Source organism: Xyrauchen texanus, chromosome 30, assembly GCF_025860055.1.
Source record: "Xyrauchen texanus isolate HMW12.3.18 chromosome 30, RBS_HiC_50CHRs, whole genome shotgun sequence".
NCBI classification, from domain to species: domain Eukaryota; kingdom Metazoa; phylum Chordata; class Actinopteri; order Cypriniformes; family Catostomidae; genus Xyrauchen; species Xyrauchen texanus.
The window spans coordinates 621,606-760,677 of record NC_068305.1 but is presented as its reverse complement, the minus strand read 5'-3'; the positions used below and the strand labels follow the sequence as shown (position 1 = coordinate 760,677).

The window sequence follows — 139,072 nt, the reverse complement described above, 5'->3', positions numbered from 1 at the left end:
TCCTAACTGGGGATGTCGACAGTGCTGTGGTGGACCAGTATCCTGAATTAAACGAAAGGTCACTGAAAGTGCAGCTGAATATGTTTAAGCTCCAATACTCATACACAACCACTTCAGAGGCTGCTACTATTCTGAGGAATCAGTTGCCTGAAGTCCGTGGACTTTTCAACCAAGTTGAAGCACTTATTCGACTACATATGGTTGTTCCTACTGCCTCTGCGGAAGCAGAGTGGAGCTTCAGTGCTCTGAGGAGGTTGAAGACCTGGCTGAGAAGCACAATGTTGCAGATTCGCATTAACAATGTAGCAGTCTGTCACATTCACAAAGAAATGCTGGATAAAGTCAGCAAGGAAAACATTTGCCAGGAGTTTATCATGGCGAATGAGTACAGGAAGCATGTGTTTGGTTTTTTCATGTGAGAAGAGGAGAAAGGACAGTATAGAAGGGTGGATAGTTAGTATATGGAGAGATGGGATTGAATTGATAGATGGAGGACACTAAAAAAATCTCTTTATATTAAAGTTAAATGTTTGTTTTTATGTTTGTGAGATTGTGTTTCAATTTTGCATCTTGTGTAACAAATAATCTTGTGTACCTGCGGTTTGGTGGATGTGTCTCTGACTAATGTCAGATTAAACGGTTAGTTTGAAATAAAAGTTTGTTATGTGAAAATTTTTGACTTTATAAAATGATTCTCTCAAGTCTTGGCTATTAAACAATAAATAAGGTAAGACATTTTTCTTATATATAGTTTAGTAGCCTATTATTCTTTTTGGCCAAATGTATCATTATAAACAACTTTATATCCATTTCCTGGATTTTGTATCACCATAGTCCCTAAATGTAGCCTATATGTAAATGGAGGAAATGGGATTCAAATCGAAAACATTTTTCGATCGAGAACATCATTGTGTCCCCCCCACTTCTCAAACCAAAGTTACACCCTTGAGTTAGCCTATTATACTTTTCAAGTATACAATATTTCAAGTTGCCAGCAATAGTTCATTGGAAAGGAAGAAGACTTTTTTTTAAAACAGTCTCTTCAAAACTGGGCAAATACTATGACTCTGGGGCCCCAGATACAAAGCCAAGTAGTGTCGTTTGGGGGATCTTCTTCCAAAAGATTAAGATTCTTTTATATGAATATTAAAAGATCAAATGAAATGTTCATTCTGAAGCTGAATGACAGCAGTCCAGTATTTGTGTTTGAATATTTTTAGGTACTCTAGGGGCATAGCAGGCCTTGTGACTAAAGAAAGATACATTACGTGGGTTCAGGGGTACCCCGAGAGAAAATGTTGAAAATGTAAAAGTAAAATGTTAAAGTGAAATTTTACTTAAACAAACAATGTACATCACAATAGTAAAGCTTAAAAGACAGTTAGCTAGTTAAGTAGGCCTATAAATGGTCGGACTATCAAATAATGGAAACCTTCTCATGAGAACTCCACTATGCTACTTGTAAAATCACATTTCTGATTGTTTGTCCTTGTCATCTATGTCAGGGATGATGACATCTTTGAATAATTTTCACAAAAATAATCTGTTTGTGAAAGGCTCAAAACATGCTGATTAATAAAGGTAATTTTAGACGGGGAAAAAACTTTATAGATTAAAGAATCTCTGGAGGCACATTATCTGAACGGTCGGATCAGGGCCGGACTGGGACATACAGTAATTTCACACTCATCCAGTCCAACCATTAAAACCACAACAGATTATAAAACCACAGCTTATGTTGGGGATTATGATTTAACAATACGCTTTACGTGAAGGTTGTCGTAACATTCCAAATTATGCTTCAAGAAATAACATTTTTATATTTTTTCATGCATTAGTTATTCTTATAATTAATGTTAATTTATACATATAATATTGTTAATTGTTAGTTCATGTTAGTTCTTAATTATGTTACATTACTAATTTTTTATGTTAAATTGTATTAGTATGAGTAGAGATTAAAAGAAACCAAGATTACAAATGCTATAAAAGTTTTGTTCATTTTTCATGTTCATTCATTGTGTAATGGAAATGAAAATGTGAAAGAACTTATAATAGTTAGGTACTGTATATTAAAATATATTATTTATGTATAACATACTTTAAGCTAGAAAATGCAGATGAGAGCAGCCCTATATTGTGCTTATGAGTTGAAATGGATGACCATTCTGTTTGATCAATCTGATCAAACTTGTTTGCTCAAGGATACACAATACATCCCAAACAAATATTTTTGCTGAGTTCATATCACATGAGAAATCTGCAGAGGTCAAATCACAAGAAACGTGTTAACAATCTATATAAGCCTGCCATGTGAGTGTGTGTTTGGGGAGAAGACACTGGCCGGGTTGTGCGGATAAAGCACTGATGAAAAGACTGCGCTGTGTCCTGTGTGTGTTTGGAACACTCTCACTTGTGTGAATTCCAGGTGGAGAATTTCCATGACAATTTGGCAACTATGATGTGATGCTAACTCAGGTTCGCCCTGATCTATAAAGACAGGTAAAACTGTGCAGACAGGGACTGGGTTCCTGAGTCCGAGTCACACCTTGATATAGTTGAAGGGGTTTGAGGAGACAGATGCCTGTAATGTGTGGATAATGGGATGATCGGCAGACTCAGTGCTGAAGGATAAAGCTGGGATCACAGTCAGGGTTAGAGTCCCTAAGAAACCTGATCACAGTTGGGGTTAGAGTCCCTGAGAAACCTGAACCTCCCCTATGAAAGAGGGTGAGAAGTGGGAACCTGAAGCCTGAGAGTAGGGTTGCCCCAACAAAGGTTAGCATTCTGGTAAGAAAATTCCACTGTGATTCTCAATAGATAATCATTTTTATAATTGTTATTTAGTTGAGGAAAGACCAGGGTCGGAATAGCCGATCTGGGACTACAACAGAAATTCCACTGTGATTCTTAATTAGGGAAATTTAAATATTTAATTAAGGAAAGACCAACAGTGGAATAAAAGGGATTCTAAATAATTGCTACAATTATTTTAACAGACGGGTTGCTAGGACAGGTTTGAAACCACTAGAGAATCGGCTAACTGCAGTAAAAAGGGAAAATGGGATTGAATTCGAGCAAAAATAATGACATCAATAGAGGTCCTGACCTCTGTCCAGATATGGATGCTCCAAACTGTAAATACATTATAACTAATTATGGACCAAGCAGCTGTGCTCAATTAGAGATCTGGGTAGCTGAATGTGATTTTCCAAAGATGGGAAGTTTTCGCACAAGATGAAATGGTTAAAGGAAAAACTGATAGAGAAGGAAAAGTCAAGAAAAACAATGAAAAACAGAAAAAGCACGAGTTATTTAAAGGTGATTGGAAAGCATTTTCAACTTTTTTTAACTGAAACAAACCTGAGGGACAAAAAAAAGCACCAGTGGCTGAAATATGTAGGTGACCCAGACCTGGACTCGACCCCCTTCGGATGACATCGAGACCAGGACGAGGACTAACATGATGGTCAATAGGCGGGTGGAGAACCAGTGCAAGACCAAGTTTAACCAACAGTACCCCAAGCGCCACCCCAACTATGAAGAGCAACAGCTGTCCCCCTTCACCACCAGACACCACAAAGCATACCTGACATTTGCGAACACATTAAAACCACTGTGTGAACTGTAACTTTGGCCGCCTGCAAGACATAGAAAATCATGCTGTGCACACTGAGAAACTGTTGAATCAGAAAACACAGAAGAAAGCGAAAGCAACTGCAGCTAGACTACAAATGGTACAGCTGCAAGCATACAAAGAACATGCCCAGGCCATGAGAGGAAAAGGGTGTGGACGAGGGAGGAGCAGGAGGAAAGAATCTAACACACATCCACATGAACATACAATGTATGCAATGCTTTCCAATTCTGGCTATAAAATTATGCCTACCATCACATTGACAGTTGGAAACAAACCAATTACATTTTTAGTGGATTCCAGTGCCACAGAATCTGTAATCATGACCAAAGGATTCATAAAACCTCCCAATTATTTTAGTGGTCATAACATTAGAATGATTGGGGCGACTGGTGATTCAGTAAAATAATTTTATTCGGTGCCACTTTTGATTGAAGATGATCTGAAGGGCACCATAAAACATTCGTTCCTACTGTCAAAATGTCTCCCAATAAATTTGTTAGAATGAGATTTAATGTGTACTATAATGTATATATACTATTCATATAATATAGTATATAATGTATATACTATAACATTATATTACTCACCTCAATCTGGGTGGTGGAGGAAACTCTCAGTTGCCTCCACTTCTGAGATAGTCTGCCAACGCATCTCGTCATGTGGCTCGCCGTGCATGACACCGCGGCGCCTCATAGCGTTTGAAGGCTCATTCTATTCTCTGCGATTCACACACAACTTACCATGCGCTCCATTAAGAGTGAGAAATACTAATCGCGACCACGAGGAGCTTACCCCATGTGACTCTACCCTGCCTAGCAACCGGACCAATTTGGTTGCTTAAGAGACCTGACTGGAGTCACTCAGCACGTCCTGAATTCAAACTCACGACTCCAGGGGTGGTAGACTTTTTGGCCATATAAAACATTCCACGGCCTATCACAAAGAAATAACTGATGAGCTTTTTTGGTATGACATCGTATTGCAGGCAGTGCTCGTTTCCAGTGATTTTGTGGGTTATCAACATTTGACCCTATTGGTCCCACATGCAGTATCCATCATATTGTTAGAACAAAAAACAACTCACTGGGAGTCACGTGATGCCATGTGAGGTTCGGATGTGTGAACGGCGAGCTCTGCACACTTTGCTAGTTTTAACACTATTAATGACATAAACTGGTGAGATTTGATACACTCTGTTCCATAACTGTTCTAGAAGGACAATATGTCAAAGAATTTAAAATCCTCGGGCTCTGGAGACATTAAAAGACACTTACTGTACATGCTCAAGCTGACACCCCCGAGAAGGCCCCGAGCCAGTGAGTTGATTTATGATGTTGAACATGTCATCATTGCTGACTTGGAGTATCTTGCTGTAATACGTTGATCGATCACTGCCATGGAGATTAAACTCTCTGAGGTGGTTACAAGAGTGGGGAATGTCGAGAAATGGATCGATTATCTGGAGTCATTGGAGAGGGAATTATGTGCTAATCCGTTAGCGACCAAGGTGGATTTGGAGCATGTCTGTGAGAAGTTGGAGGAAATAGAGAACCGTAGCCAGCGGACTAACATCCTAATCATCGGAATTCTTGAGGCAGAAAGGGTCAAGATATGGTGAAATTCCTGGACGGGCTCTCACCGAATCGCCTTGACATAACAGACTATGAGCTGGAAATCGAGTGAGGTCACAGGGTTCTGGCTCGGCGATCCGCTAAGGGAGACAATCCCCGATCAATCCTGACCAAATTTCTGAGATCATGCGATAAAGATCACGCGAGGCGAGGAGTAAAGAAAAACTTTCTTGGAAGAACCACAGCATTTTCTTGTTCCCAGTCTGTGTGAATTTGACAAGAGAGATATGTGATCGATTTAAGGAATGCAAGAAACTCTTACATCAACGGAAGGTCACTTTTGCACAGATACTCTTGGCCAAATTGAGAACAGATGCTAAGGATGGCCGTAAAACATTCACATGCCCACAGCAAGCGATCACCTTCATAAAGTCAATGGAGTGCGTAAGTTATTTTGTTCTACTCATGTTGCAGCCGAGTGGACCGACTCACTGAACATTGACTTGACTGTTCGAGGAAACTAAGCACCTTTTTTGTTTCTTGTTGTGCTGGTTCTGCCTAGTGGCTGGATTTTGTTTTGTGGACTAAGACACCTTTGGGAGAGTTTTGTGGATGAATCTACATGCCCTTTGTGTTTATTTATTTTTTCGTGTGTGTTTTTTGTGCGATTAACATTTTCATTGATTCACACAGAAAACACAAAAAAGCAAGAAATATACACATGGAATCAACGTTTAACATTTAATCCCCACCCTCACCCTTTCAAACCCTAACCCCAAACAAGCCCTCCTGTGGTCAAATGACAATATAAACACAAACATTTAAAAAGAAAATAATAATAATAATAATCACACACATCAACAAAACCTCTCTCTATCTGCTACCTCTCCCTGAGATCCCTCCAAGAATGCCAAACACTTGCCCCATTTCCCAGCAAACAAATCCAAATTACCCAGCCTACTAAATACCACCTCCTCATACACCGCCACCCTCCCCATCTCCGTGCACACTCCTGAAATGGGGACGCTCCAGCCAACTTCCAGTCCCTCAAAACAATCTGTCTGGCAACCACAACACAGGTCAGGAACCAATTCTTTATGTGTTTATTCCCATTCCCATAACCCAAAACACAGAGTATGGGGCAAAACTAAATCCATGTGCCCAACACGTTACACAATACTCTGAACCTTCATCCAAAACCCTTGGATCTTAATACACCACCAAAAAACATGGGCCATGCCTCCATCCTCTGATTGGCATCACCAACATGTGGGTGTGTCTTTAAGACCAAGCCTATACAACCTAGAGGGGATCCAATAGAATCGATGAATAATCTTGAATAGCATAAGGTGCATCCTTGCATTTCTAGAAGCAGACTTGATGTTTTTTTTTAAATCCAAGCCCACACTCCTTTCTCCAATACCAAGTTTAAATCTTTATCTCAAAATCTCTTGATAGAAGTGAAAGATCCATCCCCAAGACTCTGACTTAGCAGGGAGTAATACACTGAAGCCTCATGACCTTTGACAAAAGCAGTAAACATCACTCCCAGAGTGTCTGCCATTTTAGGGGGATGTATATTACTCCCAAAAATAGTACAGAGCAGGTGGCGCAGCTGTAAATACCTAAAAAAAATTATATCTAGGAATCCCAAAATGTAGAACCAAACCTTAAAATGATCTCAACACTCCGCTCTCATATAGATCACCAAGTGTAGTAAATCCCCTCTCGATCCACTCTGACCAGCAAAAAGGGGACTTATCAATACATAAATTAGGGTTCAGCCATATCCTAGAGGTAACATTTAAATAAATGTCTGAATTAAACATTAAATATTATGAAACCATACCTCCCAGCACCACCCCTTGAAAATCATCCTTCTTTCTGGGAGAAACCCCCCAAAAAGAAAATAAATAAAATAATGGGGAAAGAGGGAAAGCTTAATTACCTCGCCAAGCACATATAAGGTTATATCAGAATCAATAGAATTTTTTTGCTCAGTCATCAGTTAGGGAGTTCTAATGGTTCCACAAATTTTCTAATATATTCATCAGTAGATTGAAAATAAAGATTGAATTCTTTAAAAGTATTATTAATATCAATTGCCGAGGTAAATATTTCACCACCAGCAGTTTTCACTGAGGGAATGGTAGAAAAAGACCCTCTCTGCTTTAGGTATCTAGCCAAAAGCTTCCCTGCTTTGTCCTCCGACTCAAAGTATGACTGTCTTGCCCTGAATAGCCAAAACTCCACCTGTCATGACAAAATAGTATTATATCTGTATTTCAATCAGGTCAATTCTCTGATGTCATTAAAAGACATTTGGCGCTTCAGCTCTGCCTTTGCACTTTTAATATTCATGTTTTGGATTTTTTGATGAATGAGGCATACTGTATGATCCTGCCCCCAAGAACTGCCTTAAGTGCCTCCCAAGCCATGCTCACAGAGGATACTGAGGACCAGTTGTTCTCCATATAAACATTGATTTCAGCCTATTAACATTTGTTGAAATTCAGGATTTTGCAAAAGGGATACATTAAAGCACCAACTATATGATTTATTTTTCTCCGTATGTGGCAACAAACTTACCAGGGTGTGATCTGAGACTAAGAAGTTTCCTCCCAATATTATATCATGAGGTGCCAGTGGATTACAATATCCCTTCAAGATCTATAAAAAAAAGCCCTGAGCAGCATTAGGTGCATAAATGTTAGCCAAAATCAACCTTTGCCCCTGAAATTCAGCTAAAACTATAATGACTCCTAAAATAAAAACTTCAAAATTTTATTTTAAAGGTATGTTATTCCACAAAACAAACTCCAGCCGCTAGGTGGAACCAACACAAAAAGAAACAAAAATGGCACTCAGCTTCCTCAGACAGTCAGAAGTAAGTACAGCGAGTCAATCCACTCACATGAGTAACACCAAATGGTTTACTCACCCATTGTTTCTATGAAAGACAAGGCTTGCTTGGGACATGTGAATGTTTTATGACCCTCCTTAGTATCTATTTTCAATTTGGCAAGAAACATCAGAGCAAAAGTGATCTTCCATTCCTTAAATCGATCACGTTTCTCTCTTGTCGAATTCGCAAAGTCTGGGAACAAGAAAATTTTGTGATTCTTCCAAGACAAGCTTTCCATTGCTCCTCGCCTCATGCAACACAAGATCTTTATTGGATGATCTCAGAAATGTGTCCAGAATTGATCAGAGCCTGTCTCCCTCAGGGGATCTGTGAGACAGAACTTTGTGAGCTCACTCGATTTCCAGCTTATGGCCTATGTTGAGCAGTTGTGGGAAAAGCTCATCTAGAAATTTCACCATATCTAGGCCTTCCAACAATTTGTACGTTATTTCGTCTAATTCGGTTCTCCAAAGCATTCCAAATCAATCTTGGTCATTGGCTGATTAGTGGCAAAGTCTCTCTCTGATGATGTCAGATAATCAATACATTTCTCGATGTCCAACACTCTTGTAACCAACTCGAAAATTTACATCGCCGTAATCGATCATGGTGTGTTCAAGAGCAACTTTTTGACCAGACGCAGGCGGCGTGAGCCAACCCCACAGTCTGCTTTAGTCGGCGCTAGTTCTTTGATGTCGGTTTGGTGTGTCACGGACTTTAGATATAAAAAAAATATCTATTCTAGAATAAAACTTATGGACTTATGAAAAATAAATTATAGTCCCTACCAGATGGGTTCAAAAGTCTCAAAATATCTTTAAGACCAAGATTTTAACACATCCTGTGAAGCGTCAATGTTGCTCTGGGGGCTTACACACTTATGCTTCACTATGATCAAGGACTGAGTCCATCAAAAGATTAACTTCTTCCAATATTATATCATGAGGGGTGCCAGTGGCTTGCAACATCCCTTAAAAATCTATTAAAAAAAAGCCCTGATCATCAGCGTTAGGTGTGTAAATATTAGCCAAAATCAACATTTTCCACTGAATTTCTGTTAAAACAATAATCTTTTTGAGACATTTTAATTGTATATATATATATATATATATATATATATATATATATATATATATATATATATATATAGTCCCTCATTTCATCTGTTGTTGATTGCTCAATTGGAAACATTTTAGTCTCAGATCACGCCCTGGTGTGTTTAGAGGTGTTGCCACATATGTTTTCACATACTTGATCTCTATAGTTCCAGGTCTTTGTCTAATGATGAGGATATTAGAAACTTTGTTGAACCATTAGAACTTCCTAAACTGACGGCTGAGCAAAAAACATTCTTACTTGGCGAGGTAAGGCTCCAGGGCCAGATGGCTTTGCTGCTGAGTTTTTATATCTTATGCTATAGAATTGGCTCCACTTTTGCTAGAAGTTATACAGAATCATTAAAGAATGGAAGCTTCTGCCAACCATGATGCAAGCCCGGATCAGTCTGATTCTTAAAAAGGACAAAGATCCAAGCGAGACGTTAAAATATTCTCAAAAATGTTGGCTAACCGCTAAGTAAAGTTTTGACATCTCTTATTCATATAGATCAGGTGGGGTTTATTCATATGGAGCCAGAAATCTGACAAAACAATTTGAATTATAGAATTTTGAATTTGAATTATAAGTGTGATTTGTCCAAATGTAATATTACGTTGTATTTTAAATAGGTTTGAATTTGAATTTTTTAAACTCTAATCCTGGACATTTCATATTTAACAAAGTTGAATTGTTTTTTTTTATGGCGCAATTTTATAAATATGTATTTTCAAACAGCACATTTTTGGTTCTGCATTCTTACACTGTAAATATTCAGTTTTAAAAAATAAAGCTTCAAGTTTTCAAGATGAAGAAGAAATTCAGAACACCAAATTCAATATCTAAAATTCTAAAGATTTACCATCTTGGCTCCATTTACCCTCACGCATGCATCAGTATGCAGCAACGGGTGAAAATGACTAGAATACAACTTAAGAACTAAAGACAATTATAAATGTAAAGATAATTATTATAATCATCATAATAAATAAGCCTAATAAAGTTAATTGGTCTAAATCGCAGCAGTTCTCCCGAGTTTTCAGGAAAACTGTTGACCCAAGAACTCACAAAATTGGTTAAATGACAAAAACTGATCTGAAAAACTGAAAAATTCACATCATGAAGGTCCCTTTGAGTCTAGATTGACTCATCTACATGCTCAGTTTTTAGAGTTTTAGGCCTTTTATTACTTTTTTGGCTTTCATCTGCAATTTTTCACACTGCCAACATGAAGCCATTAAAAGGACTAAAATCAATCTGAAGGTTTTCACAAATCAATTTTTTTGTGAGACTAGTGTTTTCCCACCATAATTATCATGTGTTCAAAGAACCTCTTAAATCCTATGACACCGTTTGTTCAGGTAAACTGTTGACACAAGAACTCAAACAAGGGTTAGGAGCAAAAACTGATCTGTGAAATTCACATCAAGATGGTCTATTTAAGCATAGTGTAACCCGTCCTAATGGTCATTTTGTAGAATTCTAAGAAGTTTATTGGTTTTATGGCTTATTTTATACATATTACACAATGCCAATATGCATAAAGCCATCAAACTGAGCCAAATCAATCTGTGAATGTTTTCACAAATCTGGTGTTTTTCCACCTTGTTTCCAGAATGTGAGCTCTCAATATCTATATCGTCAGATCATAACCCAGAAACAGCTACAATAAGACTCAAATTGCGATCAATACAATGTACAAAGACGAGACGAGCGGACCTGGAGAAACTGAAGAACAGCGCAGATAAAAGACAAATACAGCAACATCTCAACGATAGCATCCGCTCAATAACAACGGAAACAGCAGATGTTCAGGAGTACTGGCGCTCGTTCAAACAATACATCACAGAAACAACAGAAGTCATGCTGGGACATCAGCCAACGAAAAAGAAACAACGATGGATGACACATTGTATTCTCGATCTAATGAGCAAACGAAGAATGTACAAAAATAACAACTTGGAGAAGTACAAACAAATGCAACAGAAGATCAGAGAAGCAATCCGACAGGCAAAAGAAAAGTGGATGGAAGAACAATGCACCGAGATTGAAGAACTAATAAAAAACATGACAATTTTACTCTGCACAAGAAGCTCAAAGAAGCTGGTAACATCTACAGACCAGCCCCAACAGCTACCTTGTATGCGGACAACAACCAACCAATCCTAAATAAACAAGTAAAAATGGACACCTGGACAAACTATATACACAAGCTCTATGGCGCCGTGAGAACACCTGCAGAAAAAGACCAACAGATGTCGAAAGATGCTATACACATTTTAACATCAGAAGTAGAACATGCAATCAAAACAGCTAAGTCAGGCAAAGCGTGCGGGCCCGACACAATCCATGTAGAATTGCTCAAACTATTAGACAGTAACAACATACGACAACTGACTAATTGGTACAATCAAATATACAATGGCAATAAAATTCCATACGACTGGCTACAATCCATCTTTGTGGCCATACCAAAGAAAGCAACAAGCCGGAAATGCGAGGACTACAGACTGATAAGCTTGATGAGCCACGTGCTAAAAGTCTTCCTGAAGGTGATCCAACAGCGCATACGCTCCACATGCGAAAGTACATTGAAGAACACACAGTTTGGCTTCTGCAAAGGACTAGGCACAAGAGAAGCAATCTTCTGTCTACAGATACTACTACAGCGGTGCTACGAACATCAGAAAGAAGTGTACATCTGCTTCATAGATTACGAGAAAGCCTTTGACTCAGTAGACCACGACCGACTAGCAGCTCTATTAAAACAACTGGGACTAGATAAAAATGACATCAACTTCATCATTGCTCTTTATTGGAAGCAAACAGCCCAACTTCGATATGACAATGAATTGACAGACCCAACACCAATACAAAAAGGTGTACGACAAGGCTGCCCACTTTCACCAAGTCTTTTCAACATCTACTCGGAACAGATTTTTGATCAAACACTAGCAGATAAAAACATTGGTATTAAAGTCAATGGACAATACATCAACAACATCAGGTATGCAGACGACACTGCACTGCTGGCCGATTCGGAACAAGACCTACAACAAATCTTGGACGAGGTTGCCACAGAGAGTCAAATATGGGGCTTACGAATTAATAAAAAGAAAACAAAGGTTATGAAGGTCAGCCGAACTACAAGCTGAAATAACAATCAAGCTTGGCAACGAAAAATTGGAACAAGTACACCGATTTAAATACCTCGGTGTAATCATTGACGATCAGTTGAACCATGAAGTCGAAATCAAGAGCAGAATTGAACAAGCAAGGCAAGCATTTATTAGATGGAAAACACTCCTTGCAGACCGCAACTTGAGTACATCACTGAAACTGCGCACACTGAAATGCTACATCTGGTCAATTTTGCTGTATGGAGTAGAGACATGGACACTGACAACAGCAGCAACAAAAAGGCTCGAAGCTTTCGAGATGTGGCTGTATCGAAGAATGCTGAAAATCCCATGGACAGCCAAAATCACCAATACACAAGTTCTGCAGGATATGGGCACTGATAGGCAACTGCTGAAGACCATCATTAGCAGGAAGTGTTACTATCTAGGCCACATTGCCCGAAACGACCACAAATACCAGCTATTAAAGCAAATCCTGGAAGGAAAAATCGAAGGGAAAAAGCGACCAGGACGGCCAAAAACGACATGGCTCAGTAACATCAAAACATGGCTACAATTATCAACAGCACAAACTCTACACGCCGTGCTAGACCGGGACCAATATCATCGTGAAGTCGCACACGCCGTTAGGCAGCACTAAAGAGAGAGAGAGCTCTCAAAGCCTATAACACTGATTGTTCAGATAAACTGTTGACACAAGAACTCAAAAAATGGTTAAGAGAAAAAACTGATCTGTGAAGAAATTCACAAATCACCAAGGTCTTTTTGAGCCTACTGTGTACTGTGAAGATGGTCAGTTTTTAGAATTATAAGCTGATTTATTATTATTAATCAAGACAATGTGGGTAGAGCAGTAAGACGCAATCAAACTTGACCAAATGTGATTCTGAACGTTTTCACAGATCAGGCTCTATCTAAAACAAGTACATTTGCATGAACCCAGACTGCGTGTTTACTGGAAATGTGAAAGTAAAGAGCAAAAAGTGAAGAGTGCTTATTTGTCACCGTCCCGACATATGGACTTAAAAAGGGTTGACAGGAAAACAAACTGCTGTGAACAGATTCACAAATCAGACTGCTCAAGATGAGAGTGGTTTCAGTCTTCTAAGTGTTCAACTTTTGGAGCTATTTGCATTAGACAATGAAGAGTCATAACATTTAAACAACCGATTGCCGAGCACGATCATGGAGAATAACATGCAACAATACTTACATGTCTACAGCAGTGAATAGCGGGTTTATTTATAGACAGGATTTTTTCATATGAAATCCAGACCGAATAGATGGGTTTTTAGTTTAAGTAGTTTAGTTTAATTTTCAGCTCCTCTAATGGTGTCACTTCAAGTGAGCCAATTGGCCCGGTGTCATCAGGACACATGGCCACATAAAGTTGAGTGTCATCCGCAAGCTGTGAAAAGAGATGCTGTGCCTCCTGATGACACTGCCCAGGGGTTGCATGTACAAATTAAAAAGTAAACACAAAATTGATCCTTATGGTATATATATATATATATATATATGTGTGTGTGTGGATTTAACCACTGGAGGTGTATTGATTACTTTTATTCTGCCTTTATGTGATTTTTGAAGATTCAAAGTTTCGTTCACCATTCACTTTCATTGTATGGACCTACAGAGCTGAAATATTCTTTAAGAAATCTTCATTTGTGATCTGCAGAAGAAAGAAAGTAATGCACATCTGAGATGACATGAGAGTGAGTAAATGATGAGGGATTTTTGGGTGAAATATACCTTTAAGTGTCAAAAACAAACCTAACCTGAGAAATATTCACTGGAGTAAAAAGTTTTTTTTATCCAAAAGCGCAGGAAACGGATCATGAATATTAATTACCTGACGTTTGCATAACCGGTTTGATGAAACGCAGACGTTGGTAAGAGGGCACATTTTCAGCTCGATCGTACTGTTTTGAAAGCTTTTTATTTTCTTATTTAATGCAAAAACAGACATTCATTGAGGAAATCAGGTTATGTACATTCAGATGTTATCGCTAAACCTGTCTGCTGTGGCGACGGCTTGGCTTATTCATATTATTTAGGCGACGTGACGGGACGTTCCACAAAAGTTACCTAGCGCCAATATTACCTGATTAATATTCATGAGTCAAGCCTTCGCCATAGTTTGGCGGTCTGGATGTAGTAAAGTCGCTGTCTTCACCGCTGGATGGATATACTCCTCCTCCTCACTTCATTGCGCAGTTTGGATCATGTTTATCAACAGCTCCTCTTTTCCCACGCAGCAATTTGCGGATTATTGAAATAATAATTTGGATAAGGAAGCGCTCGTGTGAATATGCCTAGTGTGTGAGGTATGTTTTTACACATGATTCACTCGTTTTGTTTCGCATTGTGTTTCCGTGCACAGCTATGTTAACTGCTCTTCCAAACAACTGCTGATCGATGTTACCTTAAATTTGGGTGGAAGGCACTTTTGTCTTTAGAGTGATCTGAATAATAATCAGACACACTGTCTCTGGTTGCTATGACTTCAAAATCTTACACTCACTCACTCATTCACTCACTCACTCACATACACTCATTCACTCACTCACCCACTCACACACACACACACACACACACACACACACACACACACACACACACACACACACACACACACACACACACACACAAAAACTGTGTAGATATTCAAATGTTAACAAATTGTTCTAAAGTGAATTGGATTATAATTACGACATTATAATCCATTATAATTATAATTGGATTATAATTAACAGTAACCCAAATCTAAGCCATAAAGAACACTTTTTTTGCATTTGTAAATTTGTATGATTTTGTTTCCAATTCAAGTTTTTTGATAGATTTCTTTAACTTCTGAGGACAATTTTGTCCCCACACATCATTTATCTGTGTATCATGTTGACATACCAAAGTCTTCTGTTCTTTTAAAATCAAGGTAATTATAAGTTAATTAACCAAAACTTTTGACATTTTCTGAATAAAATATGGATTTTTACTTTTGAAGCCTTTTCCCTTTTAGCACATCATCTAAAAAAATATATATAATTTTTATTTTTTTAATTTTATTATAAATGTTTTATTTTTTATTTGTATGCAACCTCTGAGGACATTCTCTTTCACCATGTGGCAAGTACACTGTCTACCAAAATGCCTATGTCTACTGTACCAAATATGAAACGCCTGCATGCCTTGACATTAGGCTAGTCAACAGTGTCTGTCACCTCAAGCTCTTGCTGGTAATCTATATTAAGACAGTGAACCCCAAGTTGCTCCCAATGGTAGGCTAGCGCCTTGCATGGCAGCTCTGCCGCCATTGGTGTATGAGTGTGTGTGTGAATGGGTGGGGGACACAGTGTAAAGCGCTTTGGTAACCTCTGAGGTTAGAAAAAAGCGCTATATAAGTGCAGACCATTTTACCGTATATTTCTCAAGTGAGACATTTAGTGACTTGTGTGCATAAAATGGTCATTAGCCTAGAATAGCACCTCGTAATGCTTTATTATCATTATTTTTCTCTAGTCTTATCTTCATTTCAAACCCTTTGTGTGATGGAGGGGTTTTGGCTCTGATAAAGGGTGTAGTGATATAATTGTTTCTGGTATTGGTTATCTGAAGTACAGATCATATAACGACTCGGTTACTAACATAACCTCGGTTCCCTGAGAGGAGGGAACGAGTATTGCGTAAGTAGCTTACGCTATGGGAAAACTCAGTTTCTCGAGAAATATTGACGTCTTTATGTAAAATGCATTGCAGCTGCACAGCAGACAGCAATGAGCGAGGCAGCTCGGTCATTGGCTGTGCTGCGGCAACTTGCTCGAACCAATGACGGGGTGACTCTGAACGCGCGACCAATGAGCGCGCTACCAGCGCTCAGAGCCCGCCAAGATGGGCGTGGCTAAGGCTATATATTAGGCGCCCCGTCATGAGAGTTCTTTAGGTTCAATCGACTGAAGCGACTGACCAAGCACAAGCACGGCAGCTTACGCAATACTCGTAGCCTCCTCTCAGGGAACCGAGGTTACGTTAGTAACCGAGTCGTTCCCTTTCGAGAGGTCTCTCCTATTGCATAAGTAGCTTACGCTATGGGAACACCATGCAAAACGCCGTGCGTGTTGACTTCAGCTCTATAAAGCCAGAGGCAGATGCCTGAGCCTTAAAGCAAAGTGATTATTCAACGAGCCGCCAACGGCGAGCTATATAATGGGATAATACAGAGCCTTTTGCCCCAAGGTGGCCCATGGTGGGGCTCATTGTAAAAACACAAGCACATATCTTATGTACTGATTTTTCTATTTACTGATATGCATAAAAACTCTCTAAGTCAGTCAGAGACGGACCTTATAAGGGAGGAGATAATGCTCAGATATCGCACTCCAGTCCATACTACAGTCAGGCTGATAGAATGTTGGAATGCAATGAGGGGACCTGTAGGTTATAAAACCTGATAAATGTCGAGGCGAGGCCCAGCCTGCCGCGCACAAATATCCTCAATGGGTATCCCACTCGACCACGCCCACGAGGAGGCCATGCTCCTCGTAGAGTGAGCTCTGACGCCTAAGGGGCATTGAAGGCCCTTGGCTTCATAAGCCAGCTTATAGCATCTGCTATCCAGCACGATATTCTTTGCTTTGAAACTGCGAGACCTTTAGTGCGGCCGCCAAAGCATACGAATAATTGTTCCGTCTGTCTGAACGGGGCAGAACGTTCCAAGTATACTCTGAGCGCCCTGACCGAGCAGAGTAAATTAGCGTCGCTTTCGTCTGCTGCAGACGATAGCGCTGCCAGAGATATCACCTGTACTCTGAAGGGTGTGGAGAGCACTTTAGGAATATACCCGTGCTTTGGCCTAAGGACAACTCTGCAGTCGTTAGGTCCAAATTCCAAGCAAGCAGCGCTTGATGACAGCGCGTGCAGGTCGCCCTCTCTCTTGACTGAGGCAAGTGCCAGCAAGAGTGCAGTTTTGAGCGAGAGCTGTTTAAGGTGCACGGTTCGGAGCGGTTCGAACGGGGCACTCTTGAGTGCGTCCAGGGCCGTGGCCAGGTCCCAGATCGGTACTGAGGGGGGGCGAGGAGGGTTCATCCTCCTAGCGCCTCTTAGGCAACGAATGATTAGGTCGTTTTTCCCTAATGAGCGTCCTTTATCAGGATTGTGTGACGCCGCTATGGCAGCCACATAGACTTTGGGCGTGGAGGGTGTGCGGCCCGCCTCCAGCAGCTCTTGCAAATAGGCGAGTACACTTGGTATCTCGCACAATTTGGGGTTCAAGCTCTTGGTATCACACCAGTCACTGAACACTTTCCACTTTTGGGCATCGCGCCTCAGTGATGGTTCTCAACACTCCGCTGGGGAGGTTCTCTGGAACCCGTTGAGGGGCCATGCATGAAGGGCCCACAGATCGGGGCGGGGATGAAGAATCATCCTGTTGGCCTGCCTGAAGAGGTCCAGCCTCAACGGAATCGGCCATGGGGCAGATTGCATCATCTGCATCAGTTCTGGAAACCACGTCTGGTTCTTCCAGAGTGGGGCTACCAGGAGCACTGCACATTTCACCTCCCTGATCCGACTGATGACCTGAGGTAGCATCGCGATCGGGGAAAAGCATACAAGGGGCGGCTCGGCCAGACTTGGGCGAAGCGTCCGTCGTCTTTGAGAAGAAAAGAGGGCAGTGCGCATTTTCCCTGGAGGCTAAGAGGTCGATCTCTGCCTCGCCAAAGGTTTGCCATAACCACTGAACCGTCAGGGGTGGAGAGACCATTCTCCTGGGAGAACTTTGTCTCTGGACAGCATGTCCGCTCCCTGGTTCAGGACGCCTGGCACATGCGCTGCTCTCAGCGAAGCCAGTTGTGCTGTGACCATAAGATGAGCTCCCTGGACATAGAGTGCAGGAGCTCGACTTGAGTCCACTCTGGCGATTTATATATGATACTACCGGTCATGTTGTCCGCTCGGACCAGGACGTGTTCGCTTTTCAAGTACGGAAGCAGGGCTCTGAGAGCCAAGGCGACCGCTTTCATTTCCAGACAGTTTATATGTAGCCGCTTTCCGGTTTGACCAAAAACCGGAGACAGGCCTGCCCTCGTAAAGGGCCCCCATCCTATTTTGGAGGCATCTGTCGTGATCATTTTTCTCCGTGTGTTCACGCCCAGACTCGCGACCGGTTTGATACCAGTCGACGGCCTTCTAGGGCGCCAGGGCTTTTATACAGCCGTGATTCGCTCTGATTAAAAAGTGGCCCGAGCGCCACGCCGTGAGTGGGGACACGGCTCTTGAGCCAGCGTTGGAGAGGACGCATGTGCAACAATCCTAGCTGGAGTACAGCTGATGCCGAGGCCATGAGACCGAGCATCCTTTGAAATCGTTTGACGGGCGCTACCGCTCTGAATGATGTTGCAAGGTGCCGAATAGCGAGCGCACGCTCTGATGAGAGGCGCGCCGTCGTCTGCACTGAGTCTAGCACTATTCCCAGAAAAGAGATATTCTGGCTGGGGGATAGCACGCTCTTTGCAAAATTGATTCTTAGACCCAGGTATTCTAGATGGCTGATAATCCAAGATCTGTGCGTTGTTAACTGACTCTCTGATTGTGCTAGGATTAGCCAATCATCGAGGTAATTCAGTATTCGCACTCCCCGCTGTCTCAGGGGGGAAAGTGCTGCGTCCATACATTTCGTGAATGTACGGGGGGGCCAATGATAAGCCGAGTGGTAGTACTGTGTACTGGTATGACTGTCCCTCGAAAGCGAATCTCAGAAATGGCCTGTGATGAGGCGCTATCGAATGTGAAAGTAAGCGTCTTTCAAATCCACTGATAGAAACCAATCCCCGGGGCGAACTTGTGCGAGGATATGTTTGGTCATTAACATTCTGAACGAGTGAATCATTAAAGCTTTGTTCAGATGTCTGAGATCTAGGATGGGGCGGAGGCCACCGCCCTTTTTCGGACGAGAAAATAGCGGCTGTAAAACCCGCCTAGCTCATAGAGGGAGGAACAGTTTCTATAGCCCTCTCTATCAGTTTGAGCACCTCGGTGCATAGAACATGTGAAACATCTTTCCTCACTTTCGCCTCGACCACCGCTGAAAAGCGGGTGGTCTCGTGAGCTAATTGAAGCGAGTAACCGTGTTTTATTATGTTCAAAACCCATTTCGGCATGTCGGGGATTTTTTCCCAGGCTTTTGCTCGCACAGATATGGGCTGAATGCTGGCTGGGGGCGTGTCGCAGTGACGTATGGGCCCTGCCGGCGAATTGCCTTGTGCTAACACTGAGCTTACAGCTCTCAGAGGCGCGGGAGCGCGCTGAGCAGCTTTGTTGAGTGCCGAGTGCAGGAGTGCGTGTGAGATTACAGGCACGCGTGCTATCTCCGTAATGCTCGCAGCATGAGCTGGAGAAATGTTTGAAACTGTATAGACAGTGTTTACGGGTGGGGGTGCATACATTGTAATAGGCACGTGCGCCACTTTCATAAAGCTTCCCATTCTTAGCGGGGAGTTTCTTGGCTCGCGCGTCGCATCTGTGATGCTCGCGGCATGAGCCAGAGAACTGTTTGAAACTGTATGGGCAGCGCTTATGGGTGGGGGTGCATATACTGTAGTAGGCACGCGCGCCATTTTCATAAAGCCTCCGCCAAGGGCGGGGGTTTTGGGCATGCATACAGTGTTTGTGTGTAGGGGTGCATGCATGACAGCAGGCACGTGCGCTACCTTTATAGTATTTCCCGCTTTTACTAGGGAAGTGTTTATAACTGTGGGAACAGTGCTTGTGTGTAGTGGTGCATACATGACAATAGGCACACGATCCACATTTATGGGGCGTCCAGCTTGAGCTGGGGAAGTATTCGGCACTGTTTGGACAGTATTGATATGTGGGAATGTGCACTTTAGTGTGGACACGTGACCCCTTAGTGACACAGGCAGAAAATGACTCTTTTTGTGATTTCTGTGTGTTGCCGTTAAAACGGCGTTTGATTGCAGGTGAGCGAGTTCTGTGACTGGCCCATTGACTGCTGTACAGACATTTCCAGCCGCCTGTAAGGGGACTGGGTAATGTTTTACATGTTTTGGAGAGAGTGGTCCAGCTTTTGCGAGACACGCACTCTCTCTTTTTCTTCCTATGGCTAGGAAGACTTATGAGGCTCCGGGTTCAGCACGATCTTGGGCCGAGGTCCCCGTCGCTCAGGCAGCTGCTTTCAGTTAGTGGAACGCGAGCGGCGTCGAGTGTCCGTTTCAGGTCTGGGCTGGGAGACGGGAGGCGCCTCCCTGGCTCGCTGCTGCAGCTGAGGCGGTCTCTGGCGGCTCTGTGACGAGCTGGAGCGCTTGGGCAGGAAGTGACGCATAGCCTGCGAATTCTTCCGGGCTTCAGTGAAGCGTTCAGCGAACTCTCTTACCGCCGGTCCGAACAGGCCGCTTGGAGCGATAGGCGCGTCAAGGAATGGCGCCTTATCCGCGTCCTTCATTTCTGTTAGCGTCAGCCACAGATGGCGCTCAAGGACAGTCAGGTTAGCCATGGCCCGGCCGATGGATTGGGCGGTGGCCTTTGTGGCTCGCAGGGCTACATCAGTGGCGCTGCGCAGGTCCTTGAAAGCCTCAGGTTCAGGTCCAGACTCGCCCATGGTGCGGAGAAGTTTGGCCTGATAGACCTGCAGAACAGCCATGGAATGAAGCGCTGACGCAGCTTAGCGGGCGGCAGCATATGCGCGACCGGCGAGAGCTTGAGGTAAATCGGCAGGGCTTCGAGGGATGAGAAGCTTTGGCTTTCCATCCAGCAATGGAGGGTGGGCACAGATGGTTGGCCATAGCCTCCTCGAGGGGCGGGGTTCCCTTGTAGACTCTTTCTCTCGCGCCGTCCACCGAGGAGTGCGAGGAAGAGAAAGAAGGCTTCAGGCGAGCAGAGTGCGGGGCTTTCCACGACTTTGTGAGTTCGTCGTGAACTTCGGGGAAGAAAGGGAGGGTCTCTGTCGAGGGCCTGCCGGCGCCCTTGCAGGAACCACTCGTCCAGCCGGCTGCGGGCGGGTTCTTCCGGAGAAGACCAGTCGAGCCCGAGGTCTTCCACGGCTTTAGACAGGATGCGGACGATCTCTGAGTCCATGCTGTCCGCTAATGTCGACGGCACAGGGTCGAAGGCCGAGCCCGGCCAGTCGTCGGATGCAGCGTCAATGGAAAGGCTGTCATCCTTTTCACTGTCGTCCCCTGACGCGCCGAACGAGACGAGACCCACCGCTCTGGAGGGGTGCTGGTCTGCCTGCGTGAATTGAACTGGCGGCAGGGAGTCCTCGGGTGGTGGTGAAGCATGCGGGGACTGGCCCGGCGTGACGTCACTGAAGTCCGCGTGCTCTGGCGGCCTCCGTGAGCGGCGCTTTTTCTTGCGCGGCTCGAACAGAGGGGATGGCAGCACGGTGGTAGCAGGCTCGTTCGCGGCGAAGGCGGCAAAGCGAGCGCGCAGCTCGGTGAGGCCCAGGGAGTCACATTCGGGGCATCCGCCTCGAGTGAGAGCAGCTTTCGCGTGGTCAGGTCCCAGGCAGCGAGCGCAGAAAATGTGACGGTCCCCATCAGGAAGAGGGCTTCTGCACGAGGCGCAGGTCGAAGGCATTTGAAACAACGCCTCGAATTTGCTCTTTCACTAAAGGACAAAAAGCGTCGCAGAGGCGGACACTTGCAAAGTAAAAGGATATCAAGGTGATGCGCGCCGGATGGCGTAGCAGAAGGCTTTGATGGCGGCTGAAGGCGCCGGCGTCCTCGTAGCAGTCCTGTTGTAGGCTTGTCGACGGCGGGCGAAAAGACTCCAATAATCCGGAGGATCCAGCGAAGAGAAGGTCTTTGCTGAAGGAAATTAAATCTAAAGAACTCTCATGACGGGGCGCCTAATATATAGCCTTAGCCACGCCCATCTTGGCGGGCTCTGAGCGCGCGGGCACGAAGTGCGCTCATTGGTCCGAGCAAGTTGCCGCAGCACAGCCAATGACCGAGCTGCCTCGCTCATTACTGTCTGCTGTGCAGCTGCAATGCGTTTTACATAAAGACTTCAATATTTCTCGAGAAACGGAGTTTTCCCATAGCGTAAGCTACTTACGCAATAGGAGAGACCTCTCGAAAGGGAACAGTGTAATATCATATTTGAAACCCATCAGGTCATGAGGTATATAGTTCATGCTTTGTGAAACCGTTGAAATAAAAAATCTATATCATTCTGGAAAATTGTTAAAAGGATTGAAAAATTTGTCATAGCGATCGTAAAAAACTGTAATATCAATATTTACATTTTCCCTCCAAAATAATTCACACTCAAAGGTATAGTTCACTTAAAAAATGTAAATTGTGACATCATTTACTCACCCTCATATCATTCCAGATGTGTGTGACTTTCTTTCTTTTGCAGAACAGAAATTAATATTTTTAGAAGAATATCTCACTCTGTAGATCCAATTTTGATGCACCAAAAAGCACATAAAGACCAGTGTTTTTATCCATGTCTTCAGAAGTGATTTGATAGGTGTGTCTGAGAAACAGAGACATATTTAAGACATTTTTTGCTAGACATAAAAAAAACCCCACTTGTGTCATTCAGTTGAATTCCCTGAGCATCTCAGGGAACCGCACCGCGGACGTCATGTGAAGATGAACCACTTCTCAAGCGCTCTGATGTGCACGCTGTCTACAGAGACTTGCACAAACATATAAATGTATTCATTTTGTGAACGCAAAGCGCTCCAGTTTCACTTAATGGTCATGTAATGTCAAATATCCGTGGTCATTGTGGGTTTATTCACGCAGTGTTACAGTGCAGCAGGGAGACCGAGGAGATGTCCTGCACTATTTCTGTGGAGATGATCAAATGCAAGAAACAGAATCTCAAAGTCTTCCTTCATGAGAAATAAGGGCTTGTGAGTTAATCAGAGAGCATTAAAATAATGGGTGAAAGTGAAGAATTTAAGGCAGAAATATTTTACTATTGCACAATACAATATAATATAATATAAAACAATTTAATGTAATATAATAATATATAATATAATAGCTATACAGGTTGTCTGGGTTACAAAAGAAGCAAAAGAAACAAAACATTGAAAGTCCAATGGATCAAAAGTAAATCGGACAAATAAGAGAAATATATTTTAGTTATTTAGACATATTTTGATAATTAAAATATTATTTAAATTATTTTAAAATGTACACTTTTATATTTGATTGTCATTCATATGTTTTGAAGCCTGAAAAGGAAATCATATACCCTTATTTTAATATATGACCCAAGCTAAAGTTGTATAAATCACTAAGCACACATAGTGAGTTTGTATGGTAATAAATCATCATATTCGTGAAACACCTAAAACAAACAATTAATCATCATAATCACAATTATTTGTTTGACAATTAATTGTCAGCCAAATTTCCCAATTGTGACCCCTAATTTTCATTATTAGGTTCCTACCTTGTGAATTGTTTTGTTAAAAATGTGTATGAAATTTCAAACAGTGACAACATCTTGTATCTAGGGCTGGCCGTTAAAACGATATCAATATTTATCGCGATAAAAAAAAACTCCATGATAGGCTTTTGAGTCATTTTCGATATTTAGCCCGTGTTCTATATCTAGACATGCGTGTAGCTAAAAACACTAGCAGTTTGTCTTATCGTATGTTTCCACTGGCACGTAGTGAGCGAATGTGAGCGAGCACTTTCAATTCCTTCCTATGGAACTTGAGCGGCAAGCTCGCAAGATGGATTGTAAAATTGACAAAAGTGCAGGGCAATCGAATCCCTAGCGTTGGGAGTGGCTTTCTGCGGATTTCTTCTGTATCTGTAGACTGTATGAAGTTGCTATTGCCCCCGCTAAGCAGGTCACCGTGTTCTGGATCCCAGATTTATACAGTCTTGACTGCAAGACATCATGACGACGGTTATGACCTCTCATCGTCTCTTGTGAATAGTGTGACAAAACACTAGGGGTGTCTCTTGAGCGCCGAATATGCCTCTGATCTATGAAAATGGGATTGAGGACAGTGCGGCTGGTGATGGAGGCGATCTGGGGATGGCAGCGTGTGCAGCTCTGCCGGGTACGCCCCCTTGGACCACCCATCCCCGGCACGCTCGTTGACTCCCGTCCATGCTCGAGGCAACAGCGGCTCGACTCACGGCCAGTCTGCCTCTCCTCTAGAGCTTGAGGTGGGTGAGCTCGCCGCTGCATCGGAGAGCGCGGCATCTGATTCCCACTCAGACGTCGGACTCCCCTGGGCTGCCGCCTTCGGGCCTGCATGCCCAGGCTGAGGCCGACGCGCAGATGTCCGATATGCTTGCCCGGGCCGCTGCCAGCGTGGGGCTGGACTGGAACCCTCCGTCCTCCTCACAGCCATCGCGGTTGGATGACTGATTCCTGGGGGCTCCGCGCCGCTCACAGCCACGCACCCCCCGGTCCCATTTTTCCCGGAGGTGCATGATGAGCTGACGTCTGCATGGAGGGCACAGCTCTCCTCACCATTCGCTCATCCGCTCTCGCTACCCTCGACGGTGGAGCGGCCAATGGGTACACGCCGATTCCTCAGGTGGATAGGGCTGTTGCGCTCCACCTATGCCCCGAAAACCTTTATAAAAATGTATTTCTGTGTTTTTTAGCTTGTTTGCTGTACACCTTGTCACACAGCAGCTTTTAGACTTTGTTTTGTTTTTTGTTATAAGTCATAAATGACAAGGAGGCAGCCTCTCGTAATGCAAAGTCAATGGAGACGGTTGGATTGTTTCCCCACCGGTGTGGGCGTGGCCTAAATACGCTCTGTCTCTATTAGCGTATGAATGGCGCGCTCTGCTGGTGGGTGGGATCACATTACAGATAATGAGATGGACCGGTAAAAACTGTACATCGCTTTGGTTCATAAAGATTATATTGCAGGAGAATATTTGTTTTAAATTGGAATAGTTTTATTTAAAAGTAGACATTTTAAGCTTTCTTTAGACATATGTTTCATGTTTTTGTGATAAGTATTCAGGGAGTTTCAATTCATTTTTGTTTCAATTCACATATGCTCGTGAACACATACACTGCTGAAAGCTCACCCTTTTTATTTTCTTTATTTTACAAAAGCACAAGATTTTGTTGTTATTATGAGTGTACACAAATAAAAGTAGACCCTTTATATTCTCTAATGATGTCTTACACTTATCTGTATACCCAAAAATTATGGAGTATTTTAAGTTGTTTCCACTGTAATGACTAAAATATTCAGCAGGACGAGCCGGCGCGTCCGTTGACCCCAGAGGGTTTAAGGCGATATAGGCAGCCGCCCTTGGCTCGAACATGCTGGCGTGTACCTCATAACAATGCTTTTAAAATTGATACTGAATGAAAAAACATTTAAAGTAAAATAGTGCTAAACTTGCTGTAAAAAAAATAAACAGTACTGACTGAACTATGAACACATTTTGTACTTTTTAAATAAAATAATATATTAATATATTAACTATATTTATAAATATAAAGTAAATAAAAGATATACATCCAAACTGAACTGCTGGTTGGTTATGCTTGAGATGACTCCACATGTTGATGGTATTTTTACCTGCAGATGCCCCATGCTGATTATTTTCTCACAGATATTACACTGTGCTTTTCCTGGCGACACTTCAGTAAAATACTCCCACAGGTCAAATGTGTGAAAATGTCATTGTTAAGTACCACTTTACAATAAGGTAAATGCATTAATGTTAAGAGATATAACTTAAAATTTCAAAAATATGATTCAGTAACTGTTGAAATTAACATCAACTAACAATGAACAGTACTTACACAGGATTTTACACACTGTATTTTATATTTGACACTTAACATGCCTTAGGGTTTCTCTTCTCATGAAAAGTGTGAGGTAAACGCTCTTTATTACCCTAAAACCAAGACTCTTTATCGATGATCATTTTGCTTCCGATGGGGTGATAGGGTCTTTAATGTGAAACTAGGGAAAACTAGTGAATTGCAATGTCTTATGCTTTTGTAACGCTTCTATAAGATTCAGTGATGTTTTTGTTTGTATTTTGTGTAGGCATGTATAACGATTGACTCAACTCGCGATGTGATACGATTCACAATACTGGTTTCACGATACGATTTTCTCACGATTTTTTTTAAATGAAAAAGTGTCCTTTTATTATTTCTCACTCCTTTTATTATTTCAGTTTGTGAAACTGAAATATCTTTGTCAAATATCTTTGTTTTGACATTTTAAAACAAATCCCAAATAAAAAAAATAAATAAAAAAATACATCTCTTCATATAAACAAACTAAGGCTGAGATCTCTGCACATTCACAATGTCTCCTGCTGATGACAAAACCCTTTCAATAGGGACAGAGGTGGCTGGTGTGGAGAGATATGCTTTTGCTATACTGGATAGCAGTGGGTATAGCTTAGCATTCTCTTTCCACCACTTGAGTGGACAGCTATTGAAATAAATGGATGTTTCAGCTCTGTACTTATTCATTTCTGCATCAATCTGACTGATGTGCTGTGCAACTGGTTCATCGAAAGTCCCTCCAAGGAGATCTTCCAATGCTGTTTTCTTGGAAGTAGGTTGTTTGAGCTCCTGCTCTGTCTGTCAGAGGCTGCTCTGCTGCAGGGGGGTGGCCACTGGCACCTTCTTTGCCCTCATCCTGCACAGAGGAATAGCAGAAATAAAAAGACTAAGTAAAATCTAAGTACAACATTGACAGGGGTTTCACATTGTTATAAAGGCAAGATTTTAATATCATTTGTTATATTTCATTTGTTATAATTTGTATCCTTACTCTTGAACATATTTTGAAAAATATGCCATAAAAACCAACAAATACAAGTAAAAGAGTAAAATAAATACAATACCTGGTTCTGCAACATCAGCACAGCTTTCTCCTGCAGTCTGTGGAATAAATCCTCATGCTGGTCTTTCTCTAGATGAGGCAGAGCCTGGAATCTGGGGTGTAATCTGTCTGAAAGGTTGTTCAGTAGAGCTCTCTTCATGTTGCTCACAGTGAGGGAGTCTTCTTTGTTGGATGTCATGTTATGCTCGATCATATGCTTTAAGGGCACAATGAGAGACACAGTTGGATTTTTTTCGTCACACAGCACAGTGGAGGTTTTGAGTGGCTTTAGAAGCCTCACCATGTCCTCCGCATCACTGATGTCTGAGCCATCCAAAGTATCGATGTCACGGACATTTCGTCGAACGCCGTTGCTCAGGAGAGTTGCTGTCACAGCCGCTTGCTGTTCAAGATAGCGTTCAATCATATCCAGACTGCTGTTCCAGCGCGTAGTGACATCGTTGATTAACTTATGCGCTGGAAGCTCCAGTAGTATCTGTTTGGCTGCAAGCTTGGCTGTGGAGCTTCGGTGAAAGAAGGCAGCAATGCGCCTCACTCTGCCCAACAAACGGCTCACGCGGGCACACTCAAACCCGCTTGGCTGGCTAAGTTCAAAGTGTGGGCAAAACACCTGACATGGGGGGCCAGCCCAGCCTCTCTGACAGCAACATCCATATTCCTCACGTTGTCCAAAGCTCATCACACACACCGATCACTTGATGATTATCAAAATGACAAAAATACGTATTACTGTGAGGATAACAAATTAATTAAAATGAAATGCGTTTCTGATTTGTTTATACGTTTCTCTTGACTGCATAAATATATTTATATATGATATACATATATAGATATATGTGTCACTGTGCATTTCTTATCATGAAGACAATTGGCAATACACAGCTTTATTAATATGAGACAGATAGTTTTTTTGTGAGTTAAAGATGGACTGAAGTGAACAGAAAGGTTACTTCTGTAAATATCTAAAACTCATTTAAAACAACGTACATTTACTTTAGCAGCTATACTGCAGAAGAAAACGTTTAGAATGTTGAATATAATATTAAATATACAGGTATTTTAAAATATCTATAAATCCTTTAAAAAAGATGCATTCACCTGAGAAGCAGCATATATGATATTCAGACTTGCTTTTAGAGAATAGATCTTGAATAGAAGTATATTTTGTCTTTACCGCTCTCGCAGAAGTATAACCAAGTGAAAAAATACACTTCTATACACAAAATACACTTCTGTACACAAAATACGCTTCTATACACAAAATACACTTCTATACACAAAATACACTTCTATACACAAAATACACAAAATACACTTCTGTACACAAAATACACTTCTATACAAAATACACTTCTGTACACAAAATACACTTCTGTACACAAAATACACTTCTAAACAAAATACACTTCTGTACACAAAATACACAAAATACACTTCTATACACAAAATACACTTCTGTACACAAAATACACTTCTGTACACAAAATACACAAAATACACTTCTATACAAAATACACTTCTATATACAAAATACACTTCTAAACAAAATACACAAAATACACTTCTGTACACAAAATACACTTCTGTACACAAAATACACTTCTATACAAAATATACTTCTGTACACAAAATACACGCTTCTGTACACAAAATACACTTCTGAACACAAAATACACAAAATACACTTCTGTACACAAAATACACTTCTGAACACAAAATACACAAAATACACTTCTGTACACAAAATACACTTCTGAACACAAAATACACAAAATACACTTCTGTACACAAAATACACTTCTATACACAAAATACACTTCTGTACACAAAATACACTTCTGTACACAAAATACACAAAATACACTTCTGTACACAAAATACACTTCTATACAAAATACACTTCTGTACACAAAATACACTTCTATACACAAAATACACTTCTGTACACAAAATACACTTCTGTACACAAAATACACAAAATACACTTCTATACAAAATACACTTCTATATACAAAATACACTTCTAAACAAAATACACAAAATACACTTCTGTACACAAAATACACTTCTGTACACAAAATACACAAAATACACTTCTGTACACAAAATACACTTCTATACAAAATATACTTCTGTACACAAAATACACGCTTCTGTACACAAAATACACTTCTGAACACAAAATACACAAAATACACTTCTGTACACAAAATACACTTCTGAACACAAAATACACAAAATACACTTCTGTACACAAAATACACTTCTATACACAAAATACACTTCTGTACACAAAATACACTTCTGTACACAAAATACACAAAATACACTTCTGTACACAAAATACACTTCTATACAAAATACACAAAATACACTTCTGTACACAAAATACACTTCTATACACAAAATACACTTCTGTACACAAAATACACTTCTGTACACAAAATACACAAAATACACTTCTGTACACAAAATACACTTCTATACAAAATACACTTCTGTACACAAAATACACTTCTATACACAAAATACACTTCTGTACACAAAATACACTTCTGTACACAAAATACACAAAATACACAAAATACACTTCTATATACAAAATACACAAAATACACTTCTGTACACAAAATACACAAAATACACTTCTGTACACAAAATACACTTCTGTACACAAAATACACTTCTATACACAAAATACACTTCTGTACACAAAATACACTTCTGTACACAAAATACACAAAATACACTTCTATACAAAATACACTTCTATATACAAAATACACTTCTAAACAAAATACACAAAATACACTTCTGTACACAAAATACACTTCTGTACACAAAATACACAAAATACACTTCTGTACACAAAATACACTTCTATACAAAATATACTTCTGTACACAAAATACACGCTTCTGTACACAAAATACACTTCTGAACACAAAATACACAAAATACACTTCTGTACACAAAATACACTTCTGAACACAAAATACACAAAATACACTTCTGTACACAAAATACACTTCTATACACAAAATACACTTCTGTACACAAAATACACTTCTGTACACAAAATACACAAAATACACTTCTGTACACAAAATACACTTCTATACAAAATACACAAAATACACTTCTGTACACAAAATACACTTCTATACACAAAATACACTTCTGTACACAAAATACACTTCTGTACACAAAATACACAAAATACACTTCTGTACACAAAATACACTTCTATACAAAATACACTTCTGTACACAAAATACACTTCTATACACAAAATACACTTCTGTACACAAAATACACTTCTGTACACAAAATACACAAAATACACAAAATACACTTCTATATACAAAATACACAAAATACACTTCTGTACACAAAATACACAAAATACACTTCTGTACACAAAATACACTTCTGTACACAAAATACACAAAATACACTTCTGTACACAAAATACACTTCTATATACAAAATACACAAAATACACTTCTGTACACAAAATACACTTCTGTACACAAAATACACAAAATACACTTCTGTACACAAAATACACTTCTGTACACAAAATACACAAAATACACTTCTGTACACAAAATACACTTCTGTACACAAAATACACAAAATACACTTCTGTACACAAAATACACAAAATACACTTCTGTACACAAAATACACTTCTATATACAAAATACACAAAATACACTTCTGTACACAAAATACACTTCTGTACACAAAATACACAAAATACACTTCTGTACACAAAATACACTTCTGTACACAAAATACACAAAATACACTTCTGTACACAAAATACACTTCTGTACACAAAATACACAAAATACACTTCTGTACACAAAATACACTTCTATATACAAAATACACAAAATACACTTCTGTACACAAAATACACTTCTGTACACAAAATACACAAAATACACTTCTGTACACAAAATACACTTCTGTACACAAAATACACAAAATACACTTCTGTACACAAAATACACTTCTATATACAAAATACACAAAATACACTTCTGTACACAAAATACACTTCTGTACACAAAATACACAAAATACACTTCTGTACACAAAATACACTTCTGTACACAAAATACACAAAATACACTTCTGTACACAAAATACACTTCTGTACACAAAATACACAAAATACACTTCTATACAAAATACACTTCTATATACAAAATACACTTCTAAACAAAATACACGTATTTAAGATACATTCTCTTAAAGCAAGTCTAAATATCTTATATGTTGCTTCTCAGGTGAATGCATCTTGTTTTAAGAATGTTTATACAATTTTAAATGGAAAACAAGACAACTACTAACTGTTGGGCCTCATGTACTCAGATAAGAGACAATGGCAGGCCTACACACAGTCATAAATCCTGACTGAGAACTGTAGGAACACTCGAAGCCATATAACACAAAATGGCACCTAAATCAAACAAAGGGAGTCCAAAACAGACTACAAACCCCACCAACCTTGTGAACTTTACACTTTGGTGCGAAATTCTGAAAGATCGAACTCTCAACTCCTAATGGATGAAATGCATGACAGAATGCATCCCTCAACCATGATGTCATCAAAAGTATAAAAACCTCTGAGATCTTTCTTTGCTCTGCTTCCAGCGACAGTATGTGCCTCGTCTAGGTGCAGCCCTGCTGCTCCCAGGTGTAGGCTTGTTGCCCATGGAAGTATTGTACATACCTGAACATTGGCCATACAATCTTAATCTCGCTTGATGCACCAAGATTTCTCTGTTCCACCGAGCACGCTAATGGATCCAAATGAGAACTGCAGAGCAATCCGCGTCTCACCCTTTTGCCTGCAGAAGTGAAGAAAGAAGATTTCTCTTCCTCCTTCAACCGAGATGACCTCGCTGTTTTCTCTGCCGACCTTCCGATGATCAGCCGCCGTACTGCCCGCCAAGAGAGCAAGGAATTGGCCTTCTGTCATCACCCGAAATTCGAGGAACCAAGTCGGAGTCAAACAATGGACGAACACATATTCTACCCGCATCCTCACATGACTCAATTAAGAGGTTTAAGTCCAGGCAGAGATAGATTATTATAGTGTTTTATTCTTGTGTATCAAGGTTATTGCTTGTACAGTTTATGCACTGAATAGTCAGCTCATTGCTGCTTGTAATACTCAAGGTATTATTGTAACTTACTGTTACCACGAATGAGATTTGCTGTGTTGTCATCCAACCATGTTGGACTGTTTGTGCATTTCCACTATCATGGGTAAGATCGTGTATCTTTTATCCATTAATGAACCAACGACCACGGTGGATGGAGTACGAGCCGTTCACCATGACTCTCCCATGATCGCTAAACCGGCTTCGGCTGTTCTCTCGCTCATACTAGCCGCACACACACGACCCCTCACAAACATACCTGCACACACATTTGGTGAGCAGATAACTTTGCAATAGAGCCCAGCTTTGCCCCCAAGTTATTGTACCAGCGGAGACATGTGTTGGCCAGAGGCCATTAACCAGTTTCTCTGCCCATACTCGCGGTCACATTCTCTGGCCAGAAACCTCACATGACTTACTCTCCATGAGACCCACACCCACAATTTTATGCACTACTGCTCTCCTTACACACACACACATACCTAACTTCCTAATCATGTTACTGTTTAGTTTGTAGTTGGAAGTTGGGAGTTTTTTGACTGCATTGATTTATTATTAATTGATATAACTGCATCAGTAAACTTTGTTATACTTTAAAGAGAAGTGTTTTGGTATTGTTTTGCATACACATGTGTCAAGGGCTGGCAAGGGATGTCAGTGCTCGGATTCAAGCCTTCATTGTTTTCCTTTTGAATGTCAATGTTCTCCGGATGTCGACTTTCCTAAGAGTGTCCTCTTTATTTTTATATATTTTTATTTGAGTGTTTATCCTATATTGAGACTGTTATACTGTCTGGTTATTAGTCCATGCTGGTGCCCTGGCGATATTAATCCTTATTAATATTCTATTGCATGGTTTTTCCTGCATAGAGAATTACTAGGCAGCCGCCTCCATCAAATTTTGTGCCGTCTCTGGCTGTCTACAAAACTCTTCATGAAAAACACTAACAAGCATTGCACTCGGTGGATTGCCATTAATGATGACATTCAAGATGAGAGGAGCGCTGCAGCTCGAGTGTCTGATAGAATGATGGATCACAGCTTGGCGATATATCTTTATTTCATCCTTCAGTTCATATAATACAGGAGTGTGACATTTAAATAAGCACAAACTCCAAAACTGTCATTCTCTGTGCAGTCAGATCCGCTTCAACCAGTCGCAGAAGAGACCCAATCTGAGCGGGAGTCGAGACCGGGAGAGATTTAAAGTTCTACCGGCTGATGCACACGCTAACATGGAGACACTCGTCTGTCACTCCCGCTGTCTGCAGCATGCAATGTGTTGAATCATTAATGATATCACCATGATAAGATCAATCTTATTTGAAAAATAACACTAAAATGACAACAACAATAAAATGTGTGTGTATATATAAATATATAGCCCTTTTTCAGGACACTGTATTTTAAAGATAATTTTGTAAAAATTAGGGATGCACCGAAATGAAAATTCTGGGCCGAAACCGAAAATCCAGGATGCACTTGGCCGAAAATCGAAACCGAAATTTTTACCTATTTAAAAAAAAAAAAAATGTTGTGTATAATTGTATTAATTTTATACTTTTTCATTAATTTCATGAATTTAATTAATCTGAATTGAAAAACTACAAACCAATAAAATAAATCACACTTTTATTGAAAGTAGCACAACAAAATTGGACAAAAAATATATTAAAACTATATTAAATATTATTCTTCTTTCAGTTCTGTAAAAATCTAATTTTACAGATTTTATTAACAATTATCCAAATAATGTAAAGTTTTAGAAAACTATTATATGCAAAACAAGAGTCAAGAAATGAACTTAGCTAACATCTTTCAAAATGTTTAAATATGCAACAGTAATTTTAATTAAAACAACAGGCAGAACACAGAATGGCAGAGGGCCTCTATTCCACTGATCTATATATAACTATAATATATAATATATATATATATATATATATATATATATATATATATATATATATATATATATATATATATATATATAGATCAGTGCTCTATTCTGTTTATGTAAACGTATGTACACTTTAAGTGAAAATGATTGTGCAAAACAACAGTGCAAAACAGCAGTAATTGAACTAAATCCAACCTCAACTGTAAACGACAGATGTATCCTCAAGTGAAGAACAAGTGTAATGTAATTGCTATTCACATCATATTGGACCGCTTTCTATTTAAGTTCAAGTGATCGGTTTCTCTTCAAGAACAAAAGTTGCTAAACTTTCTGACAGTCTCTCCTGTCAGAAGCTCATCAAGAACATGAGATGCTGCACTGAACAGTCTCTCACTCTCTGTGCTGGTGCTTGGGCAGATAAATACCTGTGCGCAATCCGCGCAAGCAATGGAAAGCGGTCTTTGTTTATGCGACCGTAGTCAAGGGGATTGTCGCTTCTGGCGTAGTTCAGCTATACGTCTCAAGTTGTGGTGTAGCTGCGCTAGTTGTGACATTTTCCTGTAGAATCTCTTGCTGTATTCTGTATATATATATCTTGAAAGTTCTGCTGAATAAACACTGCAGATCGCAAATTTGATGTCCTTATCAGAAACTTTGAAGAATTTCCACACCGCTGACATGATCGGCCTTTGTTTGGTAGCGCTGTGATAAGGGCTAGATCGATCCAGATTGAAATCTGAGCACTGAGGGGCGGGGCGAGGAGGTATATATTTTCGGCCTTTTTTCTCTTTCGGCCGAAAACCGAAAGTGCCGAAAGTGCCATTTTCGGCCGAAAATTTTCGGCGGCCGAAATTTCGGTGCATCCCTAGTAAAAATCCAAATATCTTTACAGATGTTTATAGTAAAGGGTTTAAACAATGTTTTCCATGATTGTTTAGTGAACCATAGACAATTAATGAACTTGCACCTGTGGAACGGTCGTCAGATGGTAGGCAATTAAGGTCAAAGTTATTAAACTTAGGACATTATAGCGACCTTTCTACTGACTCTGAAATACACCAAAACAAAGATGCCCAGGGCCCCTGCTCATCTGTGTGATTGTGCTTTAGGCATGCTGCATTGAGGCATTACAACTGTAGATGCAGCCAGGGCAATAAATTGCAATATTCGTACTGTGAGACGCTTAAGACAGCACTACAGGGAGACAGGAAGGACAGCTGATCATCCTCGCAGTGGCAGACCATGTGTAACAACACCTGCACAGGATCGGTACATCCGAATATCACACCTGCGAGACAGGTACAGGATGACAACAACAACTGCTCGAATTATACCAGGAACGCACAATCCCTCCATCAGTGCTCAGACAATAGGCTGAGAGAAGCTGGACTGAGGGCTTGTAGGCCTGTTGTAAGATAAAGTCAAGTCAATTTTATTTGTATAGCGCCTTTCACAACACACATCATTTCAAAGCAGCTTTACAGAAGATCAGCATTAACAGATGATAAAACTGTAATGTCTATAATGTCAATGAATCATCATTGTGTAATTAGATAAAATATGATTCTTAATCGTGTTTAAAAATAATTCAATAATAATTGTATTAATAACCCCAGTGAGTAAGCTGTAGGCGACTGTGGCAAGGAACACAAAACTCCATAAGATGTGGATTAATGGAGAAAAATAACCTTGGGAGAAACCAGACTCACAGGCAGATCCTTACCAGACATCACCGGTAACAACGTCGCCTATGGGCACAAACCCACCTTCACCGGATCAGACAGGACTGGCAAAAAGTGCTCTTCACTGACGAGTCACAGTTTTGTCTCACCCGCGTTTATCATCGAAGGAATGAGCATTACACCGAGGCCTGTACTCTCGAGTGGGATCGATTTGGTGGTGGAGGGTCCATCATGGTCTGGGGTGGTGACAACATCATCGGACTGAGCTTGTTGTCATTGCAGGCAATCTCAACACTGTGCGTTACGGGGGATTCTCGGAGCTGCTAATGGAGTAGGACGTGAAGTTGGAGGCTCCTGCTGTTTTTGATTAAAATTGTAATTTACTTGCGCTTTTCAGTCATACATTTGAGCTTGACTTACTTTAATCTGTTTTTGTTTTCATATTTAAACTTTAATTCCGGTAAAATGTCTGGAAAAAATTTGAAAACTCGGAATACTATTCAGACACAATTGAGGCCTAGTGCACGCGCTACGACCACACCCCTGAGTGAATCGCCTCCTCCCGCTGAGGCCGAATTGCCTCGGCCTGACCCTGACATCGCCTCTCTTAAGCTCGAGTTGTTGGCTTTGCTGAGGAAAGACATCGCCGATATTTTTAAAAAGGAACTCCAGGAGACACTCGGGGATGTCCTGTCAACAATCAAGCTTGATCTGCAAGCCGTGAAAACACAGCTGGTTAAAGATAAAGCTGCTACCAATGCTACTATACTGTCACTCAAAGGTACTGTTGGGGAAATGGAGCATGCTCTCTCAGGTTGTACCGATGACATAGCTCAGATGAAAAATACCATTGAGTGTCTCACTGCTACCGTAGATAAGTTGGAGAATAAATGTGAGGATTTGGAGTCTAGGTCAAGGCGTAACAACATTAGGATAGTGGGAGTTCCAGAGGGGCCTGACACCTGTACCACTGTTGCTGTGGCCGCCTTACTAAAGGGAGCGTTTGGTCTGGAGAAGGAGCCGGTTTTGGACCGGTCCCACCGGACCCTTCAGCCTAAGCCCAAGCCCGGTGAACGACCTCGAGCTATTGTGTGTAGACTTCACTATCATAGTGATTGTGCATTTTACGCCGTGCGAGAGAGCTCCAACGGATTAAAGTGGGGGACTTGTCCATTTCAGTCATTCCGGACCACACTGCCAAGGTAGCCCGGGCTCGGGCCGCATTCAACGAGGTCAGGCGTCAACTTCGGGGCATTGAGGGCGCTTGCTATGGAATACTTCACCCAGCGTGGCTTCGCATTACATACAATGATGTTCAGAAGGACTTCGTTTCGGCGGAGGAATCAGGGGATTATGTCAAATTTTTGACATCTGGGTGAGCTGTAACACCTATGACAGTGCCGTATTTTTCGCTTTATATTTTAATTTTTTTGCACTCAGGCTTCTAATTAGATTTAGTGAACTACCTCGTCAATCTACCATTGTAATAACGTGTTTTTCTGTTTGATTCTCTGTCTAGTTTAACGTTGTTTATATTTATGTTAGAGTATTTTTTTTTTTTCTCTCAGCCTTACGTGCTATATTATTGTATTACTTGCTTTTCATCCATCTGCTCTTTGCAATCATTTGATTTATGCTACTGGGGCGCTTACCAATGTCTTGCTGTAATGCTCCCCTTCAGTTGACATAGTAGTTTGTAACACAAAGCTTTAAAATATTTTATATTGTATTTGTTATTGCGCGCAGACTGTTTATCAGACTTAAAATCAGTAGGAGTCTTTTCTATTACCTCTTCTTTTTTTTATTTTCTTTGTTAGTTCTGCTTAATCTCCGAGTTGTTTTCTCATTGTGGACAACTTTTGGGTATTGTCGGAAACACTGCTGTCTCCTTTGTTCTTTTGTTATAGGGAGACATTGGGTGTGTGTGTGTGTGTGTGTTCAGGGGTTTGTTTGGGTGGGTGGGAGGGTTCTTCTTCGGCTCTGGATGGCTATCTGTATATCTGTTGTTTATTTTATTTAAATGGTTAATAGTAATATGGATCCCAGCGCTGCTGGGTTAGGCATGCCCCTAAGATTTATTAGTTGGAACGTCAGAGGTATGGGGAACCCTGTCAAGAGATCTAAGGTTTTTACACATTTGAAACGTTTAAACTCTGATATAGTATTTTTACATTAAAGATCAACATAGGCTTCACTGCCCTTGGGTGAGACAGGTCTTCCACTCAAACTTTAATTCAAAGGCAAGAGGAGTTGCTATTTTAATTAGCAAAAAGTCAGATTTTTCCTCTTCTAATGTTATTGCTGATGTGAATGGCAGATACCTTATAGTTGCGGGTACCCTAATGCAAAAACAGGTTTTGTTGGTAAATGTAAATGCTCCAAATTTTGATGATGTGGCATTTGCAAACAGATTATTGAGCAACCTCCCCTTTTTAAATACTCACCTGTTGATTTATGGAGGGGATTTAAATTGTGTTTTTGACCCAAATTTGGATCGTTCTAATTCCCTTAACCTGACTCAATCCACTATGTCTAAAACATTTTCCGATTTCATGTGGCAGAACGGTCTCGTTGATCCTTGGAGATCCCGTAACCCCTCTCTTAAAAATGTTTCTTTTTTCTCCCAGGTGCATCATTCCTATTCTAGGATTGATTATTTTTTTATAGACAGTATTCTTAATTCTTGTGTAGTTTCTTCTGACTATTTGGGTATTGTAATTTCTGACCATGCACCTTTACAATTAGATATTCAACTTTCTATTTATAAACGTAACCCTCCACTTTGGAGATTTAATTCTCTTCTTTTGGCGAACAAAGAATTTTACGAGTTCATTTCAACTTCTATTGATGATTTTCTTTCCTTCAATCAGAATGACTCCACGTCTTATTCATTGTTATGGGAGACACTTAAAGCATATCTTAGAGGGCAGATTATTTCTTATACTGCTCTCTCTAATAAAAGGCGCAATGCTAGGCTTAATGAACTCACATCTGAGATCAGTAACCTCGATCTAAGATGTTCGCTGGGGCCTTCTCCGGAACTACTTAAACAGCGTCTTGACTTAAAAGCAGAATTTGATCTTATTTCGACTAAAGAAGCAGAGCGCTTGTTACAGCATACTCGTGGTTCATATTATGAACACGGCGACAAGCCAAATCGTTTACTTGCACATCAGCTACGGCGACAGGCCACTTCTCGGCTGATACCCAGTATTAAAAACACTAATAATGTTATAACTACAGATCCCATGGAAATTAATGCTACTTTTAAATCATTTTATTCTTCACTTTATAAATCTGAATTTCCTACAGACAATACTAAATTAGAGGAATTTCTTCAGAACATGTGTAACCCTGTTATTGATTCTAACACTGTCGAACAACTGGACTCACCACTCTCTCTTGAAGAAATTTTAAATTCAATTAAAACCATGCAATCTAATAAAGCCCCTGGTCCGGACGGGTTTCCAATTGAATTTTTTAAAATGTTTATTGGAAAATTGGCATCATTGCTTTTATCTGTGTTCAATGAATCCTTAGAACGTGGTTCTTTGCCATCAACTCTGACACAAGCCACTATAGCCCTCCTTCTTAAGGAGGGTAAAGATCCGACTTCCTGTGGTTCATATAGACCACTTTCTCTGCTTAATGCAGATGCAAAAGTGTTGGCCAAAGTAATTGCATCTCGTTTAGAGAACGTGCTCCCTTACATTATATCTGAAGAGCAGAGTGGTTTTATAAAGGGACGTCAGTTGTTTTTTAATACCGTACACTTTTTAATATAATTTATTCAAAGCATTCGACTGAACTTCCTGAGATTGTAATTTCTTTAGATGCTGAAAAAGCATTTGACAGGGTTGAATAAGAGTACTTGTTTGCAGTTTTGAGGAAATTTGGATTTGGGGATACATTTATTTCTTGGATTCGTCTCCTTTATTCATCACCTAAAGCCAATGTTCATACTAATGACACTTATTCTGATTATTTTGCTCTCGGACGTGGATGTCGCCAAGGCTGTCCCCTATCGCCTTTGCTCTTTGCGGTTGCTATCGAGCCTTTGTCTATTGTATTAAGATCTTCCCATTTATTTAAAGGAATAGTTCGACATGGTGTTGAATACAAATTGTCGCTATATGCGGATGACTTTATGTAAACGATCCTATTGCTTCTATGCCTGCAGTTTTGGGTGTTCTGGAGATCTTCAGTTCCATCTCGGGTTATAAATTAAATTTGGAGAAAAGCGAATGTCACAGAGGGTTCGTAGACTTAGTGGGGGACTTGCATTACCCAATTTTCAATCTTATTACTGGGCTGCGAACATCCATAAACTCTGTTACTGGGTTGAGTCTCCTGGCTCTTCTTGGTGTAAATTGGAATTATCATCTTGTAGGGAATCCTCTATACCTGCTTTACTTTATTCTTCGTTACCTACTAAACTTTCTTTATATACTAATAATCAAGTTGTCCTTAACACACTTAAGATCTGGTATCAATTTAGACGGCGCTTTAAATTTATAGATGCATCCTTTTTGGGTCCATTATGCAATAACCACTTATTTCCTCCATCGTGTTTGGACTCATCATTTTCAGTGTGGTATGACAAGGGCATTAAACTCCATTAAATTCAAAAATTTGTATGTTGATGGTGTCTTTGATAGTTTTGCCAACCTGTCATCTACTTATGACCTGCCTGCTACACATCTGTTTCGCTATTTTCAAATTCGAAATTTTGTATCTAGATGTTTCACAAATTTCCCCTCTGCACCTCCAGAACAGCCTTGGGAGAGATTGCTCTCATATAATCCTCATCAGAGAGGAATGATTTCAAAGATATATTACGTTATTCTGGCCTTAAGCAGTCAGTCGAGTACCAACATTAAGAATGCTTGGGAAATGGAATTAGGAGTACAAATAAGTGAAGAGTTTTGGGAACGTGCTATAGATAATCATGGACTCATCCAATTCAAAGTCTTGCATAGGGTCCATTGGTCTAAGTCGAGACTTTCTGTAATATATCCAGAAGTGGAAGACAAATGTGATAAGTGTCATGGCTCTCCCTGTCATCTTAGTCATATGTTTTTTCTTTGCCCTGATCTGTATGGTTTTTGGACTGGTTTCTTTATTATTATGTCCTCTATTCTCAGAGTAGATTTAAAACCTTGTCCACTGATTGCTATATTCGGGATCCCTGTTGCCTCACTTCCATTAAGTACTATACAGAAGGACATTATAGCTTTCACATCCTTAATAGCAAAACGTTCCTTACTGTTGCATTGGAAGTCTGCAAAATATCCATCCATCTCCCAGTGGCTTAGGGACACAATGTTTTTTTTAAAACTCGAGAAAATAAAGTATACGTTGAGGGAATGTACTGACAAGTTTTTCCACAAATGGCAACCCTTTATTTCTTACTTTATGGAGTTACAGACACTACCCATTTGAATTTTTGCCTGTTGTTGGATTTTATAGTATATAAACAGCCTGAGATGTATGTGAATTAGCCATCTTGAGCTGGGGGGGGGGAAGTATGCCTTTTTTCTCTCAATAAAAATATTTTGGAAAAAAAAACACTGTGCGTTACAGTGAAGACATCCTCTTCCCTCATGTGGTACCCTTCCTGCAGGCTCACCTTGACACGACCCACACGATCAATACTATATCAGTATAAACCCCTGTGGGCCTTTTACCCCTATTGAGGGAGCCTTTTTCCCCAGGGTTGGGGCAAAAGGCTCCCTCACCACCTTTAAAAAAGAAAGAAAGAATTGTATTCAAAACAACATTCAGTTGTTATTTCTTTTAACACAAATTATGTTACTCCATCAATATTCAATAAAATGTATTTCTTGAATCTTGAAACACTTTGTGACCAGAAAAAAAAGCTAATTTTCCTTAAGGTGTGCATTTAGCCCTGTTGTACCCTAATGTATTTAGGATACATAAAATGTTATTATGAATAAAATAAAAAAAATTAAAGTGCCCACCACAGAACACACAATTTAAGACTTTTGGTTAAAAATGGACTGTTTAGATAAAAATGTCAGTATTCCCCAGTGATCAGTGTCCCTTTCAAGGCAATTCAGTCTACTTGGCAGCTATCTTTGGAACACTGTTTTAAATGAATACAAGCTCATCTGTCTACTTGAATGGGGAACGACCAACATCTCCAAAATGGATGCTCAGAGAGAGAGAGAGAGGTGTCAGGATCCAAAAGCAGTGTTTATTAAAACCACACCAAAACACAATACAGCCATAAATGGAAAAGACCAGAGAAGGATGAAACAAAAGAGTTCATAACACAAAAGACACCATATACATGACAATAACAATTAAATTTCAAATCGGCAGTAAAATCTGATCCGCATGACGTTTTTGAGTTATCTAAAAGGTGATTGTCTCTTTTACCTGTAAGGCAGGACTCCTGTTTCTACATCCTGCACATTGAGTGTTTCAGTTTCGCCTATTTATTTTAAACCAGGTTGTCTGGCTTGAGCAGACCTATTAAGCTTATTATTAGGAGGATACTTCTCACAAAACAGCTCAATACCTCAAACTTAAATCCATCCATTCATTGTAGTCATTTCTAAACATTTACCATTTTAATCTTGAAGTGGTTTTCTACCCATTTTGCACAGTAAGTTGGATTTGTGTCACTTTTACCCTATTATGAAAATAAGCTAAATTAAACCCAAAAGTCTTTATAACAATACCCTGAAAGTGCACATAAGTCACCGTGACATCTATTTGATATCTGCATTTTCGTCTGGAAGATGTTATTTGTTGCGTTTAGTCATCTGCGGAACATCGCTAAAATGTCCAATGTTGGATGTTAGGATGACATTTAGCAGATTTCTTTGAAACACATATGATTTTATATATGTGAATCTCCTCTTTTAAAGATGCTTGTACACAATAGAAGATTAACACATGTCTTTGTAACAGGTTGTGGCATGGGGGGCGTGGTCGTGTGTCCTCTGCATGAGAGAGAGAGAGCGGTAAGGCTTGTCACCTGGTTTGTAATTATCTCTAACACCTGTGTCTTGTTATAGTGATACGGAGAGAGACATTTAAGGAACGCCACGTGTCGAGAGGGAGAGGGAGAGAGTGTCCAGAAAGCATGATAGCCCAAGTGTGCTATTTTTGTGTTAATGTTTCATTTTAACGGCGGTTACCATCGTATGTACCGAGACCTTCAAATAAAAGTACTGACCTCAAAACCTGCATCACTGTCTCCTGACTCCTCCATTGCTCAAACCAACCAGTTGACACAAGTGTGATTTGTTTATTGTAAAGTCTGGTCTAGTCTGGTAAATAGACTGCTTTACTACCGATTGGTTGTCTACACACTTTATTTTCATTTTACTGAAACACAGTATACCAGTGGACATTTTTTTACTGTGTGTGTGCACAAATTGTGAATAGTGCACATTCTGTGATGCATTATCGCTGCTGGTTTGGATGTTTGGCTGAAAGGGAGGGGAGAGACTGTGACAGCAGGCCATGTGACCAATGAGATGAAAGTGAGACAGTACATCTTTTATGGGATGTATGCTGCTCATCTTCCTGCATTGAACCTTGCAATGTTTCGGTCCACCTTGGCATTCTGTGCCACCATCTTTTTCTGATTATTCTTCCATCTCTTTTCATAATTTTTCTTCATATTTTCTTTGTGGCTTGTCCTTCTTTCCTGACGGTATCTCTGGAACCTTTGCATGAATCTGTCCAGTACACTGTTACTGGACTCCTGGCCGTTTCTGAGTTCTGCCTCTGCTGATTGTGATCCTGAGGGAGATGTGAAGGATTGCTGGTCTGCAATTTTCACTGAACCTTCAGAAATGCTCTGTATTTCAGCAGGTGGTGGTGTTGTGTCTTCAGGAGCCGCCTGATCCATCGATGAAGGCAGGTTTTCCACTGTATCAAATGACAGTTCAGTGTACTTGAGCTGCACTTCTGTCACGTCTGTCTCTTTGTCATTTTCTCGACGATGTTCTTCTGAAGAACAAACTTGCTCTTGTTGGTGTTTTTCAGTAAGGAGCTCTTGCCATTTTTCCTCGTCCTTCTTCCACTCCTCTCTCTGGGCTGCCTGCCCTGTCCTCAATTTGCCTTTGGGCACACTGTGGGCAGCGCCACCATGCTCTCCAAAAAGGCTGTTCACCTGTCCCATTGCGGCTAATGTTTCATGAAAAATAAAGAGTGTTTATTAAAGGAATATTCCGGGTTCAACACAAGTTAATCTCAATCAGCAGCATTTGTGTTATAATGTTGATCACCACAAAACATTAATTCAACTCGTTCCTCCTTTTCTTTAATAAAGCACAAATGTTTGTTCCAGTGAGACACTTCCAATGGAAGTCAATGGGGTTTAATCTGTACACATTAAAATACTGTTTCAAAAGTACAGACACAAGACATGAACAATATGTGGGTTAACATGATTTTACTGTCATTAAATCACACACTGACCACATCTGTGGAAAGATATAGACAATTATACAACTGCGTTACCATGATGATGTAATATCAATAAACCATAAAATGACTGTAAAAATTATGATTTTAACAAGTTTACAGTTCAAATAATACATGAGTTTAACAGTAGAATTCATGTAAGTGCTTTTATAAAATGATAATCTTCACATTTCTGCATGTAAACCTCCAAAAATTGACCCCCATTGTAAGTGAGTCACTGGAACATTTGTGCTTTTATTAAAGAAAATGAGGAACGAGTCCAAAAATTTTTTGTGGTAATCAACATTATGACACAAATGCTGTTGACTGATCTTAACTTGTATTGAACCCAGAATATTCCTTTAATTTGCTCTTTAAAAATAAATGTAATATATGTAATTTTAATAAATGTAATTTTCCTTTCTCATGAAATTGATTTTTTATTTGTCACTGAGACTTGGCTTAAGGCTGGTGAGATGACTTCTCTCTCTGAACTTTCTCCTCCTGGTTGCAGTTTTTTTAGTACCCCTAGGTCTGTTGGCCGGGGCGGGGGTCTTGCAGTTGTTTTTAAAGACAAGTTTAGGTGTAGACTTTTACCTTCTGCATCCTTTTGCACTTTTGAATCTCAGCTAATTACGCTGAATTCTTTTAAATCTGTGTTATGTGTTTTGATTTATAGACCCCCAAATTTTCATGGGGATTTTATACAAGAGTTCTCTGAACTTTTATCTGGTATTGTCTCTTCTTTTGACAATATTCTAATTTTTGGGGATTTTAATATACATGTGTGCTGCCCTTCAAAGCCCCTGGTCAAAGAATTTTTAAATTTAATAGAGTCATTTGTTTTTTTGTAATGCGTTTTAGGTTCAACTCATGAACGTGGTCATACGCTTGACCTTGTATTATCTAAGGGATTCTCTGTTGATAGCGTGAAGATTGTCGATACTGTTTTTTCGGACCATAAGACTGTAATTTTAAGTTCTAACTTTCCTTGTGGCGCCGAGTAATATTGCTTCTGCCTCGGTTCCATCCCGCATACTCAATCCATGCACAGCTAGTAGTTTTTCAGCTGCTTTTAATGTCTCTTCTTTTTTTTCCTTGACCGAGTCACACTCTCCCTGTATGGGTTTGGAAGAGTTGGTCGATCAGTTTAATTCTTCTTGTTTAGAGATTTTAGATGTTGTGGCTCCTGTTAAAGTCAGGGAAAAAAGTCAAATCACAGCCCTGGTTGAACAGTACTACCTGCACTCTTAGGCAGGAGTGTAGGAGGGCTGAACGCAAATGGCTCAAAGATAAATTACAAGTCTCTTATGAGATTTTGAAGAACCATTTGAACGAATTTCAAAGAGCTGTTAAATTGGCTAGATCAAATTATTTTTCTGATATCATCTCCAGAAACTGTAATAATTCTAGAGTACTTTTCTCGACTATAAATGCTGTTCTTCATCCGACTACTACTCCTTCATTCACTCCTTCTGCTAAGATGTGTGAAGAGTTCTTAAACTTTTTTATTGGTAAAGTTGATGGAAATAGATCTCAGATTTCATCTGTTGTCAATGTTTGTTTTACTCGTGTTGACCCTACGAATCAATTAACCTGTTTTATGCCTGTTTCTTTGCAGCAGCTTAATGATATAACTGCTCATATGAAGCCCAACAGGTCCCCTGGTGATGTGCTCCCTTCTTCTCTGTTTAAGAAGGTACTTGATTCCATTGGCCCAAGTATTCTGTCTATTATGAATACTAGTTTGTCATCTGGTGTTGTTCGGTTAGTTTTAAGCATGCGGTTATTCAGCCCCTTCTAAAAAGAAACGGCTTAGACCCTTTTGACATGAGTAGTTTTCGATCCGATTTCAAAATTGCCTTTTATTTCGAAGATACTGGAAAAAATTGTGCATGCACAGCTTAATGACTTTTTAATGAGGAATAACATCGCCGATAGATTCCAGTCAGGTTTTAGAGCTGGTCATAGTACAGAATCTGCTCTTTTGAGGGTCTCTAATGATATCCTACGAGGTGTTGATTCTGGAAACCGTGTTGTTCTGCTTTTGTTAGATCTTACAGCGGCATTTGATACAGTTGATCATAACATTCTCATTGGTCGTCTTAGGAATCAGGTTGGTATTCAGGGCTTAGCCCTGAAATGGTTCTCTTCCTATTTGAAGGATAGGACTTTTTCAGTCAGTTTAGGGGATTATTTTTCTTCTGTTGCCCCTCTTGTGTGTGGGGTTCCACAGGGCTCTATACTGGGACCAACTTTATTTTCCCTTTATATGCTCCCTCTAGGCTCGATTTTTGAGAAATTTGGGATTCAGTATCACCTGTATGCGGATGATTCTCAAATTTACTTACCACTGAAACGTGGCCATAGATGTGCCATTCAGTCTCTTCGTGCATGTTTGGCTGAAGTTAAGTGTTGGCTTGCGAATAACTTTCTCCAATTAAATGAGGATAAGACCGAGATGATTTTATTTGGAAATAAGGGCTGTGTGGATGATGACTGCCTGGGGTTGTTTCCTGGGAAAAAATTGTCTAAGCGTGAGGAACCTTGGTGTCATTTTTGACTCTGAGCTTAAATTTGACCGGCAAATCAATGCTGTCGTTAAGAATAGTTTTTTCCATCTTAGATCAGTTTCTAAATTGAAATCTATCCTTTCTTTTGACGATATGGAGAAGGTTGTTCATGCCTTTGTGTCATCCCATTTGGATTATTGTAATGTATTGTATCTGGGTGTGAGTCAGACTTCTCTCTTTCGCTTGCAGCTCGTTCAGAATTCAGCTGCCAGACTTAACGGGCACTAAGAAGAGAGAGCACATTACTCCGGTTTTAATTAAATTACATTGGTTACCCATACGATACAGAATCCAATACAAAGCTTTGTTGTATGTTTTTAAGTCTCTGCATGTCCTAGCACCTGAGTATGTTACTGATTTAATCAGCCGCTGTCAATCAAGTAGATCTCTGCGCTCTAACGATCAATTGCTTCTCATGGTTCCGCGATCATGTTTAAGATGTAAAGGTGATCGGGCATTCTCTGTTGCAGCTCCTAGGCTCTGGAATGACCTTCCTCTGTCTGTAAAAACTTGTCCTTCATTGGGTGCTTTTCAGAGTGCGCTTAAAACTTACTTGTTCACTTTAGCTTTTGACAATGCTTTGTAAGTTTTTTTGTCATATGTTTGCATTGTTTTTATGTTTTTGTTTTTACTTTTATACCTTCTGTACAGCACTTTGGTTCCACTTGTGGTTTTGAAAGTGCTCTATAAATAAAGTTGAGTTGAGGAATATAAAATGGTATTTAAAATGGATATGGAAAATATCTTGCTATTAAAAGTAGGCTGTATTGACAAATGAACAGCCAAAATTGGTAAAAATTCTATGACATCAAATGCCATATTAAACTGCTTTAAACAAAATCTAAATCACTGTACTGAGATAATAAATCTCAATGATATTGTTAAATGTGGTTCAAATAGTTTTAAATTAGTTTTAAATGGGTCAATTGGGGGGTGCTCAGTCTGTTAAATATACTTTAAGATGCTTACTGTAAAATCAGACTTACCAATACAGGAATTGAAATAGTAGAAATGGGCAGTTCAATATATAAGTCACTGTAAGTATCTGCAGAGCTGAAGAACTGAGAACAACTAACTGAACCAGACTCTGTTGGAATGATTATGATGTCACAGAACATCAGTTTAAAGAATATTCCGGGATCAGTACAAGTGAAGCTCAATCGACAGCCTTTGTGGCAAAATGTTGAATAACAAAAAGATTATTATTTCAACTAGTCACTCCTTTTATTTAAAAAAAAAGCACAAATCAGGATTCCAGTGAGGCACTAACAATAGAAGTTAATGGGGCCAATCTGTAAACATTAAAATACTTAGTTTCAAAAGTGGGATTTAAGTGTTCATTTGGGTCAGACCCCCATCCATCCTTTGCAACTTGAAATTAGGTTTCACTCAAATACATTTGCTGGAAAATATTAACTTGTGCATTAAGTAGATAGTGGGGCAGATTCACTAAGAATGCCCATAAAAATGCAGTTTTTTGCATGCCCTCTCTGTATGTGCTAATTCACTAATGAAATTAAACAGATGAGGCAACGGTGCAGATGCTCCCACAAAATCACTGCTGAACACAATTTGCACATCTGGATATATGCCAGTTTAGAACAGTCTTCTCCATCATTTGATCCTTATTTCATGAATTACTGATGATATGATTGCTGAAATACCACACGCAAAACTGTTTAGTGAATCTGCCCCAGATCATTTTATTCTGTCCACATTTAGAGTAATGTTAAATGTATAAACCTGAACAAAACTATTTCAATTCAAATGTATTTGTAGTCTTTAAAAGGCAGAATGCAACTGTAATAATGTCTTCTTTTCTGTGGACCCCTTAACACCTCATTATGACCCTCTGGTCAGACCCCAGATTGAAAACTCTTGCTCTAGGGAAACTGAATAATAATAATACATCAATAGAGTTAAAGTCCTATGGATTTCAGAACTTTTAGTTGTTTGCATGCCAGAGAATGAAGTCATGAAGATTACATTTGCACTGTATGTTATACTCCTATTTCTCTCCCCTAGAACCATAACAAAATCACACACGCTTATACAGTATGTGCATATCTGATCTCCTTAATGCTGTTTGTGTTCATAGTAATGTATTTATGGTTTGTCATGTGATTACTGGTATTGTCAGAAGTTAGACTGAAGATGACAGATGGACAATTGTGATTGTTGTTCATTACGTAATGTTACAATTATCACATACCTGTATTACAGTTATATGCAGTATTTGTAGGGCTGCACAATTTGGACAAAAAGTCGTATTGTGATTATTTTGAAAAATATTGTGATATGAACTGCGATATGATAAACTATTAAGTGATTGCTTTTAACAAAATGTTTGTGTTTTTTTTCACATGTTCTAATACCAATAAAAATACTTTCATTAAGCAGGGCTCATCAATTGGTGGGGCGTGTGGTGAGTTGTGTGGATGGCGTGGAGAATAGCGTGAAGCCTCCACACGCACTACGTCTCCACGGTAACACGCTCAACAAGTCACGTGATAAGATGCGCGGATTGACGGTCTCAGACGCGGAGGCAACTGAGATTCATCCTCCACCACCTGGATTGAGGCGAGTCACTACGCCACCATGAGGACTTAGAGCACAGTGGGAATTGGGCGTTCCACATTGGGGAGGAAAAAACCCTAATACATTATAAAGGGAAAAGCAGATTTTGACATTTTCAGAAGGTTAATATATTAAGTTAATAATTGAATAATATAAACGACAGAACTGCACTGTATAACATACAGTAAAAACAACAGTTTTAAACTGTAAAATTTACAGGATATTATGTAAAGTTGTTTTTACTGTATTTTTTTTTACATAATTATTCTTTTTTTTTTTTTTTTTATGTAATTGTAGTTTTTACTGACAAAAGTACTGTAATAATAAATGAGCAAAAACCAACACGTTTTTTGTTACTTCATCACTTCCAAAGTTATGCTAAATGAAGCAGTGTCACTTCAAATATATAGAGTTAAGTATAATGACCTCTTAGATGTCAAAAAATCAAGGTAAATTGGATTCCTCATGTCATCAGGCCTTTAATATTAGTGGAAGAAATTGGAGCACACAATATGGCGGATGTAGAAAAGGAAGTCCCTCCTTACAGGTAAAAGAGACAATCACCTTTTAGATACAGATCACCTGTCAGTTAACTTGAGAACGTGCATGCATAATGTTTTTAGAGCACATGTTAAATAATCATGCACTTAGTACAATCTTTCACTCTCTGATGGAAAGCAGTTAAAAATGTTGAACAGTGATGGCAAATGGATTAACTGGAATGATGAAGAGACAGTAGGAGTTCTTCTACATATGTAAATTGTATGTTTCAGAAGATATAAGATGAACAGATCATTTGGGTGTCGACATTTCCACAAATAGACAAGTTCCAAGCATATGAGTATTTATGGTAATCCCGATGAATCACTTAATTAAACAGAGAGAAAAATGATGAACTTCAAACAGATTTAATCATGAATTAAATCAAAATGACTAAATGAACTGCAGGCAACAAATAATAAACAAGAAAACACAATGAGAACACATGTGTGAATGTGCATATATGCACGTTCTCTGTCTCAAGATGCTTGTTACAGCACAGATTTAAACCCACTGTTTAACTTGATTTAGGGCTGACAACTGTGGAGAGGCAGGCAAAAACCTCTCTCCTCATTGTGTAATATCTGCACATGGGGAACCCTTGCAGTGCACTCTGTTGCTGCTGTTATGACAGTTGTACCATTTCCTTTTTCCCTTCAGGCCTTTCTAAATGACATGAGGGTTCGTTCCCTCCCAGAGCCAGACATCTATGGTTCATCTCTCCTCTCATCCCATTTCTGCTTCTGATCACAAAAATTCTCCCCCCTCCTCAGTCGTCTCCTAATTCATGACACAGCAGGATGCATCATCTGTGCGCACACTCTCCGAACGTCTCCTCGTAGCCTCAAGCAAGGGCCAAACTGATCATGTTGTTCAGCTCATCAACAAAGGGGCCAAAGTAGCCGTTACCAAGGTTAGTTATATGCTTGCTTTTTTAAACATAAACTGTATGTGTGGACACTAAAATAATACATGAATTACAGTACACAACATAAATGAGTACACCCCCTCTGAAACCTAACAAATTCAGCTTTCTCTTTACAAATAAGACATATTTAGTGTTCATGTATAATGTAATTTTTAAGCAACTCTGGTTATTCAGATACTAATGAAACAAAATGAGTACACCCTCCTGAAAGTTCTAATATAAAACTTAATCAAATGTTTTCTGGTGCAGTTGAGGGACATTGATCAGCAGATTATTCTTTTGAACCTCAAACAGGCATAGTTAAAGTGTAAATCAGAGTCAGAGAATGATTTAATTGCACAAAAGGGGACAATGGTACAAGAGTGCCAGCAAATCACTATTACAGAGTCAAAACACAGTAGCAAAAGTGATATAGAAATTCAAAACGGATAGACTTGTGACAAGATTCCTGAAATGTTCAGACAGCCGCGTCTTTTGCTAACAATCGCCATGTCTCAGAGCTGTCAAAAGCTTTTGGAAGCCAAACCGGAGTGACTGTTTCATCACACATAGTAAGAAGTGAAATGCATGAAGGCATAGCTGAAGCCAAAGCATTAAAAAAAAACTTGTTTAGCCTTTGCCAAAGCCCAGTAGGGTTGCCACCCGTCCCTTAAAATACGGAATCGTCCCGTATTTGAGAATAAAATAGCGCGTCCCGTTTTGAATCAAAACGGGACAGGGTTTGTCCTGTATTTTCGGAGTTGTCGTCAATGCAGCATCTCATGCAAATCATCCCACCGGCATTCTGTGAAGACTCGTCCTATTCTGCCCCTGATTGGGTAATACTCGCTGCCATCGTTGGATTGATTGGTTTGTTTCAGGTTCACGGCCAATCAGAGTCAGAGGAGGGCGGGTCTCTTGGCAGAGAGTAACACTTTACAATAAGGTTCATTTATTAAACATTAGTTAATGTATTAATAACTAACATGAACTAACAATGAGTAAGTAATACATTTGTTACAGTATTTATTAATCTTTGTTAATGTTAGTTAATAGAAATAAAGCTGTTCATTGTTTGTTCATGTTAGTTCACAGTGCATTAACTAATATTAACAAGATTTTAATAAAGTATTATTAAATGTGGAAATTAACTTGAACAAAGATGAACAATTGCTGTATAAGTGCAGTTTATTATTAGTTAATGTTAATTAATGTAGTTAACTAATGAGCCTTATTGTAAAGTGTTACCGATTTGTTTATTACGGTTAAGGCGTACAGTCAGACACATAAGCATTATTTTAATAACAGATAAGAGAGATATATTTAATAATAAAAATATAGTGCCTATGTGAATCAAATAAACAACTTAACTAATTTAAATGATTGCATTCTTCAATAGGCTACTGTAGAATTAACAATAGAATATATAAAATATATTAACTTACCAATAATAATAAAAAAATTGTGTTTTACATGAATTTAGAAATGTTTGTAGATCTGTTATTTATTATGTGGTTTCACTGTTTGGATGGTGTTACTGTCTGCAAACAATGACAAATATTTTATCCAAAATCTGTGTTCACGCCACCTTATACAATTACTAAAGTTCAATAGCAATCTGTTCACACTGATTTCAATAGCAGATATCTTTTTATAATGCCCATGTATCAATCTTAATATTTTTATGAAGACATGTTTTAAGTTGCGATTTACCACCACTGGCACGTCATCGGACCTGTGGTCATCGTGGCCCCGAGGGGTGTTGGACACGTGGCTAGAGCTTTCCAACCCGTCACAGTGGATGGCCAGGACCATCTGACTCGGCTACGCGATTCAAATCAACAGGCGCCCGCCCCGGTTCAGCAGTGTCCACTTCATCTTGCATGCGGAGATTGCGACCCTTCTGCACAAGGGCACGATAGAGCCTGTCCCTCCAGCCAAGATGAGGAAAGGGTTTTACAGCCCTTACTTCATCATGCCAAAGAAAGGCGGTGGGTTGCGGCCAACCTTGGACCTGCGAGTTCTGAACCGGGCCTTGCACAGACCTTCGTTCTGCTGACGCACAAATATATGAGATTGGTTCCCGGCAGTAGACCTGAAGGATGCGTACTTTCATGTCACGGTTTTACCCCAACACAGACCATTCCTATGGTTTGCTTTCGACGACCAGGTGTATCAGTACAAGGTCCTCCCCTTCGGCCTGTCCCTGTCCCCTCACGTCTCCACGAAGGTCGCAGAGGCAGCTCTGGGGCCTAGAGCTCATGCACCTCAGCCGTCTAGGACTTTGGGTCAACTGGGAAAAGAGCAAGTACTCCGAGCTCTCTCTCAGATCATCTCTTTTCTCAGCGTGGAGTTGGACTCAGTCTCAATGATAGCGCGCCTCACAAGCGAGCGTGCGCTGGCTTCAGACTCGAGTGAGATGGGCATGGCGCTGTGGCACACATTGTGTAGCTATCACGCCAATCTGCTGCCACTTATTCAGCCCTTGGCCAGACGTCATATTTTTGTGGGCAGGAGTACCCCTACAGCAGGTGTCCAGATGCGTCATGGTCACCACAGACGCCTCCAAGTCGGGCTGGGGCGTTGTGTGCAACGAGGATGCAGCCACTGGCTTCTTGACAGGACCACAGCTGTGTTGGCACATCAACTGCCTAGTGTTGCTGGCTGTACTGCTCACACTGCTGAGTCTATTGACATTGATCCGGGGCAAGCATGTGTTGGTCCGGTCCGACAACACAGCGACAGTAGCATGGGACATTGGGGGAGGTTATGTGCAGACTGATGCACCTGCTATTAAGCATGCAGCAGCTTGCTTGCACCTGCATCAGCAGTTAATGTAACACAGTTCAGCTGTTGTGGCGTTTTTCTATAGGGACCCTAGTGTCACTACATCGACACAACGCTGAGTGAGTGACAGATGTGAACGTCTCGGTTACTGTCATAACCTCTGTTCCCTGATGGAGGGAATGAGACTTTGTGTGCCTCTTGCCACAACGCTGGATTAGCTGCTGAAATGGCCTAGACCATAAATCTCCTCAGCACAAAAACTGAATGAGAGTGGACATTCCAGCTCCTTTTATACCTGTATGTCCAGGGGAGTGGCAAAATTCCACTTGTCAATTCTCATTGGCCTTTTCTCAAAGATCTGCAGTGTTTTGGGGCTCTCAAGAGTGATCCCTAGTGTCACTACATCGACACAACGTCTCGTTCCCTCCATTAGGACGATGTCATTATTAACCAGTGTTTATCCTGTGCTGTTTCATGTTTATCCTTGGCTTGAAATCATGTATTAAATCTTTGTTTAAGGCCTGTTCATTATGTAAATGGTTTGGTCATGGTAACATTTAGTGTTTGGACATTTCTGTTTTACCACACATACACATATATTCAGTGTTGGGGAAGCTAATTTCAAACTGTAGCTTGACAACTTACTCAATTTCAAGTAAAACAGCTACAGTCAAGCTACATTTTGAAAAGGTAGTTATGAGCTACCAATAAAAAGTGGCTTACTACCTTGAAGCTATTGGGGAGGGGCAATGTCGAAGTCATTTAAAGGAATATTCCGGGTTCAATTCATGTTGAGCTGAATTATGTTGATTACACAAAAAATATTTCGACTCATTCCTCCTTTTCTTTAAAAAAAGCACAAATTTGTGTTACGGTGAGACACTTACAATGGAAGTCAATGGGGATCAATGTTTTTGTTAAAATACTCACTGTTTCAAAAGTATATCTTAAGACATAAACAGTATGCAGGTATTTGATAAATAAGGCTGTCTGAGGTGACAACAAATTTGAAATATTTAAAAATCTGGTTTAAAACACGTGTCAAGTTTGTAGACGTAATCTTTGAGTTCATGTTGTTTTATACAAATTGTTTGAAAACCTTTTATAGCATTTTGTACAAACAAATGTATTTAATGACTTTAAAAATGTATTGTGGTGCAACCTTCAAGTAAATATTTAAATATTAACTCATATTATCAACTTTTTTTCAGCATTTATCTTGCACACAAACATTGAGAATCTCAATTAAGGTGACCGCAAGACAAAAACAGTGATAAACAGCAGCATTTTACTACGTATTATATTGTTTTGTAAAATTATTGTGTAAAATCAATGAATTGGACTTCTCAAAGCTGCATTCCTCACCAGTTTTAACATATAAAGAATTTTGTCTATTGACCAAAATGTCCTTTAAATTTAGAAAATATTTCATGTCTTATTTATTCATTTTTTCTAAAATGGCATGTAATTTATACGTATGTAACCTCCGTTCCCCGATGGAGGGAACGAGACGTTGTGTCTTCCCCGCCACGTCACTGAGCCGAGCCAATGTTGTGGCCGGACCATTTCGGGCTCCTCAGAAAAATCCTGAATGAACTCCCGTATTTGTCCCGCTTAAATACCCGTATGTCCGGGGGCGGGATATGCAAATACCGTCTGCCAACTTCTCATTGGCCTTTTTTCATAGAACAGAGGTATATATCGGCGCTCAAGAGAGACCCCTAGTGTCGCTTCTCTGACACAACGTGGAGAGAGAGACAGAAGGGGAACAGATGTTTCTCTTAATTTTTCTTCATTGTTAATATCTTGCTGTATTATTTTATTCTTGTTATAATTTCGTTGACTGTATTTGAATTAAAACGTTTAATTGTCGTAATGCTGCATCTTTCTTTTCTCCTATTATTGTTGAAGGTGTTTTTTAATTTTTAAATGACAGCAAAGACAAGACGAAAAAAAGATGTCTTTGTCAGTAATTTCGTTGATGGTATTAACATTGTTAATCAGTTCACTCTGCTGTAAGCTGCTCATGCAGTGATATTTTACTAAATAAAGGGATGTTTCATTGTCTTACGAGACACCACTGCTTGTTGGAAAAAGTAGTTTGTACATTACTTTAACTTAAAGGTGCAATATGTAATGATTTTTTGTTGCCAATTTGTGAACGGCTTGTAACACATCTTAAAAAATGAGCCCTTCCTGGACTTCCTATGTTGCTTATTAAAGCCTGTAGACTGATTTTCAGTCTTTTTGCAAAAGGAGCTTTTGCCGGGAAAATCTAAAGGAGGTGTACACCAGAGCGAGCATGAGCATCATGTAGCTGCTGCAGTTCACTTAACGGCCACAGATGTCACTAATAATAAGGGTTTATAAATCTTACATACTGCACCCTTAAAGATATAGAAGAGACTTTACAGAAATGTAAAGTCTCTCATTATTCACTTTCCCTTATGCCTTCCCAGCTGTGTATGACTGTCAATCTTCAGCAGAACACAAATAAAGATTTGAGAAAAATGTCCTTATAATGCAAGTATATGGGGGCATCAGGCTACTGGCTATTTGACGGTCCAAAAGGCATTATTAGGCAGCATAAAAATGAACACGGCATAGAGCTTACGTCACTGATACGTCGACTGCTGACAGGAAGTGATTTTTAAGTTAATTAAGTTTTAATTAGCGATTTGTTTCTTACACTAAACTATCAGTTCGCTACAGAAGACATCAAATGATCGACTGGAGTTGTAGATTACTTTTATGCTGCCTAATTATGCCTTTTGGACCGTCACATAGCCAGAAGACTGATGGCAAGTGAATAATGAGAGAATTTTCATTTTTGGGTGAACTATTCCTTTAAAAAATTAGTTAAGTTATTGGTGTTGTTACTTTTAGTTAGTTCCTCCCACAGCTTGATTTATGTCTATTACAGTCTCTGTTTTTGTTTCAGTGCCTGATTGTGTGTGTTGTTTACTTGCAGAATGGCAGAACACCTCTGCATTTGGCTGCCTATAAGGGCCACGTTGCTGTTGTAAGGATTCTGCTTGCTGCCGGTTGTGACCTGGATATTCAAGATAATGTGAGTATGAAGTGTTTGCACCATTTTCTCTTCTGAGCTCATGTTTATTGCATGATTGAAAGTGTAAAAAACATTAATATCATTTGTTGACTGAGCTTTCAGAAAGTATTTATTGAAGGTGAAATTTGCATTTTTTCATGATAAAATAATTTCTCCTATCCCAGCTTAATATACAGAAACTAGAAGTAACCAATTTGTAGGTTGATTAAACTTTATATTCGCGATTAATCGTGAATCAAACGTTTCTGAAGTCTAAGTGGGAGGTTGACTAATTGAAAGAACTATTCCCCACACAGGTTACATATTCATTGCAATGGGCATTAAATCTCTTAAACTCACATCCTCCACAATGTTAATCAGCCAGCAGACAGTGGCTATCCACTTTGCTGCATGCAATTTTGAAGGTGCATTCATGATTTGCACAAGGGCGTCAACATCAACGTCAAGCACCGCTTTGAACTCCACATGAAAAGCGCTTGCAGACATAAATGTCTAATTCTGCATTCTGGTGATGTTAAGACTTGACGTGCTTCTGTGGGAATTAAACTGCGCCTATCAGAAGCTGCAAAGAACATGATTTACCCCATCTGGGCTTGTTTTGTACATCAAATAGCGTTAAGAGGTCCTCTCCCCATCACTGACATGGCTGTTGTGTGTGTGTGTGCATCAGTGTAAAGACTCCGGGCAAACACATCACAAAGGTTCCGCCCTGCTTCGACTAGTGTATATGCTGGTAAGACAGCTCTATATACGCAAATAGACAGCTCTAATATCTGAGATAGCGTCACATTTCCTCCAAGATTATTTTAAGGTCTATGCATCATATCACATTGTGTTTGAGCTCGTTTTATTTAGGAGCATCTGCTGTTTATATATGCAGTTTATATTTCACGAAGTCACAATCAAACACGTGACAAAAATACATCTTTTTACAACTTAGAAACTGTGCTTTTATCTCAGGGCTTTCACTCGATAAAAATTTGGTATGTGATTAAAACAACATTAGTTTGTATTCTGCTCTAGACCTTTCAGATCTGTGATGTTTTGACCATATGTTTTACAGTGGTGTACAGTAAATGGTCTGCACTTATATCTCGCCTTTTTAACTTTAACGGTATTCAAAGCGCTTTACACTGTGACTCATTCACACACACACACACACACACACACACACACACACACACACACACCAATGACAGCAGAGCTGCATGCAAGGTGCTAGACTGCCATTAGGAGCAACTCGGTGTTCAATGTCTTGCCCAAGGACACTTCAGCATGTGGAGTCATTTGGGCCAGGAATCAAACCACCAACCCTGCGATTAGTAGCCGACATGCTCTTCCACCTGAATCACAGCCGCCCCATACAGTAAATAATCATATTTCATAAGTTATAAAAAGGAACACTTTTAATTTGTCAGCGAATTAAAAACTAAAGGATAAGAGTTGGTCATATTGCCTATATGCATTTTAAAGTTCAGCTTCTAAGCTTTACTACGACACCACATTAGTGTTGTTCAAGCAAGTAGTTAATTCATTTGATACAATAAATAATATCTACGTAAATGTTTCTACCTAAAACATGTTCGCATACTTTGATGAACTAGTTTTAAATGCTACAATAATTTATTAAATCATTTTGAATCCATGAATTACGTATCTTTTGTTTATTTATGAAAAGTATCATTATTTCTCAATACACTACAAGATATGTGTTTGAAACATTTGTAAATAATTTGTGATGTAAAGTATTATTATACTGTATGTCACTTCCCTGTGCAATATATGCTTACAATAAAATTGTTGATCTTATTCATTTATTTGACCATTAATTGTCAGCCAGTAGGTCATGACTGTGACAGCGCTAAACTATCTACGCCAGAAGATATTGAATGTTAATATTTGTTCTGTCATGGTCAGCTCCACTGCAGAATCACCACAGAAACAATCACACTTCACTTATTATATACTGTCTATATTGTTATATAGACCAATATATTGTGCATGCACTGGAATGTATTCTTGTTCCCAGGGTGACCAGACAGCCTTACAGAGGGCAGCTGTGGTGGGCAACACTGATGTCATTTCAGCACTCATTCATGAAGGATGTGCACTAGATAGACAGGACAAGGTAAACATACTTTAAAATCACTTTCTCTTGATGCCAGTAGAGAACACAACATGTTTATTACTGTATGTTTTTAATGATGTTACTTATATTATTTTATTTTGAAATATTCTCTCAGAATGGGAACGCAGCATTACACGAGGCAGCGTGGCACGGCTTCAGTCAGTCTGTCAAACTGCTGGTGAAGGCTGGAGCCAATGTTCATGCTAAAAACAAGGTAACATTCTCCGCCATAGGCAAAACCACATTGGTATTAAATGATTTGTATGAGCTGTATAGTATTCACCTCAAGAATAGGAGAACGGGGCGAGTTGTCGCAGCTTTTACTTTGTAGGGTAGGTTTATTTATTTTTTCAATTTCTTTATAGGCACAATCCTTGAAGTATTTACTACAAAAAATCTGGCTAAGACATTTAACACGTTCATTTCTGCAATTAATAGTTGACTGTTTGATTCATTTTTTAATTACCGCTGTATCCATTTTTGTTTTTACTTTCTGAAACTTCACTAATGTTTTCCCCTCTTCCCGTGGTTAAATGGGCATATATACATTTCCAGGAGGTCCTCGCTGGATAAAAAGGTCCAGAGTTCATTTCAAGTGTGCTATTTGCATTTGGAATCTGTTGCTGTCAACTCTCAATATGAGATCCAAAGAGCTGTCACTATCAGTGAAGCAAGCCATCATTAGGCTGAAAAATCAAAACAAACCCATCAGAGAGATAGCAAAAACATTAGGTGTGGCCAAATCAACTGTTTGGAACATTCTTAAAAAGAAAGAACGCACCGGTGAGCTCAGCAACACCAAAAGACCCGGAAGACCACGGAAAACAACTGTGGTGGATGACCGAAGAATTCTTTCCCTGGTGAAGAAAACACCCTTCACAACAGTTGGCCAGATCAAGAACACTCTCCAGGAGGTAGGTGTATGTGTGTCAAAGTCAACAATCAAGAGAAGACTTCACCAGAGTGAATACAGAGGGTTCACCACAAGATGTAAACCATTGGTGAGCCTCAAAAACAGGAAGGCCAGATTAGAGTTTGCCAAACAACATCTAAAAAGCCTTCACAGTTCTGGAACAACATCCTATGGACAGATGAGACAAAGATCAACTTGTACCAGAGTGATGGGAAGAGAAGAGTATGGAGAACGAAAGGAACTTCTCATGATTCAAAGCATACCACCTCATCAGTGAAGCATGGTGGTGGTAGTGTCATGGCGTGGGCATGTATGGCTGCCAATGGAACTGGTTCTCTTGTATTTATTGATGATGTGACTGCTGACAAAAGCAGCAGGATGAATTCTGAAGTGTTTCGGGCAATATTATCTGCTCATATTCAGCCAAAAGCTTCAGAACTCATTGGACGGCGCTTCACAGTACAGATGGACAATGACCCGAAGCATACTACGAAAGCAACCAAAGAGTTTTTTAAGGGAAAGAAGTGGAATGTTATGCAATGGCCAAGTCAATCACCTGACCTGAATCCGATTGAGCATGCATTTCACTTGCTGAAGACAAAACTGAAGGGAAAATGCCCCAAGAACAAGCAGGAACTGAAGACAGTTGCAGTAGAGGCCTGGCAGAGCATCACCAGGGATGAAACCCAGCGTCTGGTGATGTCTATGCGTTCCAGACTTCAGGCTGTAATTGACTGCAAAGGATTTGCAACCAAGTATTAAAAAGTGAAAGTTTGATTTATGATTGTTAATCTGTCCCATTACTTTTGGTCCCTTAAAAAGTGGGAGGCACATATACAAACTGTTGTAATTCCTACACCGTTCACCTGATTTGGATGTAAATACCCTCAAATTAAAGCTGAAAGTCTGCATTTAAAGCACATCTTGTTCGTTCATTTCAAATCCATTGTGGTGGTGTATAGAGCCAAAAAGACTAGAATTGTGTCAATTTGAGATTTTAAACTTCAGCATTCAATATGTTTTATATCTAAAAATGCATTGCCAATGTACACTTAAATGTATCTTGCCAATGAAGTTTGATTAAATCTGCCCATTTGATCCTATTATTAAAAAAGTCCACTGGAAAATGGCAGATTTTGCCCAACTTTTAATTACAGCATGTCCTCTGATTGTATGGCATATACTTGTCAAAGATTTCTACCTGGAAAAATGTGTCTAATTAACAATATCTGCAAAACAATCAAATAAATGTACAATATTTATACTTAAATATGTAAAATGTAAGATGATTAACCCATTTCTTGCGAGTTCTTTAAGAACAAGTATAGAGTAAATATAGTTATGACTATTTTTTAATGTGTGTTAATGTACCACAATTAATCACAGAAAACTGTGCGACTGAAAAATATTCTAAAATCTATTGGACATTTCCAACATTATTGCCCAGGAAAAAAAGATACAGTCCATTGAACACATGTTGACCTTTGACAAAAAGTGTTTTGATGCCCCTGTGACCTGCCATTAAACGATAAACAGCTAAATGAATAAAGTAAAACAATGATGAACAATTCATGAAGCAGGGGAGACACAACGTCTCGTTCCCTCCATCGGGGAACGGAGGTTACATACTTAACCTAGACATTCCCCTTCTGTCGCTCTCTCCATGTTGTGTCAGAGAAGCGACACTAGGGGTCCACTTATAAAAGTGCCATGCGCTGAGCCGTGTACGTGAACTGCTGATACAGGAGCGAGCAGGTATTCTTACGTACAGGACGACCAAATGTATCAGGCTGCACGTACCCTTCCCCAATGCCCCATTTAAGCCATCAGGATTCCTTATCGTTACCCTGGGGGGAACAAGGTGCTGGCCGCCAACCTGGGAATGGGCCAAGCCTGGTCGGGCCTCTTTTCTCTCTATGTTTCTCGCATAGAGCAACTAAGGCCAGGGCCCTTACATGCATTGAGGGAAGGGGGTCTTAGCCCTTATTCAGGGCGGAGAAGACCCTGCGGAGGCCACGCCTACCCGAGAGGGGAGGCAAGTTTAAGTGGCAAAACCATCAGAGGCCTGACTGACAGGGGCCTATGTGGAAAAGTTGGTGCGGTGGTGGATCCAGCCTCATAGAGGGGGGAACATACAGCACGGCAACCGAGGCAGCCGTGACTGCCTAAGGGAAACATGGGAGTCCGCTCGCCAGAGGGGACAGAACCGTGGTGTTACACACAGGGGGAGTCCGAAGGAGGCCTTACCTGTGGAGCACCTATACCAGTACAGGGTAGCTTGCGGTTCCCGCAGTGGCTTGGGTCGGCGAGTTCCTCCGCTGAACTGCGACCCACGAGGGCTAGGGAGGAATCAACCAGTGTCCCAAACCTGAGATCTCCTGGGAATGAAGGCGCACTGTTTCCCCTGGTTAGGGGGAAGGGCGCTAGGTGCAAGCGATTCACCCGGTCAGATCGTGGGCGTGCTACCGAGTTCTACGGGCTCGGTACCTGAGAAAACACGGGACGATACTGACTCAACTCGGAGATTGTAGAATCTCGCAAAAGTGTTAGGTGTTGCCCAGCCCGCTGCTCTACAAATGTCTGCTAGGGCAGTGCCACTAGCCAGTGCCCATGAGGACGCAACACTCCTGGTGGAGTGAGCTCGGACCCGCAAGGGGGGCACGGCCTGGATGTGATAATCCAGGGAAATGGTGTCGACAACCCAGTGGGCGAGTCTCTGCTTGGAGACAGCGTTCCCTTTCTGCTGTCCCCCAAAGCAGACGAAGAGCTGCTCAGAGCGTCTGGTGCTCTGTGTGCGGTCCAGATAAATATGTAAAGCACGTACTGGACACAGCAGTGAAAGGGCTGGGTCTGCCTCCTCCCGGGGCAGCGCTTGCAGGTTCACCACCTGATCCCTGAAGGGCGTGGTAGGAACCTTGGGCACATAGCCCGGTCGCGGTCTTAGGATCACGAAAGTATCTGCCGGACCGAACTCCAGGCAAGCGTCGCTAACAGAGAACGCATGCAGGTCCCCGACCCTCTTGATGGAAGTGAGCGTGATCAGCAGGGCAGTCTTGAGAGAGAGGGCCCTGAGTCCAACTGAGTCAAGCGGCTTGAAGGGGGGTCTCTGGAGTCCCGTAAGGATGACCGAGAGATCCCAGGAGGGGAACAGGTTAGGCCGGGAGGGAGTTATCCTACGGGCACCTTTTAGGAACCTGACGATTAAGTCGTGCTTACCAAGAGACTTGCCGTCTACCGTGTCGTGGTGGGCCGCGATAGCGGCGACATACACCTTGAGGGTGGAGGGGGACAGCCTCCTCTCCAGCCTCTCCTGAAGAAACACGAGCACTGACCTAACTGCGCACTTCTGCGGGTCTTCGGCTCGGGAAGAACACCAGTCCGCGAACAGACGCCACTTTAGAGCGTAGAGATGCCTGGTAGAGGGGGCTCTGGCTTGATTGATTGTATCTATGACGGTCAGTGGTAGGCCGGCTAGATCTTCCGCATCCCGTCCAAGGGCCAGACGTGGAGGTTCCAGAGGTCTGGGTGCGGGTGCCAGAGCGTGCCCCGTCCCTGAGAAAGAAGGTCCTTCCTCAGGGGAATTCGCCAGGGAGGGGCTGTCGTGAGGAGCGTGAGGTCCGAAAACCTAGTCCGGGTGGGCCAGTAAGGGGCTACCAGAATGACTTGCTCCTCGTCCTCACTGACCTTGCATAGCACCTGTGCAAGAAGGCTCACTGGGGGAAATGCGTACTTGCACAGCCCCACCGGCCAGCTGTGTGCCAACGCGTCTGCCCCGAGGGGAGCCTCTGTCCGGGCATACCAGAGCGGGCAGTGGGAGGTTTCTTGGGAGGCAAACAGGTCTACCTGAGCCTTGCCGAACCGGTCCCAAATCAGCTGGATCGACTGGGGGTGGAGCCTCCACTCTCCGCCAGGCAAGCTTTGTCTTGACAGCACGTCCGCTATCACATTGAGGTTGCCGGGGATGTTAGTGGCGCGCAGTGACTTGAGTCACTGCTGACTCCAAAGGAGGAGACGATTGGCGAGCTGTGACATGTGGAGGGAGCATACTCCGCCTTGGCGGTTTATGTAGGCTACGACCGTGGTGCTGTCTGTCCTGACTACGACGTGTTTGTTCCGAATTAACGGAAGAAACTTCTGCAGGGCCAGAAAAACAGCCAGCAGCTATAGGCAGTTGATGTGCCAGCGCAGCGGTCCTCGGTTCCACCGGCCTGCGGCTGCGCGCCCGTTGCACACGGTGCCCCAACCCAGTTTGGAGGCGTCGGTTGTGACCAGAACGCGTTGGGACACCTGCTGCAAGGGTAATCCTGCCCTTAGAAAGCAGAGGTCTGTCCAGGGTTTGAAAGTTTGGTGGCAGGCAGAGGTAACTTTTACGTTGTGGCGCGGCCACCGCAGAGGATGCCATATGCCCCAGGAGCTGTTGGAAACGTTTTAGCGGGACCACGGCACCTGGCTTGAAGGAAGCGAGGCATTTCAGCACTGACTGAGCATGCTCGTTGGAGAGACGTGCTGTCATTGGGACTGAGTCTAACTCCAGACTGAGAAAAGAGATGCTCTGGACCGGGGAGAGTTTGCTCTTTTCCCAGTTGACCTGAAGCCCCAAACTGCTGAGGTGGCTGAGCACCTGGTCTCTGTGTGCGCATAGTAACTCTCGGGAGTGGGCCAGTATGAGCCAGTCGTCGAGGTAATTGAGTATGTGTATGCCGGCTACTCGGAGCGGGGCAAGAGCTGCCTCTGCGTCTTTCGTGAAGAAGCGATGGGACAGAGACAGGCCGAAGGGAGGACTTTGTACTGATACGCCTGGCCGTCGAACGCAAACCTTAGGAAGGGGCGATGTCGAGGGCGAATTGAGACGTGGAAGTACGCGTCCTTCAGGTCTACCGCTGCGAACCAATCTAGATGCCGGGCGCCAGATATAATTTGTTTCTGGGTGAGCATTTTGAACGGGAGTTTGGACAAGGTCCGATTGAAAACTCGCAGGTCCAAGATCGGACGTAAGCCGCCACCTTTCTTGGGTACAACGATGTAAGGGCTGTAGAAACCCTTCTTCATTTCGGTTGGAGGGACAGGCTCTATCGCGTCCTTTAATAGAAGGGAGGTGATTTGTTCGCGCAGGGTATGGGAATGTTGGCCGTGTACTGCGGAAAAATGTATGCCCACGAAGGGGGGCGGAGACCTGGCAAACTGAATTGTGTAACCGAGTCGAATGGTCCAGTGCAGCCAGCGTGACGGGTTGGGCAGTGAAAGCCACGCCTCTAAACTCCGTGCTAGGGGCACCAAGGGGAGTTTTTTGGATGTACCCGGCGGGGCTTCGCAGCGGTGCGGAACAGGTAACGCGGCTTCGGGAGGCAATGTGGCGTCCCGAGGCTCTGGTGCTGAGAATAAACTCAAAGCACTTATCTTGCTCCGCACATCTGGCAGGGGGCGGGTTCGTGACTGAGGAGGAGGTCTGATGCTGGCGTCCTCTGGACTCGTCTGAACCGGCCGGCCGGGGAACAGTCGTGGGGCTGAAGGCGGGGACACCGCGTCAATGGAGCCGGGACTGTTGAGGCCTGAAAGCAGAGTGCCGTGAGAACGGCATTTGCGGGCCATGTGCCCCAGAGACAAAGGAAATAGCTCTTTTATTGAGAATTTGGGTACCGCAGCACTTGTTAGGGGGTGCGGTAAATGAAAAAACAAAGGATTCTCCTCCCGGCCCTCCACCGGGGGATGGATCGGTCTTACCACTTCCGGAGCTAACGTCTTGGGCTCTGGGTGCATTGCCTCAGGAGCGCCTGGGAGCCTTCCAGGTCCTCGAGGGGGTCCGTGAGACAGAGGGCATGTGCTTCCCGCGGTTTGCTCGACGCTGGGGCTGAGAGCTGGGCCCGGGTTGAGGCGGAGCAGGAGCTTGCCTTCTGGCCACGGGAGGACGCCCTCGGCGAGCAGACGGGGCATGGGCCGTGGCGGCAGGCTTGCGGCGAGGCATGATGTGAGAGATGGCCTCCTTCTGCTTTTTTACCATGGAGAACTGCTGGGCAAAGTCCTCGACGGTGTCGCCGAAGAGGCCGAACTGGGAGACAGGGGCGTTGAGGAAGCGAGTCTTGTCGGCTTCACGCATCTCGACCATGTTCAGCCACAGTTGACGTCCCTGGACCGCTAGCATGGCCATCGCCTGCCTGAGCGCCTGCGCTGTGACCTTCGTCGCTCTCAGGGCGAGGTCGGTCACTGAGCGCAGTGCCTGCAACGTGTCGGGATCAGGGCCACCCCCGTGCATGTCGCGTAGTGCCTTGGCTTGGTGGACCTGCAGGAGAGCCATGGCATGCAGGGCGGAAGCGGCGCCTCCGGTGGCGCTGTAGGCCTTCGCTGTCAGCGAGGAGCTTGCTCTACAGGTCCGGGAAGGGAGTACGGGGCGACCTCGCCAGGTGGTAGGGGTTCCGGTGCATAGATGGATCGCAACCGCCCTATCCACCTGGGGAATCGCCTCGTACCCATGGCGCGCTCCACCGTCGAGGGTGGTGAGGGCGGACGAGCCTGTGGTGGTGTGACGAGTGGAGAGGGGTGCTCTCCACGAAGACGTCAGCTCGTTATGCACTTCCGGGAAAAACGGGACCGGGGAGGGGGTGAGGCTGTGAGCGGTGCCCAGACCCCAGGAACCAGTCGTCCAGCCGTGATGGTTGTGGGGAGGATGGAGGGTTCCAATCCAAGCCCACGCTGTTGGCTGCCCGGGAAAGCATGTCGGTCATCTGTGCGTCGGCCTCAGCCTGGGCGTGCAGGCCCAAAAGCGGCAGCCCAGGGGAGTCCTCAGCATCAGATACCACGCCCTCCGATGCCGCGGCGAGCTCATCTGCTTCCATCGCAAGAGGGTCAGCAGACTGGCTGTGAGGCGAGTCGCCGCCGCCTCGAGCACGGACGGAAATCAACAAGCCTGCTGGGGTGCGGGTGGTCCGAGGGGGCGTACCCGGCGGAGCAGCACCCGCTGCCATCCCCAAATCTCCTCCATCGCCAGCCACATCGTCCTCAATCCCGTGGGAAGAAGGAGCAACACGGGGGGCGGCTGGAGTGGCTTGCTCACGGTTGTAAGCAAGCCGCGACCGCAACGTTGTCATGGTCATGTTCTCGAGGTGAGAACATGAACCACCCACAAACGCAGCCTCGGTCTGATCGCTACCCAGACACACGAGACAACGCCTGTGGCCGTCGGAAGCGGAGAGCACTCTACCGCATCCAGACACAACACAGGGGCGGAAATTCATCTTTATAAAGACGCGTCCTTAAAAGGACGTTCAACGGCGCTGTGTTTTGCTTTTTAGAGGAAATTACTCTTTTAAATAAAATCACTCTTTTAGGAAAAAAACTCGTGAGAGTTTTTTAATCTGCGCTGTCGAAGCGCTCAGGTGCAGGAAGTGCACAGCCGTGCAACAGGAGAAAGCCGCTGTTGTGCGCCGTAGAATCCAACAGCATGCAGCAGAGGGATAGCAGGAACTCGGTGTGTATACGCAGCAGTTTGCAGACACGACCATCGGCTTCTGAATGAACTCCCGTATTTGCGCCGCTTAAATACCCGTATGTCTGGGGGCGGGACATGCAAATACTGGTTGCCAACTCTCATTGGCCTTTTTTCATAGTCCAGAGGTGAATATCGGCGGTCAAGAGAGACCCCTAGTGTCACTTCTCTGACACAACGTGGAGAGAGCGACAGAAGGGGAACATTATTTTATGTTTATATTTGACAAAGTTTAGGATAGGGCATTTATTCTAAACATCATTTTTAATGGGTCAAAATGTTTTTAAACTTTTAAATGATATCATCATACATAAAATCTCTGAGGTTTAGTAGTAAATTGTAACTGACAGAAGTTGATCAGAATACCTGTGTGAACACTTGCGATTTTGTATTCTAAATATAATTTTAAACATAATTTAATATTACATTTATCTGTGTTAATAATCCAGCAGCATTGGGTGTACCATGTGTTCTCCATTGTCAAAGTCTCTTGATGTGTGAATCTGATTCATCAAATTTCTCTCACAGTTACCATTTCTTAAATCAGTGTTACCCAACCGCTGTGCCACAAATCAGTGTGCCGTGAAAGATTGTCAGGTGCGCTGTGGAAAATGATTAAATTCCACAAAATAAATAAATGCATGAAAAAAAAAATCTAATTTCAGGTGATCCAAACTCCTTATCAGTGACTTTTGTGATTGTGAAGACCAATGATTAATGTGCAGAATTGAGTGATACTTATACGCGTTAAGGGTCATCACATGACTCGCGTCAGTGCTGCAGAATACATTGAAGTCTATGAAGTGAGTTATATTTATACGTGTAAAGGGCCATCACATGTCTCGCATCAGCAATGCAGAATACATTCGTATTGGAATACATTCAAATACATTTTGGACTCAGGATGGCGCCGAGTATGGCTGCTGTGCTGCAAGCTCCGACACAACACTGCAATTTATTGTTTGTTTTGTTTACAGTTTTTAGTTTTTTTGTCTTGGATGTTGTCTGCCTTATTGTATACGACAGACAAACACATTTGGACATTGGTTCTGCAATTACACACCGAAAACCAGACTTCATATTCCTCAATGCTGACCCACTGTTTACAAACACGCCAGCGGAGCCCTTTGTCCGGCCGCGGAAACGCAGACGGAAAAGGGGAAAAAGAGCCAGCATTCTCGACAGACTAAGATGTCGTGCAAATCGACCCCCACTACCCAATATACTACTGGCAAATGTTCAGTCTCTGGACAACAAGCTCTGCGAGCTGAGAGCACAGATATCTTTCCAACGAGAGATAAGGGACTGCTGCATTTTTCTGCCTTACAGAAACCTGGCTGTCTGTGGAGATTCCAGACTCAGCCATCGAACCCGCGAGTTTCTCCGTGCACCGAGCGGACAGAGCGAAAAACCTCTCAGGTAAAAGCAGAGGTGGTGGTGTATGTTTTCTGATCAACAAATCATGGTGTGCTCAGAGGAACGTACATTTTATCAAGTCTTTCTGCTCTCCTGATCTGGAATATCTCATGCTTCTGTGTCGACCATCCTGGCTTTCGAGGGAATTCACAGTGGTCATCATCACAGCTGTGTACATCCCCCCACAAGCCGACACAGACCGGGCACTCAAGGAACTGTATGGGAGAATAAGTGAGCAGGAAACCGCGCACCCTGAGGCTGCGTTCATTGTTACCGGGGACTTTAACAAAGCCAATTTTAAAACAATCGCACCAAAATACCAACAACAAATCAGCTTCAACACACAAGGGGACCGGGTTTTTGACCATTGTTATTCTCCTTTCCGGGATGCTACAAATCCGTCCCCCACCCACCATTTGGCAAATCAGACCACTCTTCCGTTCTGCTTCTGCCCGCTTACAGGCAGAAACTGAAACAGGAAGCACCTGCCCTCAGAACGATCCAGTTACTGATAGTAATCAATGATCAATCATACGATGTGACCCGGACACCAATACATGTAAAAACGCCCCAAAAAGGGCTTATATAGTCCAAGAGTCTGCCTTCAAATATATATAGATAATTAAACACAACGAATTATGATTAATTAGGAATATACATCATATGCAGACAGGCTATATTAATTTTAATAACACCTCAATGGAATTGACCCGTAGGCTACCGCAACCAGTCAGTTCGTCCGCCAAACCACTTTATTAGATATTTCTGATCAATTCTCCAGAAGGGTTATTCTTAGTTATAAGCTTATTCATCAAAAGCACGTTAACTTACTTTGATAATATCAGCTCGTAGCTTAAAATCGCACATTAAAGAGGCTTTGTTTTATGACCACCAAACACAGACAATTACGCGTATAATTGATTTTAATACAAGGCACTATGATATATCACTACACTTGACAAACATACATGTAACATAGAATAAACATAAAATAAACAAAATAAATGCAGTAAGGGAAAGTAAAGAATTATTAGAGGTATGGCAAACTTATTACAACAATTAACCCTTTGAAGCCAGCAAGGAAATTACACACTGTGATGCATTTGAATTTCAATGGAAATACTTGCACAAATAGGCCTTTGCGTGTGGCTAAGGCTGCATGTATGCCGTGTCCTTGGGGCGTCCATGAGATGGAGGATTTCGGTTTGGTGTTTCCAGCGCGTGGAGTTGAAACTCACTTGAAGAGGAATTGAAGGGTTATTCCGAGAAGTTCGAAGCGTCTTAGGAATACTTGTTGAATAGTTGGCGAGTGTTCCGGAGGGTTGCAGAAGATCGGGAGAAGAAGTGAGAGATGTAAGATGGCTTGAAGAGGTCCGGGAGAAGAGGGTTGAAGTAAGCGAGGATGAAGAGTGCAGCAAAAGAGAGGATGAAGAGTTGAAGAGCGCAGCAAAAGAGAACGATTTCAATGCTGGATCTGACTTTTAAAGTAGGGAGGTCACACCCCCATTGGGGGGAAGTGACCCAATGAGGCCCCTCCGTTTTGGGCGCGAATTTGCTCCCTTTGTCCGGTCAAGGCTCATTTGCATGCTTTATGATTTGGTCAGGACTTTTGCTTTGACTCACTCAAAAGACGGTAAACATAGCAGAACATGATTCAAAGGTGACCTTATACTCATATTCCGGTAAGGTTTAATTTGATACCAAGAAAAGTATATTTGGTACCCTTAAAAGTGGATATACACTGTTAGGCTATTACATATAAGGCCTCTTATTAACTATAACAGGTTTTACTACACTACTAATCTATCATCAGACAAATAAACACACAGGGATTAAAACATATTTCATTAGACATACATTTCTATGTTTAAAACTGAAAAACACACACACACACATTTTTACGTTCAAGATCTCACATGGTAAAGCATGCGGTGTGAGGCGAGTCATATGGAAAAGGGGGGGGCTTAGCAGTCACGAGGATTTCCTGTCAATAGTTCCTTGTCTCTTTGTCAATAGCGCATTGTGCTGTGGAGACTAGTCGGCGCTATTGCAGTAATTAGGGGAGCTTTAACAGTGGGTTCTTTATTGTTCGGGACCGGCTAAGTTAATGATTATCCTTCACTGATTCCTCCAGACGCTACAAGACTGTTTTGATCACTCAGACTGAGAGATGTTCCGGTCCGCCTCTGATGACGACATCGAGGTTTACGCAAATAGCGTAACGTGTTTCATCAGGAAATGCGTAGGGGACGTTGTTCCAACCAAAACAATACAGATCTACCCCAACCAGAAACCATGGGTTAACGGAGATGTTCGCACAGCACTTAATGATCGGACCTCCGCTTTTAATTTCGGGAACGCAGAGGAGCATAAACAAGCCAGTTAATCCCTCCGTAAAACTATCAGAGCAGCCAAACGCCAGTACAGGGACAAAATTAAAGGACAGTTCAACACCACCAACTCTAGAACTATGTGGCAGGGAATTAACATTATCACGGACTACAAAGGGAATAAAAGCTCTGCAATCAACTGGCTGGTGTTTTTACGGACATTTTCAATCTGTCCCTCTCCCTGTCTGTAGTCCCCACATGCTTCAAAACATCAACCATTGTGCCTGTACCGAAGCAAGCTACAATCACTTGCTTAAATGACTGACGTCCTGTTGCTCTGACTCCCATCATCAGCAAATGCTTTGAGAGGTTAATCAGAGATCACATCTGCTCTGTTCTGCCCCCCTCTTTGGACCCATTGCAGTTTGCCTACCGCAACAACCGCTCCACTGATGATGCCATTGCATCTACACTACACACTGCTCTCTCCCATCTGGAAAAAAGGAACACATATGTGAGAATGCTGTTTGTAGACTACAGCTCAGCATTCAACACCATAGTGCCCTCCAAGCTCAAGTCAAGTCAAGTGGTTTTTATTGTCGTTTCAACCATATACAGTTAGTACGGTACACAGCAAAACGAGACAACGTTCCTCCAGGACCATGGTGCTACATAAAAACAACACAGGACCAACACAGGACCACATGAGACAACACAACGAAATAAAATACCTATATAAAAAAAAAAAAAAAAACCTACATATACCTATATAAAGTGCACGTGCAACAAATTTCTGACAATGAACAGGACAATAGACACAGTGCAGCGCCGACCAGTACTCAGTAGTGCAAAAAGATATGAAACTCCGGGCTCTGGGCTTAAACGGCTCGCTGTGCAGCTGGATCCTGGATTTCCTGTCAGGCAGACGTCAGGTGGTTAGAATGGGCAGCAACAACTCCTCATCACTGACCCTCAACACTGGAGCCCCACAGGGCTGTGTTCTCAGCCCACTCCTGTATTCACTGTACACACATGACTGTGTGGCAACACATAGCTCCAATGCCATCATTAAGTTTGCTGACGATACGACGGTGGTAGGTCTGATCACTGACAATGATGAAAGAGCCTACAGAGAGGAGGTGCACACTCTGACATGCTGGTGTCAGCAGCACAACCTCTCCCTCAACGTCAGTAAAACCAAGGAGCTTGTAGTGGACTTCAGGAAGAAAGACGGAGAACACAGCCCCATCACCATTAATGAAGCACCGGTAGAGAGTCAGCAGTTTCAAGTTCCTCGGTGTCCACATTAATGAGGAACTCACATGGTCCGTCCACACTGAGGCCATTGTGAAGAAGGCTCACCAGCGCCTCTTCTTCCTGAGACGGCTGAGAAAGTTTGGAATGAACCACCACATCCTCACACGGTTCTACACCAGTACTGTAGAGAGCATCCTGACTGGCTGCATCACTGCCTGGTATGGCAATATCACCGCCCACAACCGCAAAGCCCTGCAAAGGGTGGTGCGAACTGCCAGACACATCATCGGAGGTGAGCTTCCCTCCCTCCAGGACATATACACCAGGCGGTGTGTGAAAAAAGCTTGGAGGATCATCAGAGACTCCAGCCACCCGAGTCATGGGCTGTTCTCACTGCTACCATCAGGAAGGCGGTATCGCAGCATCAGGACCCGCACCAGCCGACTACATGACAGCTTCAACCCCCAAGCAGTCAGACTGTTGAACACTTGATCTATCACGATCAATAATTAGCACTGCACTTTATTAATCTATAATTTCACACTGGACTGTCAACATATTCTCCTCAATATACTACTTCATATATATATATATATATATATATATATATATATATATATATCTATATATATATATATATATATATATCATATACTCCTACTTATTGTATTGTATATTGTGTGTATTGTTTACTGTACATTGTATATAATTATTGTGTTGTGTAAGTATGTGTACATTTGATTTGTAAATTGGTTTGTGTAAGTATGTTGTTTACTGTAATTGTTATATGTCTCGTCACTGTCATGACTGATATGTTGCTCGGAACTGCACACAAGACTTTCACCTACTGTTGCACTTGTGTACATGGTAGTGTGACAATAAAGTGATTTGATTTGATTTGATTTTCTGTATTGACGGACTCATTTCGATCATATTTTTTTACGGGTTGTTTAAACGAATCTGTAATTCATCACGTAATTACATCATCACATGGTCCCTGACATCTCGGCGTGGCATATTAATGTTATTAAACATTTCCAAAAGGTTTTATTTAACTTCAAAATATTGCAGTTTATTATGTTTATTATTATTATTATTATTATTATTAAAAGTGTATTGGTGTGTTAAAAAAAACTGTCATATAAAAAATCTTGACATAGAAATTGTAATTGAGTGTTTCTTTAACTTCGAGCAATTACATGTCCCAGGAGTCGATTGTTATTAAAGCTAAAAATGTAACCCTTTTCCTTTTTGTTATATGAAGTAGGGATGGCATTACCCAGTCATTTTTTAATTTTACCCAGTACCTTTAAGACACATACATGAAATACTATATAGATTTTTTTGTTTCAAACTTAGCTAACTTCAACAAACTATTCAACAAACCAAAACCAATAAACTAGAGCACATGGCTTTGCTTGAGGGCACATGCCATCATCTCTCGACCAGCACCTTAACAAGACAAAAAAAACATTTCAGAAATGTTAAAAATGTCATTTCCAGCACACAATGCTATTCAGAATTTGAGATATGCTGGAAATGACACTGATGGGAATCTCAATGACTTTCAGAAGAAATGACAAAAATGACATAAATCTCCTGCGATGAATGAACTGTACAACTTTAATACATTATTAATGGCATTTTGCTGTCTAGACATTTGATGGTTCTAAAAGTGCCAGAAGTTTATAGAACATTTTATTTATTTATTATTTCTGCTATTCAGCTGTTAAAGTAAGACTACATATTAAAGTATTTAGCATACATGCTAGTATGCTAGTGTGCCCGAAGTTGAAGAAACAACCATTTATAGAACGTTTTGATTTATTTATTTTTGTTACATTTCTGCTATTTAGCTGTTAAAGAAGCTTTATTTTATGCATCAGTCAAACATAGAATAATGCCGCATTCACGTCATGTCGCCATTACTGTAATAACAAGATGGCACCTTGGACTTTCTACTGGGAGCCATTCACGTCCTGCAAACTCAGAAGATATTTGTTTCTATGACAACACTCATAATGCCGGCTTTCACCAATGGCATTCACCTTGATATGTTGTTGCAAAACTTTAAAGAAAACTCCCCAGATAACGTTGGCATAATAGGATGGCATATTAAACAGAAATATGTTCACTACTCGGAGCTTTCATAGAATTCAGAGTTTAGAACTTTAATTCTGGCATGACATGAATGCACCATAATGCACCACTTCAGATTTAATAGAGTATCTTGCTGTTAGCTTAGCAACATGCTAACATCAAAATCTGTGCAATCAATCAAGTCTTCACATGAGTAGTGCTGTTTGTGAGTTGCTGCCTATGTAGAGCAGTCATTTACTGCATGAGGTTCCATTTCAGTAAGGATGCTGCCTATGTAGACAGTAGATGGCAAAGCAGCTCACTAGTAAATGAAATCTCTTGTGATGTTCAGGTAGGGGACACGGCTTTACATATCGCAGCTGCTCTGAATCACAGGAAGACTGTGCGCATGTTATTGGAGGCTGGAGCTGACAGCAGCAACAGAAACAATGTAAGAAAGATTTGTTATTTCATTTCATTGAAACACACTATACACAAGTATTTGAACTCAGATGCTTCTAGATACTCAAGCAGGACTTCACATGCTGATGTGTTCTGAAATGTGTTGCATCTCAATTTAAAATGCAATGCAAGTATTTCCTAGCATTGCCACAAGTGTTCACGGTCACTATAGTGGGTGTCGCTAACAGCACTTGCCCCTACAGTCTGTTAAAGCTAAATGGGGGATCTTTATCTTTGTGTGTGTGTGTGTGTGTGTGTGTGAAGGCAGGAGAGACGGCTCTGGATCAAGCACGAGAGAATGGTAATCCTGAAGTGGCGCTGCTGCTAATGAAAGCTTCACAGGTAAGACAACACACATACTGTACATCTCTGTAAATACTATCAAACAGTAACAGAAGCTAAATTATCATACCATTGTTGTCAGATTTGATTGTACTTTCCCTGCATTTTACACTGCAAGGACTAAATCCAGGTCCAATATTTTGCACTTAGTCCACATGAAATCTCAACTGACCCTATTTACTTTCTCAAAACTTGTTCCTCATCTTATTGTGAACGATTTATCAGTGCATGTTAAAAAAACAACAACAAAAAGAGCTCTTGAACCGCCTCGACTCAACTCATGTGAAATGCTCTTTACAATGATGAAAGAACATTATTGAAACTCAAAATGATTATTATTTGTCTATTATTGTGGTCTTTTCTGATAAACGCCATATGATTTCATTCATAGCGAGTGCTTCCATGTAGGTCAGATGACCAGATATCAGATTTAGAACCACATATGACAGTGGCCCGAGTAACATGCGTCTAGATCGATCTGTGTCTAAGATCAGTGAACAAATCAGAATTGGTGATGCAGAATTCATGTCATTTGTAGTTTACACTCATGCTGAAAGCTGGCGTAAAAACAGCTCTAATACAAATATACACTAAAAGAGAACTTTTATGAAACAACGTATGAAGTTTACTTAAAACAAGGATGCAAAATTCTCACCTTTCAGAGTCACCATTTCTGAAGCTAATTTCCCAAATTGCTGCAAAATCTCCTCATTAAAATCACTTGAAAGGGTTACACACTTTCAAAATACAACAAACAGATCAACTGAAATATACATCTGGAACAGCTGCTTTGAATTTCTCTCCTTTTTCACCTCTCATGAGTTTGAACATGACTGCGATAAAGACTGGACTGCTATAAAGTCTCGGCTTCAGGAAAAGGGTTCTTGTATCATTTTATACATTTTTTCTCTATAGGGTTCTTCAGAGATGAATACAAGAGATGAATCTTGGTAACATTACTTTGTTAAATTTGCTAACATTAGTTAATCCACTATGAACAATGAACAATTTTTTATATTAAATAACACTAACAAAGATTACTTATATACTGTAAAAAAATACAGTTAGTTAATGATACATACAGTAATGCATTAACTAATGTAAACAAATGTAACCTTATTATTAATATATATATATGTATTTATAAAAAACATTCAGGAAAGCTACAGAATAAAATGTTTTTTGTGGAACATCATATTTGTTTCTGATTGACCTTTTTTTTAAGAGTATATAGGCTTGGCTCATATTATTTGTCCTTGAACAGATATAAAATAACGAAATTAGAATTTGAATTATTTCAGTGTTTTATGCCATATTGATGATTAATAACTGAAACTCAGCTGAGGCAATGATTTAGACAAACAGCTGATTCACGGGTGTATTTACTCATAGAGCTTCACTCGTGGACGGACTGCGAGGAAGAGGAGGGACTGGATGAAGGCTGAGCATCGAGCACAGTCTGTCCCACGTGATGAGATGATGCACAGAAAGGTAGAGGAGCAAACAGACCCCCCAGAAAACAACACAACACTCCTCCCACACACACACAAAACCATTACAATACAGAATGAGCAACTGTATAGGAACAGGACACACATGCTCAAACACACTGCTGTAGGAGATTCATGTATGGAATAATTGTCAACAGAGTGTTAACTCTTTTTAAATGAATACATACTCGACACAGATTTCACTGCACAGAAAATGCCAAAAAGTCAAAATTATTTCTGGGTCTGGTTACTGTTAGAGGAACAGTTCACCCAAAAATAAAAACCTGTATATTCAAGCAGCTCTTTTCCATACAGAGACAGTTCACAGTGACAACGACTGTTGAACACCATACAATAATCATAAAGTAGGACAAAATCATTGAAGTAGTCCTTATGTCTCATGCAATATATTCCAAGTCTTCTGAAGTCATATCATATGATATCACATCTTAAAATCCACGATCCCGGATCCGGGATTTAAAATTACGTCAGTAATAATGTACTTCCAATTTTAAATGTATGTGGAGGAGTTATGAGCTCATATCTGGTACCATTTGAAAGCTTAGAATGTCTACTTTCTTGAGATATGCATCACTTTGGCATTTGTTTTACACTAAGTAACTTATTTACAATAAATTACATAGTTCCACCCATCAAAAGTAGCGTCATAATTATGTGCGTTTTTGAATATGCATATTTCTCATATCGCTCAAATATGACGCACATGTACAAACCATGTATCAAATGAAAGCTCTCATTGCCAGTAAGAAGTTCCAATAAGTCTTTTTATTGAGGTATAATCACATATCTAATACACTTCGAATGAATCATGAAGTATAAAATCAACATTTGTAAACATACAAGTGTCATTATTGAATATTTGCCGTGCTACTCGCACTAGACAGTACAGTTAGCCACAAATGCTACATAATCTTTTACCTTAGGTTATTCTCTGCAAAATGAGCCATTTTTCAGTGTTTTCTGTGGTTGTGTGCCCAAGTAATCCCTCGATATGTCACACGAGTGCAGAAACACCACAAAGTAATGTTATATGATATTCAACAATCCAGGAAAATATGTAAACAACCGATCCGGATAAAGCATATATTGCCGTAAAGCTTAGACCCTCCGCTTTCTGGCAATGTTTCTCAAGATCAAATAGACCAATCAGGGGCTGTGATATTGCATCCAGACTGTGAAGTGATCACTAGGTAGGTTAGGTGCGCAAAACACACAGACGCGTCTCACCAGACACCAGAGCACATATTTACCACTTTCAACAGTGTTTTATGTAATGACAAAAACTGTAAAATTACACTGGGATTTTGCATTTATAGCACTGTATATGGGTATGGGGAGACTTTAGATTTGGGTAGGCGGAAAGTACACCAAAAAAAGGTAATATTCCTCCCTTCAAATAAATTGAAATGGATATTAAATAAAACATGATACAGACAAAATTCCTTTTTCAGGTATTTGCTGACATCTAGTGGAAACAGCCAAAACTGTCTGCTTGCTGCTAGGGTTTACAGGGCTTGAGTTATACACTTTCAAAAATGAATTTATATAAAAAAAATCAAAAAGCCTCTTTTTTTAGGAGGGTTATTACTGTTCAGACAACATATATTTAATTTTTTTTTAATTTTTAGCAGTGTTTTATGCAACTTCAAAGGGTTTCCTGTAAAATGACACCAAAACTGTGTAGTTAGGCCAAAGTATGTGGGAATGGGAAGCTTTTTAATTTGGGTAGGCCAAATCCAGGCGGAAATCCCCAAAAATGGCAAGGATCTTAAGAGGTTAAAGATTATCAATGAATAATGCAGTAAATTTCATTCTGTTCCTTGCACAAAGCTAACTTATGATTCAGAAATCTTGGAATAGAGCACAAGTTTCATGATACTTTCATGGTCTTTTTGTCCTTTTTCAGAAGTGGTTATTAATAATTATGAACATAATTATGAGTTATGTATGACAAGAGCTGCGTAACCAATTTTCACAAATTTCTGTTTCCCACAAATGAAAGTCATACAGGTTTGTAACAACATGAGGATGATTAAATAATTGTAGATTTTTCAGTTTTGTGCGTTGTTCCTTTAACCATTGAATGCATACCTCGGGTCTTTAGTGACCCTAGACCCAGAGGTGGGAGCAAGTCACACATGTTCAAGTCTTAACCATCAAGTCTCAAGTCAAGTCTCAAGTGCACTGCAGATAAATCAATCAAGTCAAGTCGAGTCAAATCAGTGACTCACCTCAAACAAGTCAAGTCAAGTCAGTGACTCACCTCAAACAAGTCAAGTCGAGTCAGTGACTCACCTCAAACAAGTCAAGTCGAGTCAGTGTCTCACCTCAAGCAAGTCAAGTCAAGTCAGTGACTCACCTCAAGCAAGTCGAGTCAAGTCAGTGTCTCACCTCAATCAAGTCAAGTCGAGTCAGTGACTCACCTCAGACAAGTCGAGTCGAGTCAGTGTCTCACCTCAATCAAGTCAAGTTGAGTCAGTGACTCACCTCAAACAAGTCGAGTCAGTGTCTCACCTCAAGCAAGTCAAGTCGAGTCAGTGTCTCACCTCAAGCAAGTCAAGTCAGTGACTCACCTCAAGCAAGTCGAGTCAAGTCAGTGTCTCACCTCAATCAAGTCGAGTCGAGTCAGTGACTCACCTCAAACAAGTCGAGTCAAGTCAGTGACTCACCTCAAACAAGTCGAGTCAAGTCAGTGTCTCACCTCAATCAAGTCGAGTCGAGTCAGTGACTCACCTCAAACAAGTCGAGTCGAGTCAGTGTCTCACCTCAAGCAAGTCGAGTTGAGTCAGTGACTCACCTCAAACAAGTCGAGTCGAGTCAGTGACTCACCTCAATCAAGTCAAGTCGAGTCAGTGACTCACCTCAAACAAGTCGAGTCGAGTCAGTGTCTCACCTCAAGCAAGTCGAGTCGAGTCAGTGTCTCACCTCAAGCAAGTCGAGTCGAGTCAGTGTCTCACCTCAAGCAAGTCGAGTCGAGTCAGTGTCTCACCTCAAGCAAGTCGAGTCGAGTCAGTGTCTCACCTCAAGCAAGTCAAGTCAGTGTCTCACCTCAAGCGGAGTCGAGTCGAGTCAGTGTCTCACCTCAAGCAAGTCGAGTCGAGTCAGTGTCTCACCTCAAGCAAGTCGAGTCGAGTCAGTGACTCACCTCAAGCAAGTCGAGTCAAGTCAGTGTCTCACCTCAAGCAAGTCTAGTCCAGTCAGTGTCTCACCTCAAGCAAGTCTAGTCAAGTCAGTGTCTCACCTCAAGCAAGTCGAGTCGAGTCAGTGACTCACCTCAAGCAAGTCGAGTCAAGTCAGTGTCTCACCTCAAGCAAGTCGAGTCAAGTCAGTGTCTCACCTCAAGCAAGTCTAGTCAAGTCAGTGACTCACCTCAAGCAAGTCTAGTCAAGTCAGTGTCTCAACTCAAGCAAGTCTAGTCGAGTCAGTGTCTCACCTCAAGCAAGTCAAGTCAGTGTCTCAGCTCAAGCAAGTCTAGTCAAGTCAGTGTCTCACCTCAAGCAAGTCTAGTCAAGTCAGTGACTCACCTCAAGCAAGTCTAGTCAAGTCAGTGACTCACCTCAAGCAAGTCTAGTCAAGTCAGTGCCTCACCTCAAGCAAGTCTAGTCAAGTCAGTGACTCACCTCAAGCAAGTCTAGTCAAGTCAGTGTCTCACCTCAAGCAAGTCTAGTCAAGTCAGTGACTCACCTCAAGCAAGTCTAGTCAAGTCAGTGTCTCAACTCAAGCAAGTCTAGTCGAGTCAGTGACTCACCTCAAGCAAGTCGAGTTGAGTCAGTGTCTCACCTCAAGCAAGTCGAGTCGAGTCAGTGACTCACCTCAAGCAAGTCGAGTCGAGTCAGTGTTTCACCTCAAGCAAGTCGAGTCGAGTCAGTGTTTCACCTCAAGCAAGTCGGGTCAAGTCAGTGTCTCACCTCAATCCAAGCAAGTTCAGTCCTGAGGAGTTTCAAGTCATGTCGATTCAAGCCACAGTACTAACATAAATAAAATTCATCAAAATATATTCTATTCTTTTCAAATTTTCTTTAACATGCTTTGAAAATGTTACACTATTTGGGTAATTTGTAGATCCATTTGTGATAAACATTTAAGGGTTAGTAGTGTTGTTTTACTCTTGTGTTTGTTTAGGACAGTGCATCTCCAGCACATGACACGCATGGCAGCAACAATTCACTCCACCGGAATGAGACAGCGTATGTCACCGAGAAACACGAAAATATAAAGTACAAGAAAAAAGTCAAAGATGGGGCGGTACGCTATGGCTTCATTATCTATTAACCAATAATAGTACATCTCTTAATTCACTTTACATTGACAATCAACATTATCTGAAGGTTAATCTTTTGTTGAAAAAGAGAAAAAAGTGACACTTTTAAAAAAGTTAAATTACCATTTTTGTGCTATTCATGGAAAGTGGCAAAAACGAAAAGGAAAAGATGTTTAAACTTGTTCGCTAGATTGCATGTTACCATATCGTTGATACACTCTTAACTAATGCTGCTCCCAGTGACTGTATTAAACAAGCTGGCTTGTCTTTGTTGTCGGTTTGTGCCGTTAAAGCATTCTCGATGTTCTAATGTCTTCCTGTGCAGCAGTCACCATCAGACGCCCTCATGAGAAGGCAGAATAAACACACTGATCGTAAGCAGAAGAGTAAAATAGAGAGATCAGTTCCATCGACTGCTCCTCATAACAACAAGGCCTTTCAGCTCTACACTCTATACAGAGACGAAGATGGCAAGATAATGCAGGTGAAGGAATCTACAGGTTTCACAATCACAATAGTGTCAACAATTACCTATTGTATTTTTAATGCTTTGTCTCATGCAGTAAATTATTTGTGCAACTGTATTTTGTACTCTATTCTTGTGTATGTATTATTTCCACTGAAGGCCCCATTGAATGGCTGCAGGTGTGAACCTCTTATTAATAAACTGGAGAATCAGCTCACGGCCACTAAAGAGGAAATGCAATCAGAGATTCACACAGTACAAGAACTCATGAACCGCAAGATAGGTCAGCTGGACTGCAAGTACAAACATCAGGTACAAACACTTCAGAAGACCTCTTGATATACCAATACACACACCTGAGCTCATATTACATGACATGTATCATTGACAGACTCAGATTATTAATGACTTGGGTTGTAAAAATGAGTTCTGGAGCGACTCCCATTGAAAATGAATAGAGGATGTGTGGCAGGGCGGAGGGCGGGGCCGGGTCGTGATCCTACACCCCCGGTCCCGTATTAGGCTAATTATGCCTCCGTGAGGGTTAAAGGTCGATTGCAGAGGATCGTGCGGGAGAGAGAGATCCTTTACGGACATGTCCGTCGTGTGTGTTTATGTTGTCTTTTAAGTTTACTATTAAACTATTATTTATATTATCAAGCCGGTTCTCGCCTCCTCCTTTCCACTGATCCCTTTACACTGGTGCCGGAAACCCGGGAAGGAGGAGGGATACGCCGTAGTAGAGTTCTCGCCACTACCGTCCGCCACTACCGTCCACCCCAACGGAGCAGCCTCGGCCATCTGCCGGGGGACGAGGAGCCCAGCCGCCTGAAAGAGGACGATGGCCGCTGACCGCGAGGGAGAAGGGGCTCCTAGCCGACCGCCTGGAGCGGTCAGGGCCGCTGCCAGGGGCGCAGGAGTCGCCTACCAGCCTCTGAAACGCGGTGGGGTTTAAGACCGCCAACCGCGAGCGGGGAGGGGCTCACTGCCAAGCGCCTGGAGTGAGGGAACCGCTGCCGGGGTGGGGGAGACCCCTTCTGTTCCCCGAGAACGCAGCGGGGCGTTCCGTCCACCAGGGGCTGGAGGACTGCCTCTGATCCACTCGGAGAGGTGCGGCTGTCGTCCGATAGAGGGTGGAGGAGTGGCCGAGGAACAAGCTGCGGCGTATCGGAGAACTGGCTTGACGATATAAATAATAGTTTTAATGATAAACTTAAAAGACAACAAACACACACAACGAACATGTCCGTTAACGATCTCTCTCTCCCGTACGTTCCTCTGCAGTCGACCTTTATCCTTCTCGGAGGCTTGATTAGCCTAATACGGAACCGGGTGTGTAGAATCACAACCCAGCCCCACCCTCCGCCCTGCCACAGGATGTTACCGCCTTTAGATGCTACAAATAGATCTTTTTAATTCTGTTACTTCTTGATTTAAAAATGGGCCTTGCATCAAGTCATAATTCATATCCTGATCTATAATTCATGTAACATTAGTATTATTTCCCCTTCTGTCGCTCTCTCCACATTGTGTCAGAGAAGCGACACTAGGGGTCTCTCTTGAGCGCTGATATTCACCTCTGAACTATGAAAAAAGGCCAATGAGAGTTGGCAACCAGTATTTGCATGTCCCGCCCCCGGACATACAGGTATTTAAGCGGCGCAAATACGGGAGTTCATTCAGAAAATTTCTTCGGAGCCGATGGTCGTGTCTGCAACTGCTGCATACTACACACCGAGTTTCTGTCATCCCTCTGCTGCATAACTGTAGGATTCCACGGCTTTCTCCTGTTTGCATGGCTGTGCATTCCTGCCCCTGGGCGCATCGACAGTGCAGATTTAAAAACTCTCACGAGTTTTTTCCCTAAAAGAGTGATTTTATTTAAAAGAGTAATTTCCTCTAAAAGAGCAAAACACAGCGGCGTTGAACGTCCTTTTAAGGACGCGTCTTTATAAAGATGCCCTTCCGCCCCTGTGTTGTTTCTGGATGCGGTAGAGTGCTCTCTGCTTCCGACGGCCACAGGCGCTGTCTCGTGTGTCTGGGTAGCGATCACACCGAGGCTGCGTTTGTGGATGGTTCATGTTCTCACTGCGAGAACATGACCATGACAACGTTGCGGTCGCGGCTTGCTTACAACCGTGAGCAAGCCACTCCAGCCGCCCCCCGTATTGCTCCTTCTTCCCACGGGATTGAGGACGATGCGGCTGGCGATGGAGGCGATTTGGGGATGGCTGCGGGTGCAGCTCCGCCGGGTACGCCCCCTCGGACCACCCGCGCCCCAGCACGCTCGTTGATTCCCGTCCGTGCTCGAGGCGGCGGCGACTCGCCTCACAGCCAGTCAGCCGACCCTCTTGCGATGGAAGCCGATGAGCGACATCGGAGGGCGCGGCATCTGATGCAGAGGACTCCCCTGGGCTGCCGCCTTCGGGCTTGCATGCCCAGGCTGAGGCTGATGCACAGATGTCCGACATGGATTGGAACCCTCCATCCTCCCCACAGCCATCACGGCTGGATGACTGGTTCCTGGAGTCTGCGCGCCGCTCACAGCCTCGCCCCCCCGGTTCCGTTTTTCCCGGAAGTGCATGACGAGCTGACGTCTTCGTGGAGAGCACCCCTCTCCAGTTATCACACCGCCACAGGCTCGTCCGCCCTCACCACCCTCGACGGCGGAGCGCGCCACGGGTACGCGGCGATTCCCCAGGTGGATAGGGCGGTTGCGATCCATCTATGCCCCGGTACCCCTACCACCTGGCGAGGTCGCCCCATACTCCCTTCCCGGACCTGTAGAGCAACCTCCTCGCTGACAGCAAAGGCCTACAGCACCACCGGACGCGCCACTTCCGCCCTGCATGCCATGGCTCTCCTGCAGGTCCACCAAGCCAAGGCACTTCGCAACATGCACGGGGGTGGCCCTGATCCGGACACGCTGCAGGAACTGCGCTCAGCGACAGACCTCGCCCTGAGAGCGACGAAGGTCACAGCGCAAGCGCTCGGGCAGGCGATGGCCACGCTAGTGGTCCAGGAACGTCAACTGTGGCTGAACATGGTCGAGATGTGTGAAGCCGACAAGACTCGCTTCCTCAACGCCCCTGTCTCCCAGTTCGGCCTCTTTGGCGACACCGTCGAGGACTTTGCCCAGCAGTTCTCCATGGTAAATAAGCAGACGGAGGCCATCTCTCACATCATGCCTCGCCACAAGCCTGCCGCCACGGCCCATGCCCTGTCTGCTCGCCGAGGGCGTCCTCCCGCGGCCAGAAGACAAGCTCCTGCTCCGCCTCAACCCGGGCCCAGCTCTCAGCCCCAGCGTCGAGCAAACCGCGGGAAGCGCACGCCCCCTGTCTCACGGACCCCCTCGAGGACCCGGAAGGCTCCCAGGCGCTCCTGAGACAACGCACCCAGAGTCCAAGAAGTTAGCTCCGGAGGTGGTAAGACCGCTCCGTCCCCCGGTGGAGGGCCGGGAGGAGAATCCTTTGTTTTTCATTTGCCGCACCACTTAACGGGGGCTGCGGTACCCAAATTCTCAATAAAAGAGCTATTTCCTTTGTCTCTGGGGCATATGGCCCGCAAATGCCGTTCTCACGGCACTCTGCTTTCAGGCCTCAACAGTCCCGGCTCCATGGACGCGGTGTCCCCGCCTTCAGCCCCACGACTGTTCCCCGGCCGGCCGGTTCAGACGAGTCCAGAGGACGCCAGCATCAGACCTCCTCAGTCACGAACCCGCCCCCTGCCGGGTGCGCGGAGCAAGGTAAGGGCTTTGAGTTTATTCTCAGCACCAGAGCCTCGGGACGCCACGTTGCCTCCCTACTCCACGTTACCTGTTCCGCACCGCTGCGAAGCCCCGCCGGGTATGTCCAAAAAACCTGTCCCTTTGGTGCCTCTAGCACGGAGTTTAGAGGCGTGGCTTTCACTGCCCAACCCGTCACGCTGGCTGCACTGGACCATTCGACTCGGTTACGCAATTCAGTTTGCCAGGTCTCCGCCCCCTTTCGTGGGCGTACATTTTTCCGCAGTACACGGCCAACATGCCCATTCCCTGCGTGAAGAAATCGCCTCCCTTCTATTAAAGGACGCGATAGAGCCTGTCCCGTTCAAAATGCTCACCCAGAAACAAATTCTATCTGGCGTCCGGCATCTAGATTGGTTCGCAGCGGTAGACCTGAAGGACGCGTACTTCCACGTCTCAATTTTCCCTCGACATGGACCCTTCCTACGGTTCGCGTTCGACAGTCAGGCGTATCAGTACAAAGTCCTCCCCTTCGGCCTGTCTCTGTCCCCTCGCGTCTTCACGAATGTCGCAGAGGCAGCTCTTGCCCCGCTCCGAGTAGCCGGCATACGCATACTCAATTATCTCGACGACTGGCTCATACTGGCTCACTCTCGAGAGTTACTATGCGCACACAGAGACCAGGTGCTAAGGCACCTCAGCCGTTTGGGGCTTCAGGTCAACTGGGAAAAGAGCAAGCTCTCCCCGGTCCAGAGCATCTCTTTTCTCGGTCTGGAGTTAGACTCAGTCTCAATGACAGCACGTCTCTCCAACGAGCGTGCTCAGTCAGTGCTGAAATGCCTCGCTTCCTTCAAGTCAGGTGCCGTGGTCCCGATAAAACGTTTCCAAAAGCTCCTGGGGCATATGGCATCCTCCGCGGTGGCCGCGCCGCTGGGGTTGATGCATATGAGACCACTTCAGCACTGGCTCCGGACTCGAGTCCCGAGACGAGCATGGCGCCGCGGCACGCACAACGTAAAAGTTACCTCTGCCTGCTGCCAGACCTTCAAACCCTGGACAGACCTTTGCTTTCTAAGGGCTGGAGTACCCTTGCAGCAGGTGTCCCGACGCGTTCTGGTCACGACTGACGCCTCCAAATTGGGTTGGGGCGCCGTGTGCAACGGGCGCGCAGCCGCAGGCCGGTGGAACCGAGGCCCGCTGCGCTGGCACATCAACTGCCTAGAGCTGCTGGCTGTTTTTCTGGCCCTGCAGAAGTTTCTTCCATTAATTCAGCACAAACACGTCTTAGTCAGGACAGACAGCACCACGGTCGTAGCCTACATAAACCGCCAAGGCGGAGTACGCTCCCTCCACATGTCACAGCTCGCCCGTCGTCTCCTCCTATGGAGTCAGCAGCGACTGGACTCACTGCGCGCCACTCACATCCCCGGCAACCTCAATGTGATGGCGGACGCGCTGTCAAGACAAAGCTTGCCCGGCGGAGACTGGAGACTCCACCCCCAGTCGGTCCAGCTGATTTGGGACCGGTTCGGCAAGCCCCAGGTAGACCTGTTTGCCTCCCAAGAAACCTCCCACTGCCCGCTCTGGTATGCCCGGACAGAGGCTCCCCTCGGGGCAGATGCACTGGCACACAGCTGGCCCACGGGGCTGCGCAAGTACGCATTTCCCCCAGTGAGCCTTCTTGCACAGGTGCTATGCAAGGTCAGGGAGGAAGAGGAGCAAGTCACTCTGGTAGCCCCCTACTGGCCTACCCGGACTTGGTTTTCGGACCTCACACTCCTCAAGACAGCCCCTCCCTGGTGAATTCTCCTGAGGAAGGACCTTCTTTCTCAGGGACGGGGCACGCTCTGGCACCTGCACCCAGACCTCTGGAACCTCCACGTCTGGCCCCTGGACGGGATGCGGAAGATCTAGCCGGTCTACCATCTGCCGTCGTAGATATAATCAATCAAGCTAGAGCCCCCTCTACCAGGCATCTTCACGCCAAATTTCAGATTTCACAAAGCATCGTAATATAGTTAGGTAAAGTATTGTCAAATTTGACTCAATGCATGAGTCAAATTCAGATTCAGATGATTAGGTTAATAGCTCGTTTAGAGACCCTTTTCATGATATGCTAATTTTTTGAGATAGGAATTTTGGGTTTTCATGAGCTGTATGCCAAAATCATCAGTATTAAAACAATAAAAGACCTGAAATATTTCAGTTGGTGTGCAATGAATCTAAAATATATTAAAGTTTAATTTTTATCATTACATTATGGAAAATAATGAACTTTATCACAATATGCTAATTTTTTGAGAAGGACCTGTACATCCATGTGATTAAGTTGACATGTGATTCTAACTTGGCAACTCTGCTCATTTTCTCCACTTTTCACATCTGCTTGGACCCCCATCATTTCCATCTGCATCTATATATGGCTGTTTTTTTTAAACTTTGGGCACTTTATGCACTGAGGACAACGACTCAATCACTTCACAACACATTCAACAATGTGATCGGAGACAAAAACAAAAGAGTTTGGGGTCACTTCACTGTACATCGATCATGGGACAAAAGTGTGAATGCAAGAAGACTATAGAACAGTTTGCAAATGAAAAATGAATATTAGTCATTGCCACCAAAACATAAATTAATATATTCTTACATGGAATGTTTAGGGTTTAATACAATTAAAAATGTATTGACAGTATTTGTGGCACAACGTTGATTACCACCTCAAAAAAAAAAAGTTAAGCATATAATAAATCATTTTAATAATATATAGATTATATTATATATTATATTAATATTATAATTTGAAAAAGCATATAATTAAAGTTAACGGGTCACACAATTTTTAAAGAATAGTCACAATACTTAAACATAATATGGGTTAACATGAGTCTTGTGTGATTAAAATCTTTCTTTTCAAAATCCTATTAACCTTGTCTGAAGTTATACAGTCTTCCAGCTTCAATGATGATGTAATGCTGGTTAACCCTGAAGGACAAAATCCGGTTTTCATCGTCTTCTGTTTTTGTACAAACCGTTGTGTCATCCTCCGTTGATTTAGAAGCATGGAGAACGCACGATACAATACATGTGTCTAAACAAACCGCTTCATTAGTGCTTGAGTAGCGGTCGGTCCAACAAACATGCTAGGTACATTTTGAAGTCTAATCTCACCAGGGTGTTTAGTGCAAAATCTGCAGTCATATCTGTTCCACAGTGCTGTTGAACTTGCACCGGCCCTGAACCGCTGTCTCCTCAATTCTGAATTTGTGTTTTTAACTCGTGCAGAATCCACTCTCACATGAAGTCCATTCCTCCAGTGGTTTTATATTCTCTGCTGTAATGTGACCTCATGCAGCATAGTGATTGGATGGAAGTGTTCCTTCTTATGAATAATGTCCAAAAACACTCTTACTTATGCAGTACACATGTACTCTCTAATCACATCTCAGACACACATATACCGTTGCTTCAATGTATGTTTTTAAACCAGAAGAAAGAGAAGAAAAAAAAAGATCCATATTGCCACATAATGGGTTTTATTATTGTGACCGTGCTAGACACAGCGCTCTGCGCAACAGTTGTGGGTGTATAGTTTGTTAATGAAGTGCTGCAAATTCCACTCTGCTATTTTACTGAGAAATACATCATTGCGTTAAGACATCTGCAAACCATGTCTATTCTCGTCACTAAGTCTAAACTCAATTCCTGCATTTGCAGTTTGGAGATTCCACCTGCTGGGAATAAACTTCATGTCCAATCACTGTTAATAATAACCATGACTTGTGTGTCAGTAGATCAGTGTGATATTTATACTTACACACTATAATTTAACAGAGGGTACATCCAATTCTGACGAGCAGCACATTTTCCATGCGTATATAAATAACGTGTCACTGTCATAGAAATATGCCTGACATTCAACATTAATGCAGTTAATGCACAAAACAACATAAGTCCATATTTCTATTCTTCTGATTCATTCCATACACTAGCAATGTCTGATGAATGTGCTGTCTTTGTTTATATCGCTGGTGCTTGAGGGAATGGACTATACTAGGATGCAGACGGTGCAATAACGGGAGAAGAACCTGAGAATTAGATTACAGTTGACCAAACCCATTTACACTTTGCACACACTTTCACCAACCCACTAAGCTTTAATGCATATTTGCACGAAAATAACAAAACTCCATGGTCATGCCCACTGACTGTGTGAAAGATGTATTACATAACACTGCATTTAAGACATAGCAGTCTTAAAATATTGCCCAATGAGTGCTATAACCGTAACTGTTAACATCTCAAAGAATGTGTTATTGGGTTTCATGACCCTTTAATAGAATTCTGTGTAGATGTGACGTTGATGGAAATGGTGACTGAAATGAAATCCTTTGTCTTGATAAGTATAATTTCATATCTAACCTTTTGTGAATCCACAATTAATTCATATTCTTACATTTTTCTGTGTAATTTGGCAAAATTAGAGCTTGATTGAGTGATATTTCCCTTAATTTGACATATTTACAATTACATATTGAGATGAAACATATTTCACACAATAGAAACAATTTTCACGCAATAAATATAGAGGGCAACAGTTGGATTCCGGAAGTAAAATCGGATACATTCTTTCCATAGATGAATTGATTTTTAACAATAACTTATAAACCTTTAAAGACAGACCTACCGTGATCTCGGTGGTTAATCCGTGGTATATGCTTCTGTTGAAGCCATCCATCTGCATTATTTCAACTTCATTGTTTAAAAAGCGGGATTCCTGGTGAAAAACTACAGTACCCGTGGTACAGCAGTGACGGGACCACCAATCAGAGAACTGTGGCCAGACCTGAAGCGACCGCCCATTTCAATGACACACCGAACTGATATATTTGTGTATATCAGAATATTTCACAATAAACATAAACTATATTGTTTCTGTACTTAAAATCAACAACCTAAAATGAACAGTTTGATATATTTCCATAGTTTTATATTTGATCATGTAATTTGCAATGCTTCATGGGATTGTAGTTTGTGCCCTCATGAAAGACAGTAAATACTCAGACTTGTAGCTTTGAATTTAATCTGATTTTCAAATACTTTTTTGCTTAAAACATAGAGACAGTAATGTTGTGATTTACCTTGGAGCTGGTTGGTTTGGTTCATCAAGTCTGTGGAAGAAATGAATGGGAAAGGCACTTGTGGAACCCAGACGCTGATTACTTGGGCAGGGCACTTTTGCACTCTGTTATATGTTTATTTCACTCTTTATTAGAAGTTTAAAAAAAGTATCATTTGGATTTTTATAATGGATTTTCATAGTTTAATACTGAAAGTCTGGGACAAGCCTAAAACAGTAACATCTATACATAAAAGACATTGAAAAGTATCAAAAATATATGATGACGGCCTGGTAAAATGTTTCAAATTCTGTTTTAATGAGACCTTCATCATTATGATGAAAATAAATTCCTTGGACATGAAATGGTCTGAAGTGGAAGACACACCAATTTATCTGATTGAACGTTTATTCAATGTTTTATTAATATATACTCCCTCATGTGTATTTCCATCTGAATTGATTGAATGGATTATTGGTAATATCTGCATTTGGTATCCTGATGGTGTGTATGCCATCATATTTTCAGATCCAAGCTCTAGATAAAATCACTTTAGAGCGAGTGTCAGCAGAAAGAATTCAGTGTTTACATCGAATTGACAAGAGAGTTACACAAGAACGCCTAGAGGGAGAGAAGAGACAGGTGAGATTCCCCAAATACTTTTCATGAATGTCATCACATTTGCATAAGCCTTGCTTTTTTGTTTACTTGCTTTAAAAACATGGAACACTGTCTTTGTAACAAAACTGCTCCACCTGGCTTTACTGTTCGCTCTGAATACATTTCAAGTGATGTAAAAACTGTACGCATTAATGTGTGATCACAATGTGTGTTTATCGTTATATACAGCAGCTTCATACAGTACGTGGTGAATCCGCTCTGAACACGATACGGTCAATACTGTGTTCCAGTCGTGCTAGAATACACAATATAGTAACAGCTATGACATGAAACACCTGTTCACCAGCTACTGTGTATCACTGTACCCATACAGACCAACTATTCATGAAGTTACTTAATGAGATATTATTTTAATGAGAGATCACACTATATTTTCAATATAGTCACTGTTGTTGCCTAACAGCACTCTTAGCCATGACCATATTCACAATGTTGCACAGCCTCTCGTATCTTATTGGTTAAATTTAAATTAGCACAGGCTAAGCTTTGCATTCTCTCTCTCCTTCTCTATGCAAGCAGGCATCAGTAGTCAATGATCTGAAGAACTGGTGTCTTTCTAAGATCCAAAGTTTGGAGACACCAAGTTGCAGTGCTCCTCTTCCCTGACTGATATGCTTTCAGATCGGGAACTTAATTTACACCCCACTGTGCCAGAGTCATTCGGGGGCAGAGCCTGTTACTGTACCTTAACAAACCAGCCGGAAGCAGCAGACGGGGGAGAGACTGCAGCAGCGACAACTTCTGCTGAGGACGGATCAGCCAGTTACTATGTGGTTGAGGTGGATTTCACACCAGGTATGACACACACGACACACATACAACTGGTGGAAGTTCACTAAGAATGTTTACGTTCACACACTGTCTACATTTGACCTGCTGATTCTCTAGAGCAGTGTCTCTCAACTGGTGGGTGACAGGTCTATTTGGACTGGGTTGTGGACAGCAGGGAAAGAACAATGACATGGTTCTCCCATTTAAGATATTTCTAAAACAGCCACCCAAGTGATAGAATATTTAGGACTGCCGCTGCAGATTTAATGATAATTTCACTTTCAGTTGCATGTGTAACAGAACAAGCTCGCGATCATGATCTGCTCTTCTCTCTGGTGCACGCTATTATTTAAGACTAGCACACTGACCTAACCATGGTAACGAGGAGCCTTTCCTCATGTGTAATATCTGTGTTCTGTTTGAATTATGTTTGAAATTTGGAAACAAATGGGACAATAATGGGCTCATATAAGTAAATGTGCTCATCAATTTTTAAAAGGGGGAGAGTAACTTCCTGTAGATTTTGTTGTTGACATCAACAACAAAAATAATGTCACTTGATGCATGACCTTGTACTGGAAAACCATGAACAAAACTATTCAACATAAAAGGAAATGCAACCCAGGATACATTAAATACAGGTTATGTTTTTACTATAGTGGGTCACCACTTGATTTCCAATGTAAAATCATAAAATAACAGCACAAACAAGTCAAGTCGTTTTTATTTGTATAGTGCCTTTCACAACACACATCGTTTCAAAGCAGCTTTACAGAAGATCAGCATTAACAGATGATAAAACTGTAATGTCTATAATGTCGATGAATCATCATTGTGTAATTAGATAAAATACTATTGTTTATCGTGTTTAAAAATAAGTAATTAAATAATAATTGTGTTAATAACCCCAGTGAGCAAGCTGTAGGCGACTGTGGCAAGGAACACAAAACTCCATAAGATGTGGATTAATGGAGAAAAATAACTTTGGGAGAAACCAGACTCACTGTGGGAGCCAGTTCCCCTCTGACTAACATCATGAATATAATGTCAATATTACTTATGTATAGTTAAAGTCATGGTTTAAAATTATTAAACTAAGTAAGTGTTAAGGGTCAGTGTTTAAACATCGATTGTGTTTGAACTGTAAGATTAATGACCAATGTCTTTGAAGTCCATCTTGATTAATTGCAGAAGTTCACATAGATGCAATTGTCCTTGTTAATTGTCCTGATGAAGGCTTTTGTTGGCAATTAATTGTTAGTTTACGTATTACATTATAAGAGTGTAATACAACAATAGACCGAGGTGATGCAGGCAGAGATCAGTGAGGTGCATCGCAGTTGACCGGCCGCTAATTTTAGTGAGATCTTTCCTAAATCCAAGGTTCAGACAATGGCATATGAAGTAACCCATGTCTTATGAGTTGGCATCAGTTCATCCTCTGAAGTCCATCATAATAGACTGAAGTGATGTTTGGCATTTAGTTGTCATCACTCCGTGACAGATAGCAGTGGAGTCCGACATCAAACAGGAACGGAGCTGGATCCAGCTGGCTCTGGATACCTCCTGAGGATATGAAACCAATAGAATAATATTAATATAGATGCCATTGAATTTTATGCAGAATTATAGATCATGATCGATGTTTCTGGTTCCGTGAGACCCAACTAAAGCAGCCTAATTGTGGGTAGCAGGATAAATTATGTGTATGCCTGGCTAAATAGAGTCAACAGCAAAACGCAAACGCGCAGTGAAAGGATCTCACTGCTGAACTTCTGCACCACTACACTACTCGATCCCTGCAGAGAGAAATCTCAACATTTACCAGCCAGTGGATAATCACACACATTTTCAGTCACATATGATGTGCCCAGTGATTTACTCTTATTGTAGAGGATTGTGCAGAGAGTAAAACATCCATCTTGGGATTTAAGGTATCCAGATCCTCCAGATGTTTACTTACCTGGGACTGTAACTTGTTACTCTACCGCTGTGTTTCAGACACTTGAATCGGCTTTTTAAACTTCTGAAAGAGTGCCTCGTCTGGATATGTGTGTGATTATATCTTTCTTCTACATCATTTGATCATCAGGTGATGAATTACTTCAGCCATGATCAATAGAAGATTCATATAAACATTAGTAATGATGTGATGTTAATTGTGCCAGACAAATATTGCTGAGTTTGTGAATAATCTGCAATTTACAATGAGCCAAATTTTCATTGAAAGTCACATTGTTTGCATTTAAAGATTGACAATGACTTTAAATACTCATGGCACAGCGCTATACCAACACAGATAACTCCTTCATGAATGGATAGTTTACCTCAAAATTCTGACATTAGTTGCATTATTACCCTCTGTGACAGGGCGGTGGGCTGGGCCGGGTCGTGATTCTACACACCCGGTCCCTTATTAGGCTAATCAAGCCTCCGATAGGGATAAAGACACAAACACACACGACGGACATGTCCGTAACTATCTCTCTCTCCTGCACCATCCTCCGCAGTCTGCCTTTATCCCTCTCGGAGGCTTGATTAGCCTGATAAGGGACCGGGTGTGTAGAATCACGACCCGGCCCCGCACTCCGCCCTGCCACACCCTCTTGTTGTTTTAAACCTACATTACTTTTTTCTTATGTGGAACAAAAAAGGAGATATCTCTTCATCATTCATGTTCATTGTATGGATAAAAGAAGCAATGCATGTGAATGGTGACTGAGAGTTTCATACTGCCAAACATCTTTTAGTGTCATATGAGTTTGGAATGACGTGACGTGAGTACATGATGGCAACAGAATTTTCATTTGGGGGTAAACTGTCCCTTTAAACTGTATTGTGGGATATTACTGAATAAGACACAGATGTGTTTGTGCTGAAATACAGTTTAGTGAATTTGCCATTCTGTCTGTCACACACACACACACACACATACACACACACACACACACACACACACACACACAGATGAGTACACCAGATTTTCTAGCTCGTCTCACACACAGACTGCGATTGCATGCAGCATTAATGCTCTTTTTCGGTGTTTGTGCTCATGCAGATTAAGGCTCATGTAATTGTTATATAATATTAATGAGGAGCTGACATGAAATTCATTTGAGAAGGTGTAACATGAGAAACTCTGTGTAAAACTATTTTAATTGACCTCATTTGAGAGACTGTGGCTTATGCAAAAGAAAAATGGTTTGATGCGTTGTCTGAACAAGTAGTTGACAAATCCGTCTTAAGGAAGCAGTGTATAATTTCAGTTATACAGACTGTTTTAGGTTCTCCTTACCCGTATCAGATGCGTTCATTAGGAGGCATTTACATCAGATGTGCTCAAAAACAATCCATCCCTCCACACATTTAATCTGTCCCACTGCTCAATTTTCCAGAAAAAGTTTTTTCATCAGATTTTTCATTTGAGAAAAAAGCTTGCAACATGCTTAGAGTCTCCAGATAACAAGAGATGTAAACTGCAGCCAAATAAGGTCAATTTCAGGTCACTCATGATACACAACACGCTGTAAAAGATGAGACTGAATCCAGCTTCCTAATCGCCAGCTTCTGGAATGCTCAAGTTATTCTTCCCCACCACACAACTCAATCTCTGGCGAGGTATATCTGAATATTTACTAGTCAATAACATACATTTTTTAGTCACATTTGCGAGTGATTTACTTCAGTTTAGAGGGCTGTGACTCATGAGGTTTTTTCAGTGTATGAACATTCAGTTTGAAGTGTGCTGCACATGCAGACTATTTATTTCATTACATTGCAGCCTTTGTAGTTTAATAATCTCACCTAGGACATATCTCTCTTTTATTTGTGCATTAAATGTTTACAAAATGACATTTGTACATCAAACGGTATTGGTTTTTGGTATATGAGCCTTTTTCATGAGTACAAGGACAAGTACATCAGTGCAGTATCAGGATATCTCTAGTCATATATAAGTGCAAAAAGTCATATGGACCACTTTTATGTTGCTCTTATAGAGCATTAATGGTGTTTTTGCTCTTTTTGGAGCTTGACAGACATGGTCACACTGATTTATCGTTGAAGAATCTTTATGCAGCTCTTTTCTATGCAAATGTTCTCCTTTCATGTTCAATGGAAAAAACAGCAAACTTGTTTGGAATGACGAGAGTAAAGGTCTTAAGATAAAAAATATAATGAGAATTTTCATTTTTGGCTGAACTGTTCACCTGTTTTACAGTTAGTGTTGTAGTACAGAACAGAATCCTCGAACAGTTTCTCTTTCTCTTTTCAGATGAGCAGCAGCCATCACAGAATCAGTCTGCGCCCCATTCTACTTGTAACGTCCAGCCTAAACAAAGATCACGGGCGTGTAGTGACCCTCACAGAGCGCAAGATCAATGGCAGGACTCGAGTCTGGTGCTAGAAGACGTGCTAGATAACAAGAACCTCAAAAAGCGCTGCCAACATAGAGCCAAGACCAAAGCAGACACGCACACCTCGAAAGGTTCAGGAGATCGCCAAGCCGCCGAGACTTCTTTCGCCAAGGAGCGTGAAAACATGCATGCACTGGAGGTCACGCAGTACTTTTTTGAGTCTGTGACACTGCAGATGGAGCGTTGGTATGAACGGAAAATAGAGGAAGCACGCTGGCAAGCCAACCAGAGAGTCCATGCTGACAGAACCGCTCTACTGGAGAGAATAAACTACCTGGAAGATGAACTCAGACTGCTGAAAACTAACAAACAGGAGGAGAGCTAGAATGTCATGTACAGTACATTTGGCAAAATTCAGTATTTAAAGGAATAGTTCATCCAGAAATTAAAATTCTGTCATTATTTTTTCACCTTTATGTCAGGCCAAACCTGTATGTATGACTTTATACGTGGAGCACAAATGATTATTATTATATATATTTAAGAAAATCCCGTCTGCTCTTTTCCATTTATTGAAAGGGGACCGGGACTATCAAACTCCAAGATGGCAAAAAAGCACCATAAAAGACTGTCCATGCACTATATTCCAAGACTTCTGAAGTCATACGACAGCTTTGTGTGAGGAGTGTGAAGTCATTCACTGAAAAACGTATTATCCATCCTAATTCTCCTTATGAATCAAATCTTTTCAGGGAAGAAGTTGTTACACTAATAACATTTACAAAACCAGTCTGAATGATTTGTTCACTAATGGTGACCGGTTCTCGATCTCACTGACTGTATGATCAGATTACAGTAGTTAACAGAGCACTGGTGGGATAACTCCAGAATACTTGGAATATAGTACACGAGTCATAAGTACTTCAGTCCCCGTTTATTTGAACTGCATGGATAAGAGCGTCCTGTACGATTGTTCAAATTGTTTCACACATGATAACGTCATATGAACTTTCAACGACATGTGGGTGAGTAAATGATGACAGAATTGACATTTGAGTGAATTCATGCTTTAAGAAAGAGTGTGAATTTGAATTAGCCCCGCCCAACAGGATGTTGAATTGAAATTGAAATGAAGAGAATTTTACTTTATTGCAATTCAAAGAAATTCAACACAATAACACAAAAATATTATTTCTAACACAAGCGACAAAATGTAATTATTTAATTTGGACTAATTATGCCAATTTATTGTCTAACATGTAGAATAAATGTTTTCTCAACTGATAAACATTCAATAGTTTCAAAACAATGAACGTAGTCATAAAAACGCATTTGAATTTTGCCTTCAGCATCACAAAATATCAGCTTATTGTTTTCAAATCTACTAAGGAAAAGTAAATATTGACATCAAAATTGATTATTTAAGATTGAGCTTTGACAAAATAAGTATACTAATAATAATCTTCTAAAATCTGTAGTCCAGTTGGCCATGACTAATTCCACGGTCCATGAAAACAAATAATAATGAAAAAAAATATAGTATATGTAATAAGAAATTACATTTCTCCATTTCAAACACTGATTATCTAATCGAATGTTTCAGGAAGTGTTGTTTGTATGACTGTCGATTTAATTAATTATTATAATTTATTTATTTTTTCTCCCCAATCTGGAACGGCCAGTTCCCAATGTGCTCTAAGTCCTCGTGGTGGTGTAGTGACTCAATCCGGGCGGCGTAGGATGAATCTCAGTTGCCTCTGCGTCTGAGACTGTCAATCCACGCATCTTATCACGTGACTTGTTGAGCGCGTTACCGTGGAGACTTCACACTATTATCTGCGGCATCCACGCACAACTCACCACACGTCCCACCGAGAACCACATTATAGTGATCACGAGGAGGTTACCCCATGTGACTCTACCCTCCCTAGCAATTGGGCCAATTTGGTTGATTAGGAGACCTGACTGGAGTCACTCAGCACACCCTGAATTCAAACTCACGACTCCAGGTGTGATAGTCAGTGTCAATACTCACTGAGATACCCAGACCCCCAGTGTGATTAATTATTTTAAAGATAATCACAATTATTCAAACTCCCTGACTGTCATAAGGAATTTCCCAGTGCATCTCGAGCTCTACAGGCATTTGAGGGGTTCTCAGACAATTTTGATTACAAGGCGATAAATTTAATTAATCATGTAATTGATTCGATTATCACAATTGACAGCCCTAATGATTACATTTGTATGGGTATTTCATACATAAAATATATTATTAAACTCTTCACTTAAAGCAGTTGATTTTTTTTCTTTTAATTTTATTCCATTTTAATTGTACTTTTTTCAAATGATTATTCTGCACTGATAATATAAGATTGGTGTAGAAGACTGTGATTTATGATTTCTAGATTAGTGAAGATTAATAGAGCTGCAGTAACAGACTTCAGCCGAACAGAACATCATTTCTATGAAAAACATGTATCATCAGTACATGAACGCTAATGTTTCTAGCTCAATTTCACATCGTTGTGTTCTGAAATGTGTGAGTGCATTATATAACTCAACACAAGTGCACATCACAGTGTCAGCACTTCCTGTGTTCCTCCTACTGATGGTTTCTGTCAGGTCAGACACTGTCATGGCAGAGCAACAGTTTAAAGAGAATTTGCTGAGCTGGTTAGTTATAGTTCAACTCTGAACATGCTTTCTGAATAATAACAAATCTGCTTTATTGGAGACATTTGAAGGGAACTAGCGAGGTGTGTTACTGCCACAGTAACACAAAAACATGTTAAGTGCTATACTGGATGTACAAAGAGAATACATGCTTGCAACGTGTAGGCCAAGCGTTCATGTCTGTTTACATACTTCTGGAAAGTCCCTCTCAGACACATCTTTGGCAGTGTGTGCTTGCAATTGTGTTGAGTTAAAACACCTTGTTCTGACATGTCTGATAATGAGCACATTTACATGCACAATCTTAAAGTGATTATGTTCAACAAGCCGACATTCAGAAGTGCAGCACATTACACACATACTGTGGATTGTGAATGCCAGACATGTTGATTTAAAGGAAGATCATCTCTGTTGAAATGATCAAATATGCTTTTGCCAAAAAAACAGATGTCTTCATTGCCATTTGCTTTTAACGTTAATGTTTTCATCTGTACAGTCTTCAGTTGTAAATAAATCGTTTTTAACTGTGTCTTGACAAATACTAATAACTACAATGTAATCATCAGACTACATAATAGTGCTTTACTGTCACTTTAAAGGGAAATGCATTATTTTCTGTCCTAATCAAATGAACTATGAAGATACACAGCTTGATAAGTCCAAATTAATGATTAATAAAGCACATCTAACGACATGAAGAAATCTGTGGACAATTCATCTACGCTGTCTTTGGGATGAAATAGGGGATGTTAATTGATGGATCTGTTTAAGGCCAGTTTATTTTATTAATGTAAAGCCGGACGGGCTGATCAGGTGTTTGGGGTGAAGCAGTGGTCCTGGTCAATGTTTTCACTGTGGGCCATAATACTTCACTGTATATGTAATGTTGTTTGTTTCGGTCATGTGAAAGGATTTCATCCTGTTAACTGTGCATGCTAGACAGATTTGTTGGAAGTGGTATGAGGCCTGTCCAGTTTAAACTAAATCAGTGTACTTTGCTGTCCAGACAAATAATGATGATTGCCTTTTTTTTATTTTTACTGTCCTGAAAGAAAAGAAACAATCTCTGATGAACTGCAAACATGCCACACAGATGTAAGCAGCTTGTTGAAGAACACCTGTCAGGGCACAAATATTAGAGACCTTCAGTAAAGCTGATAAAAATGCCTAATATATATATATATATTATAAAACATTCATGTATAAAAAGATCTTGATGTAGATTACATAAAAGTTAATGGACATGTTTTGTGCTAACAACCCACCTGTAAATATATTGTGCATCTAGAATAACAGTCTGTACGTCACACCATAACTGGTCAAACAGAAGACATGGGCACAGGAATAACGTGTGGTTTGTGCTTAGACGTTTTATTCATCATCACCCCATCCGCTCACATTCAAGATCAATTTACACTCAATAGAGCTACAGCTGGTCTTTCTGGAAATAAAAGCACCAGTTTAATCAAAGAAAAGGAATTCACTATTACATTCAGAGCTGCACAGGATTCTACAGACAGTTCAGAACATGATTAATGATCCATATGCAGTATTTTGTCGTTATGTGACTCTTATTGCAGAAAAAGAGAAGGCTTTGGTAGTGACACAGTTATGCTGGTATTGGATTACAAAGCAATAACAAGTATATGAATGGCTAGCAATCAGTTGCCAGAGATTTATTTCCTAACCCTTTGGTACTAAGGACAGGGAAAGAAATGTACTAATTGACACTGCATAATTTATATATACAATTTTGTGTGTATAAATAGAAAATACACAGAAGAGTAATGTTTTCTCTAGTCTCATGAAAACGGTCAAGAACACCTCAAAATGAAAAGAGGCCAATAAGAAATTAGATTCTGCTTTAAGAAAACTAAGCCTATTTTCTGGAACCATTACAGTTTTTGACATATTTCCATTCTTTTCATCATAATTAAAGCACATTTCCCCCAAAATAGTGGAGTTATTCATTCTTAATGGTCTTAAAAACTGGCATCATTTGCTTCATGCAAAATAGAATTTCTTCTTTTGATTTGAATGTAAAAATGACCCAGTCAGTTGAATTTTGTTCCCTCATAGTTTTGGTGAAAGAAAAGCATGAAAACAACGTCACAGCAGCAGTCCGATCATCCCGGTGCAGTTTCTCATCAAATCCACACAATCATAAATAAAGACATCATCTGAGGAAGGAATTATTCAACTCTTCGTTTCAACTAGCATTTCAAAAGTCTTTAAATAAATTAAAGAGGTGTAAAAATACAGAGCTCCACTGCATCATTAGATTCTCGTTTGTTTACAAGGCACCAGACAAGTGCATCCTGAACAACAAAATAAATACAGCACAAAGTGTCGAGGCAGACTCAACCAGTCAAACCACCAAAGATTGAAAGATTTAAAAACACCCCACACTCCCATCTCAAACAGAACAGACTATGTCCTGGTCATATTTCACCCCAACATCAGTCAAAAAGAGTCTCTTTTCAGGAACATTAAGATTTCTTTGCATTGCAACATTATTTGCATTGCACATTTCTCATTACCGTAATGCTTTTTTAAAATTGGGATTCTCATTACTTTAAAACAAAAACTATACTAATATTTAATATACATTTTATGCATTTAAATCAACATAAAGGGCAGTACAACAAACACTACCTTGATATATACATACACTTCATTGTTCAATAATAGACTTCAATTCGATTTTCTTTTGATTTCAGGGTAAAATATGACCCGTTCTTGAGAGTTTTTGTGAGAGTCACAGCACACATTGACACTAAACATACACTAAGTCCCGCCCCTGCTCTGGCCCCAGTCCCTTGGAAGGGTCAATCAACTCATCCTCATCATAATCGTCACACTCGATGGGTTTGGGACAGCTGTACGGGTGGCCGTTGTCATCAAAGAACCGTCGGAACGTGAACTCGTAGAAGGCGTGCTCTGGGTGCTTGCCGTTCTTGAACCAGCGGTTGAGCGTGTCGTTGGGGTTGCTGTCGGCATCGTCACTCCACATTTTGTCGGGATCGACTGGGTCAAAGTTGGAGGTGTCCGTGCAGTGTGTAATTTTGGGGATGTAAGGCGCATGGTGTTGTTGCCGCAGGTCCGTGGAGAAGTCGATACTCTTGAAGAACGGCTGGGCTTTGATTTCATCTGCTCCGTTTTTCCCGAGCCGGTCTTCAGGGCCCCGGCAGAGCTTTAAGATGAGGTCGGTGGCCTCCGGACTCAGCTTGGCCTGTGGGGGAATGTGCAGCGCCGTCTGCCAGTTTATTACCTGAAACAGACACAAACATTCAACATGAAAGCAAACCAGTGCTCGATCATGGTCACATGACATCCCTGAGAAGGTTAAAAGTTGTTCTCTACTGGTGCTGTGCAGTGAAACTGTAAACAGTTGTGTGTACGCTGTATCGACCAACCAGCATCCAGGAATATTATCCTTTTTATAATATTGTAACTGACTGATGATACGTACTAAAGCTGGGTATCGATACAGATTATTCCTATTCATTTGGATATATTTCAGTTTAGGGATGCAATTAACAATTATTTTGATAATTGATTAAATCTAACGATTATTAGACCGATTATTCAACTTTATTTTGATTATTGCAATGGTTAATCATTCACTCTTATCCGGTTATTCTGTGATTATTGCAATGGTTAATCATTCACTCTTATCCGGTTATTCTGTGATTATTGCAATGGTTAATCGTTCACTCTTATCCGGTTATTCTGTGATTATTGCAATGGTTAATCGTTCACTCTTATCCGGTTATTCTGTGATTATTGCAATGGTTAATCGTTCACTCTTATCCGGTTATTCTGTGATTATTGCAATGGTTAATCGTTCACTCTTATCCGGTTATTCTGTGATTATTGCAATGGTTAATCGTTCACTCTTATCCGATTATTCTGTGATTATTGCAATGGTTAATCATTCACTCTTATCCGATTATTGCAATGGTTAATCATTCACTCTTATCCGGTTATTCTGTGATTATTGCAATGGTTAATCGTTCACTCTTATCCGGTTATTCTGTGATTATTGCAATGGTTAATCGTTCACTCTTATCCGGTTATTCTGTGATTATTGCAATGGTTAATCGTTCACTCTTATCCGGTTATTCTGTGATTATTGCAATGGTTAATCGTTCACTCTTATCCGGTTATTCTGTGATTATTGCAATGGTTAATCATTCACTCTTATCCGATTATTCTGTGATTATTGCAATGGTTAATCATTCACTCTTATCCGGTTATTCTGTGATTATTGCAATGGTTAATCGTTCACTCTTATCCGATTATTCTGTGATTATTGCAATGGTTAATCATTCACTCTTATCCGGTTATTCTGTGATTATTGCAATGGTTAATCGTTCACTCTTATCCGATTATTCTGTGATTATTGCAATGGTTAATCATTCACTCTTATCCGATTATTCTGTGATTATTGCAATGGTTAATCGTTCACTCTTATCCGATTATTCTGTGATTATTGCAATGGTTAATCGTTCACTCTTATCCGGTTATTCTGTGATTATTGCAATGGTTAATCATTCACTCTTATCCGGTTATTCTGTGATTATTGCAATGGTTAATCGTTCACTCTTATCCGGTTATTCTGTGATTATTGCAATGGTTAATCATTCACTCTTATCCGGTTATTCTGTGATTATTGCAATGGTTAATCATTCACTCTTATCCGGTTATTCTGTGATTATTGCAATGGTTAATCGTTCACTCTTATCCGGTTATTCTGTGATTATTGCAATGGTTAATCATTCACTCTTATCCGGTTATTCTGTGATTATTGCAATGGTTAATCGTTCACTCTTATCCAGTTATTCTGTGATTATTGCAATGGTTAATCATTCACTCTTATCCGGTTATTCTGTGATTATTGCAATGGTTAATCGTTCACTCTTATCCGGTTATTCTGTGATTATTGCAATGGTTAATCATTCACTCTTATCCGGTTATTCTGTGATTATTGCAATGGTTAATCATTCACTCTTATCCAGTTATTCTGTGATTATTGCAATGGTTAATCATTCACTCTTATCCGGTTATTCTGTGATTATTGCAATGGTTAATCGTTCACTCTTATCCGGTTATTCTGTGATTATTGCAATGGTTAATCATTCACTCTTATCCAGTTATTCTGTGATTATTGCAATGGTTAATCATTCACTCTTATCCGGTTATTCTGTGATTATTGCAATGGTTAATCGTTCACTCTTATCCGGTTATTCTGTGATTATTGCAATGGTTAATCATTCACTCTTATCCGGTTATTCTGTGATTATTGCAATGGTTAATCATTCACTCTTATCCGATTATTCTGTGATTATTGCAATGGTTAATCATTCACTCTTATCCGATTATTCTGTGATTATTGCAATGGTTAATCATTCACTCTTATCCGATTATTCTGTGATTATTGCAATGGTTAATCATTCACTCTTATCCGATTATTCTGTGATTATTGCAATGGTTAATCGTTCACTCTTATCCGATTATTCTGTGATTATTGCAATGGTTAATCATTCACTCTTATCCGGTTATTCTGTGATTATTGCAATGGTTAATCGTTCACTCTTATCCGATTATTCTGTGATTATTGCAATGGTTAATCGTTCACTCTTATCCGGTTATTCTGTGATTATTGCAATGGTTAATCGTTCACTCTTATCCGATTATTCTGTGATTATTGCAATGGTTAATCGTTCACTCTTATCCGGTTATTCTGTGATTATTGCAATGGTTAATCGTTCACTCTTATCCGATTATTCTGTGATTATTGCAATGGTTAATCGTTCACTCTTATCCGATTATTCTGTGATTATTGCAATGGTTAATCATTCACTCTTATCCGGTTATTCTGTGATTATTGCAATGGTTAATCGTTCACTCTTATCCGATTATTCTGTGATTATTGCAATGGTTAATCGTTCACTCTTATCCGATTATTCTGTGATTATTGCAATGGTTAATCGTTCACTCTTATCCGATTATTCTGTGATTATTGCAATGGTTAATCGTTCACTCTTATCCGATTATTCTGTGATTATTGCAATGGTTAATCGTTCACTCTTATCCGATTATTCTGTGATTATTGCAATGGTTAATCGTTCACTCTTATCCGATTATTCTGTGATTATTGCAATGGTTAATCGTTCACTCTTATCCGATTATTCTGTGATTATTGCAATGGTTAATCGTTCACTCTTATCCGGTTATTCTGTGATTATTGCAATGGTTAATCGTTCACTCTTATCCGATTATTCTGTGATTATTGCAATGGTTAATCATTCACTCTTATCCGATTATTGCAATGGTTAATCATTCACTCTTATCCAGTTATTCTGTGATTATTGCAATGGTTAATCGTTCACTCTTATCCGATTATTGCAATGGTTAATCATTCACTCTTATCCGATTATTGCAATGGTTAATCGTTCACTCTTATCCAGTTATTCTGTGATTATTGCAATGGTTAATCGTTCACTCTTATCCGGTTATTCTGTGATTATTGCAATGGTTAATCGTTCACTCTTATCCGATTATTCTGTGATTATTGCAATGGTTAATCGTTCACTCTTATCCGATTATTCTGTGATTATTGCAATGGTTAATCGTTCACTCTTATCCGATTATTCTGTGATTATTGCAATGGTTAATCGTTCACTCTTATCCGATTATTCTGTGATTATTGCAATGGTTAATCGTTCACTCTTATCCGATTATTCTGTGATTATTGCAATGGTTAATCGCTCACTCTTATCCGATTATTCTGTGATTATTGCAATGGTTAATCGTTCACTCTTATCCGATTATTCTGTGATTATTGCAATGGTTAATCGTTCACTCTTATCCGATTATTCTGTGATTATTGCAATGGTTAATCGTTCACTCTTATCCGATTATTCTGTGATTATTGCAATGGTTAATCGTTCACTCTTATCCGATTATTCTGTGATTATTGCAATGGTTAATCGTTCACTCTTATCCGATTATTCTGTGATTATTGCAATGGTTAATCGTTCACTCTTATCCGATTATTCTGTGATTATTGCAATGGTTAATCGTTCACTCTTATCCGATTATTCTGTGATTATTGCAATGGTTAATCGTTCACTCTTATCCGATTATTCTGTGATTATTGCAATGGTTAATCGTTCACTCTTATCCGATTATTCTGTGATTATTGCAATGGTTAATCGTTCACTCTTATCCGATTATTCTGTGATTATTGCAATGGTTAATCGTTCACTCTTATCCGATTATTCTGTGATTATTGCAATGGTTAATCGTTCACTCTTATCCGATTATTCTGTGATTATTGCAATGGTTAATCGTTCACTCTTATCCGATTATTCTGTGATTATTGCAATGGTTAATCGTTCACTCTTATCCGATTATTCTGTGATTATTGCAATGGTTAATCATTCACTCTTATCCGATTATTCTGTGATTATTGCAATGGTTAATCATTCACTCTTATCCGAGTTATTCTGTGATTATTGCAATGGTTAATCGTTCACTCTTATCCGGTTATTCTGTGATTATTGCAATGGTTAATCGTTCACTCTTATCCGAGTTATTCTGTGATTATTGCAATGGTTAATCGTTCACTCTTATCCGGTTATTCTGTGATTATTGCAATGGTTAATCGTTCACTCTTATCCGGTTATTCTGTGATTATTGCAATGGTTAATCGTTCACTCTTATCCGATTATTCTGTGATTATTGCAATGGTTAATCGTTCACTCTTATCCGATTATTCTGTGATTATTGCAATGGTTAATCGTTCACTCTTATCCGATTATTCTGTGATTATTGCAATGGTTAATCGTTCACTCTTATCCGATTATTCTGTGATTATTGCAATGGTTAATCGTTCACTCTTATCCGATTATTCTGTGATTATTGCAATGGTTAATCGTTCACTCTTATCCGATTATTCTGTGATTATTGCAATGGTTAATCGTTCACTCTTATCCGATTATTCTGTGATTATTGCAATGGTTAATCATTCACTCTTATCCGGTTATTCTGTGATTATTGCAATGGTTAATCGTTCACTCTTATCCGGTTATTCTGTGATTATTGCAATGGTTAATCGTTCACTCTTATCCGATTATTCTGTGATTATTGCAATGGTTAATCGTTCACTCTTATCCGGTTATTCTGTGATTATTGCAATGGTTAATCGTTCACTCTTATCCGATTATTCTGTGATTATTGCAATGGTTAATCGTTCACTCTTATCCGATTATTCTGTGATTATTGCAATGGTTAATCGTTCACTCTTATCCGATTATTCTGTGATTATTGCAATGGTTAATCATTCACTCTTATCCGATTATTCTGTGATTATTGCAATGGTTAATCGTTCACTCTTATCCGATTATTCTGTGATTATTGCAATGGTTAATCGTTCACTCTTATCCGGTTATTCTGTGATTATTGCAATGGTTAATCATTCACTCTTATCCGGTTATTCTGTGATTATTGCAATGGTTAATCGTTCACTCTTATCCGGTTATTCTGTGATTATTGCAATGGTTAATCGTTCACTCTTATCCGGTTATTCTGTGATTATTGCAATGGTTAATCGTTCACTCTTATCCGGTTATTCTGTGATTATTGCAATGGTTAATCGTTCACTCTTATCCGGTTATTCTGTGATTATTGCAATGGTTAATCGTTCACTCTTATCCGATTATTCTGTGATTATTGCAATGGTTAATCGTTCACTCTTATCCGATTATTCTGTGATTATTGCAATGGTTAATCGTTCACTCTTATCCGATTATTCTGTGATTATTGCAATGGTTAATCGTTCACTCTTATCCGATTATTCTGTGATTATTGCAATGGTTAATCGTTCACTCTTATCCGGTTATTCTGTGATTATTGCAATGGTTAATCGTTCACTCTTATCCGGTTATTCTGTGATTATTGCAATGGTTAATCATTCACTCTTATCCGATTATTCTGTGATTATTGCAATGGTTAATCGTTCACTCTTATCCGATTATTCTGTGATTATTGCAATGGTTAATCGTTCACTCTTATCCGATTATTCTGTGATTATTGCAATGGTTAATCGTTCACTCTTATCCGGTTATTCTGTGATTATTGCAATGGTTAATCGTTCACTCTTATCCGGTTATTCTGTGATTATTGCAATGGTTAATCATTCACTCTTATCTGGTTATTCTGTGATTATTGCAATGGTTAATCGTTCACTCTTATCCGATTATTGCAATGGTTAATCATTCACTCTTATCCGGTTATTCTGTGATTATTGCAATGGTTAATCGTTCACTCTTATCCGGTTATTCTGTGATTATTGCAATGGTTAATCATTCACTCTTATCCGATTATTCTGTGATTATTGCAATGGTTAATCATTCACTCTTATCCGATTATTCTGTGATTATTGCAATGGTTAATCGTTCACTCTTATCCGGTTATTCTGTGATTATTGCAATGGTTAATCATTCACTCTTATCCGATTATTGCAATGGTTAATCATTCACTCTTATCCGATTATTCTGTGATTATTGCAATGGTTAATCATTCACTCTTATCCGGTTATTCTGTGATTATTGCAATGGTTAATCATTCACTCTTATCCGATTATTGCAATGGTTAATCGTTCACTCTTATCCGATTATTCTGTGATTATTGCAATGGTTAATCGTTCACTCTTATCCGATTATTGCAATGGTTAATCATTCACTCTTATCCGGTTATTCTGTGATTATTGCAATGGTTAATCGTTCACTCTTATCCGGTTATTCTGTGATTATTGCAATGGTTAATCATTCACTCTTATCCGATTATTGCAATGGTTAATCATTCACTCTTATCCGATTATTCTGTGATTATTGCAATGGTTAATCATTCACTCTTATCCGGTTATTCTGCTTGTGCCCTGACTTAAATGGTTGTATTAAACATACTTAATAATAATAGAGAACAAAGTCATCTTTTAAAAATACCTCTAAAAGACATTCACTGAATTAAAGGAAAAAACACTTTTTATTAAGTTTAATTCAGTAAAGAAAATCACTGCAAAAAATCCTCTTGTTATCAAGTGTTTTTGTCTTTTTGTCCATTTTAAAATCGTCTAAACATCCTTAAAACAAGATCCATTTACTTAAGAAACATATAAGATATTTAGACTTGCTTTAAGAGAATGTATCTTAAATAGAAGTGTATGTTGTGTACAGAAGTGTATTTTGTGTACAGAAGTGTATTTTGTATATAGAAGTGTATTTTGTGTATTTTGTGTATAGAAGTGTATTTTGTGTATTTTGTATATAGAAGTGTATTTTGAGTACAGAAGTGTATTTTGTATATAGAAGTGTATTTTGTATATAGAAGTGTATTTTGTGTACAGAAGTGTATTTTGTGTATTTTGTGTACAGAAGTGTATTTTGTGTACAGAAGTGTATTTTGTATATAGAAGTGTATTTTGTGTATTTTGTATATAGAAGTGTATTTTGTGTACAGAAGTGTATTTTGTGTATTTTGTGTACAGAAGTGTATTTTGTATATAGAAGTGTATTTTGTGTATTTTGTGTATAGAAGTGTATTTTGTGTACAGAAGTGTATTTTGTGTATTTTGTGTACAGAAGTGTATTTTGTGTACAGAAGTGTATTTTGTGTATAGAAGTGTATTTTGTGTATAGAAGTGTATTTTGTGTACAGAAGTGTATTTTGTATATAGAAGTGTATTTTGTGTACAGAAGTGTATTTTGTGTATTTTGTGTACAGAAGTGTATTTTGTATATAGAAGTGTATTTTGTATACAGAAGCATATTTTGTGTACAGAAGCGTGTATTTTGTGTACAGAAGTGTATTTTGTGTACAGAAGTGTATTTTGTGTACAGAAGTGTATTTTGTATATAGAAGTGTATTTTGTGTACAGAAGTGTATTTTGTGTATTTTGTATATAGAAGTGTATTTTGTGTACAGAAGTGTATTTTGTGTATTTTGTATATAGAAGTGTATTTTGTATATAGAAGTGTATTTTGTGTACAGAAGCGTGTATTTTGTGTACAGAAGTGTATTTTGTATATAGAAGTGTATTTTGTGTACAGAAGTGTATTTTGTGTATTTTGTATATAGAAGTGTATTTTGTGTACAGAAGTGTATTGTGTGTACAGAAGTGTATTTTGTGTATTTTGTATATAGAAGTGTATTTTGTGTACAGAAGTGTATTTTGTGTACAGAAGTGTATTGTGTGTACAGAAGTGTATTTTTTGTATTTTGTATATAGAAGTGTATTTTGTGTACAGAAGTGTATTTTGTGTATTTTGTATATAGAACTGTATTTTGTGTACAGAAATGTATTGTGTGTACAGAAGTGTATTTTGTGTATTTTGTATATAGAAGTGTATTTTGTGTACAGAAGTGTATTTTGTATATAGAAGTGTATTTTGTGTACAGAAGTGTATTTTGTGTACAGAAGTGTATTTTGTATATAGAAGTGTATTTTGTGTACAGAAGTGTATTTTGTGTACAGAAGTGTATTTTGTGTATTTTGTGTACAGAAGTATATTGTGTGTACAGAAGTGTATTTTGTGTATTTTGTGTACAGAAGTATATTGTGTGTACAGAAGTGTATTTTGTGTATTTTGTGTACAGAAGTGTATTTTGTGTACAGAAGTGTATTTTGTGTATTTTGTGTACAGAAGTGTATTTTGTATATAGAAGTGTATTTTGTGTATTTTGTATATAGAAGTGTATTTTGTGTACAGAAGTGTATTTTGTGTACAGAAGTGTATTTTGTGTATTTTGTGTACAGAAGTGTATTTTGTGTACAGAAGTGTATTTTGTGTATTTTGTGTACAGAAGTGTATTTTGTATATAGAAGTGTATTTTGTGTACAGAAGTGTATTTTGTGTATTTTGTATACAGAAGTGTATTTTGTGTACAGAAGTGTATTTTGTGTATTTTGTGTACAGAAGTGTATTTTGAGTCCAGAAGTGTATTTTGTATATAGAAGTGTATTTTGTGTATTTTGTGTATAGAAGTGTATTTTGTGTACAGAAGTGTATTTTGTGTATTTTGTATATAGAAGTGTATTTTGTGTACAGAAGTGTATTTTGTGTATTTTGTATATAGAAGTGTATTTTGTATATAGAAGTGTATTTTGTGTATTTTGTATATAGAAGTGTATTTTGAGTACATAAGTGTATTTTGTATATAGAAGTGTATTTTGTGTACAGAAGTGTATTTTGTGTATTTTTTGTACAGAAGTGTATTTTGAGTCCAGAAGTGTATTTTGTATATAGAAGTGTATTTTGTGTATTTTGTATATAGAAGTGTATTTTGTGTATTTTGTATATAGAAGTGTATTTTGTATATAGAAGTGTATTTTGAGTACAGAAGTGTATTTTGTGTATTTTGTATATAGAAGTGTATTTTGTGTACAGAAGTGTATTTTGTGTATTTTGTGTACAGAAGTGTATTTTGTTTAGAAGTGTATTTTGTGTATAGAAGTGTATTTTGTGTACAGAAGTGTATTTTGTGTATTTTGTGTACAGAAGTGTATTTTGTTTAGAAGTGTATTTTGTGTACAGAAGTGTATTTTGAGTCCAGAAGTGTATTTTGTATATAGAAGTGTATTTTGTGTATTTTGTATATAGAAGTGTATTTTGTGTACAGAAGTGTATTTTGTGTATTTTGTGTACAGAAGTGTATTTTGTTTAGAAGTGTATTTTGTGTATAGAAGTGTATTTTGTGTACAGAAGTGTATTTTGTATAGAAGTGTATTTTTTCACTTGGTTATACTTCTGCGAGAGCGGTAAAGACAAAATATACTTCTATTCAAGATCTATTCTCTAAAAGCAAGTCTGAATATCATATGCTGCTTCTCGGGTGAATGCATCTTTTTTAAAGGATTTATAGATATTTTAAAATACCTGTATTTTTTATATTATATTCAACATTCTCAGAATATTTCTTTTTTCTTTATAGCTATGACAAAACTAGGATGCCTCACATGGGGCACCATTAATTTTGGGTGCTTCGTTCAGGAGCATTAATCAAATGTTTTCTGATGCAGTTGAGGGACATTGATCAGCAAATTATTCTTTTGAACCTTCACACTCAAACAGGCGTAGTTAAAGTGTAAATGTTTTACTTATCCCTTTGAATCACTCATGTCATATAATGTCACTATAGAGGACCAAATTCTGTTCCATTTCTAAAATCCCTAGGGGCCGTATCAGAGCAGGCGACATCCCTGAAATGGTCCAACATAAAGTCTCACCTTCATTTGGGTTTCAAGAGGTGTTGTTGCCAGAAAGGGAGGCTGGCCAACCAACATCTCATAGAGGATAACACCAACACTCCACCAATCACACAGCTGTGTGTAACCTGGGGATTAAAATAAAGATGAAACAAAAGCAAATGCACTAAAAGACAACCCTCAGCACAATTGAAAGGTTTTTAGATTTTAAGAGAAGACTAAACTACTCCCAAAAAAAGGAAACCATCAGTAAATGCAATTCAATAGTATGAAATAAAAATAAAAACTGGCATTTCATTTATTTTTATAAATGACCACTCTACAGAAACGATACCAGTTTGTATACTAGAAAAAAAAAAATACAATTACACAAGAAAGCATTAAATGCTTCAAGTATTGTAAACCAAAGCAAACATCATGAAAGTTATTTATTATAAAAATAGAGCAAAATAAGAACCAGTCTTTAGTTCCCAAGTGCTCTATATAGGATGCTTGCACTATGCTGTCCGCTGCATCATTAGCACTCATGAGCATATGTTAGTTGGGGCTGTAGCGTGTACCTGTGCGCAGCAGAACCTCAGGTGCGATGTAATTGGGTGTGCCCACGAGTGAGTGTGCCTGACACCGCTGATGTTGTCTAGCAGCTCTGCGTTCTAGTGGCTTCAGTCTGTCCCCACAGCGGCAGTTAGCAGAATCTTCCCATTCCATACTGAAGTCCATACTGTCCTGACGCACATGATCACCTGACAATAAACAGAACCACTTCTTACACGGTCATGACTTGGAGACTAGTTAAATCAACGCACTGAAATGACCAGTTCACCCAAAAATATAATTCTGCAACCATTTACTCACCCTCATGTCATAAATAAACTTATGACATTCACCTGTGTCGTTTGAACAATGGCACTGGTCACTCTTCCCATCGCAATAACAAAGAAGGATGACTTTCATAAGGCTTTCGAGTAGAGATGTCAAGTTTTGCTATTTTCATATATTTTTTAATCAATTAATTGTTAACGTTAATACTGCACATCACACATAGAGAACTCCAAATAATATGTAGCCTATTATTTCAATATAACTTAAATGAATATACATAAGAAACGTACTATTTGCATTTTCCTTTTCAAATCTAATGTTAGTGTATTTTAATACATTTATGCTGTTTAGGAAGAATTTGTGATGTTAATGAATTACTATTAAGAACCACCTGTTGTGCATACTTGACTTCATTAAAACTACACATTGTGGGTCATGGAATAATTTAGACCTTTGGACTTTTTTTTATTTAAAATGATTTCAAAACATAACACACATCACATGGCACTTCTCTGCTGATGATGAGATGTCAGATGAATGTACCTTCATGTTTTTGTTTGGGATGACACAAGGAGACTGGCAGAACAACGGTGCTCATTGTCATGTTGTGTTTAACACACTATCATGGTGCACATTTGTGTAGTTCTTCCATGTTGCAGACAGGACATGACATGCTTCAATGCTTTTGATTTAGATCTGTATTTCTATTTGTTTCTTTAAATCGCAATATTGTATTTGTGTGCTTGTCCTGGATGTCTCCACCGAGAAGAACGTGATATGTCAACAATATTTATTTAGTACATCTAAAAAAACATTTTATTTAAACTGTCGAAAATGTCACCCAGGGAATGTCCCAGATTCCCATTTAATGATCAATATCTAAGACGAATGCTAAATCAACGCAAAACACGACTACTGTTGATCATTGTTCCGCTCCATGTTCTTAAACCGCAGAAGTACACACCCCTGGCGAAGTAAATGATGAATGAAAATATATATTTTGGGTGAACAGTCATCAGAAATACATAACGTATTAGTTTGAGTGCAGATGATTGGCTCACCACTTTGGTAGTATTTGGAGTCATGTGTCCAGCGGAAGCCTGTACAAAGACCAAAGTCTGTCAGTTTGATGTGTCCATCACGATCAATCAGGATGTTGTCGGGTTTGATGTCTCGGTGGATGAAACCCATTTTGTGGACACTTTCCACAGCACAGGTGAGCTCTGCAATGTAAAACTGTGCCAAGTCCTCTTGGAAAATGCCCAACCTGATCAGCAGGCTCATCATGTCGCCGCCAGGGATGTAGTCCATGACAAAATACAAGTTATCTTTATCCTGGAAAGAGTAGTACAACCGGACGACCCACTCATTATCTGCTTCGGCGAGAATATCCCGCTCTGCTTTCACATGGGCCACCTGGTTCCGTAACAGGACATCTTTTTTACGCAGGGTCTTCATGGCGTACAGAGCTCCTGTGTCCACTTTTCGAGCCAAACACACCTCACCAAATGCACCGATTCCCAGAGTCTTGATCTTCTCAAACATGGATTTGTCCATTTTGGCGCGTTTGAGCCGGATGTAGTTGGATTCTTTCTGGCACAGCATCATGCGCATCTGCTCCTGTGCATCACCCGACAACCCCACCTGCACATATACCACGTGATTTACACACAGCCTGATTAAAAAAAAACTCACAAAACAGCCATTTATACATAAACACACTCAGACACAGGTACATTAGTTCAACTCTTATTAAAGGGACATTTCACACAAACTAAAATTCTTTCATTATTTACTCACTCTCATGTCATTCCAAACTTGCAGGATTTTTTGAAAGTATATCTGGGGCACTCTTTTTAATTTAATGAAAGTGAATGAGGACTGGGGTGGTCAAGCTCCAAAAAGACAAAAAAAAGCACCATAAAGCATTATCAGTGGTCCATACAACTCATGCACCATATTCTTCTGAAGTCACATGAGGGCTGTACCAACACAATCGTATCATACATTTCTTACTTACAAAACAATAGTTTGTAAGTCATTTTTTGGAAGTTGAATTCCAAAAAATTCATTTACTTGTAGTTATTATTTTTACTCAAAATGTTGCTCAAAACTTCACCTATAAAATGTTAATGTTTAATAAATATTACACAGCAGCAGCTAATGGCATGTTTAGTCACATGGGGCTGGGCGATATGGCTACAAAAATGATCTCGATATTTTCTAATGTTTAATGTGTACGGTAACAATCTAGTTAAAAATAATGAAGCCATGTTTTCCAGTTTTTCACTAGATGAACATAAGATGAACCTAAGGGAGAATGATATTAAAACATTATTTTATTTTTACTAAATCTTTTTTTTGGGAGGAATAAACACGATGTGCAAAAATTACAACTTGACTCACTTTTTGGAAGCCAGTTGAATGTTGTTATAATTAGGGCTGCACGATGTATCGAATTTATCGAAATATCACAAATTTAAATCTCAATATGCAAATCACCAAGGACAGATTTAGACCTGAGAGGCCCATGGGCCGGTACACCTTGGAGGCCCCCCCCGTCATGTGATTACAGTCACCTTTATGCGCTAGAGGATGCTTGTCAGATTTTGTTGGATTTTTCAAATAGATGGAAGAAAAGTTTGTAGCAATGTGTGACATGGCCAAAATGTACATTTGAATTCTGAACCAATTCAAAATCATGTGTTATTAACAGTTATGTTCATTGTATTCAAATATCAAAATCACTATGCAGTTATTCTGCACATGTATGGATTTCTTTGACCCGATCGGAGTCCGACGGTACCAGAGTTACGGGCTGTTCATATGTGCATCTGCGCTGTTTTTAACAGTTTTTCTGGACAGACGTCTTTGATCGTAGCGTTGTGCCACAACTCAGGACTGTGCATTTTTTAGACTCAATTTAAGTTTAATATTTATAAATGCATCTCGAGACACCAGTGTTCCGTTTCACCATTTGTTGAACGGTTAGGCTTTTTCAGCGCTGCTGTCACAAATCAATATTCTGATGAAGTTAAAGTGGCAAAGAGGAATGAGACTGTTACATATTATTCCAGATTGTTTTTCAGTGCTTGTTAAACAGTGAGCCATTGTTTCTCCCCCTAGTGTGCAGCCAATAATTACACAAGTTAAATGCTGAATCATTTAAAAATCATCCAGAAGTCGTCCTATAAACCGTAGTGTCCTCTGCCTCGTGTGAACCTGCTCGGGCAGAATTACAAATTTTCCACCGATTAAGAATAAGTCTACTCTGTTGCAGGCAGTGACAGATTATTTTGGTTGTACCTGAATGTGATTTTATTTTTGAAGATCTATGAATTGTGCTATTTTGGCTCATTGCTCACCATGCACTTTATTTCCTGCAAAATGAGATTGTGTTTGACACATGCATGATAATAATCGTTCTTTATTCCCAAGTCCCCACTCATGACAAATAACACAAACATTTGTGAACTCGCGGTTAACCAGATATTACAAAACAAAAAGTTTACCATGCACATATTTAGGTTATTAAAAGCATCTTTCACTTTATCGTTTATGATTAAATGCATGCACAACATTTTAAAGTCATCTTTATACTGTTGCACAAATTCTGTCACTTTTATGAATTTTAACCATCAGTTTTTACACAGCCAGTGTAAACTGCACCTTATCTTTGTGTTTGGAAGTGTTTGTGAATCAGACGCGGTTCTCTGCAGTTCTTCAAATTAACGTGCAGCACCCGTGAAACACAGATACCCTGAGCGAGCAATCGAGTGTCTATGCTTGTGCTGCTGTCGTCCAGCATTTATTCGTCCGAACAAACAATATTTCACATAAGGCTGACATTTACGTGGATTATAATAGATATTTTAAATCAATCAGTAAATAAATTAAAAATGTAATTAAATATAATTAAAATAAAATGTTAAATGAAATGTTTCTATTTTGAGGATTAGACTTGTTTTATACAAAACATCTGTATTTTTTACTTCACCCTCACCTGGAGCTTTTATTTGAGGAAAAATTGCAGTGTGAATTTGACAGTATACAGTCTGGTGAAACATGGTCATTGCTACCATTTCTGTGGTAGGCCAACTGTGTGGAGGTTTTAGATTTGTATAAATTGTAGATGTACAGATGTTTGGCAGTGCGAGAAGGAGAGAACCTGCAGCAGTTTGCTTTCACAATGCAAAGGAACTCCTCTGAGATGCTGACACGGCCAGGACAACCTTCTTTGAGGGTCAAGCAACATTTGTGATCCAGAAGGACATAGTTTTGATCCTAGTTGATATAATACACACTCTGCAGGGAGAAATACAAGTGCTCCACAGGAATACGAGCGTCACAGCAAGAAATCACTGGATTTGTGCACGTTTGTGAGGTTCAAGTATTTCAGTCACTTTTTTTTATAAATATTGTTATCATTACACAAGACAGTTAAAAGTTACAGGGAAGCGTTGAGGAGAGATAGAGGGATGAAACGCACAAGCACTCTACACATCATGAGCTTGTGCGCATCTGCTCAGGGAATGGCACTGCTTGAATGAGACTGTAAACACTGGTCTATTTTTTGGGTAACACAAAGAACAGCAGAAGGAACAATCATTCATGAGTCTCAGGGGGTTTTCACACTCGGGCATTTTTCAGGGGTCTGAGCAAGGTTCGCAGGATTTTTGGCCTATATGTGAATGCTCCAAACAATCTCAGACCCCTTTAAAGTGAGACCAACTCAAAGGTGCAGCCTGCGGTTCTGTTCACTAACAATGCCTTCCTAATGCCCTCTGAAACAGATTATAATGCGATCGCTCAAACAACTTCTGGAGGTTGTTGGAGACACATTCCTGATGAAACTGGTCAAGTGTAAATGCATCTGGCAGTTCAAGACGCCTATGTAAACTTTACTCCACCCAATCAGCGCTACGTCAGCATATAGAAAACACGGAAAATAACAGCTGCTACAGAGTATTTGCATAGGGCTCCTGTCGCACAATAAATACAAATTAAAAAACGGATGCACGTTGTAGGAAAGACAGGACTAGTTTTCTTCATTTATTAGAAGAAACTGGAACTAAATACTGACAATGAGGGCAGATTATGCACGTTACATATCTTACCCACGAGTAGCCCACAGGGAGTGAAATACACAGCGCACACACAAACAGAAACACATGCACAATGATCAAAGTCAGATCAAGTCAAATAATAAATAACATCTTTTAATTTTCTGCTCAATGCTAGCATAATCACAGTGGTGTGGTCAGGTGAGTTTATTCAATCGGATAGCAATCTGATCATATAAAATGCATGAAGTGGCCCAGTGTAAATGGGCTCTATGTAAATGGACTCTTTTTTTGATGCAGAAGATCCATACAATATGTTTTATTGAACAAAGACACCTGTACTCAGGTATGTAGAGCTGTTCTCTTAACATTTATGTAGCCATAATAATAAATATATACAAATGATCAATTTTGTCTTTTAAAAAGTGGTCTGTGCTCCACAAAAACAACACAGTGTGAATGCAAAATGGACTGAGACCCCGTAACGGGTCAAGTGAACCAAAAAGAGATCTGAGCCCACAAATAAATTATCTAGAAACTCATCAGTCAATCATTGTTTTGAGGAATGAAAGATTTACAATGCTTGAAACTGACAAAAAACTGAAGATTTCATACAATGGTACACACTAAAGTCTTCAAAGACAAAGAACAGCTGACTCTAACAAGGACAGAAAGAGATGTGGCAGATGTGCAACTAAACAAGAGGATAAGTACATCAGAGACTCTAGTTTGAGAAATAGACGCCTCACATGTCCTCCGCTGACAGCTTCATTGAATTCTACCCGCTCAACACCAGTTTCATGTACAACAGTAATTGAAGACTCAGGAGGTCTTATGGGAAGAACTGCAAAGAAAAAGCCACTTTTGAAACAGAAAAACAAAAAGGAATGGTTCGAGTGGGCAAAGAAACACAGACATTGGACAACAGATAATTGGAAAAGTGTGTTATGGATCTTAACCCCATTGAGCTTTTGTAGGATCAGCTAGACTGTAAGGTGCGTGAGTAGTGCCCGACAAGACAGACACATCTATGGCAAGTGCTACAGGAAGTGTGGGGTGAAATGTCACCTGAGTATCTGGACAAACTGACAGCTAGAATAACAAGATCTGCAAAGCTGTCATTGCTGCATGTGGAGGATTTTTTGATGAGAAATCTTTGAAGTAGTTTAATTTTTCACATTATTAATGTCCTGACTAGTGATGTTACGGTACCAAAATTTCAGTAGTCGGTACCAATACCAGTTAAATTTCAAGGTTCTCCATACCAATTTCGATACACAGCAAAAATATGGTAATATGATAATGTGCTATTGAGAACACCAGTTTAGTTATTTTTTTTATTATTTTAATAATTATAGTTTAATAATTATTATTATTTTAAATAACTTTTTTTACAAGTATAATTTAATCATCAAAATGGTGTCTAATCAATAAATTCTTAAATCTTTAACAAGTGAACATAATTTTGTTATTTGCCAAATTTTATTCAACAGATGTCTTGCTTGTGATACTTTAATTATTATTATTAGTATTATTATTATTATTATTATTATTATAGAGAATATAACATTTTACTAAAAAGGTGTAATATATTTGTATTCAATTTCAGGCATCTAGATTTTATTTTGAATCATGCTTTTATTATGACTTTGTGATCATTGAAGACTATTAAATCACGTCTGAAATTTCATCTCTTTAAACTGGACTTTATGTCTGATCAATGAAATGTAGGACGCAGTTTTGGAGTGCTTGTATTTTGGATTACTGGTGTTTGTGTATGTGGTCATTTTAAAATGTTATTGCATTTTAAATTGTATTACTGTGACACGCTTTGGTTAACTGTTTTAAATGCGATATAAATAAAGCTGAGATTAGAGCACAGATGCTGTGATTTTAATTATATAAATTTGACATGATTCACAATGGATTAGTACTCTGCTTTGTCATCTCATACAACGTGAATGATTCTCAATGTTTGTGGAGTTTCTAGTGGATGAGAGGTTGGATTTATTTCACATACACATCCCTTCCACAGCAAGATTGCAGCCTTTATCGGTTTAATAAATCATTCTAGGGCATGTCACTATTTTAATTCGATTAATTGTCCATTTCAGTGTACAAGAAGTAACAGAACACGCATTCAAAATAAGCCTGTGAGCATTTTAAAGCTGTCGTGTATCAGTTATACTGTTTACCGGATAAATTCTGTGCTCTGTACTATCGGTACTGCAGAAACACTGGTACATCTTTTTTATTTTAGGATAAACTTGGTACCAAAGTACCCATACTTTTGACAACACCAGTCCTGACTATATACATTGTGATCAGTTGATTGCCACTTTGGTGAATTAAAGTACCAATTTCTTTCCAAAAGAGCAAAATATGTACATTATTCCAAACCTTTGGCCACCAGTATACATTTTAGTCAAATAGCGTGACCACTGTGGTGGAGGATCATGCAGTGGGGTAAAACATCAATCTTGGTATTTAAGATTGTTAGGATAGCAAAGCACAAGAAAATCCATATTTTGTACATACCCCTAATGGCTTCAGAAGTCATATGGACTACTGTAATGATACTTTTATTGTGCCATTAAATTCTTTAAGCGTGAAAGCCTTAGTCCCCATTTACTGCAATTGCTTGAAAAATAGTGCCCAGTACAAGTGTTAAAAATGTCTGCTATTGTGCTCAACATCATAAAGTCATACAGATTTGAAACAAGAGGGTGAGAAAATAATTCATTTCACAGACTTATGACTGAATTTCCTAAATAATTAAGAAAACAAATTCAATGTAATATTAAAAACATTGGTAGCACCTAGCACTGCATAACAGCAAAGCATGCAATACAATGTGTTTCCTACAGTAATGTATGAAGCATTGGGGATGTCAAAAAGACAATTTTTCCAGTTCAAGTCAATATAACATTTTTGAAAATTGCTTAAGTGTGAGGTCACATCAGAACTGCAGGAAACAACTGAGACCATAGTTCTCTTCCAAAACCTAGTGAGAAATTTCACTGTTATACAAATAGTGCACCTCAAATGAAGTACACAGAAAACTTGACTACATTTTATTTTAATGGAGTTTGCTGTTAACATGTTGCTAAGCTAAAAAGGAATAGGACCTCGTGTTAAAAGCATGCCTTTAATATCTTGCAATGCTCTCCAGGTAGGCAGTTCACTAGGTTCTGGAACAGTGCTTGTGACAACATTGAAATTATTCAGTACACATGCTGTCCAATTGATGGGACTTTACCACATTTGAGTGAAGAATAATCCAGAAGAAACCTTAAAATATGAAACCAGTTGATCAGAACAGCTGTAAGAAAGAGAGAAGAAAACGGAGCGGATCCACAAACTGAATGATACAGAAGAGAGAGAGAGAGAGAGACATAGGGAAAAAAGGAGGGCAGGAAAGAATCACGGGAAAAAGACTGGAGTCAATAGGAGGTAAACAGCAGAGCAGAGGACGTGACTAAAAGGGAACCGTCAGGCTTGGGTAAGTATGTGAAAGTCACACATGATATTAAGATTCTGTTTATGGTGTTTATATGGAGTTTCTTAGAAACCCTAAACCTAACCATAACCTTAGTAGCAGCAAATGCTACTTTCCTCAAGACTTTCCAAGCCCAATGGTTCCCTTCTAGACAACCGTAGAAGAGCAAAAAAAACAAGATGATTGTGAGGACGCAGTAATAAAGAAACGCATGCTAACCCGTTGCATCTCGCTCTCCAACTGTTTCTTCCTCCGGATTCTCTGTTGGTGATTCTTCAGGATGTTCTCCACATGCTGCTCCATGAAGAACTTGAAGGCCTGTGGGGAGTACATGGGAACTCTGCTCTCCCCCTTACGTTCCTCATCACGTTTGTTACGCCGCACTGGCACAGGCGAAGTCGTAATCTGCTTCTTCTCACGTTCCTCTGAGCTCTCTGCACGCTCGCTGGAGCAGGTGCTGTCAGTGTCGTTGTCTGCCCCCTCATCCTCTTTGCTGCTAGGTTTAGGGACAGGATCATACCCTGGTGGTGGAGGCTGCTGTAGCAGGTGTTTAGGGTAAGGAGGGGGTGGGCCTTGGTAGCTCGGGACTTCCACAGCAGCTGGAATCTGGCTCACTGGCCCTGCTGGAGCAGGCGGCTCTTTAAAGGCACCGGGGGGAGGGGCCGGCTGCTGCATCCAGGGTGGGTGTGAAGGGGCCACGGCGGTGTGCAGCTCTGGCTTTTGCACACGCATACTCTTTACTGGCTGCAGGATGGGGGCCTGTGTGATGGTGGTGACAGTAGTTGCAGAAGGCTGAGAACTCTGCGCAGACGGGCACTGACGTCCACTGGACTGGGCATTGGTGAAGGAGTTGGAGCGACCCGGAACACTGTGAGGCCATGACAGAGGAGCGTCCTGATTGCTGCTGTGCCCGGGGGACATCTGAGGCTGCTGCATGGGTGGTCTGACCTGGGGAAGCGCTCCAAAGTTGTACATGTCAAGGTTGTGGCTGTTGCGGTTGGGCACCAGCATGGTCGTAGGAAGGTTGGCTCCATTAGAGGGTACAGCAGCACTGGACTGCATCTGCTGGGCAGTGGGGCTCTGTCTGTTAGTTTGATGCATTGGATACGGAGGCGGTGGCGGTTGACGGTTGGTGCCATTCTGAGGCCAGGCTGGAGGGAAGGTGAACTTATTGCCCCCCGAGTTTTGCATGATGATAGGCTGCCGACCCACAGGAACTTGACTGAGACCTCGCTGTGCTTGTGATGGAGGGTTGGTGTAGCCATCGGGCCAGGGCCCTTGAGGTACAGGGGAGATACGGGGCACCAGGTAATCCAGGTTCCCAGAATACCGCTTTGTTGAGGGGTTGGAGTCCCATGAAGAGGGTGGAGGGGTGATGCTTTGCACCTGCCTTGGAATGGGAGGGTTCACTCGCTGGCCGCTAGCAGCAGCAGCAGCAAGATTTTGAGGAAAGGTTGCAGGTCGTGAGAGGTCCCCTTGAGGTCCAGGGCTACTGGGACGGTACATCATGCTGTCAGTCATCAGCGCACTGTGTCGCTGTTGGGCCAAAGATTCCTTAGAGCCCTTCCAGCTTTGCCGCCGCAACACTGGCTGTTGTATTTGAGCTGGACCTAGACAGGAAACATCAACATTGACAATGGCAACTTGAACCTGATAAAACATTCTAAAACTGTTGATTTAGATTTCAGGGCCCAAGAAAGTTATAGGTGGGTTTTCTGAATGACTAACTAGTCAGGTGGTAAGGAAGCCCTGTATATTTTAAAATTCTGAAGTAACTGGTTTGAAATTTTATAGCTTGTAGGCAGACAATTTCTTATAAAGATTGCAGGGGATGAATTTAAAAATGCAACTTCTCAGAGAATGTTTTATATACTATAGACTGTCAGCAAGATAAAACCCTATACGAGAAGGTGTGTCTGATTCACCAACTTTACAGCACTCCACCAACAAATATTAGAGCTAAAAAATACCTAGAAAACGTCACTAACTGACAAGTAGGTTGTTGGCTATGCTAGTGTAGCCAGACCTGGCTCTGACTGAACTGCAAAAGGTCTGGGCTCTATCCACCTTTTTCCTGAATGTGCAAGTGTTCCATGATTCTACAGTTTTCACTTTCTGGTCTCCAGTGTTTTCACATTTGTAAAAATTGTCCAAAGAAATGCTGATACTTCACAAGAGTCGAGGTGACCATTTTTGTATAGGACAGTGTCTCACCAGTGTGTGTAGATGACATGAAGTGATGGTCTAAAGGTAGTTACGTTGATATCATTATTTTGAGTGGTTAAGACAGCCACAACTGAACAAGTTGAGCCTGAAATACATTTTTTCTCCAAGTAACAAATGGTTGTTGTTCTCCTCTGAATCACCAATTTTGGCCATTTTTACTTGGCGTCTCGAGACCAGAAATGGAAAACAGGCCATTAGAATCATCATGGCGCTGCCCAGTGGTTGCTCAGGAAAACCGTAGATAGCAGCTTTAACATACTTAGACAGGAAGAGCCATCTGACTGACAAGTAAAGCGATCAATCAAATTTGATTTTGTCATTAAGAACCATTTAGAGGCGGAGATTATAGATATATATCACGCCTAGGCCTGTCACGATAACTAGTTTTGTTGGACGATACATTGTCCCAGAAATAAATCGCAATAAATGATATTAGTCTCATTTTAAGACCATTTTATGCCACTGATATAATGATAATATAATAGCATAATAATGCAAGTACACACTTTCAAAGAGCAATGAACTCTTAATTCTTAAGAATATTCAGACACTGGAATTGGAATGTCAAAAACAAATAACGTTGAGAAGGCCCCTCTCCATCTCCAAATGTGGTTTCTGTTCCCAGCTCGGAAAAATCTATTTTAATAATTTCTCAACAATCTACAGACGGTCTTGATACAAAAAGTGTTCTTGCTGTTTTATGAGGGAGGGCCACGATGTGACGAGACTAAATTAGATCTCTCCAACGTTGCGTGATTGAGATGAAGACATCTTTGTTGGTTATAAACAGGAGAAATAGTTTTCTCTCATCACATGTCCAAATAACAGGTTTCTACCCATTTATAAAATGTAAAATCTAAATTCAGTAGATACACGCCTTGATCGCACTCCCAAGCTGCTGAACGCTGCACCACGAGTGAAGGTGAGAGGGAGAGAGGGCGACGTGATCGAGGGATCTCCCTGAATCTTTAAAGTAAAACATGAGGGAATGATTAAAATTGTGCTCAATCCCCACAGTCCCACGCTATTGATTTAACATTTGTTATTGAGATTTTAATTAGGCTACTTGTCCGGTCGGGGAAGTAAAATTCTCTTTAACTTGCCCGTTCAAAATTTTCACTTGTCCCGGACAAGCGTTATTGTTGAGCCCTGACATGTTATCTTCATCTGTCGCTGTCCGCTTTGTGTGTGTGAGAGAGAGAGAGAGAGCTTGTGTGGAGCTGAGCCCCGCCTCAGACACCGAGAGAAGACGAGAGGACAGAAGCAGCGCAACTGGGTAAAATGTTGGTGACATTCATTCTTATGTAAACAAACACACATGTAAACACAATGGGCAATATCGAGGTCAGCAAAAATTAGCCATTTCCATATGTCATACGATAAATCGATAACGTAATTTTCGTGACCGGTCTTATCACGGCATAATACAATTTTTTTATTATTATGCTGCTGCAGTCAATGCAGGCGTTCCATCTGAGACTTGTTGGATGACCAGACTGCACCACTATGTCTTTACAAAACAAGTGTTATGTTATCAAATGTTTAAAAAGTAACTGAAAAATTGAGACTTAAAGTTGCATAATTAAAATAAATGAATATGATTTGACTGAGGTGGGTCTCATACCTGTTTGCTTTATGCCGGTGTTTGCAGGACGTGCTGCAGCGACTGTTATCTGCTCTCTCGCAGTCTCCTGGAAGTTCATCTTACTGATGTATTCTATGGCTGCCTCCACACTACGACTGTTTGTCTGCTTCAGAGCATGAACCACCAACTCCTGTGCAAATACAAACACACAGATGATGATGATGGATTAAATTAATATTCTGGGTTCAATACAATTTAATCTCAATCAACAGCATTTGTGGCATAATGTTGATTACCACAAAACATTATTTTGATGTTCCTTTTTTCTTTATTAAAAAAAAAAAAAAAAAGCACAAAATGTGTGTTCCAGTGAGACACAAGGCATGTGTTAACATGATTTTACTGTGATTAAATCACTTACTAACCGTATCTGTGGAAAGATATAGACAATTATACAAGACAATGTAATGTCGACAAACCCATAAACGACCATAGAAATGACAATTTAAACAACTTAATAGATCAAATAATACAGGAGTTTAACAGAAGAATTCATGTAAGTGCACTTTCTGACTTTAAACCTCCAAAAACATACCCCATTGAATTCCATTGGAAGTGACTCACTGGAACAGATTTGTGCTTTTTTTAAAGAAAAGGAGGAACGAGTCAAAATAAATTTTTTGTGGTGATCAACATTATGACACAAACGATGTTGATTGAGATTAACTTGTGTGAACCCGGAATATTCCTTTAACATGATTTTAGTGTGATCAAATCACTTACTAACCTTTTCTGAGTAAAGTAATATCCTATTTTATCAGATATCCTGCAAACCCTAAAACTACCATAAAAATGACTATTTAACTTTACAGCTTTAGTTTCAATAGTGCCAAAGTGTTACACTTTTAGGAGAAATCAACTTCAGAGGCTTTTCTATGGTTCTCTGCATATTGTCAGATACAATTGTAACATCAAAAGAATAATATACATTAATGTATGCAGACTTTTTCTAATTTTCTCTTCATTCGTTTTATGCTTTTGCTCATTGTCATTCTTGTTGTTTTCTTATTGTTTTTATTCCCTCTTTTTACTAATGTTTTTATATTCTGACCAGTGATTCACTTTGAGCTGTATTTCATTTATGAAAGATGTTAGTCAAATCAAAATTATGAATAAACCTAGAGAGAATGATATTCTTTATGTAGGCTTCACATCCAAAACATGCGGAGAACTGTTGAGCTGAATCACTTTATTGCCGTTTTATACTTCACATTGGCCTAATTAGTAGCATGACAAAACTCAACAGTTCTGACATATTTGAATAAACTGTACATGACAATATTAGCACTGATTATGATGACTGAAGCAGTCCCTCACCGCAGGTTTACACTGATCGGGTCCTGCACTCTCACGATTGCTCTCGTTATCAATTAAGCTGTTTTCTACATGACACGGTCCATCACTTACACCACATCTATGCCTTGCTGATTATAATCGGAACGTTCCATTTTTTACGTGTTGCTTGTCTGGAGTGTATTTACCATCCACATCACAAGCGCTGTGCGGCGGAACGAATCCAAACTAAGTCCATGAAATGCTTTTCGCTTTTGTTCTAAAAGCTACCCACAGTGATGATGCGAAAAAGAAACAAAGCGACCTATAAAATGTCCTGTTGTTCATAGCTTAATGTGGTTGCAGCTGGTTAGTAAACAAACAAACGACAAGTTGCCAATGCACAAAATGCATTGGTGGAATATTGTTTGGAAATGTTCTATTTCTATTGCTCTTGTACTCTCAGTAGAATTTAAAAAATACCTTAAAGCAAGACAAAAATTTGTTTTGTCAATTTACACATATATTCCACAAGAAATGCAACAATATTTCGTTCTCAATAAAGATTAATCTTATTGAAAAAAGAAAGAAAATGTTAATCACATCCAGAGTTTCAGTGTGCAACTGAATAGGACACATGAGTTTAGAGCTTGTTTGGTGACATACCATGTCTGCCATTCTTCAAATAAGCAAAATTATAAAGTGACAGTTGGGAACATTCTTTGCACAAAGATGCGTTGAAGAGAAAGAGCTACAAAAACCATGCATACATGCAGGGCTGCACAAGTAATCAAAAACAATGATCAAGATTATAATTATGACTGCTGCCATTTAAACATGACATTTCCCTCATTCTCTTTAATAAAAGCACAAATGTTTGTTCCAGTGAGTCACTTCCAATGGAAGTCAATGGGGTTTAATCTGTACACAATAAAATACTGTTTCAAAAGTACAGACACAAGACATGAACAATATGTGGGTTAACATGATTTTACTGTCATTAAATCACACACTGACCACATCTGTGGAAAGATATAGACAATTATACAACTTATATAACAATCAACAAACCCTAAAACCATAATAAAAGTTAACAGTAGAATTCATGCAAGTGCTTTTATAAAATTATAATCTTCACATTTCTGCCTTTAAACCTCCAAAAATTGCCCCCATTGACTTCCATTGTAAGTGACTCACTATAACACACATTTGAGCTTTTATTAAAGAAAAGGAGGAACGAGTTGAATTAATGTTTTGTGGTGATCAACATTATAACACAAATGCTGTTGATTGAGATTAACTTGTATTGAACCCGGAATATTCCTTTAACTGATCATGACACTTTTCCCATTAAGGTGTACTGCTGTTTTTGTGTAGCACTTTACAGCATTGTATCCAATCACCGACACGTTTGTTGTGAATTCAGTGGCAAATCAGAGGTCTGATCCACAGTCATACGTTTATGGTGGCACATGAAAAGAGTGCTGAAGAAACATCACCTGACAAAAAGAAAAATCTAAAAGCACCGCTGGTCATTTGCAGTGGTTTTGGATTCAATACCAAATTCAACCAACTTTATTACCTCATCAAAACCAGCATCTTGCAGCTCTTGCAGCATGTGTTTGTTGATGTCTGTAGTGTGCACACTGGAGGTAGGTTCATTGGCGAACGGCAGCAGTGATCTGCGGATCTCCTGAAGAGCTTTGTGATAGGGGTTTTTGGGGTTGGTGCTGCGCCCTTGTTGTCTGGGATCGTCCGAAGGGCTTTTCCCAGTGCTCATGTCAGCCTTGAGACCGTCCGATGGCCGCGAGAGGTTCCGCAGGCTCTCCCGGATCTCCTGTAACATCTGTTGACTATTGCCACTGTAGTTGCTCGCAGGGAACGTCTTGGGTCGCATCTGTCTGTATCCTTCGGATTTCTCTGACCTCTTCATGTAAAATCATATGCTAAGTGCCAAGGTGGTGCAGAAACTTCCAGGTGGAAGAAAGATACCGTAAGGATTTCGGTGTGTTTCACCTGCACACCAGAGAGGAGTCAGAACATCAGTATAGGAATAGATTGAATATGCAAACACATTTTAAACATGAATAAAACTCATGAATTACATAATTACAGCTATCAGGAAACCTGTCAAGAAATATTTCACCTCACAATCAAAAAAGTAGACATAAGATCTCAAATTATATTATGCAGCCTATTTTAAGATGAGATATAAATAAACAACCTATTATATTTGCTTATTTAAGTAGTACAAAATCACATTTGACAACATAATGGGAGAATAACCATATAAAAAGAGTTAAAAACAGAAACGTACGTGCGTAAGTGTCTTGAAAATGTCACAATGCACAAAATCTTTATAGTTCTATAAACAGAATTCATGTTGTAAATTATTTTTCCCACTGATTTTGAGGTAAAGTGTGATCTTAACACTCTTAAAACCTAATAAGCTGTCTACCTAGACATCATCTTTGGGTATGCCCATCATGTCTACCTAGGAAACACAGACATCCAGCGCATCACAGACTGTAAAATGAGTTGCAGTCTCGATAGGAAGCTCGCTCGATATTGAAACACAGACTGAAAGTCCAGTACAGTCACAGACTGCTAGCTCTGTTAGCCACATAAAGCAAGCCATTCGTTTGCTACATTCTAGAAGAATACTCACACAAAACACTTGGAAGCTTTACACCTTACTTGTACGCTCAACTAAACACTTAAGGCGGATAATGTATGAATCGGTGTAACAGGTGACTGAGGCCTACAGCTGAGGCGACGCTATCAAACAGACAATAATGAACGAATTTGATGCACTTACCATTTAATGAGTGTGATACATGGTGTTTGAACATGTATGCACCTCTGCGCACTATTCAATCACGAATAACTCCACTGCTCTTTCAACAGATGCGTGTATTTATTCACTGGCTTCTCTTTGGTATTTACTGTCGTCTTGAGTTTTACAACGGCTGTCATGCGCGTCACAAGAGCCCGGATGTAGTAATATCACTTCCCCTCCCCCTTTATTTATTTACGACAACATGCACATGAAACGTGTACAAAATACAATACAATAATTGTAAATATAGTTGGCAAATGATAAAAAAAGTAAAGTTAGATATAGAAGAAATATAAATTCGAACAATAGTTAGAATTGTAATAAAATACTATTTAATTAGTGTTTGTGTGTGTGTGTGTGTGTGTGTGTGTGTGTGTGTGTGTGTGTGTGTGTGTGTGTGTGTGTGTGTGTGTGTGTGTGTGTGTGTGTGTGAGCGTGTATTTATCACTTTGTGGGTACCAAATGTCCCCATAAGGATAGTAAAACCCGAAATTTTTGACCTTGTGGGGACATTTTGTCGGTCCCCATGAGGAAAACAGCTTATAAATCATACTAAATTATGTTTTTTGAAAATGTAAAAATGCAGAAAGTTTTCTGTGAGGGTTAGGTTTAGGGGTAGGGTTAGGTTTAGGGGATAGAATATAAAGTTTGTACAGTATAAAAACCATTATGTCTATGGAAAGTCCCCATAAAACATGGAAACACAACATGTGTGTGTGTGTGTGTGTGTGTGTGTGTGTGTGTGTGTGTGTGTGTGTGTGTGTGTGTGTGTGTACGCTACCGTACAAAAGTTTATGGTCACGTACTCATTCTTTATTTTTATTATTTATTTATTTTCTTCACATTTTAGAATAATAGTAAAGTCATCAAAGCTATGGAATAACATAAATGGAACTATGGGAATTATATTGTGACTAAAAAAATCCAAAATAAATCAAAACTAAGTTATATTTTAGCATCTTCAAAATAGTCACCTTTGCCTAGATTTTCGGACATGTACTCTTGACATTTTCTCAAGCAACTTTCACCCTGGGATGCTTTTTAAGGGTATTTAAGGAGTTCCCATCTATGTTGGGCACTTATTGGCTTCTTTTCTTTATTATTTGGTCTAAGTCGAAAATTTCAAAAAGTTTTTATATATATTATATATATATATATATATATATATATATATATATATATATATATATATATACAATTGTAGTTTTGTGATTAAATAAATGTAAACGTTGGCACAATTATATTTTTGCCTACAAAACAAATTTCAATCATTTAAGCATTACGATCATGAGAAACATTTCAGTCAAGTGACCCGAAACTTTTGAAGGGTAGTGTAAATATATATATATATATATACTATGCTAGAAGGGGCAACCAAAATTCCAATAATAAGCAGAAGAAAATACAAATTTGGTGCATAACACAAGATTTTTAGCAATAAACAAGACCCTCGGAATATTTATTTTAAAATGACGGAGACTTGGCTCCATTAAAATACTCTATATTTAAGCATTTATCAAATTAATTGTTAAAACCAATATATCATCTACCTCTACTATGCATTCCCACCATTGGGTCAATAGTCCCGCAGCGATTCCCTAAAACCCGCCTTTAATACACCGCCCTGGTGCAAATGTCACCCCCCCCCCAACAGAATTATAATAATAAATGTAATTATAAACATGATCAAAAATATCATGTAACTTTAACATGTTATATAATTAAAACATGTTAGTTTATATGTTAAATGAACCACTAAATGAAAAATAACATCAGCTGTGTGAGCTTTTAAAGTAATGTTCAATGATTATTAACATATATACTGTAGGTGTGCGACAGCGAGTCCAAACTGCTCCTGCCTGTACCTTTAACTCAGTGATTCTCAACTGGTTTTGCTTCAGGACAGATTTTACATTGGAAATCAAGTGGTGACCGACTATAGTAAAAACATAACCTGCATTTAATGTATCCTGGGTTGCATTTCCTTTTATGTTGAATAGTTTTGTTCATGGTTTTCCAGTACAAGGTCATGCATCAAGTGACATTATTTTTGTTGTTGATGTCAGTGCGCTAGTCTTAAATAATAGTAATAATAACTAGAAAAAGTTCGTCGAGACAAACTTTAAGTTGGCTTGTGAAAGTTTGGACCGGAAAGTTTGAAGTTTAAAGTAGTTTGAAGTTTAAAGTAGTTTGAAGTTTAAATTAGTCTAAAGTTTAAATTAGTTTGAATTTTAAAGTAGTTTGAAGATTAAATTAGTTCAAAGTTTAAAGTAGTCTAAAGTTTAAATTAGTTTGAATTTTAAAGTAGTTTATTGTTTAAAGTAGTTTGAAGTTTAAAGTAGTTTATGGTTTAAATGAGTTTAAAGTTTAAATTAGGTTAATGTTTAAAGTAGTTTGTAGTTTAAAGTAGTTAAAAGTTTAACTTAGTTGCTAGATAGATAGATAGATAGATAGATAGTTAGACACTCAGATAGATAGATAGAGAGATAGATAGATAGATATTTACCCTCAGATAGATAGATAGATATAGATAGATAAATATTTACCCTCAGATAGATAGATAGATAGATAGATAGATAGATAGATATTGACCCTCAAATAGATAGATAGATAGATAGATAGATAGATATTGACCCTCAGATAGATAGATAGATAGATAGATAGATAGACAGACAGACAGATAGATGCTAGCACATTTTTAGCATTTTTTAGTACTTTGCTAGGCGATTTTAGCATGTTTTAGCACTTCGCTAGGCAATGCTAGCATGTGTTAGCATGATGCTAGCACGTTTTTAGCATGTTTTAGCACTTCGCTAGGCGATGCTAGCATGTGTTAGCATGATGCTACCACATTTTTAGCATGTTTTAGCACTTCGCTAGGCGATGCTAGCATGTGTTATCATGATGCTAGCACGTTTTTAGCATTTTTTTAGCACTTCACTAGGCGATGCTAGCATGTGTTAGCATTATGTTAGCACGTTTATAGCATGTTTTAGTACTTCGCTAGGTGATGCAAGCATGTGTTAGCATGATGCTAACATGTTTTTAGCATGTTTTAGCACTTCGCTAGGCGATGCTGGCATGTGTTAGCATGATGCTAGCACGTTTTTAGCATGTTTTAGCACTTCGCTAGGCGATGCTAGCATGTGTTAGCATGATGCTAGCATGTTTTTAGAATTTTTAGCACTTCGCTAGGCGATGCTAGCATGTGTTAGCATGATGTTAGCACGTTTTTAGCATGTTTTAGCACTTCGCTAGGTGATGCTAGCATGTGTTAACATGATGCTAGCACATTTTTAGCATGTTTTAGCACTTCGCTAGGAGATGCTAGCATGTGTTAACATGATGCTAGAACGTTTTAGCATGTTTTAGCACTTCGCTAGGTGATGCTAGCATGTGTTAGCGTGATGCTATCACGTTTTTAGCATTTTTTAGCACTTCGCTAGGCGAAGCTAGCATGTGTTAGCATGATGCTAGCACGTTTTTAGCATGTTTTAGCACTTCGCTAGGCGATGCTAGCATGTGTTAGCATGATGCTAGCACGTTTTTAGCATGTTTTAGCACTTCGCTAGGCAATGCTATGATGTGTTAGCATGATTCCCAAACAAATGACTCTAATGAGCCGGTTCTTTTGAATCTACAGTGTGAAACATACAGTGTGACCAGTGTAGTCTGATTCCCAAATTAATGACTCTAATGAGCCAGTTCTTTTGAATCTAAAATGTGTTAGCATGATTCCCAAACAAATGACTCTAATGAGCCGGTTCTTTTGAATCTACAGTGTGAAACATACAGTGTGACCAGTGTAGTCTGATTCCCAAATGAATGACACTAATGAGCTGGTTCTTTTGAATCTACAGTGTGAAACATACAGTGTGACCAGTGTAGTCTCATTCCCAAATGAATGACTCTAATGAGCCGGTTCTTTTGAATCTACAATGTGAAACATACAATGTGACCAGTGTAGTCTGATTCCCAAATGAATGACTCTAATGAGCCAGTTCTTTTGAATCTACAGTGTGAAACATACAGTGTGACCAGTGTAGTCTGATTCCCAAATGAATGACTCTAATGAGCCGGTTCTTTTGAATCTACAATGTGAAACTTACAGTGTGACCAGTGTAGTCTGATTCCCAAATGAATGACTCTAATGAGCCAGTTCTACAGTGTAGTGTTAAAAAAGTTTAACTTAGTTGCTAGATAGATAGATAGATAGATAGATAGATAGATAGATAGATAGATAGATAGATAGATAGATAGATAGATAGATAGATATTTACCCTTAGATATATAGAGAGATAGATATAGATAGATAGATATTTATCCTCAGATAGATAGATAGATAGATAGATAGAGAGAGAGAGATATTTTCCCTCAGATAGATAGATAGACAGACAGAAAGATGCTAGCACATTTTTAGCATGTTTTAGCACTTCGCTAGGCGATTTTAGCATGATGCTAGCACATTTTTAGCTAGTTTTAGCACTTCGCTAGTCAATGTTAGCATGTGTTAGCATGATGCTAGCACGTTTTTAGCATGTTTTAGCACTTCACTAGGTGATGCTAGCATGTGTTAGCATGATGCTAGCACGTTTTTAGCATTTTCTAGCACTTCGCTAGGCGATGCTAGCATGTGTTAGCATGATGCTAGCACGTTTTTAGCATTTTTTAGCACTTCGCTAGGTGATGCTAACATGTTTTTAACATGTTTTAGCACTTCGCTAGGCAATGCTAGCACGTTTTTAGCATGTTTTAGCACTTCGCTAGGCAATGCTAACATGTGTTAGCATGATGCTAGCACATTTTTAGCATGTTTTAGCACTTCGCTAGGCGATGCTAGCATGTGTTAGCATGATGCTAGCACATTTTTAGCATTTTTTAGCACTTCGCTAGGCGATTCTAGCATGTGTTAGCATGATGCTAGCACGTTTTTAGCATGTTTTAGCACTTCGCTAGGCGATGCTAGCATGTGTTAGCATGATGCTAAGCACGTTTTTAGCATGATTTAACGCTTCGCTAGGCGATGCTAGCATGTGTTAGCATGATGCTAGCCCGTTTTAGCATGTTTTAGCACTTCGCTAGGTGATGCTTAGCATGTGTTAAGCATGATTCTAACACGTTTTTAGCATGTTCTAAGCACTTCGCTAGGTGATGCTAGCATGTGTTAGCATGATGCTAAGCACGCTTTTAGCATTTTCTAGCACTTCGCTAGGCGATTTTAGCATGATGCTAGCGACATTTTTAGCTAGTTTTAAGCACTTCAGCTAGTCAATGTTAGCATGTGTTAGCATGATGCTAATGACGCTTTTAGCATGTTTTAAGCACTTCACTAGGTGATGCTAGCATGTGTTAAGCATGATGCTTATGACGCTTTTAGCATTTTCTAGCGACTTCGCTAGGCGATGCTAGCATGTGTTAGCATGATGCTAACGACGTTTTAGCATTTTTTAGCACTTCGCTAGGTGATGCTAACATGTTTTTAACATGTTTTAGCACTTCGCTAGGCAATGCTAGCACGTTTTTAGCATGTTTTAGCACTTCGCTAGGAAATGCTAACATGTGTTAGCATGATGCTAGCACGTTTTTAGCATGTTTTAGCACTTCGCTAGGCGATGCTAGCATGTGTTAGCATGATGCTAGCACATTTTTAGAATTTTTTAGCACTTCGCTAGGCGATGCTAGCATGTGTTGTCATGATGCTAGCACATTTTTAGCATGTTTTAGCACTTCGCTAGGCGATGCTAGCATATGTTAGCATGATGCTAGCACATTTTTAGCATTTTTTAGCACTTCGCTAGGCGATTCTAGCATGTGTTAGCATGATGCTAGCACGTTTTTAGCATGTTTTAGCACTTCGCTAGGCGATGCTAGCATGTGTTAGCATGATGCTAGCACGTTTTTAGCATGATTTAACACTTCGCTAGGCGATGCTAGCATGTGTTAGCATGATGCTAGCCCGTTTTTAGCATTTTTTAGCACTTCGCTAGGTGATGCTAGCATGTGTTAGCATGATGCTAGCACGTTTTTAGCATGTTCTAGCACTTCGCTAGGCGATGCTAGCATGTGTTAGCATGATGCTAGCACGTTTTTAGCATTTTTTAGCACTTCGCTAGGCGATGCTAGCACATTTTTAGCATGTTTTAGCACTTCGCTAGGCGATGCTAGCATGTGTTAGCATGATGCTAGCACGTTTTTAGCATGTTTTAGCACTTCGCTAGGCGATTTTAGCATGATGCTAGCACGTTTTTAGCATGTTTTAGCGTGTGGCTATGAAGATTTTAGGTCATTACTTTTTGGCTGCTTGATAAAATAAATCCTCTGAGGGAGAGAGAGAGGGAGAGATGCAGGGCTGACAGGCCCTTTTTGTCTGTGTGTGTGAAAATGTCAGTTTGGATTTAAATTTCTGAACATTCCGCAATGTTAAGTCAATGGGATTTTTCCAGTTTTTGATCATCTGCTGTGGGAAAACCGTAAGTCCGATCAGTTAGAAAAGATATAGCACACTATTCGGGATTAGTCTGAAGGTCTGTGCCGAGTTTGGTGCAAGTAGCTTAAAAGCTCTAGGAGGAGTTAGTCTTGGTAATTTTAGTCTCAGAATAATAATAATAACTAGAAAAAAAAGTTAGTCGAGACAAACTTTAAGTTGGCTTGTGAAAGTTTGGACCAGAAAGTTTGAAGAAGTTTAAAGTAGTTTGAATTTTAAATTTGTTTATAGTTTAAATTAGTTTGAAGTTTAAATTAGTTTGTAGTTTAAATTAGTTTGAAGTTTAAATTAGTTTAAAGTAGTTTATAGTTTAAAGTAGTTTATAGTTTAAATTAGTTTAGTTTAAATTAGTTTAAAGTAGTTTAAAGTTTAACTTAGTTGCTAGATAGATAGATAGATAGATAGACAGACAGACACTCAGATAGATAGAGAGATAGATAGATAGATAGATAGATATTTACCCTCAGATAGATAGATAGATAGATAGATAGATAGATAGATAGACATTGACCCTCAGATAGATAGATAGACAACAGACAGACAGAGAGACAGATAGATAGATAGATAGATATTGACCCTCAGATAGATAGATAGATAGATAGATAGATAGATAGATAGATAGATAGATAGATAGATAGATAGATAGATAGATAGATAGATAGATAGATAGATAGACGGACGGACGGACGGACGGACGGACGGACGGACAGACAGACAGACAGACAGATAGATAGATAGATAGATGGATGGATGGATGGATGGATGGATGGATGGACTGATTGATTGATTGATCCTTGCTACCCTGAGTCCCATGAACAAAGCCAGAAGTCTTTATGTTGTTCTGTTGCAGAGATATGTGATTTGTTACTCGGTTGCTAGGGTAACCCCATATGGTTGCTAGGCAGTTACCATAGTGATACTTATCAAGTCTTCTTGCCATCCTGATTGAAATAAATCAACCCAGACGTCTCTACGATTTTCTGTTGTAGAGATATGTGATTTGTTACTCAGTTGCTAGGGTAACCCCATCTGGTTGTTAGGCAGTCACCATAGTGATACTTATCAAGTGTTCTTGACATCCTGATTGAAATAAACCAACCCAGAAGTCTCTACGATTTTCTGGTCCAGAGATATGTGATTTTATACTCGGTTGCTAGGGTAACCCAATGTGGTTGCTAGGCAGTTACCATAGTGATACTTATCAAGTCTCCTTGACATCCTGATTGAAATAAATCAACCCAGAAGTCTCTATGATTTTCTGGTGCATAGATATGTGATTTGTTACTCGGTTGCTAAGGTAACCCCATCTGGTTGCTAGGCAGTTACCATAGTGATACTAATGAAGTGTCCTTGCCATCCTGATTGAAATAAGTCAATCCGGAAGTCTCTACGTTTTTCTGATGCAGAGATATGTGATTTGTTACTCGGTTGCTAAGGTAACCCCATGTGGTTGCTAGGCAGTTACCATAGTGATACTTATCAAGTCTCCTTGCCATCCTGATTGAAATAAATCAACCCAGAAGTCTCTCTGATTTTCTGGTGCAGAGATATGTGATTTGTTACTCGGTTGCTAGGGTAACCCCATCTGGTTGTTAGGCAGTCACCATAGTGATACTTATCAAGTCTTCTTGACATCCTGATTGAAATAAACCAACCCAGAAGTCTCTACGATTTTCTGGTCCAGAGATATGTGATTTGTTACTCGGTTGCTAGGGTAACCCAATGTGGTTGCTAGGCAGTTACCATAGTGATATTTATCAAGTCTCCTTGACATCCTGATTGAAATAAATCAACCCAGAAGTCTCTACGATTATCTGGTGCAGAGATATGTGATTTGTTACTTGGTTGCTAGGGTAACCACATCTGGTTGCTAGGCAGTTACCATAGTGATACTAATGAAGTCTCTTTGCCATCCTGATTGAAACAAGTCAATCCGGAAGTCTCTAGGTTTTTCTGATGCAGAGATATGTGATTTGTTACTCGGTTGCTAAGGTAACCCCATGTGGTTGCTAGGCAGTTACCATAGTGATACTTTTCAAGTCTCCTTGCCATCCTGATTGAAATAAATCAACCCAGAAGTCTCTCTGATTTTCTGGTGCAGAGATATGTGATTTGTTACTCGGTTGCTAGGGTAACCCCATGTGGTTGCTAGGCAGTTACCATAGTGATACTTATCAAGTCTCCTTGCCATCCTGATTGAAATAAATGAACCCAGAAGTCTCTCTGATTTTCTGGTGCAGAGATATAGTTATTGCTAAACGGTTGCTAGGGTACTCTGTTTAGTTGCTAGGGAGTGGCTTGACAGCTGCCAATCATGAAACTCCAAAGGCTGCTTGTCAGTATGAATGATATAAACCAACTCCCATGCCTCTGTGACATTCAGAATGGAAGATATCCCTCTATGGATTTTGGTTGTTAAGTTGCTCGACAATGGTTGCTAGGGAGGGGCTAGGAAGTGTTGAGGTGATTCATGATTGGCTGTTTGCTGCCCCGAGTCAAACGAGACCACCCTTGTGTTTCTATGACACTTCTATCCGGAGATATCCCTTTGATATCTTTCATTAGAAGTCTATGGGAGTTGTTGCTAAGGTGCTTTAAATTGTTGCTAGGGCGTGGCTTGATAGCTTCACAATGATCCCGAGAGACTGATTGGTCGTCTGAGTAAAATGAGCCCGCCCCTTGTCTCTATGACACTGTGATCCAGAGCTATGTTCAATACAAAATCCCTATGCAATGAGGGAGAGAGAGAGGGAGAGATGCAGGGCTGACAGGCCCTTTTTGTCTGTGTGTGTTCCCAAATTAATGACTCTAATGAGCAGGTTCTTTTGACTCTACAGTGTGAAACATACAGTGTGACCAGTGTAGTCTGATTCCCAAATTAATGACTCTAATGAGCCGGTTCTTTTGAATCTACAGTGTGAAACATACAGTGTGACCAGTGTAGTCTGATTCCCAAATGAATGACTCTAATGATCCAGTTCTTTTGAAGCTACAGTGTGAAACATACAGTGTGACCAGTGTAGTCTGATTCCCAAATTAATGACTCTAATGAGCCAGTTCTTTTGAATCTACAATGTGAAACATACAGTGTGACCAGTTTAGTCTGATTCCCAAATGAATGACTCT

At 40.2% G+C, this 139,072-nt stretch overlaps 1 protein-coding gene and 1 pseudogene across 3 annotated transcripts; one reads left to right on the top strand and one right to left on the bottom strand.

The window, feature by feature from the left end:
* Positions 1-50,757: 50,757 nt before the first annotated feature.
* On the top strand, positions 50,758-99,505 carry LOC127624113 (ankyrin repeat domain-containing protein 6-like; annotated as a pseudogene).
* Positions 99,506-100,168: 663 nt separating this feature from the next.
* lats1 (large tumor suppressor kinase 1) lies at positions 100,169-129,587 on the bottom strand. Of its 3 annotated transcripts, XM_052098777.1 has the most exons (8): positions 129,442-129,587; positions 128,206-128,639; positions 125,331-125,481; positions 121,700-123,090; positions 113,980-114,562; positions 112,657-112,839; positions 112,118-112,224; positions 100,169-102,094 (listed from the first exon to the last, which is right to left on the bottom strand). In XM_052098777.1, exons 2-8 carry the CDS (start codon positions 128,554-128,556, stop codon positions 101,600-101,602), a joined length of 3,261 nt encoding a protein of 1,086 aa, XP_051954737.1. In that variant the 5' UTR covers positions 128,557-128,639; positions 129,442-129,587; the 3' UTR covers positions 100,169-101,599. The 3 variants fall into 3 exon arrangements, 2 of the variants coding, with proteins under 2 accessions (XP_051954737.1, XP_051954738.1); XR_007968118.1 differs by lacking the exons at positions 100,169-102,094; positions 112,118-112,224; positions 112,657-112,839 and adding an exon at positions 121,241-121,303 and having other exon boundaries at positions 114,522-114,562; XM_052098778.1 differs by lacking the exons at positions 100,169-102,094; positions 112,118-112,224; positions 112,657-112,839; positions 113,980-114,562 and adding an exon at positions 121,241-121,342.
* Positions 129,588-139,072: the final 9,485 nt, after the last annotated feature.

Bases quoted from the DNA above. Each gene is read 5' to 3' on its own strand.
- lats1 (XM_052098777.1), bottom strand. From the start codon at position 128,556: ATGAAGAGGTCAGAGAAATCCGAAGGATACAGACAGATGCGACCCAAG. The intron at 123,091-125,330 runs GTATGAGACCCA...TTTCCTGTCTAG, and splicing joins CACCGGCATAAAGCAAACAG to GTCCAGCTCAAATACAACAG. The intron at 114,563-121,699 runs GTTAGCATGCGT...GTATATGTGCAG, and splicing joins TGGAGAGCGAGATGCAACGG to GTGGGGTTGTCGGGTGATGC.